At 41.5% G+C, this 144,179-nt stretch overlaps 1 protein-coding gene across 2 annotated transcripts; it reads right to left on the bottom strand.

Annotated features, from left to right (window-relative positions):
• Positions 1-86,129: 86,129 nt before the first annotated feature.
• LOC129857570 (inhibitory synaptic factor 2A-like) lies at positions 86,130-123,428 on the bottom strand. 2 transcript variants are annotated; one of them, XM_055925984.1, is made up of 4 exons: positions 122,844-123,418; positions 111,948-113,133; positions 102,480-102,551; positions 86,130-88,629 (listed from the first exon to the last, which is right to left on the bottom strand). In XM_055925984.1, the coding sequence occupies exons 2-4, from the start codon at positions 113,126-113,128 to the stop codon at positions 88,446-88,448; spliced, it is 1,437 nt and encodes a 478-aa protein (XP_055781959.1). In that variant the 5' UTR covers positions 113,129-113,133; positions 122,844-123,418; the 3' UTR covers positions 86,130-88,445. The 2 variants fall into 2 exon arrangements, with proteins under 2 accessions (XP_055781959.1, XP_055781952.1); XM_055925977.1 differs by lacking the exons at positions 86,130-88,629; positions 102,480-102,551 and adding an exon at positions 106,241-108,382 and having other exon boundaries at positions 122,844-123,428.
• Positions 123,429-144,179: the final 20,751 nt, after the last annotated feature.

The raw sequence follows: 144,179 nt of genomic DNA, 5'->3' as shown, positions 1-144,179 counted from the left end.
CATTCACAGGTTTAACCTGTCTAGGATCAGCGTGGCGCTAGCGGCACACCCCCCCCCCCCCCACTGAAAAACCAGTGCCGCGAAATTCAAAAAAAATATATTTTTAAAATATTTAACTTTCACACATTAAAGTCCAATACAGCTAATGAAAGACACAGATCTTGTGAATCCAGTCAACATTTCCGATTTTTAAAATGTTTTACAGGGAAGACACAATATGTAAAGATGTACATCTATTACCTAAAAACACATTAGCATAATCCACCATCTTTTATTTGTCCACCAACACCAGTAGCCATCACCAATTCGGCTAAACTAAGATATTTATAGCCCCTAACCAACAAAAAAACTCATTAGATGACAGTCTGATAACATATTTATGGTATGGGATAGGTTTTGTTAGAAAAAAGTGCATATTTCAGGTAGATGGCATAGTTTACAATTGCACCCACCATCACAAATGGACTAGAATAATTACAATGAGCAACGTGTTTACCTAACTACTAATCATCAAACATTTCGTAAAAATACACAGCATACACGAATCGAAAGACACAGATCCTGTGAATACAGACAATATTTCAGATTTTCTAAGTGTCTTACAGCGAAAACACAATAAATCGTTATATTAGCTTAGCACATAGCAATTAGCAGCCCAGCATTGATTCTAGCCAAAGTGAGCGATAAAAGTCAACATCGCCAAAAGATATTAATTTTTTCACTAACCTTCTCAGAATTCTTCCGATGACACTCCTGTAACATCACATTACAACATGCATATACAGTTTGATCGAAAATGTTTATATTTAGCCACCAAAATCATGGTTAGACAATGTGAAATGTAGACAAGCTGGTAAAGAAAAAGTCCTTGCGCCACTTAGACAGTGATCTACTCTTATACATAAATACTCATAAACGTGACTAAAAAATATAGGGTGGACAGGGATTGATAGACAATTTAATTCTTAATACAATTGCGTTATTACATTTTTTAATTTATCCTTACTTTTCAATACAGTTTGCGCCAAGCGAAGCTACGTCAAAAAACATGGCGTCCTAAGCCACTAAAATGTTTCGACAGAAACACGATTTATCATAATAAAAATGTCCTACCTTGAGCTGTTCTTCCATCAGTATCTTGGGCAAAGGATCCTTTCTTGGGAGAAATCGTCTTTTGGTGGAAAGCTGTCCTCTTGCCATGTGGAAATGTCAACTACGTTCGGGATGAACTGAAAAGCGTGCCCAACTTTTCACATCGTTGCAAAAATAAATGTCCCAAAATCGCACTAAACGGATATAAATTGCTATAAAACGCTTTAAATTAACTACTTTATGATGTTTGTAACTCCTATAACGAGTGAAAAGATGACCGGAGAAATATAACAGGCTAAACTAACGCTTGGAACAGGAGAGGGTCGGTGTCTTCCACGCGCGTTACGCAGCAAGAAAAGACTTGCTAGCTAAAGGTTTTTTTCATTTGTAGGGCCTGTGAACGAGCAATCGACCCCGTTGGAATCGTCATCACGTAAAGGCATCCAGGGGAAGACGTAAGAAGTGTCCGTATAGTCATAGCAACGACAGTGCCCTTTTAACTGACTTCAGAAAAGTGGCCAACATTTCTCAAATCTGACTCCATGTCAGGGAAATTGCTGTAGAATGGGCTCTGTTCCACTTAGAGACAAAATTTCAACTCCTATAGAAACTATAGACTGTTTTCTATCCAATAATAATAATAATATGCATATTGTACGATCAAGGATTTTGTGGGAAGCCGTTTAAAAAATTAGCCACATTAGCATAAATAGTCTAAACAGCGCCCCCATCCCCAACAGGTTAAGATGTTTTATTTTTAGGTTTCAAGTTTAGGTTTTTAAGTCACACTTTTGTAATAGAAAACCAACAAAATTCCATAATAATGCTTAAACCACATCAGGAGACCACTTTTGAGGTCTGGAAAAAATCTATGAAATGTTTTAGTCTATACTGAACAAAATTGTATATGCAACATGCAATAATGTCAAAGATTTTACTGAGTTACAGTTCATATAAGGAAATCAGTCATTTTAAATAAATTCATAGGCCCTAATCTATGGATTTCACTTGACTAGGCAGGGGCGCTGCCATGGTTGGGCCTGAGAGGACACCCACTTGGGAGCCAGGCCCAGCCAATCAGGATGAGTTTTTCCCCACAAAAGAGCTTTATTACAGAAGGAAATAATCCTCAGTTTCATCTGCTGTTCGGGTGTCTGGTTTCAGACGATTCTGCAGACGAAGAAGCCGGATCCGGAGGTCCTGGGCTGGCATGGTTACCCGGGGTCTGCGGATGTGAGGCCGGTTGGACATACTGCCAAATTCTCTGAAACAATATTGGAAGTGGCTTATGGTAGACAAATTAACATTAAATTCTCTGACAACAGCTCTGGTAGACATTCCTGCAGTCAGCATGCAATTTGCACTCTCCCTCAAAATTTGAGACATCTGTGGCATTGTGTTGAGACAAAACAGCACATTTTAGAGTGGCCTTTTATTGTCCTAAGCACAAGGTGGACCTGTGCAATGATCATGCTGTTTAATTAGTTTCTTGATATGCCACACCTGTCAGGTGGATGGACTATCGTGCCAAAGGAGAAATGTTCACTAACAGGGATGTAAACAAATTCGTGCACAAAATTGGAGAGAAATAAGCTTTTTATGCATATGAAACATTTCTGGGATCTTTCACTTCAGCTCATGAAACCAACACTTAACATGTTGTGTTTTGTTCAGTATACTGTATATTTCATAGTATTTTTCTTTTCACTTTCACTTAGCTATTTAGCGAATGAATACAGCTAGCTTTTAGCCTACTCAAATACCCGGCTCAAACAGAGAGGGATGCTATGTTAGCTAGCTGGCTATCCAACACTGGAACTTTTCCAAGTCAAGGAAAGCTTTTGGTTTAATTAATTTATTGCCACTGGGGCCTGCCAGGGTAACTGCTGAGCTGCTGAATGTACATTGTACTGCATGATGGTAGCGGGTTTACTAACGCGTTAGTTCTAGTAACTATGTTGACTATGACACTGTATGGTGACAACAATGTAGGCTGTGTGTAGCGGTTAGTGGTTATGATATAAATGTTTGGCTTGGAAAGTTTTTTTTGCCTGGTCACAGACAGCTGATGTGTTGTGCACTGAAGTCCACAAGCGAAGGAAAAAGGTGAAGGGAGGAGAGCGTGGAAATGCAAGAAGGAATTATGCTGTTTGTGTGTGGCTGCTATGAAAGTTTGATCAGGGGTGTTTTCATTCCACGGATTCTGTTGAAAAACGTTTCTTAAACGGAAGCAAACACAAGGTAACAGGGATAAACATACCTGAATTTGTCCAATAGAAATGCTTGTTTGCTACTGTTGAACTAGTGATTACACCCTAGACCAGCTAGATGCAGTTAACCTCTTTGGGCTCAAGGGGCAGTATTGAGTAGCCAGATAAAAGGTGCCCATTTCAAAAAGGCCTCGTACTCAATTCTTGCTCGTACAATATGCATATTATTATTACTATTGGATAGAAAACACTCTCTAGTTTCTTTGAATTATATCTGTGGGTGAAACAGAACTGGACTTAGAGCAATTTTCCTATGTGTATGTCAGAATGCAGAATTTTGCTGGCTGTTCTGAGACCTGTGTATTAATTTGCCTGTCCTCTATTGGTTGAGATGCACTGCATACGCCTTCCACTGGGTGTCAGCGAATAGGGAGAGTTGAAATGGAGTTTCTACGTAGTTCCCAAAGGTTATAAATTGCTTGGAACCGAAGTGTCCCATCTTTCCACTCTTCGCTCTGACGCAGGGAGGGTCTTGGCATGTCATTTTAGAAGCTCCCGTTTTAGCTCCTAGATATATCCGGCTCTGTTTTTATTCGATATAGGTGTGGAAGACATCGTAATGTTGTTATTTTAAACCGAATTATATCAGTTTATGTCAGTATATTGCGATTTTCGGGTATTTATTTTCGTGACGTAGGAAGTTGGGTATCTCTGGCCCACATGGCTATTGTTTACTGCTAATTGCAACGTTGAAGACGACGTTCTCCAACCTAGCAACGATTCTTTTGGACAAATGACACCTTTCCCAAGATTCTGATGGGAGTTCATCGAAAAGTAAGAACTATTTATGCTGATAATTCATTGTTCTGTTGAAAAATGTCAAATGCATAAGATGCCATTTCCTGCAGCGTAGCCTTGCGTTATCGCAGCCTGTATTGCGCAGTAAGGTTAATTTTAAAAATGTAATTCAGCGATTGCATTAAGAACTAATTTGTCTTTCAATTGCTGTCCAACCTGTATTTTTTTAGTCAAGTTTATGAATAGTTTTCGATAAGAATAGGTGCCTTTACAAGATGGCGCCGGACAGATTGCTTGACGTTATGGACACTATTCTCATTGTATAAGCACGATTTGTGCCGCTAAATATGCACATTTTCGAACAAACTCTATATGCATTGTGTAATATGATGTTACAGGACTGTCATCTGAAGAATTCTGAGAAGGTTAGTGAAAAAATTAATATATTTTGGTGGTTTATACGTTATAGCTATTTTTGCCTTGAATCAATGCTGGTGTGATGTTTGCTATTGTGCTAAGCTAATATAACGCTATATTGTGTTTTCGCTGTAAAACACTTGATAAATCGGAAATATTGTCCGGAATCACAAGATGCCTGTCTTTCAATTGCTGTACACTATGTATTTTTCATAAATGTTTTATGATGAGTATTTAGTTATTTGGCGTTGGTGTCTGTAATTTTTCTGTCTGCTTTCGGTGCAATTTCTGACTGTAGCTGCAATGTAAACTATGATTTATACCTGAAATATGCACATTTTTCTAACAAAACATATGCTATACAATAAATATGTTATCAGACTGTCATCTGATGAAGTTGTTTCTTGGTTAGTGCCTATTTATATCTTTATTTGGTCGAATTTGTGATAGCTACTGTTGGAGTAAAAAACTGATGGAGTTAAAATAGTGGTGTCTTTTGCTAACGTGGTTAGCTAAAAGATTTACATATTGTGTCTTCCCTGTAAAACATTTTAAAAATCTGACATGTTGGCTTGATTCACAAGATGTGTACCTTTCATCTGGTGTCTTGGACTTGTTAATGTGTGAAAGTTAAATATTTAAAAAATATATATTTTGAATTTCGCGCCCTGCACTTTGAGCTGGCTGTTGTCATAAGTGTACCGACGTCGGGCTTGCATGCCAAACAGGTTAAGAGTGTGCAAGGTGGTATTGAATGTGTCACTGTCTGTCACCTTGACATTTTTTCTCTCGACCTGCGCACCTACATTGTAAACTTTCCTTCATAGACTAGGTTGTAGCAACCTCCTGATGGGTATAGGGAAAACTCTAGTATCATGTAGTAACCTAAACCTATTGATATTACATTGAGCTGGGTGAATGGAATACGAAGGACATTAATTTAATATTCTGTAATAGAAATAAGGCCATGCTCATAAAAAAAGTTGCGTCCTCCCTCAACTTAAACCTTAAACGGCACCGACCGCCACGGTTTAATACACATATAAGTGAATTTGACCCAATACTTTAGCCCCCCTGAAATGGGGGGACTATGTACAAAAAGGGCTGTTATTTCTACACGTTCACCCTACATGAATGAAAATACCCTCGAATGAAAGCTGACAGTTTGAATTCTAACTTCATAGTCATTGTTTGAATTCAAATCCAAACTCTTGCAGTATAGAGACAAAATTAGAAAAAATGCTTTACTGTTCAAATAATTATGGAGGGCACTGTATATAAGCCACTAAACTACAACTTCAGAAGACCCAAACTCACTGACATCAAACATGTCACCATTATTTTCCAGAGAGGAAAGCTGATGCCCGTTGATGGGCCAGACCAGTTATTCAAACATCCAACCATCAAATAGCTTTGGAAGAAGTTGCCCCTCAGCGCAGATTTAGGATCAACTCACCCTTCCAAAACCCCCACTGTAACCACTGGAGGTTTGAAACTTCATCACACGCTCATATGATGCAGCATGTGTCCCTAACCAGAAGAAACATCGCTTATACAATTTGCTGTGTCATCAATAGAATGGATTGGAGCAGAGTGGCTTACAATATTAAAGGATGTATCCACTGTAAACATTGTTGTGGTTAGCGTCACTATTACACCGTTTTTACCCATTTTGAAAGTAAGCCAAACATTCGTTTTTTCCCACAGTACAATGTATAATACCCATGGATGCTTTACATACAGAAATGTTCAAATGATATACAATAATACATTGATTTTCCTTGTGTAGAATGACAATGTTTAACCCTGACCGGGGGTGCATTCATAATACAGGGATATTAATCATGAGAGTTTAAACAAGGGCGAGCATTAAGATTTTATTCTTCAGCAGCGAAATGCTCAAACACTGACTACCCACTTATGCACTTTAAATAAAGCATAGACTGTATTCACAGTGTTATTTACCACTTACTGTACTTCACCACTAGAGCAGAAGTAAGACTTTCACCTCTAAGCACAGTGTGGGTCCCTACTATCTGATATAAGCTAATCGTAGGTCATTTCAGCAAGTGCTAACATTTTATGGCAGTCAATTTCACACACTGAGTCTTACATCACTTCACAAACAGGGGGATGTGAGAACTAATCTGGAGCAGACTGTTTTCTGAGGCCCTGTTCTTAGCCGGTGTTCTCAGATAACGGCTGACCCCCAGGATTGCTTTCATTTAGATAAGCAGTGGGGGCAGACTTATAGCTAGAGGTTCACTACACCATCTTGACCCTCAGCGGAGTCAAATGGAAGTGCAAACTGAGAGGAATGCTGCTTTTTGATAATGTGAAGGTTGAGGTGGACTAAAGAGTTTATACTATTTGATATTTTTCTGAAAAAATACTGAGACATACTGAGAAAGTATTCAGACCCCTTTACTTTTTCCACATTGTGTTATGTTACTGCCTTATTCTAAAATGGATTAAATAGTTTTTTTGTCCTCATCAATCTACACACAATACCCCATAATGACAAAGCAAAAACAGGTTTATAATTTTTTTATGGTAAATGTATTAAAAATAAAAAACTGAAATATCACATTTATATAAGTATTCATACCCTTTACTCAGTACTTTGTTGAAACACCTTCGGCAGTGATTACAGCCTTGAGTCTTCATGGGTATGGCGCTACAAGCTTGACACACCTGTATTTGGGGAGTTTTTCTCAATCTTCTTTGGAGATTATCTCTAGCTCTGTCAGGTTGGATATGGAGCATTGCTGCACTGCTATTTTCAGGTCTTTCCAGAGATGTTCGATCGGGTTTAAGTCCGGGCTCTGGCTGGGCCACTCAAGGACATTCAGAGACTTGTCCCGAAGCCACTCTTGCGTCGGCTTGGCTGTGTGCTTAGGGTCGTTGTTCTGTTGGAAGGTGAACCTTCGCCGAAGTCTGAGGTCCTGACCTCACTGGAGCAGGGTTTCTTTAAGGATATCTCTGTACTTTGCTTCGTTCATCTTTCCGTCGAACCTGACTAGTCTTCCAGTCCCTGCCGCTGAAAAACATCTCCACAGCATGGTGCCAGGTTTCCTCCAGACGAGGCACTTGGCATTCAGGCCAAAAGGTTCAATCTTGGTTTCATCAGACCAGAGAATCTTGTTTCTCATGGTCTGACAGTTCTTTAGGTGCCTTTTGGAAGGCTTCTGTCTCGCCCCTCCACCATACTTTTTTTATACATTGGCAAAAATGTCTAGAAACCTATTTTTGCTTTGTCATTATGGGGTATTGTGTGTAGATGGACGAGAGATTACACTTTTTTTTTTTTTTTTTTTTTTTTAGATTAAGGCCGTAGCGTAATAAAATGTGGAAAAAGTCAAGGGGTCTGAATACTTTCTGAATGCCCTGTATGTAACTTTTTGCATGTTTTACTTTGGTTTTGTACACCAGCTTCAAAAAGCTGAAAATAAAATATTTTTGTTTATGGAAAAGACATTTCACAGCAGTTTAGATTGTACAATGATTCTCTACACTATACTTGCTTGTTTTTTGTCTTCACATAAACTGAAATTGGGCAAACTATTCGAATTTTAGCAACCAGGAAATAGCAGAGAAGACAAAAAGGATTCATCACAACTATTTGGTGTGTCATCACAGTGGTCTCTGACTTGTGGTCAGACTCACTCAGGTGGAACACACTTAAACTTGCACCTTTTTTCAAGGCTGAATTGAATGTCATTGAGTACATTTACATTCACACTAATAATTTAATATTAAATAGATTATGGCAGTAGGAGTATGTACATAGTCAGGCAAACACCTTACTCTGCTTATCTTAATTGGCGTTAGGTCAAAATCAAAGAAAGCATAAGCTGATTAAAACACCTAGTTTTCTGAGCATTCTTTCAAATGATTAGGACATGTAAACAACTTAACTGGCTTTCCAGCTGTGCATTTGTTCTGCACATGTGCCAGCACCGGTAGTACAAACCTCCTTCTTACATGCAAGTGAAGTGAGTTTGGAAAAACTGAAAGTATGCATCTTAGAAATAGTTTTCACATACATACTCTATATGTCAAACTTTTACTTCGCAAAAATATCATGGTCACTGTGGAAGAACATTTATTTTGTTTGGCAATTTTCTGCATTTATCAAATGTCCCATCAGTTAGCCTGATTTGAGATGTGTCCATGTAAACAGGATTATTACGGAAATTGTTATTCTTGCAAAGCATGTAAACGTTTTAAATGATCTATTATATTAATCTGACTATCCACAAGAATCATATTATTGTGTGTATGTAAACGTGCTCATTGGGAAAACTGAAAGGTGTCATGTTATTAACAGAGCGCCATGTCTGGGATCAAAAGGCTCCTTAGCAGCTTCTACCCCCAATCCGTAAGACTGTTGAACAGTTAATCAAATGGCTACCTGGACTATTTGCATTGACCCCCTTACTTTACTATTGTTTATTATTATTTTTTGCACTGATTCTCTTCCACAGGTTCGATGTACACTCACTGGACTCTAACCACACACTCACACATACTACACTGACATTCCAACACACACACACGCACGCACGCACGCACACACGCACGCACACACACACACACACACACACACACACACACACACACACCCATATTGACACCACACATACACACATATTGACACCACACACAGACACACACACACACATTGACATTCCTTCACACTCTTCAAATACACTGCTGCTACTCTCTGTTTATTATCTATACATTATCTCTTCATGCCTACCTCCAGTACATCAAATAAAATAAAATCACATTTGATTTGTCACATGCACCGAATACAGCAGGTGTAGACCTTACAGTGAAATGCATACTTACAAGCCCTTAAGCAACGATGCAGTTAAGAAAAAAAGAAAAAGAGTAAGTGATAAGAAAAACAAATAATACATGTACATATTACCTCAATTACCTTGACTAACCTGTACCCCTGCACATGGACTCGGTACTGGTACATATAACTGATAGTTACTCCCCAATACGGCTCCTATAATCTCTCTCTCTCTCTCTCTCTCTCACTCTCTCTCTGAGTAAAGTATTAGAATCCTACCTCTAGCTTTGCCACAGTTTAAGAAGGAAAGCTTGAGGAAGGAAAGGTTTAAAGTGAAAAGCAATAGTTTTAGAAGGAAAGATTGAAAGTGAAAAACACTTGGATGTTTGAACTAATTTTAAAAGCCATAGAGAATTGTAATTGTTTTTCACCAACCTATGGCCAATCAATTCTCACTGTCAGGACTCTTATTGTGCTTGAATTAGTTGTAGTGTTTGGTGTCATGAGGAGTTTGGAAGCCTGAAAACTCTGTGGAGAGGAGTAGGGGTGATTATTTCACAGTTTGAGGTGCCAACGTTTTGGCCGAACAAATCAATCCTGTTCGATTTCTTAAGGAAATGTCTGCTGCAGTTGTTTAATTTCAGGTGATTTAATGTTAACTGCACTGCACAGTTTATTCGTTCCACTAAGAACATTTCCTCATGGGGGTCTTTCTGTTAGCTAGCATTAGAGGTGAGGTATGAGGGTCTTGTTTAGTGCCAGTGCTATTTGAGCTTTACATGATGGTTGGTGTCAGCAAATGCAATTAGGAAGCAGAGAGCACCTTCCTTCTCAAAGCACAAAGCACTGCTACAATTTCTGCAAATATGCTTGACAAGAGGTATAGGATACCAAAAACAACAAACTGATAGGTTCTGAACAAACAGAGGAACAACTAGAAAAGCTCAAACCAAGTTTATTCAACCACTGGGTCATACAACTACAAAGACAAAGCATGATTCAACAAGCACATATATTTGTGACCTCCTACTAGAAGAGGTCAACTCCTTACACAACTAGACAGCCAATACATCTCTGTTGCTAGGCAGGAACTTAATTGGTTCCTCTCACTTGTGTAGTCATGGCCTTGCCTGATGCTAAAACCTTTGAGGACGTGGAAATGTATGTGTGTGAGATAGGACACTGTAGTAGGAGGGTCGCTGTGGTGGCCCCTCTGGCCCTCCTCTCAGAGGTTTCTTTTCACTTCATCTGTTGACTTGATCTCAAGCCGAATTCCTTGCACCTCCTTAATTCCTTCCTTATCAGGAACTGAAACAAGACTTTTGCCCTTTGCCTCTGTCCTTAGGAACAGAATATGAACTTCTTGCACTTCCCCTTGTCTCTCTCAGTAACTTTCCATACACCACATTCCTATCCACCCTTGATTGACCCCCAATAAATACATTCCTCATACATGTAAAGTAATCAATAAGTTATAGCATGGTAGCATGAATTGGTATATTTCAAGTAAAATCCCCCCCAAAAAAGGAGAAATATGGTAAACGTGGCCAATAATAGAAAACACTATAGTTCCTTAACCCTAAAAGTGCTTGCATACAGTACAGTATTTATTAACTTAACCTGATGATGATAGGGGGCGCTATTTACACTCTGGGGGAAAATTGTTCCAATTTTAAACGGCCTCGTACTCAATTCTTCCTCGTACAATATGCATATTATTATTACTATTGGATAGAAAACACTCTCTAGTTTCTAAAACCGTTTGAATTATTTCTCTGAGTGAAACAGAACTCATTCTGCAGCACATCTCCTGACCAGGAAGTGGAATGTCTGAAATCGATGCTCTGTTCTACTTCCTGCCTATACATGGGCATAAAACGTAAGAATCTACGTACACTTCATAGACCTTCCCCTGGTTGTCAAGAGGCTGTGAGAGAATACATTTTGTGTTCATCTTGTTTTGAATTGGAATACAAGCTCTTTGTATGACGTGTCCCTCATTTCCGGGACTCTTGGCAGCGCCAGTTGGACAGTGGGATTGCCTTCTGTTTAGCTGTCGTTATGGACGACTACTATCTCCGGTTCGGATTTTATTTGATACATGTGACCATATCATCGTAAAGTATGTTTTTTCAATATAGTTTAATCAGATTATTTAAATTTTTTCGGGAGTTTTGCCATGTTCCGTTCTCTGACTTTGTTGACGTTGGAGAGATCCGTGCCACTTGGCAAGTGCCCATGCTAAATGAAGAGGGAAATTTGCCGTTCCAGATCCAAACAACGACTGTTCTGGACAAAGGACACCTTGTCCAACATTCTGACGGAAGATCACCAAAAGTAAGAAACATTTTAGGATGCTATTTCTAATATCTGTCGCGCATGTGAACTGGTCGTCGGCGCCCAAGTGTTTCTGGCTATTGTGGCTACGCTAATATAACGCTCCATTTTGTTTTCGCTGTAAAACATTTAATAAATTGGAAATATTGTCTGGAATCACAAGATGCCTGTCTTTCAATTGCTGTACACTATGTATTTTTCAGAAATGTTTTATGATGAGTAATTAGGTATTTGACGTTGGTGTCTGTAAATATTATGGCTGCTTTCGGTGCACTTTCTGATTGTAACTGAAATGTAAACTATGATTTATACCTGAAATATGCAAATTTTTCGAACAAAACATATGCTTTACAATAAATATGTTATCAGACTGTCATCTGATGAAGTTGTTTCTTGGTTAGTGGCTATTTATATCTTTATTTGGTCGAATTTGTGATAGCTACTGATGGAGTAATAAACTGTTATAGTAAAAAAGGTGGTGTCTTTTGCTAACGTGGTTAGCTAATAGATTTACATATTTTGTCTTCCCTGTAAAACATTCAAAAAATCGGACATGTTGGCTGGATTCACAAGATGTGTACCTTTCATATGCTGTATTGGACTTGTTAATGTGTGAATGTTAAATATTTGAAAAATATATATTTTGAATTTCGCGCCCTGCACTTTGAGCTGGCTGTTGTCATAAATGTACCGACGTCGGGCTTGCACGCCAAACAGGTTAATGCACATGATTTTTGAATGAGATGTTCGACGAGCAGTTGTAGGATAGAATAGTATATGTACAGCAATAGTTTAACAGGATGGCCTTGACTTGAATACAGTATAAGCATATGAAATGGGTAAAACAGTGTGTCAACATTATTAAAGGGACCAGTGTTCCATTATTAAAGTGACCAGTGATCCATGTCTATGGACATGGGGCTGCAGCCTCTAAGGCGCAGGGTTGAGTAACGGGTGGTAGCCGGCTAGGGACAGTGACTAAGTTCAGGGCAGGGTACTTGGTGGAGGCCGGCTAGTGATGGCTATTTACCTGTCTGATTGCCTTGAGATATAAACTTTTTTTCAGTCTCTCGGTACCAGCTTTGATGCACCTGTACTGACCTAGCGAGATGAACAGGCAGTGGCTCGGGTAGCTGAGGTCCTTGATGATCTTCTTGGCTTTCTTGTGACACCGGGTGCTGTAGAAATCCTGGAGGGCAGGCAGTGTACCCCTAGTGACCTGTTGGGCAGACTGCACCACCTTCTGGAGAGCCCTGCGGTTGCGGACGATGCAGTTGCTATACCAGGCGATGATACAGCCCAACAGGATGCTCTCAGTGGTGCATCTGCCAAAGTTTGTAAGGGTCTTAGGTGACACATCAAATTTCTTCAGCCTCCTGAGTTTAAGGAGGCACTGTTGCACCTTCTTTACAACACTGTCTGTGTGGGTGGACCATTTCAGATTGTCAATGATGTGTATGCTGAGGAACTTGAGGCTTTTCATCTTCTCCACTGCGGCCCTGTCAATGTGGATAGGGCCATGCTCCCTCTGCTGTCTCCTGAAGTCCACGATTAGCTCATTCATTTTCTTAACGTTGCGGGTTAGGTTATTTTCCTGGCAACACTCCGCTAGGGCTGCCCCCTCCCTGTCGACTGTCTCGTCATTGTTGGTAATCAGGCCTACCATTGTTGTGTCGTCTGCAAACTTGATGATTGAGTTGGAGGCGTGTGTGGCCACGCAGTCATGGGTGAAGAGAGGGTACAGGAGGGGGCTGAGCACGTACCCTTGTGGGGCCCCTGTGTTGAGGATCAGCGTAGTGGAGGTGTTGCCTACCTTGCCAGGAAGTCCAGGAACCAGTTGCACAGGGCTGGTATCAGACCAAGGGGCCCGAGTGTAATGATAAGTTTGAAGGGTACTACGGTGTAGTCAATGAACAATATATTCCAATGTAATCAAGATGAAAAATTATGTTTTTGTGAAATACTATCTGTTTGGGGTCATTGCGGTCAATTTGCAGTGTACAAATGATTTATATTTATGCAAGTAGTAGGAATTCATTTGACAAAGCTTTCTGCTGGACGGTTGAGCTAACGCAGGCTATTGTGATTAGCATGAGGTTGTAAGTAACAAAACATTCTCCCAGGACATAAACATATCTGATATGTGCAGAAAGCTTACATTCTTGTTAATCTAACTGCACGTGACAAATACATTTGATTTGATTTGTATAGCTTCAAAATATCTTCAAAAGCTGTCAACTGTCTTGTCCATTTCCCATCTGAGTAGGCTCATGTATTAGGCTAGGTCAAATATAGGGTTAAGGAGCAGTCCTGTACTAGAAATCATTTTGAGTGGAGATTTTCCGAGGATCTTGCTTTTTAGTCCAGGACTAGAATTAATCTGTGTCCGGGAAAACCTCCCCATAATGTTTAAATGAGTGGAATGTGATGATGTCTTACATGAAAAACAACGTTTACATTACCAAGTACATTAATGGGGTAAACCTACTCTAAGAGTATGTTTTAGGCTGTTCGAGAGAAGGTTTGAATCCTAAGTAACCCATCCTATCAGAGCTCAGGATACGACCCAGATGCAGACAGTTCGAATCGTAGAAGTTTATTACGAAACAGGGAGCAGGCAAATAGGAGTACATGAAAACACACTGGTAGGCTTGATGAGACAAGACAAACTGGCAACAGATGAACAGAAATCACAGGTGTAAATGCACAAGGGATATAATGGGGAAAATGGGCGACGCCTGGAGTGGGGTGGAGACAAGCACAAGACAGGTGAAACAGATCAGGGTGTGACACCATCCAATATGAGTACATCTGTTGTTTTAGTACAGTAGATGAACAATGCTACAGTACTCTAGCATTATTCAAGCTGCGTATGCTAAAAAGCCTTGTTAGTGCATAGGTCAAATTAGCTTCAGACAAAAGCTAATATTTTACTTCAAAATTTAGTTTTTTGTATTAATAAACTCATACATTCAGCAACTATTTAGCAAGACAAAGGAGGTGATCGTGGACTACAGGACAAGGAGGGCCGAACATGCCTCCATTCACATCCACAGGGCTGTAGTGGAGCATGTCGAGAGTTTCAAGTTCCTTGGTGTCCACACCACAAACAAGCTACCATTATCCAAACACTGCAAGACAGTCGTGAAGAGGGCAAAAAAACGCCTTTTCACCCTCAGGAGACTGAAAAGATTTGCTATGGGTCCCCAGACCCAGAAAGTTCTACAGCTAAACCATCGAAAGCGTCACCGCCTGGTATAGCAACTGCTCGGCGTTACAGAGGGTAGTGCATATGGCCCAGTACATCACTGGTGCCAAGCTTCCTGCCATCCAGGACCTATATACTATGAGGTGACAGAAGAAAGCCCCCCAAAATTGTCAAATACTCCAGTCACCCAAGTCATGGACTCTTCCCTCAACTACCGCACGGCAAGCGGTACCGGAGCACCAAGTCTAGGTCCAAAAGGCTCCTTTAACAGCTTCTACCCCCCAAGCCACAAGACTGCTGAACAATTAATCAAATGACTACCTGGACTATTTACATTGACCGCCCCCCCACCACCCCTTTTCTTTTTACACTGCTGCTACTCGCTGTTTATTATCTATGCATAGTCACTTTACCCTTACCTACATGTACAAATTACCTCGGCTAACCTGTACCCTCACACATTGACTCGGTACCGGTACCCCCTGTGTGATGCCTCGTTAATGTTATTTTATTGTGTTACTTTTTATTTTATTTTTTTCTTTATTTTCTTTATTAATTATTTCCTTAATTTTCTATTTCTTGAACTGCATTGTTGGTTAAGGGCTCGTAAGTAAGCATTTCACGGAAAGGTCTACACCTGTTGTATTCGGCCGTTGTGACAATTAACATTTGATTAAATTTGATTTTAGTAGTCTGTGTACTTATTGCAGATGGGCAAGATAATCTACACACAATAAACATTTACTAATATTTTAAAACGTACTGTGTTGACCTGGAAAGAGATAACAGCAGATAATAGCTCATTATGTTATTTCGCTTGGGTAATGATGCTACATTGTGTAGGGCTGTTAGAGTAATTCTGATTCTGCTGGCTCTGCTTTTTCTTTGTTTATTTTCCCCAAGGCCCAATGCAGTCAAAAACTGTCCTCAATGTTTCGTAGTCAGTGTGTATTTCCACACTATGAAGTTGGAATAATACGGTGAAATTGTTAAACTGATGATTATGCCCTTCTAGTGTAAGAGCTGTTTGAAAAGGCTGTCTGAAATTTCGGCCTTAATTTCTGTCCTTAATGTTTTATACACTCAGTGTATATGTCCAGACTATAAGGTTGAAGTAATACTTTGAAATTGTCAAAATGTTGATAATGCCCTTTCAGTGTAAGAGCTGTTTGAAAAGGCTGCTGGAAATTTGGTGACATCACCAGACAGTAAATTAGTTAATAGACCAATAAGAAAGACAGTTCCAAACCCCTAGCTCCGCTAAAACCATTGACAAGTGTGTGCTGTTTTCAAGGGATTGATAAGTAAATGATAACTATTAGGTTGTAATATCATCACCTCTTGAAGAGCATAGTCAGGAATCTATATTCTTTTTATTATTCCATGCAAAACAATTGCACACATTTAGTTATATCTTCAGAGTTATACAGCAAGTAACTGCATGCTTTTCAGTAAACATCAATTGATCATGTCATTTCAGATACGTGAGGGTAGCCTCATGATATCTAAATATCGGTCAACATTAATTTGATATTTGAGTGATATAAAATAAAGGTGAACTATGCCTGTGTCACGCCCTGATCTGTTTCACCTGTCCTTGTGCTCGTCTCCACCCCCTCCAGGTGTCGCCCATCTTATCCTCTGGGTATTTATACCTGTGTTTTCTGTCTGCCTGTTTCCAGTTCGTCTTGTTTGTTGAAGCCTACCAGTGGTTTGTGTCTCAGCTCCTGCTTTTTACAGTTTCTCTTTTCTCATCCTGCTAGTTTTTGACCCTTGCCTGGCCCTGTCCTGGCCCTGACCACTCCGCCTGTCCCTGACCCTGAGCCTGCCTGCCGTCCTGTACCTTTGCTCCACCTCTGGATTACCGACCTCTGCCTGACCTGATACCTCTGCCTGTCCCTGACCCTGACCCTGCCTGCCATCCTGTACCTTGGCCTCTACTCTGGATTATCGACCATCGCCTGCTTTGACGTGTTGTGTGCCTGCCCCTGTTGTTACAATAAACATTGTTACTTCACACAGTCTGCACTTGGGTCTTACCTTAATTCCTGATCAAATCAAATGAATTTAGATATCCCTTCTTGCATCAAATGATATCTCAAAGTGCTGTACAGAAAACCAGCCTAAAACCCCAAACAGCAAGCAATGCAGGTGTAGAAGCACGGTGGCTAGGAAAAAGTCCCTAGAAAGGCCAAAACCTAGGAAGAAACCTAGAGAGGAACCAGGCTATGAGGGGTGGCCAGTCCTCTTCTGGCTGTGCCGGCTGGAGATTATAACAGAACATGGCCAAGATGTTCAAATGTTCATAAATGACCAGCATGGTCAAATAATAATAATCACAGTAGTTGTCTATGGTGCAACAAGTCAGCACCTCAGGAGTAAATGTCAGTTGGCTTTCATAGCCGATCATTAAGAGTATCTCTACCGCTCCTGCTGTCTCTAGAGAGTTGAAAACAGCAGGTCTGGGACAGGTAGCACGTCCGTTGAACAGGTCAGGGTTCTATAGCCGCAGGCAGAACAGTTGAAACTGGAGCAGCAGCACGGCCAGGTGGACTGGGGACAGCAAGGAGTCGTCATGCCAGGTAGTCCTGAGGCATGGTCCTAGGGCTCAGGTCCTCCGAGAGAGAGAAAGAAAGAGAGAAAGAGAGAATTAGAGAGAGCATACTTAAATTCACACAGGACACCGGATAAGACAGGAGAAGTACTCCAGATATAACAAACTGACCCTAGCCCCCCGACACAAAAACTACTGCAGCATAAATACTGGAGGCTGTGACAGGAGGGGTCAGGAGACACTGTGGCCCCATCCGATGATACCCCCGGACAGGGCCAAACATGAAGGATATAACCCCACCCACTTCACCAAAGCACAGCCCCCACACCCCACACCACTGATACCTGACAAGTACGAGCGGTTAAGGTTAATTTCCAATCCTTTGTGGGCTCCGCCTGTCAAGCAGGAGAGGGGCGCATTTGCCACTGTACTGTTAGCTGATAATGTTACTTTGCAAGCTACCGGTAGAATCGTTGTACAGTTGGCTAAACATAGCTGTAAGTAGAACAAATGTACTTTTTTCCAACCAACATAGATAGGCCTACATTGTTTTTACATCAAATCAAATCAAGCTTTATTTGTATAGCACATTCCAGACATGAATGCAACACTTTGCACTTCACAGCTAAAAAATGAATAAAAAACTATGAAAATAAAAACAGAAATATTTACTACACAACAAACATAAGAGGATAAATACAGAATGACAATAAAATACTAAAAAAAGCAAAGCTAAAAGGGTGTGATTTAAGATATATCTTAAATATGTCCAAAGTTTTGGCCATCTTCAGGTTCTCTGGCAGGCATTCCAAAGGCAGGGGACATGGTAACTAAAGGCTGCATCTCCATGCCTCTTGGTCCTAGGCTTTGGGATAGTTAAAAGGCCAGAGGACCTGAGGAACCTACTGGGTACATTAACTCAAATGCATGCCTGTGATGTATTGGGGTGTACAATCATGGATTGATTTAAAAACCAATAGAAGAATCTTAAAATTAATTCTAAAACTCACAGGCATCCATTGCAGAGACTTTATAACCGGTGTAATGTGTGTGCATTTTGTATGTTTTGCAGTTGATCAATGGATTTATTGGGTAGACCAGACAGGCGAGTATTACAGTGGTCAAGCCTGCTTGTAATAAAAGCATGGATCAGCCTGAGATAGAAACGGACGCACCTGGGCAATGTTCCTCAAGTGATAAAAAGCTATTTTGGTCACATTCCTAATGTGTGATTCGATATTGAGTACAGAATCTAAAATGACACCTATGTTTTTAACCTGGTGTTTCATCTTTATTGCCCTGAATTAAAATGTGCGGCCAGACTTTCTCTATCTGTGCTCTCTCTCTCTGTGCTTTGACTCAGCACTCAGGTAGGAAGTTATGAGCCATCTAAGTACTTAAATCACTAATGCAGTCCAATAATTTATATGTGGAGCTAAAAACCTCTGGTGACACAGAACTGTAAAGTTGTGTATCATCTGCGTAGCAGTGAAAATCAATGCCATGCCTTGAGATAACGCTGCCAAGAGGTAACATATATAAACTGAACAGTACCGTAACCAAAATCGAACATTTTGTCGAACGCCAGATGTGATATATATTATGTTATCTTCACCAAGGGTGACAAAAGACTCTCGACCGGTTAAATAGGTCCTAAACTGATTTAGAACTGGACCAGAGAGGCCAACCCACCTTTCCAGTCTGTCCAAAAGGACTGCATGGTAGAACAGATAGCTGTTTGGCATCTGTGTTGGCTCTAAAATGATTTACCACTTTAACTAAGGCTGTCTCTTTGCTGTGCTCTTTGCTGTGGTGGGCATGAAAACCTGATTGGATTTTTTTTTTAAAATACAGTTGGCACTTAAAAAATAATTTAGTTGTTTGAAAAAAAAATCCTAAGAAGAATTTTGCTTAAGAATGGAAGATTGGAGCAAAATTGCTAAGAGCTGAAGAATCTAGACGAGTTTTCTTCAGAAGGGGTTCCACCATAGCAGTTTTTAGTGCAGTGGGGAAAGTGCCTGTGAACAGGGAGTGATTAACAATATCTTTCAATTCTTCCGATATGCAATTAAAAACTGTTTTGAAGAAGGTGGTGGGGATAGGATTGAGAAAGCAGGTAGAGGGCTTAAGTTGTAATATCACTTTCCTGAGCATATCTGTGTCAACTAGGGAAAATAACTCCATAGTGTCTTTGCATGGTAGGCTAGGGCACATATCATCAAACTTCTCATCAGGTCTTGCTTGACTGATACCCAGCCTAATGTTTGCTATCTTATCTCTGAAAGGAGATAGGATTTAACAGGCAATCAATGATCGAGCAGAGCACTCTCTAATTATTCTGATTATTAGTGATCAAGTTAGAAAAATGAGCCAACCTGTCATTTCAAATTGCCTTGTTATATATGCCAAGTTACTCTCTCAGAATATCATAATGGACCTTCATCTTTTACTTTCTCCACTTCCGCTCTGGCTTCTGTAATTTATCTTTAATTGATTTGGTTCCTCACTCATCCAGTGATCCACTCATCATCATCTGTTTGGAATTGGTCTTTTTCAACCTTACTGGAGCATGGCCGTCATTGTAAATAAGAATTTGTTCTTAACGGACTTGCCTAGTTAAATAACAGTTAAATAAAAATGTTTAATAAATGGCATCAATGGTTGCCCTTGATTTGCTCTTAAAGTTACCAATTAAATCATCACGAAAGGAAGGCAGAATAGGTAATGGTATACATTTTTTTATATATTTTTAAAATTATGCATTCAGTAATGACTCCAGCCACCCTAGTCATAGACTTTTCTCTCTGCTACCGCACGGCAAGCAGTACTGGAGCACCAAGTCCAGGTCCAAAAGGCTTCTTAACAGCTTCTACACCCAAGGCTACTTGGACTATTTGCATTGCCCCCCCCCCCCCCCCTTTACACTGCTGCTACTCTCTGTTATACTTTAACACTTTTCTTAAAACTGCATTGTTGGTTAAGGGCTTGTAAGTAAGCATTTCACTGTAAGGTTTACACCTGTTGTATTCTATGCACGTGACAAATAAAATTGGATTTGTATTACCATGTGCTATGAGCAAGAAGGTAGTAAAAAATACACAGTGGTGATCAGATACAGCAACATCAACAATAGAGGATATGTCAATAGACCACCCCAACAATATGATTTTATCATAGTTCTCAAGGACAATAGACCATAGTTCAGACAAATCAGTAAAGAAAGTGGGGCAGTGCGTTTGTGGCCTATACAGCACTGGTGGCTGACATTTTAACAGTATAGCGTGATGCTCAAAAGACCCAAAGTCACCAAATGAAATGACAGCTGAGCGCATTAGTAGAAATAGAGTCTGTCCCCCCGCCCTTTTCCATTTTGAAAAGTTGTAGTCTGGAGGGGGACGCTTCAATAAGAATGGTACTACAGTCTGAAGACAGCCATGTTTCAGTGGGAAACATGCAATCAACTTTGCGCTCAGTAATGAGGTCATTCACAAGAAGGGTTTTACTAGAAATTGCTCTAAAATTTAAAAGAGCCATATTCAATGAGTGTGGGCCACAATGCCCCTTGGGCATCTGCCTCGAGGTAACCAATTGAATAACAACCAAATTATTAAAGTTACAACCATGTTTTCTGACAGCCCACAATCTATCAGAATGGTAGGATATGACAGTTTGTATGAACTCAATAGAAGCCAGAGTTAGAGGAATATAAATGAGTTTACTCACAATAAACATAGTGCCATTTCAAAGGGTGTTGATATGCTTTCCAAGTCCTCTGTTGCTTATCCTAATAGGGAGGACTAGAGCACTACCAGACCCTGTCTGTCAATCTCTAAAACAGTTGGCGATGTTGCTGGAAATAATCCTGGAACCCCTGCGGTTATGTTGAATCCCATCTCTTTTAAAAAAGTGCCAGTTGCTCCCACAGAAAATCTAAGTTGTCACAAAAGGAGAAATTCCTGTCGTTGCAAAGTTTCTTCAGGTTCTCTTTTAGGGCAAAGAGTCAATAGCACCGGAGGGGTCCAGAGATAATTGTTATCTTCCCTGTGCTAGTGAGCGTGTTTAAAATTTTTTAGTCCTCCCTTAGATCGCCTAAAGCGAAGGTTGTTAAAACCTATGTGAGTGACGATGGTGTCAATATTGGAGTAGTTGGCCAGAACCGTGGGCAAGAGGGAGTCGATGTTATGGACATGGGCTCCTGGGTGACAGCGGACCTTTGTCGGTCTACAGACCGTAGGCAGGCTAAAATCTCTCACCACAATGATGGTGGTGGTGATGAAATCCGATGGGGAAGGAAGAGGGGATTGAGGCCTCGAACCAGGCTAGCCTGACTTCACAGAGTGTTTAATCACAATAAATGCAGACAAACATGATAGGCTACATTGATTGATGGACCACGTCAATGTGGCTTGCTAGCTAATAACAGATCACGTCAATATGATTAGTTAACTAGCCTATATCCAAATATGTCACCCGTTTCAGGAAACTAGGTGTATATCGTGGGTCACTACTTCACAGGAGAGCCTTTTGAATGTAAACTTTTTTTTAAATCAAAATGCGTTTTTTGGCGGACTGCGTTTTGAAATCAGTGGAATTCGAGTATGATAGCTAAGGAGATGGAGAAAACACCTGTCTCCGGATTACATCTTCAAACCAAGGCCAACCATGGCATCCGGCAGGAGATGTGTCCAACCATGAATGCTGTATATGTTTGAGATAGTCTAACATTAGCTAACTACATTTTCAGATATTACACATTTCTAATTTTGACAGAAAGAAAAATTTGACAGAAAGAAAAACTGTCTAGCTTGCTAGCTAACATTACGTGTATGATCTCATTACTTGTATCTCAGGGCCATTTTCTTAGCTAGCTATAGCCTACTGTTAGCTCGCTAACATGGAACCTGGTTGGTTAGCTACTTGCAGATTCATGCAGGGTATTAACGTCATGAGTTGGTATTATGCTTCATTGTTTTCCTAGCTAGCTAGCTAAATGTCTTACCAAAATACTCCACTATGCAAGTAACGATTTCCGGTGCATTTGTAAATTCAGTCTGGCCATCTACTCCGATTTTAGAGCACTCTCGTCTGAGTGTGCCAGAGAGAGCAGAATAACTGATGATTTTACAAACTCTCAACACCCACTGAATATGGCCAGTGTCAGTAAACGTCGGCAAAAAAAGCTTCATTAAATTGTTGCCAGCAGCACAGTTACAGTCGCCAACGCTCTGGATAACATGAAAACAGCATAGCCAGCTCTGATAGGGTGACTAAAATGGTCAGAGTGGGGTGTTCTCTCATTATGTGTCTGGAAGTAGCTAGCAAGCTAGTCAATGTTATCCAGTTAGCTTGGGTGCTTGACTGCCGTTGTAAGGTCAGAACATTTGGATCAACCCTAGTCGTCTGCCAGAGCGTCCCGTGCGCACTCTCTGAACACGAAACACTCTGAATATAAGAACAGACAATCTGACAGCACAGTTGCAGTCACCAACGCTCTGGATAACATAACAGCCTAACCAGCTCTGCTAGGGCGAGTAATGTTCAGTAAGCTGTTCTCTCTCACTTAGATGTCTGGAAGTAGCTAGCAAGTTAGCTTGGGTGCTTGACTGCTGTTAGTACATTCGGATCCTACCTTAAAGAGATGGGTGGGGCTAAAGCTTAAGAGGATGTGACCGATGCTGAATGGGTGTAGACAAAGAAGGGCTCTCCAATAGCAGTATCAAAACATTCAAAGGCAATTTCCTCAAAAGTGAGTTTAGAAATGCAAATACTTTCAAAGCAGAATTACTTTCACATTGTTTCTCCACTGTGGTGTATGATATACCATGGTGAACAGAGTCTCTACTTTATCCAATGTAAAAAACTCAATTTCAAATTTTGCTACATAACTTCTTGAGAATACAGGGGGTGCTGTTTCGCATTAGCATAATTGCCTCTACAGACTAAACTGCCTCTTATTCAATTATTGCTGTTACTATATGCATATAACCATATAGCATTGGATAGAAAACAAGCTATGGTTTCTAAAACCGTTCCAATTGAGTCTCTGAGTCAAACACAGGTCATTTCACAGCACTTTCCCTGAGCCTGAAAAAGATTGCAAGATGTGTATGCTCGCTTCAAAGCTCTGCCTATATATGGTCACGCCACCTATGACCCGAATGACACTTCCTTCTTCTTCCTCTGGGTGTCTGGAAGACGTCAGAGGAGAAATTTTGTGTTTATCTTGTACTGACGTGAAATAAGACCTATTTCTTTGGCGTGACCGACAACTTCCGGTTTCTGAGATGCGCGTTTTCAGAGGTGGCATTGTCTTTTGTTATGCTGACGTTACGGATGAAAACTATCTCCGTGTCGAAGTTTGTTTGATACATGTGACCATATCACCGTAATGTATGTTTTTTCAATATAGTTTAATCAGATTATTAGAATTTTTTCGGGAGTTTTGCCGTGTTCCGTTCTTTGAGTTTTTTAACTTTGGGAATTGACCGTGCCAGTCGACCAGTACCCAGGCTAAATGAAGAGGGGAGGTTGCCATTGTGAATGGATTGAACGACTCATCAGGACTAAGGACACCTTGATCAACATTCTGATGAAAGACCAGCAATAGTAAGACCCAATTTACGATGTTATTTCATATATCTGTCGTGCATGTGAACTGGTCGCGCGCGTCCAGCCGGTTCTGGCTGGCCTGGTTATGCTAATTAGCGATACATTTTGTTTTCGCTATAAAACATTTAAAAAATCTGAAATATTGTTTGGATTCACCAGATGTTGGGCTTTCAATGTCTGTACGCTGTGTATTTTTTCTGAAATGTTTTAAGACAAGTAATTAGTTATATAACGTTGGTCTCTGTAATTGTTCTAGCTGCATCAGCACTATATCAGATTGCAGCTGCAATGTAGAACTGTGATTTATACCTGAAAAATGCACATTTAAAAAAAAAAAACTATGCTATACCATAAATATGTTATCAGACTGTCATCTTAAGAATTTTTTTGTTGGTTAGTGGCTATCAATATCTTAGTTTAGCCGAATTGGTGATAGCACCTGATGGAGTAAGAAACTGTTGGAGTAAGAAAATGGTGTCATTTTGCTAACGTGTTTAGCTAATAGATTTACATATTGTGTCTTCCCTGTAAAACATTTAAAAAATCTGAAATGGTGGTTTTATTCACAAGATCTGTGTCTTTCATTGGGTGTCTTGGACATGTGATTTAATGATATTTAGATGCTACTATTTAATTGTGACGCTATGCTAGCGATGCTAATCAGTGTGGGGGGTGTGGGGGGTGCTCCCGGATCCGGGTTAGGTACTCTGTAGAGGATAAGACGAGCCGGTCGGTCACAGACATGAGCCGGTCGGTCACATATTGTTTGATTTGCTTGCCATCTAGTGGTGATGACAGTAGTCCAACTGACAACTTTACCAGGACTTTTTCCAAAAGTCTAAACTCTGATGAAGCAAGCTAAATGACACATTGTTTGCTTAGCTAGCTACATACAAATGGATAGGCTAACCTCACGTATCTGAAAATACATGAGCAATTGATGTTTACTGATCATGAAAAGCATGCAGTTACTTGCTGTATAACTCTGATAGACCTAAATGTGGAATAATCTGAAATGTGTAGTTCTGACTATGCTCTTCAAGAAGTGATGGTATTAAAACCAAGTAGTTATAGAATTTATTTAACAATCCCTTGAAAACAGCATGTAGTTGTCAATGGTTTAGGCAGAGCTGGGGGTCTCTTTGCGCCCGTCAATCAAATCGAAGTTTTCAATTTTCCTCTACCCAATCAGACAACTCACAGACAGCCTTATCTAAATTCTTACTTGAGAAATTGCTCTTTGCTAAGAAGCAATTTTTGTTTCTTTTTGACCATTTTAATTGAAAACAATCACAATAAGGTACTTAATTGTTATCCTGAAATGATTTGATAATGAGATCAAAACGGTTGCATTGTACCTTTAAACAAACATCACATGGGTTCTTCAGTGATCTTCAGGTTCATTATACTGCCTGAATGTTTGCAACGTGAGGGGGATTATTATTTTGCTAAACTCACAGAGTAATCCTTCTGGATGAACTTTGTCATTAAAAAAAGTTTGTCATTAAAAAAATCCACAACAACAAAAACAGTCAAAGGAAAGACAGTGCATTGGAGAAAGTATTCAAACCCCTTGACTTTTCCCACATTTGGTTACGTTACAGCCTTATTCTAAATGTATTAAATCGTTTTTCCCCCTCATCAATCTACTGTACACACAAAGCCCTTAATGACAAGCAAAACTTAAAAAAAAAAACATTTTTGCAAATGTACTAAAAACTAAAACAGAAATACCTCAAGTATTCAGACCCTTTGCTATGAGACTCAAAATTGAGCGCAGGTGCATCCTGTTTCCATTGATCATCCTTGAGATGTTTTTACAACTTCATTGGAGTTCACCTGTGGTAAATGCAATTGATTGGACATGATTTGGAATGGCAAACACCTGTCTATATAAGGTCCCACAGTTGACCATGCATGTCAGAGCAAAATCCAAGCCATGAGGTTGAAGGAATTGGCCGTAGAGCTCCGAGACAGCCTTGGGTGGAGGCACAGATCTGGGGAAGAGTACCAACACATTTCTGCAGCATTGAAGGTCCCCAAGAACACAGTGGCCTCCATCATTCTTAAATGGAAGAGTCTTGGAACCGCCAGGACTCTTCCTAGAGCTGGCCGCCCAGACAAACTGAGCAATCGTGGCCTTAATGGTAGAGTGGCCAGTCGGAAGCCACTACTTAGTAAAAGGCACATGACAGCCCGCTTGGAGTTTGCCAAAAGGCACCTAAAGTACTGTCAGACCATGAGAAACAAGATTCTCTGGTCTGATGAAACCGAGATTGAAGTCTTTGGCCTGAATGCCAAGTGTCACGTCAGAGGAAACCTGGCACCATCCCTACGGTGAAGCATCATGGTGGCAGTATCATGCTCTGGGGATGTTTTTCAGTGGCAGGGACATGGAGACTAGTCAGGATTGAGAGAAAGATCAACGGAGCAAAGTACAGAGAAATCCTTGATGAAAACCTGGTCCAGAGCGCTCAGGATATCAGACTGGGGCGAAGGTTAATCTTGAAACAGGACAACAACCCTAAGCATACAGCCAAGGCAATGCAGGAGTGGCTTCAGGACAAGTCACAAGAACCCGGAAGCAAGCTTCCAGAAAAATGGAACGGAAATGGCACTTCACCAAACTGGAAGTCTTCCGACTAGCTTGAAAATATAGTACCATCCAATATCGAAGAGCCCTCACTGCTGCTCAATCATCCTATTTTTCCAACATATTTGAGGAGAATAAGAACAATCCAACATTTATTTTCAATGCTGAAAATACTTATTTTCAATACGTATTTCTCCAAAGCTCAGTTGTCCTGAGTCTGCACAAGACTGCCAGGACCTACTGTAGGATCAATGGACACACTGAAGTTTTTAATCCTATATCTCTTGACATGTTCATGAAAATAGTCATGGCCTCTAAACCTTCAAGCTGCATTCTGGACCTTATTCCAACTAAACTACAAAAAGAGCCGCTTCCTGTGCTTGGCCCTCCTATGTTGTACATAATAAACGGCTCCCTATCCACCGGATGTGTACCAAACTCACTAAAAGTGGCAGTAATAAAGCCTCTTGAAAAAGCCAAACCTTGACCCAAAACCTGTAAAAATCTGCCATTCCTCTCATAAATTTCAGACAAGCTGTTATGCAGCAACTCACTGCCTTCCTGAAGACAAACAATGTATACAAAACGCTTCAGTCTGGTTTTAGACTCCATAGCACTGAGACTGCACTTGTGAAGGTGGCTAATTACATTTTAATGGCGTCAGACCAAGGCTCTACATCTGTTCTCATGCTCCTAGATCATAGAGCTGCTTTTGACACCATCGATCACCACATTCTTTTTGTAACGGCGTTCCTCTCTCTCTTCATAAGAAGAGGAGGAGTAGTGATCGAGCCAAGGCGCAGCGGGTTGTGAAAACATGATGAGTTTTATTTATAAGACAAAACGAAACAAACTATACTTGAATAAACTAACAAAATAACAAAACGAAAATAGACAGACTCGTACGACGAACTGACATAACACACGCAGAACGAACGAACAAGTACTTACTACAAAAACGCACGAACAAACCGAAACAATCCCGTATGGTGTAACATCGACACAGACACAGGAGACAATCACCCACACACAAACAGTGAGAACACCCTACCTAAATATGACTCTTAATTAGAGGAGAACGCAAAACACCTGCCTCTAATTAAGAGCCATACCAGGCAACCAAAACCAACATAGAAACAGATAACATAGACTGCCCACCCAAAACACATGCCCTGACCTAAACACATACAAAAAACAACATAAAACAGGTCAGGACCGTGACACTTTTGGAGAGATTAGAAACCCTAATTGGTCTTCAAGGACAAGATCTTATCTGTCGGAAAGATATCAGTTTGTCTCTGTGCACGGTTTGTCTTCTGACAAATCAATTGTAAGTTTCGGTGTTCTTCAAGGTTCTGTTTTAGGATCATTATTGTTTTCACAATATATTTTACCTCTTGGTGATGTCATTCGGAAACATAATGTTAACTTTCACTGCTATGCGGATGATACACAGCTCTACATTTCGATGAAGCGTGGTGAAGCCCCAAAATTGCCCTCCTTGGAAGCCTGCGTTTCAGCCATAAGGAAGTGGATGGCGGAATTCTTTTAAACTTGGACAAAACAGACATGCTAGTTCTAGGTCCCAAGAAACAAAGATATCTCCTGTTGGATCTGACAATTAATCTTGATGGTTGTACAGTCGTCTCAAACTGTGAAGGACCTTGGCGTTACTCTGAACCCTGATCTCTCTTTTTATGAACATATCAAGGATATTTCAAAGAACGCTTTTTACATCTTTGTAACATTGCAAAAATCCAAAACATTTTGTCCAAAAGTTATGCAAAAAAGCTAATCCGTGCTTTTGTCACATCTAGATTATACTACTGCAATGCTCTACTTTCTGGCTACCCGGATAAAGCACAAAATACACTTCAGTTAGTGCTAAACATGGCTGCTAGAATATTGACTAGAACCAAAAATGTGATCATATTACTCCAGTGCTAGCCTCTCTACACTGGCTTCCTATTAAGGCTAGGGCTGATTTCAAGGTTTTACTGGTAACCTACAAAGCATTACATGGGCTTGCTCCTACCTATCTCTCCGATTTGGTCCTGCCGTACATACCTACACGTATGCTACAGTCACAAGACGCAGGCCTCCTTATTGTCCCTACAATTTCTTAGCAAACAGCTGGAGGTAGGGCTTTCTCCTATGGAGCTCAATTGTTATGGAATGGTCTGCTTATCCATGTGAGAGACATAGACTCGGTCTCAACCTTTAAGTCTTTATTGAAGACTCATCTCTTCAGTAGGTCCTATGATTGAGTGTAGCCTGGTCCAGGGGTGCAAAGGTGAACAGAAAGGCACTGGAGCGACGAACCCCCCTTGCTGTCTCTGCCTGGCTGGTTCCCCTCTCTACACAGGGATTCTCTGCCTCTGACCCTATTATGGGGGCTGAGTCACTGGCTTACTAGTGCTCTTCCAAGCTGTCCCTAGGAGGGGTGCGTCACTTAAGTGGGTTGAGTCACTGACGTGATCTTCCCCCTCGGGTTCGTGCCGTGGGGGAGATATTTTTTTTCGGCTATACTCAGCCTTGTCTCAGGGTAGTAAGTTGGTGGTTTGCAGATATCCCTCTAGTGGTGTGGGGGCTGTGCTTTGGCGAAGTGTGTGGGGTCATATCCTGACTGGTTGGCCCTGTCCGGGGGTATCGTCGGACGGAGCCACAGTGTGTCCCGACCTCTCCTGTCTCAGCCTCCAGTATCTATGCTGCAACAGTTTGTGTGTCAGGGGGCTAGGGTCAGTCTGTTATATCTGGTGTAATTCTCCTGTCTTATCCGGTGTCCTGTGTGAATTTCAGTATGCTCCCTCTAATTCCCTTTCCCTCTCCATCCCCTCCTAGAGGACCTGAGCCCTGGGACCATGCTGTTGATTACCTGGCCTGATGACTCCTTGCTGTCCCCAGTCCACCTGGTCATGCGGCTGCTCCAGTTTCAACTGTTCTGCCTGCGGCTATGGAACCCTGACCTGTTCACCGGACATGATACCTTGTCCCGGACCTGCTGTTTACGGCTCTGTCTCTCTACTGCACCTGCTGTCTAGAAGTCTAAATGCTTGGCTATGAAAATCCAACTAACATTTACTCCTGAGGTGCTGACCTGTTGCACCCTCTACAACCACTGTGATTATTATTATTTGACCCTGCTGGTCATCTATGAACGTTTGAACATCTTGGCCATGTACTGTTATAATCTCCACCTGATACACCCAGAAGAGGACTGGCCACTCCTCAGAGCCTGGTTCCTCTCTAGGTTCCTGCCTTTCTAGGGAGGTTTTCCTATCTACCGTGCTTCTACATCCGCATTGCTTTCTATTTGGGGTTTTAGTCTGGGTTTCTGTATAGCACTTTGTGACATCGACTGATGTAAAAAGGGCTTTATAAATACATTTGATTGATTGATTGAAGTCTCTGAATGTCCTTGAGTGGCCCAGCCAGAGACCGGACTTGAACCCGATCATAGATCTCTGGAGACACCTGAAAATAGCTGTGCAGTGACACTCCCCATTCAACATGACAGAGCTTGAAGGATCTGCAGAGACAAATGGGAGAAACTCTCCAAATACAGGTGTGCCAAGCTTGGTCAGGGAGGTGACCAAGAACCCGATGGTCACTCTGACAGAGCTCCAGAGTTTCTCATACCCAAGAATAATAAACACAGCCAAAGGTGCTTCAAACAAGGTACTGAGTAAAGGGTCTGAATAGTTATGTAAATTCCCCCAAAATTGTTTTTGCTTTGTCATTATGGGGTATTGTGTGTAGATTGATGGGGTATTGGGGTTATGGGGTATTGTGTGTAAATTTTTCAATAAGGCTGCAACCTAACAAAATGTTGGAAAAGTCCAGGGGTCTGAATACCTTTCGATGGCACTGTATGTTCACACTGCTCACAGGCACACACACACACAGTTGGATTGGATTCATCCAGTCCAGCGGCTCTTGTTAACTACCTCTGTTCCCCATGGGATCCTACATCATTACAGAACTGATGTGTCCTCTGGTATCTCATCACCACAGCTGGTCCAGGGTCTGAATACTTATGTAAATGTGATATTTCAGTTTTTTTATTATATACATTATCAAAAACCTGGTTTTGCTTTGGAATTATTGGGTACTGTGTTTAGATTGATGAGTATTTTTTTTAATTTAAATCCATTTTAGAATAAGGTTGTAACGTAACAAAATGTGGACAAAATCAAGGGGTGTGAATACTTTCCGAATGCACTGTATGTATGTCGGTGTCGTATATTTAAAAACCATCAATTACCCTCAAACATTTAAATATACTAGATTGAGTCATCATATTAAATGTGAAACTAATACAGTGATGACAAACAGTTTGATCAAGTAATAAAATCATTTCTGTGTAATTTTCAAACATACCCCATCAGTCAAGAAATGTCAAAGTCTCCTTTGATCCTTTCAGCTCTGTAGTGGGGTATGAATTTACTATTGATTAAGTAATATCTGATGAGTATTTTTTAACTATTTATAATCCACAGAAGGTTATAAATTATAGATCATAGATATATAATGCATATTAGAGAATGAGTGATGGGACCCTGCACCTGACTGATTTATGGCCCGGGCTTATTTAATTGAGTATCTCTGATTACTGTTTCAAAAAGAACTCTGAAGGGTTCTGAATTTACAACCACGTATGATGAACAGTGAGGCTGACCTTAAACTCCTTAAGGTATAAACTTAAGGTTGTTTCACCAGTTACACTAAACATTATATTTTCCAAATTCTTCTGAAATAGCTTTTGCCCGATTTCTAATAGACATGGGTTATCAACCTTTTATTGCAGTGGGCTAAATCAGGGTTCTTGGTAGTCTTAAATAAATCTACTTTGAAGCAAAAGTATACACCTCACACACATGGTTTAGGACTTTAAAAAAAAGACATCTGTACCATGTCCGATATAGAGTTTACATGTATTCAATTATGAGTTTGCATCCCAATATTACACATCACAGAAGATTGAAATATAACAAAACTGTTTGACACAGAACACAGGATTTTCATTGTAAAAATTATGAGGCTTTTGGTCATTGACTGCAGGAAAGGGCTACAAGGTGTTCAGCAGTTTCACACTTCCAGGGTTTTTCAGGTTTAACACTTGTCTCACACATCAGCAGCAGGTGACAGCTTGGCGGTGCCCCCAGCCTCTACTCTGTCATTCTGGGTGAAAAAGTAGGCTAGTTCACCAGGGTCAGGGAGCCCAGACCATCCCCCAGTCTGGCCCAGCATCAATTGTATACTAATTCAGTCAGAGACAGGCTGGTGTCCCACTGTGATGTAGAGTGTCTTTCAGACATCTCTACTCAACCCCCGCTGACTGATGGAGCTTCCCCTGGACCCTGCAGAGGGCCAATGAAATGTGTGTGTAGAGAGCGGATGAGAGGTTGAGGGGTATTGGGGGTGTTATTGTAAAAATAGTGGCCATCTGTGCAAATGAGTGTCAATGTGGGGAGGTGAAGTACAGTATGTTTTAACTGTCGAGCTAAGCAAATGATTTAATTGTCCAAAGAACCAATCAGATGAGAGTCTGAATCACATGGGACTATTTTATATAATAGCCATATAAAATAACTTCAGGATTAGTTGTTGGTTCAAACTAAATCCCTGTCTTTGCTTCAGTTGGCATCAGAAGTATGTTAAAAGGAAGATCTGAGACCTGCGGAAAGCAGTGAGCCCGCGGCAACGGCCATTCAAATTGAAACGATTACTCCTACTGCTGTGTTGACTCTAAAGGGTGGCATTGAGCTCTCACTTCTGTATGTTCAATTCCTTTCTGTAAAAACTTCTGTGTTAGCTGCAGGATAAGATATGAATAAGGTATGAGTAATATGATAACTGAACATTAATGATAAATTAATGATTGGTTTGGAATCACTCCATAGTTTAAATATTGGCACAGACAGACATGGCAGCTCTGTTTCTAGATCCTAAGCAAGTTTGCAGTTATTTCTTACACTATTAGCCCAGAACGTTTTTTTGTGTTATTACATACAGCCGGAAATAACTTCTGGATATCAGAGCGGCGGTAACTCGCCAGCATTACTACCAGGAATACGACATTCCCAAATTGGATCCTTTGTTCACACCCCCCGGGGCAATTGAACTTATCCCAGAGGCTGCTGCAAGATGCAGCCGGCGGAGAAGAGGTATTTGGAGTGGACTTCCAGTCCGACTCAGCAGGCGGGCACACCATACACCGTTTCTGAATATATTACTTGCTAATGTTCAGTCTCTGGACAATAAAGTAGATGAGGTCACCCGACCTAGAATACCTCACAATCAAATGACGACCGTATTATTCTCCCAAGAGAATTCTCTTTGACGGATCACCACCTCAAGCTGAACCTCGGCAAGACGGAGCTGCTCTTCCTCCCGGGGAAGGACTGCCCGTTCCATGATCTCGCCATCACGGTTGACAACTCCATTGTGTCCTCCTCCCAGAGTGCTAAGAACCTTGGCGTGATCCTGGACAACACCCTGTCGTTCTCAACTAACATCAAGGCGGTGACCCGTTCCTGTAGGTTCATGCTCTACAACATTCGCAGAGTACGACCCTGCCTCACGCAGGAAGCGGCGCAGGTCCTAATCCAGGCACTTGTCATCTCCCGTCTGGATTACTGCAACTCGCTGTTGGCTGGGCTCCCTGCCTGTGCCATTAAACCCCTACAACTCATTCAGAACGCCGCAGCCCGTCTGGTGTTCAACTTTCCCAAGTTCTCTCACGTCACCCCGCTCCTCCGCTCTCTCCACTGGCTTCCAGTTGAAGCTCGCATCCGCTACAAGACCATGGTGCTTGCCTACGGAGCTGTGAGGGGAACGGCACCTCCGTACCTTCAGGTTCTGATCAGGCCCTACACCCAAACAAGGGCACTGCGTTCATCCACCTCTGGCCTGCTCGCCTCCCTACCTCTGAGGAAGTACAGTTCCCGCTTAGCCCAGTCAAAACTGTTCGCTGCTCTGGCACCCCAATGGTGGAACAAACTCCCTCACGACGCCAGGTCAGCGGAGTCAATCACCACCTTCCGGAGACACCTGAAACCCCACCTCTTTAAGGAATACCTAGGATAGGATAAAGTAATCCTTCTAACCCCCCCCCCCCCTTAAAAGAGTTAGATGCACTATTGTAAAGTGGTTGTTCCACTGGATATCATAAGGTGAATGCACCAATTTGTAAGTCGCTCTGGATAAGAGCGTCTGCTAAATGACTTAAATGTAATGTAAATGTAAATGTTATGGTCACAGCCGTGTATATTCCCCCTGAAGCCGATACCATGATGGTCCTCAAGGAACTACACTGGACTTCTTGCAAACTGTAAACCACATATTCAGAGGCCGCATTTATTGTAGCTGTGGATTTTAACTAAGTTAATTTAAAGAAAATGCTACCAAAGTTCTATCAACACATTGACTATAGTACTCGTGCTGGGAAAACACGCGAACACAGCTATTCCCTCTTCCGGGATCTCCCCAACCCACCCTTCGGCAAATCACATCACGACTCCATTTTGCTCCTCCTTTCATATAGGTAGAAACTCAAATAGGAAGTACCCGTGCTAAGGTCTATTCAACGCTGGTCTGACCAATCGGAATCCATGCTTCAAGATTGTTTTGATCACGCGGACTGGGATATGTTCCAGGTAGCCTTGGATAATAACATTGATGTATACACGGACATGGTGACTGAGTTCATCAGGAAGTGTATAGGGGATGTTGTTCCCACTGTGACTATTAAAACCTACCCAAACCAGAAACCGTGGATAGATGGCAGCATTCGTGCTAATCTGAAAGCAAGAACCACTGCATTTAGCCATGGCAAGGTGACTGGGAATATGGTTGAATACAAACAGTGTCGTTATTCCCTCCATAAGCCAATCAAACAGGCAAAATGTCAGTACACGAGGCAAAGTTGAGTTGCAATTCAATGGCTTAAACACGAGACATATGTGTACAGAAAATCACGGATTACAAAGGGAAAACCATCCACGTCGCGGACACTGATGTCTGGATCCCAGACAAGTTAAACATCTTCTTCTCCCACTTTGGGGATAAGACAGGGCCATCGACACGGCCCGCTCCCAAGGACTGTGGATTCTCGTTCTCCTTGGCCGACGTGAGTAAGACATTTAAGCGTGTTATCACTCGCAAGGCTGCCGGCCCAGACAGCATCCCTAGCCGCGTCCTAAGAGCACATGCAGATCAGCTGGCTGGAGTGTTTACGAATATGTTCAATCTCTCCCTATCCCAGTCTGCTGTCCCCACTTGCTTCAAGATGTCCACCATTGTTCCTGTACCCAAGAAAGCAAAGGTAACTGAACTAAATGACTATCACCCCATAGCACTCACTTCTGTCATTATGAAATGCTTTGAGAGGCTAGTTAAGGGTCATGTAACCTCTACCTAACCTGACACCATAGACCCACTTCAATGCACAATTGAGAGGATCCTGTCGGGCTGCATCACCTCCTGGTACGGCAACTGCACTGCCCGCAACCACAGGACTCTCCAGAGGATGGTGCACATCACCGGAGGCATACTCCCTGCCCTCCAGGACACCTACAGCACCTGATGTCACAGGAAAGCCAAAAGGATCAAGGACATCAACCACCCGAGCCATGGCGTGTTCACCCTGCTATCATCCAGAAAGCGAGTTTAGTACAGGTGCATCAAAGCTGGGTCTGAGAGACTGAAAAACAGCTTCTATCTCAAGGCCATCAGACTGTTAAATAGCCATCACTAGCCGGCTACCATTCAATTACTCAACCCTGCAGCGTAGAAGCTGCTGCCCTATATACATAGACCTGGAATCACTGGTCACTTTAATAATGGAACACTAGTCACTTTAATAATGTTTACATACTGCTTTACTCATTTAATATGTATATACTGTATTCTATTCTACTGTATTTTAGCCAATGCCACTCTGACATTGCTCATCCTAATATTTATATATTCTTAATTCCATTATTTTACTTTTAGATTTGTGTGTTGTTGTGAATTGTTAGATATTACTGCACTGTTGGAGCTAGAAACACAAGCATTTCGCTACACCCGCAATAACATCTGCTAAATATGTTTATGTGACCAATAAAATTTGATTTGATTTGATTTCAAGATTTTTTAAAGAGGGCCTTGGTATTTTAAAAATGTAAGTTCATGTATCATGATGAAGTGTATTTGTTGGGCGGCCCAGCCCCCGAAGTGACTTATCAACTTTATGCAATGATTCCTCTGTGTTGTCTTAGGAATTCAGCCTTCTCTGCATTATTTCACAAACCCCCTCTTATCATACTTCTGGCTATCAGCGGTTCTGTTGTCTTTACATCCTGTAGGTCTGATATCCGATTGGAAGTTAAGTCAACACTAATACTATTGGTCAACAACTCAGAATTTGAATCAAATCATGGCCAAATGGTTATAAAAGGGTCTTAGCTTCATTGTCTCTCACTCTCTTATTTTGTACCTGAAATGCGCAAGTGAGATACACTCTCTGTTTCTTTCTCTCTCCACCCCATGGATTCTTGGGGCATGGCCTTCTAGGCTATGTCCGGTTTCTTTCTCTCCCACTCTGATAATGCCTAGAATAATGCCTTTTAATTATTGTTAATGTCTTGTAACTTAAGTTTAGGCCTTGTATGTGATTTCAGTCATTTTACAAAGTAATTTAATACACTTGTTTCTTGATTGCCTCTTAATGTAACTCAACTATAGCCGTTTGCATATTTTAATAGGCTAATTGCAAAGAGAGAGAGAGAGACATTGTTACAACACTGTATATATATATATAATATAACATTTGTAATGTCTTTATTGTTTTGAAACTTCTGTATGTGTAATGTTTACTGTTAATTTGTATTGTTTATTTCAATTTTGTATAATATCTACCTCACTTGCTTTGGCAATGTGACATGTTTCCCATGCCAATAAAGCCCCTTGAATTGAATTGAATTGAATTGAAATTGAGAGAGAGAGAGAGAGAGAGAGAGAGAGAGAGAGAGAGAGAGAGAGAGAGAGAGAGAGAGAGAGAGAGAGAGAGAGAGAGAGAGAGAGAGAGAGAGAGAGAGAGAGAGAGAGAGAGAGAGAGAGAGAGAGAGAGAGAGAGAGAGAGAGAGGAGGAGAGAGAGAGAGAGAGGAGAGAGAGAGAGGAGAGAGAGAGAGAGAGAGAGAGAGAGAGAGAGAGAGAGAGAGAGAGAGAGAGAGAGAGAGAGAGAGGAAATGTGTTTGTGAATGAAGACCCTAAACTCAATGCATTAGGAATTGGAATCACTATCGTTCTCGGCTATTTCATGTCCATTTCAAATGTATAAATCAGATGTGGACACATTCCAAATTATGCAATGAAACATGATTGAGTGTACACATTAGTCAACATTCACAGTACAGTTCCTGTGGGGTCTTATTGTTCCTGGAAGAGGGCTTACATGTGGCCTATTTGGTCACTTGGGGCTACATCATCTGCTAGGAGAGGCAGAGGGTTACAGGACTCATGCTTAGTTCAGGAGCCTTGGGTTGACCTGTGGTTTTCAAAAACACAAGATGTGTGTAAGATCGGCACAAGAAAATGATGAAGTCAACCTTGGTCAACAGACCTCTTTGTCACTCTTTGGTATTACAATAAAGAACAAAGTAGAAAAACATCAGCAATACACCTCACTCACAGGAAATATTTGCTAAAATTGTGAACCCTGCATTGATTTCAGAGGCCTCATCTATCAACCGTGCGTACATTTCTTACTAAACTCTGGTGTACGGTAGAGATTCTAGGATTGCATGCACCACAATTTATTGGGATTTGTCAAACTGTCGCACGCAACATACTGTATACGCATGTTATCATTGATAAATCAGAGCCATTTTAGCCTATATTTGTGCTTTGTGAACGAGCGCTAGAACCCTCCTGGAAAACACCCTCCATTCATCTTTTATGTTAACAGAAACTCCCTGATTTGCTGCCTGATTTGGAAATGTTGGACCTGGGACATTTCCGTTTCTAAACTAAAAAGGGAATAGCAAATTTGATCACATTTCTGTGGAGGTGTGGTGCATAATGTTTGAATCTTTTGCAGTGACTCTTCCAAACAAAAAATGCATGCCAAATAGTGAGTGCCAAACACTGGCCACACGTTCTGCAAGATTGATTGTCCTTTTGAACATTTAAAAAGTAAATGCTACAGTCCACACTTCATATTATTATAGTTTATTAATAACTTTTCATGTTCAAAATTGTGCACTCTCCTCAAACAATAGCGTAGTATCTTGAATAGACCAACATTTAATTGGAGAACACAGGATGTAATCTTTACTTGTCATTTAGTAGGAACTGATTACACCACTATCTATCATGGCGACCACTACTCAACTAACTCTCTCTATTGCTCACAGAACAGTTACCAACCTAGGACCGGTGATAGCGCCACCTATTGGTTTGATGAGCCAGCATCATTTAATACTCTATAACAAATAGCATGGTATTCTTTCACTGTAATAGCTACTGTAAATTGGACAGTGCAGTTAGATTAACAAGAATTGAAGCTTTTTGCCAATATCAGATATGTCTATGTCCTGGGAAATGTTCTTGTCACTTACAACCTCACGCTAATCGCAATAGGCTACGTTAGCTCAACCGTCCCGTGGACGGAACACTGACCCCGAATAAGTTTGAACTGACTTGCTTAGTTACATAAAGTTAAATAAAAAATAAATGTCCTGCCTTTGTATAGGCTCTGAGATTAAATAGGCAATGATGTCTCGCTGCTATCGGCAGCAATACCGTAGCCTCCCATCATTTCAAATATTTTACATAAGCTACCTATTTACTGAGTTGGCAGAATGTTTTAATCTTTAGTAGTAATATATGCTGTATCTGGAAAAGGACTTTCAGTTTTCTCTGAAAAAGAAAGCCATGGCAAATTATCATGGACCTGCAGCAGATCTTTTGAATGCAACAAAGTTTTGCATCAACTTTTCCCCCACCTACTATAAATATGATGGACTGCCTGCAAATTCTGAAACATTGCAGGGTAGGCTACTCAAAAAAATGCAATTACAGTACTTAGAGTACTTACAGTGCTATTTCTCGTTTGTTTTTGTTCTACTTGACTTTATGTATTTTTTTATAATATCACTGATATTCATTACTGCATTGTTGGGAAAGAGCAAGCAAGAAAGGCATTGCACTGTGCACTTGACAATAAAAACTTGAAACTTGATACATAGGCCTACTTCAATGTCAAATATCAGCTGTTAAATTCAACTGTATACTGGTATTATAAACCCCACTGCCTATGATATTGCAAAACTTGAAATACATATAGCCTATCTATTTACTAGGCTACTAGGTCCAATTAAATGAGAGATGCGCATGGTAATTTATTGTATGGCTCCTTCGGGAATATGAACCCATCATGGCCAGAAAAGGTGAGGAATATATTCTGCAATCATTATGAAAATTAAATAAATAAGAAAAATATTCCTATGCCTAATTATAAGTTTCAAGTTTTAATGTCACATGCACAGGTACAGTGACATGCATTTTCTTGCCAGCTCTAACGCCAACAATGCAGTAATCAATAACAATGTAATACTAAAAATAACAAGGTAGAATATAAACACACGACATATAAACATAAGAAATAAGAAGAGAATTATGAAGTAAGTAAGCATACTATATACAGAGTCAATTCCAGTACCATATTTACAATGTGCAGGGATATGGATCAATAGAGGTAGCTATGCATAGATAGGGGTAAGGTGACTAGAGTAGAGTAGCAGCAGCATATATGATGATTGTACTGTATGTGAGTATGGGTGTGTGTGGAGTCAGTATAAATGTATGTGCATATTATGTGTGTGTGTGAGTAAATGATGGAGTGAGAGTTTATATGTGTTGGAGTGTCAGTGTGCATAGTGTGTAGGGCCTTGTGAATATGCATAGAGACAGTGCAATGATAAAATATAAAGGTCAGCTCAGATAGTACGTGTAGCTATTTACAGTAGATAGCTATTTACTTAGCTATTTAGCAGTCTTATGGCATGGAGATAGAAGCTGTTCAGGAGCTTGTTGGTGTCAGTCTTGATGCTCCGGTACCGCTTGCTGTTGAAAGCAGAAAGAATAGTCTGGAGTCTTTAATGATTTTCTGGGCATTCCTTTCACGCCACCTGATATAGAGGTCCTGGATTGCAGGGAGTACTGGGCTGTCCGCAACACCCTCTGTAGTGCCATGCGATCGAGGGCGGTGCTATTGCCATACCAAGCAGTGATGCAGCCAGTCAAGATGCTCTCAATGGTACAGTTGTAGACATTTCCGAGGATTTTAAGGGCCCATGCCAAACCTTTTCAACCTCCTGGGGGGGAATAGGAGCTGTCGTGCTTTCTTCATAACTGTGCATCATTTTAAGTTCTTAGTAATTTGGACACCGAGGAACTTGAAGCTCTCAACCTGCTCCACTGCATCCCCGTCGATGTGGATATCCACGATCAGCTCCTTGGTCTTACTGACATTGAGGGACAGGTTTTTGTTCCAGCCCCACACTGCCAGGTCACTGAACTCTTCCCTGCAGGCTGTCTCATCATCGCCGTTAATCAGGCCTACCACCGTCATGTCATCAACAAACTTGATGATGGTGTTGGAGTCGTGTGTGGCCACACAGTCGTGGATGAACAGGGACTACAGGAGGGGACTAAGTACATGTGGGGCCCCCGTTTTGAGGGTCAGAGTGGCGGGGGTGATGTTGCCTATCCTTGTTCTTAACTGACTTGCCTAGTTAAATAAAGGTTATATATCCTCACCACCTGGGGTCGGTCCAGGATCCAGTTGCAGAGGGAGGTGTTCAGTCCCAGGGTCCTAAGCTTGGTGATGAGCTTGGAGGGACAATGATGTTGAACGCTGAGCTGAGCTGTAATCAATGAACAGCATTCTCACATAGATCCTCTTATCTAAGTGGGTGAGGGCAGTGTTGAGTGCAATTGAGATGGTGTCCTCTATGGATCTGTTGGGACAGTATGTAAATTGGAGTGGGACTAGGGTGCTTGGGACAATGAAGTTGTTATGTGTCATAACCTGCCTCTCAAAGCACTTCATGATTACAGATGTGAGTGCCAATAGGGCGGTAGTCAATGTGGCATAAAGCCTTATTTGGAACAGGAATGATGGTGGTCATCTTAAAACATGTGGGGATTACAGGCTGGGACAAGGTGAGGTTGAAAATTACCGTGAATATACCTGCCAGCTGTCCTGCGCATGCTCTGAGAACGTACCCTGGAATACCATCGGGCCCTGTAGCCTTAAGGGTATTGACCCAATGAAAGACTTTACTCACGTTGGCCTTGGAGCGCGGAATCCCCAAACCTTCTGGGTCGGTTGCGGCCCTCACACCCGGAAGGATGTTGTTATTGTGAAAGCGTGCATAAAATGCGTTGATATCGTCTGGTAGAGAGGCATCGTTGGGAAGATCACGGCTGTATCTTCCTTTGTAATGGACTGTAGCCCCTGCCACATGCGGCAGGTATAGTAGACTGTGTATGATTCCACATTATTCTTATATTGTCCTTTTTCTCGTTTGATGACACTGCGGAGGTCATAGCGGGTCTTGTACTTGTTCCTGTCCTCAGCCATAGGCTCAGGGTTGTAGCCCTTTGTGCGATAGCCCTATCCTTTATTTTAGGGCCAACCTCAGTGTTGATACATGGCTTTTGATTGGGGAAGCAGCGAACCTTAACTGTGGGGACAAAGTCGCCGATATGTTTCCAACGCGCTCGAGTCAGTTGTTGTTGATGAAAAGTCAAACCCCTCCCATGGAGCGAGATAGCTGCCAAAAGGTTGAACGTACGTATCATTAGGATTGTAAGAAAATCCATATAGAAATTGTTAGGATTGTAAAAAGGCCATGCGTGAAACCTGAAACATAACCTTTAAATAAGATCTGTAAATGAACAAACCCTATGTTACAACTATGAATGAACCTTTTCATGTTACTTTACATCTCCCTTTACTCTGTTAAATATCTTTTTTATATGTACAAACTTTTGTCAGTACTGTGGGATCTCCAAAGGACATGAACTGAACGCAGCTCGTCAATCAAGCAACTCTAGCCCAGACGTTACAGTTGCTTTGCAGCTTCCGGTTCCATTTCCAAAATACAAGTCCAGAGCTTGTTTTAGAACAGCATTCGATGGGCCTCCTGGGTGGCGCAGTGGTCTAGAGCACTGCATCGCAGTGCTAGCTGCGCCACCAGAGTCTCTGGGTTCGCGCCCAGGCTCTGTCGCAGCCGGCCGCGACCGGGAGGTCCGTGGGGCGACGCACAATTGTCTTAGCGTCGTCCGGGTTAGGGAGGGTTTGGCCGGTAGAGATATCCTTGTCTCATCGCGCTCCAGCGACTGCTGTGGCGGGCCGGGCGCAGTGCGCGCTAACCAAGGGGGCCAATGGTGCACGGTGTTTTCTCCGACACATTGGTGCGGCTGGCTTCCGGGTTGGAGGCGCGCTGTGTTAAGAAGCAGTGCAGCTTTGTTGGGTTGTGCTTCGGAGGGCGTATGGCTTTCGACCTTCGTCTCTCCCGAACCCGTACGGGAGTTGTAGCGATGAGACAAGATAGTAATTACTAGCGATTGGATACCACGAAAATTGGGGAGAAAAGGGGAGAAAAAAATAATAATTAAAAGAAGAAAAAAAAAGAACAGCATTCGATAACGGCCCTATACCAGTAGATGGCGAAGTATATGCTTGGGCCTTCAGTAAATTATAAAGACACAGAAGAGCCTTGTCTAGAATAGCTGCCTGAGCTTCAAATTAGAAAGTAAATATGATTTAGGCCTATTCCAATATCTAAATATGCCATGCTGTTGTGTGTTATTTAATCGCCATATAATTGCATAATTTATTTTTTAGAGCCGTGTTGGGCTACTGTGGTGATCATGTAACCTAATGAATCACACTTTTTCCACTATTTGGGAGCATGGACTGTAGGCCTTATATTAGGCATTTTGACTGTTGTATTTGAGAATCCCAGTCTGTATGTAGACTTGTTATAGCCATTTGCGTTGTACAACCCCATCACACAGAGGCTATATCCACATCAATAAATGAGACAAAACTAAATATTGATTAAGTCTTGGCTATAATCTGTCCTGAGTGAAATAGCCAATGGCTGCCAAAGAGTCAAGACTATCTATAGGCTAGTCTTATTGCCAGATCTGTTATGAGGGGTGGCCAGTCCTCTTCTGGCTGTGCCGGGTGGAGATTATAACAGAACATGGCCAAGATGTTCAAATGTTCATAGATGACCAGCAGGGTCAAATAATAATAATCACAGTGGTTGTCGAGGGTGCAACAGGTCAGTACCTCAGGAGTAAATGTCAGTTGGCTTTCATAGCCGATCATTCAGAGTATCTTTACCGCTCCTGCTGTCTCTAGAGAGTTGAAAACAGCAGGTCTGGGACAGGTAGCACGTCCGGTGAACAGGTCAGGGTTCCATAGCCGCAGGCAGAACAGTTGAAACTGGAGCAGCAGCACGGCCAGTTGGACTGGGGACAGCAAGGAGTCATCAGGCCAGGTAGTCCTGAGGAATGGTCCTAGGGCTCAGGTCCTCCGAGAGAGAGAAAGAAAGAAAGAAAGAAAGAGAGAAAGAAAGAAAGAGAGAAAAGAGAGACAATTAGAGAGAGCATACTTAAATTCACACAGGACACTGGATAAGACAGGAGAAATGGTCCAGATATAACAGACTGACCCTAGCCCCCCGACACACAAACTGTTGCAGCATAGATACTGGAGGCTGAAACTTATTCCTCAAAACCCAGCCTTTTTGCGCCACAATCTATTGAGAGCATAATTCCCACAGAGAAAATAGCGCAAATTCTTCTGACACCCCCCGGACCTAAAGCCCTACCGTCAGCACTAAGATGTATCATTGCGTTAGGTTTGTTAAAATAGAGCCCCATATGTCTGACTTGGTCTTGAAATCTGAGCACCTGGGTTTTCTTCCCCTCCTTTTCTGATCCCCCTGGTTTCTCTGCAGCTCTGGGGGAGGAGAGTTTGAGAGATTGCTGGCAGTGGCAGTAAAGCATGCTGACAATGGGAGGGAGGTATGGAGGGCCACACACACAAGGCGAGAGGGGGAGCACTTATTTCTCGACTAATGTGGTTCAGATATGGGGCTAAACTCCTGACCTGATGAAATCCCAGAGAAAAACCCATCATCTCCCACGAACAGAGGGCAAGACAGCCGCTATAAAGAAGTCTGGTTCCATGACAGATGAATGGGCTGTAATACCATATAATACCAAGTGCCTTGTATTACAGTCTTCCCTGTGCATTCATACACATGCACACTTACTTGCAAGCTCACACACAGGCCTACAATCATTCGGGCACACAAGATTTTGTATTACTTCATCTCTCCTTTTTCAAAAACTCCTCTACTCCTCCTCTACTCTCCACTCATCATTGTTGGCTATCTATTCAACAAAAATATCGAACTGTGATTTAAACAGACAGAGTGATTTGTTGATGAGGTCCATTTAAAAAACTATTCTCCGCTGGATAGCTTGGCAGGGTGCTTTTTGCAATACCACTACTGGTGTGGACAGAATTCATACTGACGTGTTTTGCAGGACACTGGCATTTGTTTCCCACAGGCTGAGCTTGAGCTCTGTGTACAGTCTCGTTCTACAGCACAAAATTAATTTAGCATCTCACTGTACCCAATGGGAGATGATGAGTGGGCATGCTGGAGGGCCTGCAAGGCTACATTAAAGCATGCATCCCAAATAGGAATGAGCAGAATCTTAGCAAGGGCGGTATCTGCCTTGCCAAATATCAATCAATCAATCAAGTTTATTTTATATAGCCCTTCGTACATCAGCTAATGTCTCGAAGTGCTGTACAGAGACCCAGCCTAAAACCCCAAACAGCTAGAATGCAGGTGTAGAAGCACGGTGGCTAGGAAAAACTCCATAGCAAGGCCAAAACCTAGGAAGAAACCTAGAGAGGAACCAGGCTATGAGGGGTGGCCAGTCCTCTTCTGGCTGTGCCGGGTGGAGATTATAACAGAACTATGCCAAGATGTTCAAAAATGTTCATAAGTGACAAGCATGGTCAAATAATAATCATGAATAATATTCAGTTGGCTTTTCATAGCCGATCATTAAGAGTTGAACAACAACAGGTCTGGGACAGGTGGCGGTTCCATAACCGCAGGCAGAACAGCAGCAAGGCCAGGCGGACTGGGGACAGCAAGGAGCCACCACGCCCGGCAGTCCCGACGTATGGTCCCAGGGCTCAGGTCCTCCGAGAGAAAGAAAGAGAGAAGGAGAAAATGAGAGAGAGCCAAGATTTTCAAAATGTTCATAAATGACAAGCATGGTCAAATAATAATCAGGAATAAATCTGTTGGCTTTTCATAGCCGATCATTAAGAGTTGAAAACAGCAGGTCTGGGACAGGTAGGGGTTCCATAACCGCAGGCAGAACCGTTGAAACTGGAATAGCAGCAAGGCCAGACGGACTGGGGGCAGCAGGGAGTCGTCATGCCCGGTAGTCCTGACGTATGGTCCTAGGGCTCAGGTTCTCAGAGAGAGAAAGAAAGAGAGAACGAGAGAATTAGAGAAAGCATACTTAAATTCACACAGGACACTGGATAAGACAGGAGAAGTACTCCAGGTATAACCAACTGACCCTAGCCCCCCGACACAAACTACTGCAGCATAAATACTGGAGGCTGAGACAGGAGCGGTCAGGAGACACTGTGGCCCCATCCGAAGATAAAGTGTGGTTTATGAAGCATCCAAACTAATACACTGCAAAATGTAATTTATCGTCATAATAGCTGTTTAAAATATCCTGAAAAATATCTTGAAAAAGATAAACTACTTATATTAAGGCGTTTTTGGGTTAAAATTAACAAAATGATCTGCCAAAGATAATTTTGCTTGGTACAACAACAAAACTAGGAGAAAAAAGTTTAAGTGAATTATCACTCAATAGAAGATATTTAGGCTTGCTTAGATTTCACCTTTTTTGCAGTGCAATACCCCTTCCTCCTCTAAACTGCTTACTTAGCTAAGGAACTGTGGACTTATAGTATTCATAGGCTGCACCTCTGTCACTCGGTCACGTCATGCCATTGTTTTGAACATTCTCAAGCTGCCCTTTACCGGCTGTGCAATAGTTGTACCCTAAAGTCGTGATAAGCCCAGTCATTCTGGACTAAGGCTAACGAAATACTACGACATTGCTAAGCAGTCAAATTTACTTTAGACAATGTTGTCATTAGCTAGCAAAGTTAGTAAAAAATAGCTAGCAATGCTAACGTTAGCTTGCTAAAATCCAGTGTCCTCTCCTCAATCTTAGCTAACTAGCTAATTTTATACTGCATCTAAAGTCAATATGGACACATCAAAATGATAACAAGTGGTTTTCCTACTAATTACACTGCCTTGCAAAAGGTATTCACCCCCTTGGCATTTTTCCTATTACAACATGTAATTTAAATTGATTTATATGTGGATTTCATGTTATGAACATACACAAAATAGTCCAAATTGGTTAAGTGAATTTTTTAAACATATTTTTTTAACTTGTTTCCAAAATTATATGTATATTTTTTGAAACTGAAAAGTGGTGCGTGCATATTATATTATTTGCTATGAAGCCCCTAAATAAGATCTGGTGCAACCAATTACCTTCAGAAGTTACATAATTAGTTAAATAAAGTCCACCTGTGTGCAATCTAAGTGTCACATGATCTGTCACATGATCTCAGTATATATACACCTGTTCTGAAAAGCCCCAGCATCTGCAACACCACTAAGCAAGTGGCACCATGGAGACCAAGAATCTCTCCAAACAGGTCAGGGATAAAGTTGTGGAGAAGTACAGATCAGGGTTGGGTTATAAAAAAATATCTGAAACTTTGAACATCCCATGGAGCACTATTAAATCCATTATTAAAAAATGGAAGGAATATGACACCAAAACAAACCTGCCAAGAGAGGGCCGCCCAACAAAACTCACGGACCAGGCAAGGAGGGCATTAATCAGAGAGGCAACAAAGAGACCAAAGATAACCCTGATGGAGCTGCAAAGCTCCACATCGGAGATTGGAGTATCTATCCATAGGACCACTTTAAGCTGTACGCTCCACAGAGCTGGGCTTTACGGAAGAGTGGCCAGAAAAAAGCCATTGCTTAAAGAGAAAAATGAGCAAACATGTTTGGTGTTCACCAAAAGGCATGTGGGAAACTCCCCAAACATATGGGAGGGTACTCTGGTCAGATAAGACAAACATTTAGCTTTTTGGCCATCAAGGAAAACGCTATGTCTGGCGCAAACCCAACACCTCTCATCACACCGAGAACATCATCCCCACAGTGAAGCATGGTGGTGCCAGCATCATGCTGTGGGGATGTTATTCATCGGCAGGGACTGGAAGACTGGTCAGAATTGAAGGAATGATGGATGGCGCTAAATACAGGGAAATTCTTGAGGAAACCTGTTTCAGTCTTCCAGAGATTTGAGACTGGGATGAAGGTTCACCTTCCAGCAGGACAGTGACCCTAAGCATACTGCTAAAGCAACACTTGAGTGGTTTAAGGGGAAACATTTAAATGTCTTGGAATGGCCTAGTCAAAGACCAGACCTCAATCCAATTGAGAATCTGTGCTTTGACTTAAAGATTGTTGTACACCAGCGGAGCCCATCCAACTTGAAGGAGCTGGAGCAGTTTTGCCTTGAAGAATGGGCAAAAATCCCAGTGGCTAGATGTGTCAAGCTTATAGAGACATACCCCAAGAGACTTGCAGCTGTAATTGCAAAAAAGTCAAGTATTGACTTTGATGGGGGGGGGGGGGGGGGGTAAATACTTATGCACGCTCAAGTTTTCTGTTTTTTTTGTCTTATTTCTTGTTTGTTTCTCAAAAATATATATTTTGCATTTTCAAAGTGGTAGGCATGTTGTGTAAAAATTAAATGATACAAACCCCCGAAAAATCGATTTTAATTCCAGGTTGTAAGGCAACTAAATAGGAAAAATGCCAAGGGGGGTGAATACTTTCGCAAGCCACTGTATTTGCCTCTGATTGAATGGCATTGTTATTCCAAGCCACTGTAATGCACTTTTGATGAAATCTTTATCAACTCTCATTGAGAATGCATTGAGTAAAATGCTGTTAGGCATCAGTGCAAAATTAACATTGAAAACAATATTGTGACGAAACATGCAACCCATTAGTAAGTTTCACCAGCTGTCAGCTAGTATAAAGATTGTGAGACGAAAAATGGTAGTTAGCCTGAGACTTTGGTCTAAATTTGGTTTACTTAGCTCATGATGCCATGTGTGCTGTATCCGAACATATGGAAAGCAACAGGATACCTTACTGAGCTGCATGTAGTAATTTGTTTAGTCTGTTAACTTTCATTTAACAGTTTTAAATAAGATTTATGAATCCCCTCTGTGAACCGTCATATACCACGCATATTAAACATGTTGTACAACACAAGTGATCATAATAATTATTAGACATATTGTATATTCATCATATGTCTCAGGCTGTGCTAGAGACAATGAACCAGAGGGTAGCAAAAGTCATTCCCTCAGAAAATGATACAAATATGAACGGTTCAGGTGGAAGCCAAACCTTTTACAAACACAATCAGTATTCTCTTTACATGAATGGCTGCTGCTGATGTGCCAGCATCAGGACCACTGGACCGAAACAAATGTGTCGAGTGCTCTTGTGGTCTGTGTCTGTGTATATTTTAGTGTGTGTGCCATACAGTCTGGGAGCGGTGGTGGTCTGGTGTGATAGTTCCAGTCTGTTTCCTTTAGGCTGTCAGGGCTCTCACAGAATAATAGTACAGTTTTCTGAATAGTAGCTCTAGACAGTAACTTTAGCAACAAAAACAAATGAACAAACTAGGGATAAGAGCAAGCAGTCAAAACAAATCTCCACGTGTCTGGTGTCTTGTCTGGATAGAGGATTTGATCTGTATACTGATATGCTTTTTAAAATTGACATTTTAGACATTTAGCAGATGCTCTTTTCCAAAGCAACTTACAGTTAAGATCGCTAAGTGAGACAACCACATTTCACAGTTATAGTAAGTACAGCAAAGTCAGTGCTACAGTAGTTTAGCTATCACATATTACTTTATTTTGTAATTTTGATGAGTATTCCTAAAAAGTGTTAAACAAATCAAAATATATTTTATATTTGAGATTCTTCAAAGTAGCCACCCTTTGCCTTGATGACAGCTTTGCACACTCTTCGCATTCTCTCAACCAGCTTCATGAGGTACTCACCTGGAATGCATTTCAATTAACAAGTGTGCCTTGTTAAAAGTTCATTTGTGGAATTTCTTTCCTTCTTAATGCATTTGAGCCAATCAGTTGTGTTGTGACAAGGTAGGGGTGATGATATACAGAAGATAGCCCTGTTTGGCAAAAGTCCATATTATGTCAAGAACAGCTCAAATTAGCAAAGAGAAATGACAGTCCATCATTACTTTAAGAAATGAAGGTCATTCAATACGGAAAAGTTCAAGAACTTTGAATGTTTCTTCAAGTGCAGTCGCAAAAACCAAGCGCTATGATGAAACTGGGTCTCATGTGGACCGCCACAGGAAAGGAAGACACAGAGTTACCTCTGCTGCAGAGGAAATGTTCATTAGAGTAACTGCACCTCAGATTACAGCCCAAATAAATGCTTCACAGAGTTCAAGTAACAGACACATCAACATCAACTGTTCAGAGGAGACTTCGTGGTCGAATTGCTGCAAAGAAATCACTACTAAAGGACACCAATAAGAAGAAGACACTTGCTTGGGCCAAGAAACACGAGCAATGGACATTAGACCGGCGAAATCTGTCCTTTGGTCTGTTGAGATTTTGTAAGATTTTTGGATCCAACCACCGTGTCTTTGTGAGACTTAGAGTAGGTGAACGGATCTCCACATGTGTGGTTCCCACCATGAAAAATGGATGAGGTGTGATGGTGTGCGGGTGCTTTGCTGGGGACACTGTCTGTGATTTATTTAGAATTCAAGACACACTTAAGCAGCATGGCTACCACAGTGTCATGACTGTCCTGTGGGGATCCGATAGGGTCTGATCAGCTTGGCAATGCAGGACAGTAAATAGACCCTCTCTCACCCACAGCGGGGGGAGGAGTGAGCTGGTGAGGGGTTGACACCTCACGCCCTGTTGGAAATTAAAGGAGGGGACATCCAGGGTCTCCCTCTCCAAATGAACACAGGAATGTATCTTTGTCTCCAGAGACTTTTCCCGACGAAACTTTAACACTCTCTAAAGCAAATATTGGAACAATATTTCTAACATAGGACGTGGGGAATGGTCAGAGGCAATCTAAAGAACAATAATGTAATATAGGTTATTTTGTGGTGTCATTAAAAATGTTAAAGGAAATATTGTAACTTGAAAAGTATATACACTACATGTATGAAGTCTCCATCGTTAACGTTGTATATGAAATAGGAAACATCATGAAAATACTTTTGTTAAGATAGGAATGTGATTTTAGGAGCCATAAGAGATCATTTGTGCCTTGTAAACTTTGCACAGTATGTAGCCATGCCCCAAGTTAGGTCAGAGAGTGTGTCAGCCTGACAGAACCGTCCCTTTTGACCAGAGTGCATCAAAGGATTGGTAAGAAATTAACATTTAGACCAGAAAGGCATTGAGCTGCAGCTCACGTCGGATGTGGTTCGAACTCTGAATATTAACACAAGGTAGAGGCGAGAAGCTCACCTCGCAGACAATCACTGGTACGGCTGATTAGCTGTCCTAAGTAAAGTATCCAGAAATGAGAATTTAAATGGGACCATTCTACTACTCTTCAAACCATGCTATTCTACTACTCCTCAAATCACCGTATTATTCTACTCTTGTCATCAATGGGAACCGTCGTCACGGCTGGCTAGCCTATCTTCCAGAATGAACAACAGTAGAAGATCGGGGAGGGGGGGACCTTTTGGACAATCAGAGACTTACAAGCGAGCCTTGGAAAAGCCAACACCCTTCCTAAGAAGGCCTGGTTCCGACAGGGATAAACGGTGAACGAAGGCATTCACACATAAATAAATTCATGATTTCTTACTCCAAACGGGTGGCAGTTCATGTGCAAATTATATAATTACTGTGAGAGTAGTTCCTGAAATGTATCAACGATAAGTGTCTCTTTCTCTCTCTCATCTCCTTTGTAAAAAGCTGCCATATTCTGTCAGTCAGCTAGGAACCTGTTTTAATGTATTAAGTGTGTATGTTTATTCTGTGTTATCATTTAGTTAACTAGTAAATAAATCATTTAACCAAGTTGTGCAGTACTGAATCATAAGTAAGGCTGGGTTTTTTGCAGATGCAGGTTATGACTGTTCAGAATGATATGACACGAGGTTATGATTAGGATGTTGACTGTTTCATGGATGTGATAGGTAAAGACCTTTGGAGTTTAATTCAGGAGATGGTAACTCTTTAAACAACTGCTCTTGTGGTGCCCCAAATTCCTAATGAGTTAATTGTTACATGATTAATTATAAATCAGGTAACAATTAAACATAGTTAGTTGATTAGATAAATAACAGTCAATGAAAATAAAGTCATGACTACAGCATTCTGCAGAGATACACCATCCCATCTGTTTTGCGCTTAGTGGGACTAACATTTGTTTTTCAACAGGACAATGACCCAACACACCTCCAGGCTGTGTAAGGGCTATGTGTCCAAGAAGAAGAGGGATGGAGTGCTGCATCAGAAGACCTGGCCTCCACAATCACTCAACCTCAAACCAATTGAGATGGTTTGGGATGAGTTGGACTGCAGATAGAAGGAAAAGCAGCCAACAAGTGCCCAGGATGTGTGGGACCTGTTACATGTATGCTAAGAATCGGGAAGCAAGTACAGGGAGTGAATTTAATAAAGAACGCAACATGGGACAAAACAAGAAACACGAGTAGCGTACATAAATAAAACAGTGAAACAGAGTAAATAACACCTGGGGAAAGAACCAAAGGGAGTGACAGACATAAGGGAGGTAATCAGGTAGGTGATGGAGTCCAGGGGAGTCTCATGAGGCGCAGGTGCACGTTTCGATGGTGGCAGGTGTGGGTAATAATGAATAAACTGGCGATGTAGAGCGCCGGAGAGGGGGAGCGGGGTTAGACGTCACAGGAACTCCTTGAAGACTGTTGGGAAAGCATTCCAGCTGAAGCTGGTTAGGAGAATGCCAAGAGTTTGCAAAGCTGTCATCAAGGCAAAGGGTGGCTACTTTGAAGAATCTGAAATATAAAATATATTTTGATTTGTTTAACACTTTTTGGTTACTACATGATTCCATGTGTTATTTCGTAGTTTTAATGTATTCACTATTATTCTACAGTGTAGAAAATAGTAAAAATAAAGAAAAACCCTTGAATGAGTAGGTGAGTCCAAACTTTTGACTGGTACTGTATATCTATTATGCATGGCAATACTTTGGAACAGATTTCCCAAATGAAAATAATTTGCTGGTGTTTTTGCAGTCTGAAAAAAAAGAAAGATACACACTACCTTTCAAAAGTTTGTAGTCACGGAGAAATGTTCTTGTTTTTGAAAGAAAATGTAATGTTTTGTCCATTAAAATAACATCAAATTGATCAGAAATAAAGTGTAGATATTGTTAATGTTGTAAATGACTATTTTAGCTGGAAAGCTGATTTTTTTATGTAATATCTACAAAGGTGTACAGAAGCCCATTGTCAGCAACCATCACTCCTGTGTTCCAATGGCATGTAGTGTTTGCTAAGCCAAGTTTATAATTTTCAAAAGGTTCATTGATTATTAGAAAACCCTTTTTCAATTATGCTAGCACAGCTGAAAACTGTTGTTCTGATTAATGAAGCAATACAACTGGCCTTCTTTAGACTAGTTGAGTATCTGGTGCATCAGCATTTGTGGGTTTGTTTGTAGGCTCAACATGGCCTGAAACAAAGACCTTTCTTCACAGAACAGCGCAAACTGGCTCTAACCAGAATAGAAAGAGGAGTGGGAGCCCCCGGTGCACAACTGAGCAAGAGGACAAGTACATTAGAGCGTCTAGTTTGAGAAACAGACGCCTCACGAGTCCTCAACTGGCAGCTTCATTAAATAGTACCTGCAAAACACCAGTCTCAACATCAACAGTGAAGGGGCGACATGCTAATTGCACGCTCCTTCAAAACTTGAGACATCTGTGGCATTGTGTTGTGTGACAAAACTGCACATTTTAGAGTGACCTTTCATTGTCCCCAGCACAAGGTGCACCTGTGTAATGATCATGCCATTTAATCAGCTTCTTGATATGCCACACCTGTTAGGTGGATGGATTATCTTGGCAAAGGAGAAATGCTCACTAACAGGGATGTTAACACATTTTAGAGAAACACGCTTTTTGTGCGTATGGAACATTTCTGGGGTCTTTTATTTCAGCTCATGAAACATGGGACCAACACTTTATATGCAGCATTTATATTTTTGTTAAGTATATATTTTTGCTCAGAAAACTAGGGGGGCCAAATAAAATCACTGCCAGTTGGGCAACACTAATATAAGTCATCAGCAGTTGTCATGCCCTGACCTGAGATATCTCTGTTTTCTTTATATTTTGGTTAGGTGTGACTACTACTACGGTGGGTACGTTAGTTTTTGTATTGTCTAGGGTTTTTTGTATGTCTACGGTTTTTGTAGGTCTAGGTGATTTGTATGTCTATGGTGGCCTCATATGGTTCCCAATCACAGGCAGCTGTTTATCGTTGTCTCTGATTGGGGATATTTAGGTAGCCATTTTTCCTTTGGTGTTCGTGGATTCTTGTCTATGTGTAGTTGCCTGTCTGCACTCGTTTTGTATAGCTTCACGTGTCGTTTTGTTAGTTTGGTTAGTTTGGTTAGTTTGTTCAGTGTTCATTCTTATTATAATAAAGAATGTACGCATACGACGCTGCACCTTGATCCGATTCATACGACGAACGTGACAGCAGTCATAAACTTTCAGGGAGCCTCTACAGAGCCAATTAACCACAGAGTGGCAGACTTCCTGCCCTCCAAGACACCTATAGCACCCAATGTCACAGGAAGGCCAAAAAGATCATCAAGGACATCAACCACCCGAGCCACGGCCTGTTCACCCTGCTACCATCCAGAAGGCAAGGTCAGTACAAGTGCGTCAAAGCTAGGACCGAGAGACTGAAAAACAGCTTCTATCTCAAGGCCATCAGACTGTTAAACAGCCACCACTAACATTTAGCGGCCGCTGCCAACATACTGACTCAACTCCAGCCACTTTAAAAATGGGAATTGATGGAAATTATGTAAAAACGTACCACCAGCCACTTTAAACAATGCCACCTAATATAATGTTTACATACCCTACATTACACATCTCTTATGTATATTTATATACTGTACTCTATATCATCTACTGCATCTTGCCATCTTATGTAATACATGGACCACTAGCCACTTTATACTATGCCACTTTATGTTTACATACCCTACAGTACTCATCTCATAGGTATATACCGTACTCTATACCATGTACTGCCTCTTGCCTATGCCGTTCTGTACCATCACTCATTCATATATCTTTATGTACATATTCTTTATCCCTTTACACTTGCGTGTATAAGGTAGTAGTTGTGGAATTGTTAGGTTAGATTACTTGTTGTTATTACTGCATTGTCGGAACTAGAAGCACAAGCATTTCGCTACACTCGCATTAACATCTGCTAACCATGTGTATGTGACTAATAAAATTTGATTTGATTTGATTTAAATATGTGTATGTGACCAATAAAATTTGATTTGATTTGAGTGGCTCAGTGTAAGGGAAATGTCAGGGTTGTGTCCATACATACTCATTTACTGAGTCAGAGGAATGTCTGAGGGCAGATTTAGAGGCTGGATGAGAGCAATAATCATTAGCAAAACACCCACACCTCCCTGTTAGAACGCTCTGTGGCAGTTGCTCTCTTGAGGAAAAAATAAACTTTTGTCTTCCGTCTGCCCTCCCATGTTTAAAAAGTCAAGGCATGCAGCAGATATTCTTTATGATGCTGTGAGCTAACCTTTGTTCGTCTCCTCCTCCTGCCGCCTTACTCACCCTCTCACATTGTAGTTAGTCGGTTTCAAAACAGGGGTGATAGGCTGACAGTATGGAAATGATTGCGGTTAAGTGAGGTTATATTGTTAAGCCTGTGTTATGAGTTTCTTAATCCTACCAGAAAGAGGAGAGATTTGATACAGAATTAATCCACCTTAAATACATATACAACACTTTCTATGAAGTACATATAACGCTTCATAAACCCTTTATAATGCGATATAACACTGCCTATAAGCATCCATAATAACTCATAAGTATTTAGAAAACTCAGTATGATGTTTTATAGATCATTAACCTTAATGAATTATGAGATTATAGTGAATAAAGTACAGTGGTGGGCCGTCAGGGCCAGCAAGGCCTTCTCTGCTGGCCTAAACATCATCAGAATATATATATTTTTTAAATATATTTTCCCACATATATGTATTAAATTATTCCCCAGAGTAACAGTTATACTCTTAATTTCATAGCTTTCGACTTGGTTGCACTGCTTCCAGCCCCAGGTTGAGATTTGTAGGGCTGGTCTTTATGTTAGATCTTTTATCCAATCATATTCAGCCATCATGTGTTGCCAGGGGTCTAAAATCTACCCTCAGGCCTTCAGAATCAACAGTGCGGGCGCTTGTAGCTTAAAGTGAATGGAAATGAAAATTTAGTGTCAACCAATCAGCTTTAGAGTTGGCTATTGTATGCCTGCTGGCTGGCTCCAGTGTTACACAGGAGCCAGCTAGCAGGCGTAGTGCGTGCACGTCTTTTGATTGGATTACCAATATTGAGAGGCAGGTCCTATGGGCAGGTCTATGCAGAACCTCAGAACTAGGAAACTGAATTTGATAAACAAATTAATTTGCGTACTACTAAGCTGTTTTTTCAACCCACAATGGCGGAAGGAGGAGAAGATATCGATTTGGTCGAGGATATAATTATAACGCCATTCTCAATACGAACTTTTCAAGAAAAGTTAGACATTGTAAGGAGAGGTCGCCCGACGCCGACGCTACAAAGCCTGTCACAGGCGGGAAAGGGGTTCGTTCGCCACTTTCAAAGTTCCAACTACAAGCGCTATCAATGGCTCACAGGCTCCGAGAAGCACTGCAAACTGTACTGCTGGGAATGCCTATTATTTGCAAGTGATCGATTTGGTGTTTGGAGCCACACTGGCTTTGCAAACTTGAGTTGTCTAACCAAGGCAGCAACGAGACACCAAAGTACGGCTGGGCACTTACAAGCAATGGTGCTTTTGAAAACCTTTGGGGACACCCGAGTGGATCTACAGCTCAACAAACAAGCGCGCAGGGCAACGGAGCTGCACAATGAAAAGGTGAAGAAAAATAGGGAAATATTGAAAAGACTCATTAATTGTGTCATGTTTTTGGGTAAACACTTGGGTAAACACTTGGGTAAACACTGTGTCATGTTTTTGGGTAAACACATACCCAAAAATGTGACTTTTTGTCAATTTCAAGGTGACGCAACGCCTGGTTATACTGCGTTTCTGTCTAAATGTATAGTGTCTAGAGCCATGGCATCATAATGATGGTAATAAGAGGTGGATTAATTTGGGTGGGACTGTGTAGGACCTCACTGAAGGCCCAGGCCCCAGGCCCACGGCACGCCACTGATAAAATAGTATAGCCATACTGGCTTGAAAACACAAACAAGATACTTATTACACACATAAGGGCCCTGTGATACAATATAACAAACAACTCATACTAAAGCTTTTTAAAGCACTTTTCATGTATTTTTGTTTGCTGTGTATAAAGTTATTAACTTATTATAGAACACCATAATAGGCTAGGTATTTTGTAGGCTTTAAGTAAAGTGTGATAATTTTCCATGATAGAAAAAAAAACGACATTTAACTTACCCTGGTAACATTTAATTTGACGTTGTCAGTTAATATGGAGATTTTTAAGCAAAGCTGTTCATTATTTCAATACACAAGGATAACATTCACAGTTAAGACATTAACATTACTTTGCCAAGGTAGTTGCAGGCAGCGCATTGCATTCCCCTCCACTTCCCCGCACGCAAGTCTGTAGCTTTCTACTGCTGCTAGCTAGCTCACAGGTCTATTGTATCAAACCTCTCCCCGTGGACAGGCAATAACTTAAACATTATTGGTTAGAGGCAAAGTCTTGCCACTTACTAGCTAGCTATTCACACCCGTAGTGACACGACATGAGCACGAGCAGCCCCACCGTGCCCCTTTTCATCTGTGCCCCCACCAATGTATAGCTAGGTAGCTGCTAGCTACAGCAGGAATTCTGAATTATAAAGCTTACTTTGCAGCCAGCTCATTACATTCTCTTTCAAGTTCACCTTAAACACAATTACTTTTTCATCTTAATACACATTGTTTAACTCAACCTAACTAAGGTATTATCCAGTTCTTTACTGTTGGTTCACTCCATACAGAACCAATCAGTCGATACAATCGAGAACAATCATCAGAAATCAAGCGATATGAATCAGACAGAGGGGCGCCGCCTGACCCAGTAGTAGGTCAGAAGGTTGAAATTAAATATTCATATTGCAATTTTCAAGTGCAATGTTTTCTATTGTGATTTTGGATGATTTTAACTGAGACCAGTGTGCATGTCCACCAAAGAAGCCCAGCTGTCACAGCTGTCATGGCGGATAAGTTTACATTTCTTTCTGCTCTGGCTAAGTAGCAAGCTTATTTTCTTATTTTTGAAGCTATTTTGAAAGCTATTGTCCTAGTCATTATTATTAAGAGTTTGCTTTAAGTGTAACTCTACTTTTGTGGTCTTATGCTAGCTACCAAAATCGTTTAGGTTAAGTTGAAGAGGTTATTTCCAAAACTATATCCACCAATTTTTCACATTTGTGTTTTTTGATCAGAAATTATTGCTTATGGGTACCTTCGTGTGTGTGTGTGTGTATGTGTGTAAAATATTACTATTCTCAGATTTTATGTGTGTATGAACATTTGTTTTTTTGCTAAACTCTATACAGTGGGGAGAACAAGTATTTGATACACTAACGATTTTGCAGGTTTTCCTACTTACAAAGCATGTAGAGGTCTGTAATTTTTTATCATAGGTACACTTCAACTGTGAGAGACGGAATCTAAAACAAAATCCAGAAAATCACATTGTATGATTTTTAAGTAATTAATTAGCATTTTATTGCATGACATAAGTATTTGATACATCAGAAAAGCAAAACTTAATATTTGGTAAAGAAACCTTTGTTTGCAATTACAGAGATCATACGTTTCCTGTAGTTCTTGACCAGGTTTGCACACACTGCTGCAGGGATTTTGCCCACATCACATAAATGAAATGAGTTGCAAAATGAATAGGAAATATAGTCAAGACGTTGATAAGTTTATAAATAACAAATTTTAATTGAAATAATAATTGTGTCCTTCAAACTTTGCTTTAGTCAAAGAATCGTCCATTTGCAGCAATTACAGCCTTGCAGACCTTTGGCATTCTAGTTGTGAATTTGTAGAGGTAATCTGAAGAGATTTCACCCCATGCTTCCTGAAGCACCTCCCACAAGTTGGATTGGCTTGATGGGCACTTCTTACGTACCTTACGGTCAAGCTGCTCCCATAACAGCTCAATAGGGTTGAGATCCGGTGACTGTGCAGGCCACTCCATTATAGACCGAATACCAGCTGACTGCTTCTTCCCTAAATAGTTCTCGCATAGTTTGGAGCTGTGCTTTGGGTCATTGTCCTGTTGTAGAAGGAACTTGGATCCAATTAAGCGCCGTCCACAGGGTATGGCATGGCGTTGCAAAATTGAGTGATTTCCTTCCTCCTTCAAGATCCCTTTTACCCTGTACAAATCTCCCACTTTACCAGCACCAAAGCACCCCCAGACCATCACATTGCCTCCACCATGCTTGACAGATGGTGTCAAGCACTCCTCCAGCATCTTTTCATTTTTTCTGCGTCTCACGAATGTTCTTCTTTGTGATATGAACACCTCATATTTAGATTCATCTGCCCATAACTTTTTTTATCTTCCTCTGTCCAGTGTCTGTGTTCTATTGCCCATATTAATATTTTATTTTTATTGGCCAATCTGAGGTATGGCTTTTTCTTTACAACTCAGCCTAAAAGGCCAGCATCCCAGAGTCGCCTCCTCACTGTTGACATTGAGACTGGTGTTTTGCGGGTACTATTTAATGAAGCTGCCAGTTGAGGACTTGTGAGGCGTCTGTTTCTCAAACTAGACACTCTAATGTACTTGTCCTTTTGCTCAGTTGTGCACCGGGGCCTCCCACTCTTCTTCTGGTTATAACCAGTTTACACTTTTCTGTGAAGGGAGTAGTACAGTGTTGTACGAGATCTTCAGTTTCTTGGAAATTTCTCAGAACAAGTATAGACTGACGAGTTTCAGAAGAAAGTCCTTTGTTCCTGGCCATTTGAGCCTGTAATCAAATCCATAAATGCTGATGCTCCAGATACTCAACTTGTCTAAAGGCCAGATTTATTGCTTCTTTAAATCAGGACAAAAGTTTTCAGCTGTGCTAACATAATTGAAAAGGGGTTTTATAATGTTCAATTAGCCTTTTAAAATGATGAACTTGGATTAGCTAACACAATGTGCCATTGGAACACAGGAGTGATGGTTGCTGATAATGGGCCTCTGTACGCCTATGTAGATATTCCATAAAATAAAAAAAATCTGCCATTTCCAGCTACAATAGTAATTTACAACATTAACAATGTCTACACTGTATTTCTGATCAATTTGATGTTATTTTAATGGACAAAAAAAAAGCTTTTCTTCGAAAAACAAGGACATTTCTAAGTGTCCCCAAACTTTGGAACAGTAGTGTATACTGTATATACTTTTTTGGGGGGAGGGGCTCAGAAACCCAAATAAAATCAACTGAGGGGCAAATCCGCCCCCCGGGCCACCAGTTAGGAAACCACAGCATAGAATTTATCTAGTCATGATCAGCATCATGAACACCTACCCATAGCGCATAAGCCTGATGAGAAATATCGATTTCATGTGGTCTGTGAACACTATAGCTTCGAAAAAATGCTATATATTACTTAAGCAGCTGATCTACTGTAGAAGAGACTTTCCTATATAGCTAAGTCTCTCGTTGGTATCTTTTCTTAGCTTACGTCAAAAGCTTTGTTTATGTGAGAAATATCAATTAGTGTGTTGATTAATAATGTAGGTGTAACAGCAGTCTATTTCGTCCTCCTCATCGGACGAGGAGAGGCGAGAAGGATCGGAGGACCAATGTGCAGAGTGGTAAGTTTCTATGATATTTAATACACTCGAAAACAATACAAAACAACAAACGAACATACCGTAACAGTCCCGTGTGGCGAAACACTAACACAGGAACAATCCCCCACAAACAAACAGTGAGAACAGCCTACCTTAATATGGTTCTCAATCAGAGGAAACGTAAAACACCTGCCCCTGATTGAGAACCATATCAGGCTAATTGAAAATTAACCCAACATAGAAAAACATAACATAGAATGCCCACCCAGCTCACGTCCTGACCAACTAAACAAAGACAAAACAAAGGAAATGAGGTCAGGAACGTGACAGTAGGGTGTGGGCTTCTCTAGGAAGAGATCAACGTTTACTATCTGAACCCCACAAACAACCTCAAGGCAACTCATTGTACTGACTAGTCATCTGTCTGCCCTTATTTCAGCTTCTGTTTTCCTTCCTCTCGCTGATTGGATCCATTTATCCCTGAGGCACAGAGGTAGACTGACAGGTTCAGCATAGAATATGTGATATGACACACCTGGTTGCTATGGAAATAGAGCCCAATAACAATTTGATGTGTGCCAGGTAGATAGGGTTAGCTGGCACAGTGGCAGATGTCAGTTTGCAAGGAAGGCAATAAGACTGTCATGCACAGTGTCACATCTGCAGCACAGTGAAGGGTAATATCATGCACTCCTACCTACCACACTTTATAATGTATTATTTATAACACTAGTGATGTCTGGTCTAAGAAAATATATTGGTGACGACTCATCCCACTGTCGAGAAGGACACTATTCTTTTAAACTCAAAATGTATCCACCTCACGTAGCATACAAGCCAAGCATAAACTGTTTTGGTTAGCATCCAAAGCAACATACTGGATTTTTAGAGGGGAGCATTTCTTAGAGGCCCCTGTTTTTATTAAATGCAATGGGCTTTCAGAGCTTTACTGCAAAATAAACACGCCGAAGTTCAGGGGAGCAGAACATTTTTACTGCACTAAACAACTTTCTCTCGCTGTCTATCTCTCTTTCCTGCTCTCGGTCTCACCCATTGTGCTCCTTCTTTTATTTCTCACTGGTGCAAAGGCAACACCTGGCACAAAGGTTGATGGAGCTGATATAATTGGTTATAAAGGTTCTCCTCTTCTCAGTCTGAGCTATGTTCACTCTCTGATAGGTTGACAGGTGAGAACTCATCTCGTTGTGTATCATTGTCAGTTTCATTTACTGTATGCTGTGTATTAAAGTGGAACTAAACGCTGTTTGTCTGGCGGTGTACTTTAGTCTCATATCTATTTCTTTCACACCCACATGCGCTTTCATTCAGAATCAATGGGTACTCTTCATATCAAACTCTTGTCAAACTCTGCATATGTGAGGCTAAAACATGTCAGGTAGAGGGTGTACAAAGACAGTTTTTTAGACGAGGCCACCTGCTATTTTAAGGAATGCATCACAAGATGTTGTGCGATGACGGAGAGACATCATGGATGAGTGTAGTATAACTTCTTATGGCTGCAGGGGGCGTTACTGAGTAGCCAGCTAAATCGTGCCCATTTCAAACGGCCTCGTACTCAATTCTTGCTCGTACAATATGCATATTATTATTATTATTGGATAGAAAACACTCTCTAGTTTCTATAGCCGTTGGAATTTTGTCTCTGAGTGAAACAGAACTCCTTCTACAGCACTTTTCCTGACAGGGAGTCAGATTTCAGAAATCTTGGCCCCTGATCTGGGGTCAGTTTAAAAGTCCCTGTAAATGCTATGAGGATACAAACACTGCTTACGTCTTCCCCTGGATGTCATTACGTGGTGACGCTTTGAATGGAGTCGATTGCGCAATCAGGGCCTGTATAAAACAGCACAAGGTGGAAGTAGCGTCTCTTTCCTGCTGCGCCTGATGCACGGTGGACATCGGACCTGCTCTCTTTCCAAGCTTTAGTTTAGCCAGTAATATTTCTCCGGTCATGTTTTTACTCGTTATAGGTGTTAAAAACATCATAAGGTAGTTCATTTAAACCGTTTTATAGCAATTTATATCCGTTTAGTGCGATTTTGAGGCATTTCTTTCTGAGACACTTTGAACCGCTGGGCACGTTTCCAGTTCATGCCGAACGTTAGTGGTCATTTCCACATGGCAAGAGGACAGCTTTCGACCAAAAGACGATTAGACCCAAGAAAGGATTCATTGCCCAAGATTCTGATGGAAGAACAGCTCATAGTAAGAACAATTTATGATGATAAATCGTGTTTCTGTCAAAAAATGTTAAACGCTTATGCCGCCATTTTGTTTGGTATAGCTTCGCTTGGCGCAACCTGTATTGAAAAGTAAGGATAATTAAAAAAATGTAATTCAGCGATTGTATTAAGAATTAAATTGTCTATCAATCGCTGTCCACCCTGTATTTTTTAGTCAAGTTTATGAGTATTTATGTATAAGACTAGATCACTGTCTAATATGGCGCACGACATTTTCTGACCAGCTGGGCTACTTTTCTCATTGTCTAACCATGATTTTGGTGGCTAAATATGCACATTTTCGAACAAACTCTATATGTATGTTGTAATATGATGTTACAGGAGTGTCATCTGAAGAATTCTGAGAAGGTTAGTGAAAAAATTAATATATTTTGGCGATGATTACGTTATCGCTCTCTTTGGCTAGAATCAATGCTCTGGTAACGTTTGCACATGTGGTATGCTAATATAACGATTTATTGTGTTTTCGCTGTAAAACACTTAGAACATCTGAAATATTGTCTGAATTCACAAGATCTGTGTCTTTCCATTGCTGTGAGCTGTGTATTTTTAAGAAATGTTTTATGATTAGTAATTAGGTAATACACGTTGCTCTGTGTAGTAATTCTAGTCGCTTTGGTGAGATTTGTGATGGTGGCTGCAATGGCAAACTATGATTTATACCTGCAATATGCACATTTTTCAAAAAAAGAACTATGCTATACAATAAATTTGTTATCAGACTGTCATCTGATGATGTTTTTTCTTGGTTAGTGGCTATCAATATCTTTATTTGGTCGAATTGGTGATAGCTACTGGTGTTGAGAAAAAATGGTGGACTAAGAAAAATGGTGTCTTTTGCTAATGTGGTTAGCTAATAGATTTACATATTTTGTCTTCCCTGTAAAACATTTTAAAAATCGGACATGTTGGCTTGATTCACAAGATGTGTACCTTTCATATGCTGTATTGGACTTGTTAATGTGAAAAAGTTAAATATTAAAAAAAAAATAGATTTTGAATTTCGCGCCCTGCACTTTGAGCTGGATGTTGTCATAAGTGTACCGACGTCGGGACAGCCTGCCTAAAAGGATAACTCACCCTGCTGAAGTCTTTTCCTGCGAGCATGAGACAAAATGCTACCATAAATGTTACTGCGAGGAGAATAAGGGAGACAGAAGAGGTAGACTTGAACTGGCAGGTTATATGACAGGGTGGGTGCTCTTAATGAACTGTATAGCTGAGCTGACACTGAAGCATTGCCCTAAGCTCTCCCCCTCCCTCCATCTTCCTCCCTCGTTCTTCCACACAATGTGAGCTGTCAAAGCACTGCTGTGACAGATATGTCTCTGAGTAATCACACTGCCTGACAATGCATGTAATGACACAGTGTTCTCCCCAAATACACTGCTGCACAAAGTGCACAGAACATGAGGCAGCTTGTTCAAAGTCTCCCTGACAGCTAACAATATCTCTCAGATAAACCTAGCCCAATTTGTCGAAATTCAACAAATGGCCATATTAGGTGATTTTTTTCCAAATCAAATTGTATTTGTCACATGCTTTGTAAACAACAGGTGTAGACTAACAGTGAAATGCTTACATACGGGTCCCTTTTCAACGATTTAAAGATGACATATTATATGAAAAATATAGTGACACGAGGAATAACTACATTGAATAATGAATAACAAGTAAAAACAACATGGCTATACACAGGGAGTACCAGCACCGAGTCGATGTGCAGGGGTACAAGATAACTGAGGTAGCTATGTACTATGGGGTAGCAGGTAGCCTAGTGGTTAGAGCATTGGGCCAGTAACCGAAAGGTTGCTAGATCGAATCCCCGAGCTGAAAAGGTAAAAATATGTCATTCTGCCCCTGAACAAGGCAGCTAACCCACTGTTTCTAGGTTTTCATTGTAAATAAGACTGACTTGCCTAGTTAAATACATCTAAAAAAAATACAGGTAGGATTAAAGTGACTAGGCAACATGATAGATAATAGGCAGCAGTGGGTAGCCATTTGATTAGCTATTTACCAGTCTTGTTTAGCAATCTAATGGCTTGGGGGTAGAAGCTGTTCAGGGTCCTGCTGGTTCAAGACTTGATGCACTGATACTGTGTGCCGTGCGATAACGGAGAGAACAGTCTATGGATTGAGTGGCTGGAGTCTTTGAAAATGTTTTGGGCCTTCCTCTGACACCATCTGGTATAGTCCTGGATGCATGTCTCAGAGGCACAGATCCTACAATAGAATTCCCAACACCAAATGACCCTTCGCTAAGCCCCGGACAAACATGTTAAGCACCGAATAGCAGTGCTTCAATGGACAGCAACTGTCGTCGAGTCTGACACCTCAGACAAAGTTCACATTTAAATCACATTAAAACCATGTACTATGTTTCAATAGAAATGCCTTTAAATTAACCATAAACCAGTACAGCCATTTAAATACTGAGCCAGCTAATGGTAGCCCCTAAGCTAATAGCAACCCTATAGGCTTGACAGGCTAGCATTAGCGCAGTTAACTTAGCATTAGCGTATACAGTTAAAATATATATATATATATATATATATATATATATATATATATACTCTGTAATATATAACATTTGGGTGGGAAGATGTCAGGGCCAAGATCGTATAAACAGAGTAGAAAAGAAACAACAATATTACCTCAGAGGAGCTATAAATCAATAAAATTCAAACCAGAATATTATATGGCACGATTATCTTATGTTATTCTATGGGCTAGCCTTGCTTAGCCGCAAACCGTCATCTTTATGTCAAGATCGCTAACAGTTGTCACTTGATCAATTTCCACATTTAAACTTTACAATTTCAACAGAAAAAGTAAGTATCACTCAGATAACCATTTCAACGAGAACATTTCCTATAGATTCTATGCTTGTGTATACCACATACCTGTTTAAGAGAACAAAGAAAAAAGAGAGTAGGAGAAATGGTAGTGTTGTCACAGGAGTCTTCTTCCAGTGTTGTTGAGGGGAGATGCAAACGGCTGTGCTCCCTCGCCCCTGCTGTTGTCAACAGGCATAAACAATTCCCAATGGAAATTCTTGGAGGACTCAGACACAAAATAATAGTGGATTACAACCATATACAGTCATTGATTACAACAATATCTAAAACAAGTTTTATAAATACAATGTGATTACAACCTTATGGGCAACCACAACTATAGTGTATGAAAATTGTCACTTCATACTTTCAAAACTTGAACATAACAAATAATAACCTTACAATAGTCTACAACCATCTCAATCTAATCTCAAAAATGAAATGGCAACATCTACAGTAGATACAAAGATATGAAAAAGCAGTCAAGGCTGACTATCACTAAATGCAATTCGAAAATAATTGATCCCTACATGTGAGATTGATATTGTTTTTAAATATATGTCATGTAAACATAAAAATTCTGGAACACATTACAAAGCAATAAATGCATTCAAAAAAGAAAACGTTCCAAGTACATTTTTCATGATGAAAATACATACCCATATTAGTATGTTTTGTATGGTAGGTGTGAGATTTATATATATTTTTTAAATATATATGATCATATGTTTTCAAATGTATGTCATGTTTATATATGGGTTGTTCTCAACTAGCCTACCTGGTTAAATAAAATGTGAAATAAATAAATACAAATATATGTTCATATATTTTAAAATATATGTTGAGTTTTTTTTTTTAAACAGTTGAAGTCGGAAGTTCACATATACTTAGGAGACATTGGAGACGTTGGAGACATTAAAACTTGTTTTTCAACCACTCCACAAATTTCTTGTGAACAAACTATAGTTTTGGCAAGTCGGTTAGGACATCTACTTTGTGCATGACACAAGTAATTTTTCCAACAATTGTTTACAGACAGATTATTTCACTTATAATTCACTGTATCACAATTCCAGTGGGTCAGAAGTTTACATACACTAAGTTGACTGTGCCTTTTAAACAGCTTGGAAAATTCCAGAAAATGATGTCATGGCTTTAGAAGCTTCTGATAGGCTTATTTACATCATTTGAGTCAATTGGATGTGCACCTGTGGATATATTTCAAGGCCTACCTTCAAACTCCGTGCCTCTTTGCTTGACATCATGGGAAAATCTGAAAATAAATCAGCTAAGACCTCAGAAAAAACAATTGTAGACCTCCACAAGTCTGGTTCATCACAGGGAGCAATTTCCAAACGTCTGAAGGTACGTTTATCTGCACAAACAATAGTACGCAAGTATAAACACCATGGGACCACGCAGCCGTCATACTGCTCAGGAAGGAGAGGCGTTCTGTCTCCAATAGATGAACGTACTTTGGTGTGAAAAGGGCAAATCAATCCCAGAACAATAGCAAAGGACCTTGTGAAGATGCTGGAGGGAACAGGTACAAAATAATCTATATCCACAGTAAAACAAGTCCTTTATCGACATAACCTGAAATTCCACTCAGCAAGGAAGAAGCCACTGCTTCAAAACCGCCATAAAAAAGACAGACTACGGATTGAAACTGCACATGGGGACAAAGATCGTACATTTTTGGAGAAATGTCCTCTGGTCTGAGGCTTTGGTCTGAGGGGGAGGCTTGCAAGCTGAAGAACACCATCCCAACCGTGAAGCACGGGGGTGGCAGCGTCATGTTGTGGTGTTGCTTTGCTGCAGGAGGGACTGTTGCACTTTACAAAATAGATGGCATCATGAGGTAGGAAAATGATGTGGATATATTGAAGCAACATCTCAAGACATCAGTCAGGAAGTTAAAGCTTGGTCACAAATGGGTCTTCCAAATGGACAATGACCCCAAGCATACTTCCAAAGTTGAGGCAAAATGGCTTAAGGACAACAAAGTCAAGGTATTGGAGTGGCTATCACAAAGCCCTGACCTCAATCCTATAGAAAATGTGTGGGCAGAACTGAAAAAGCGTGTGCGATCAAGTTGGTCTACAAACCTGACTCAGTTAATTGGCCAAAATTCACTTAACTTATTGTGGGAAGCTTGTGGAAGGCTACCCAAAACGCTTGTCCAAAATTAAACAATTTGAAGGCAATGCTACCAAACACCAATTGAGTGTATGTAAACTTCTGACCCACTTGGAATGTGATGAAAGAAATAAAAGCTGAAATAAATAATTATCTCTACTATTTTTCTGACATTTCACATTCTTAAAATAAAGTGGTGATCCTAACTGACCTAAGACAGGGAATTTTTACTAGAATTAAATGTCAGGAATTGTGAACAACTGAGTTTAAATGTATTTGGCTAAGGTGTATGTAAACCTCCGACTTCAACTGTATTAGGCCATATATAACTTTTTTGTATGGGAATGGTTAAACTGAGAAATGGATGTCATTTTTGCAATAGTTTGAGTCGGCAACATACTGTATGCTATAATCTAAATTGTATACTATAATCTTAAACTGACTTAATTTCGCTGTGATATTGATGGAAGTGGTCAACAAAAAGGTGTTGCGTTACACTTGGTGTCCCACTTGAATCTAAATGCAACACTTTATAATGTAGCAAGTTGTCTTCTGCATGTTGTGCTCTAACCAGTGATGTACACATTATTCCCAGATTGAGCTGTGTTAGTTATAACAGGATGTGCAACCTCATCTCCCCATAATAGATGAGTGATTTATTGTCACTTGTCAAAACAACAGGGGTTTTGGTGAAAAAAAAAACAAGTATTATGAATACTATTGCTGCACATAAGAAACATCCCTTTTTCAGGACCCTGACTTTCAAAGATAATTCATAACAATCCAAATTACTTCACAGATCTTCATTGTAAAGGGTTTTAACACTGTTTCCCATGCTTGTTCAATGAACCATAAACAATTAATGAACATGCACCTGTGGAACAGTCGTTAAGACACTAACAGCTTACAGTTGATAGGCAATTAAGGTCACGATTGTGAAAACTTTGGACACTAAAGAGGCCTTTCTACTGACTCTGAAAAACACCAAAAGAAAGATGCCCAGGGTCCCTGCTCATCTGTGTGAACATGAATTAGGCATGCTGCAAGGGGGCATGAGAACTGCAAATGTGGCCAGGGCAATAAATTGCAATGTCCGTACTGTGAGACACCTGAGACAGAGCTACACGGAGACAGGACGGACAGCTGATCGTCCTCGCAGTGGCAGACCACGTGTAACAACACCTGCACAGGATCGGTACATCCGAACATCACACCTGCGGAACAGGTGCAGGATGGCAACAACAACTGCCCGAGTTACACCAGGAACGCACAATCCCTTCATCAGTGCTCAGACTGTCCACAATAGGCTGAGAGAGGCTGGACTGAGGGGTTGTAAGCCTGTTGGAAGGCAGGTCCACACCAGACATCACAGGCAACAACGTCGTCTATGGGCACAAACCCACCGTCGCTGGACCAGACAGGACTGGCAATAAATGCTCTTCACTGACGAGTCGCGGTTTTGTCTCACCAGGGATGATGGTCGGATTCCCGTTTATCGTCGAAGGAATGAGCGTTACACCGTGGCCTGTTCTCTGGAGCGGAATGGATTTGGAGGTGGAGGGTCCGTCATGGTCTGGGGCGGTGTGTCACAGCATCATCGGACTGAGCTTGTTGTCATTGCCTGCCATCTCAATGCTGCACGTTAGAGGGAAGACATCCTCCTCCCTCATGTGGTACCCTTCCTGCAGGCTCATCCTGACATGACCCTCCACCATGACAATGCCACCAGCCATACTGCTCGTTCTGTGCGTGATTTCCTGCAAGACAGGAATGTCAGTGTTCTGCCATGGCCAGCGAAGAGCCCGGATCTCAATCCCATTGAGCACGTCTAGGACCTGACTGTTACTTTTGATTTTGACCCCCCCTTTGTTCAGGGTCACATTATTCCATTTCTGTTAGTCACATGTCTGTGGAACTTGTTTAGTTTATGTCTCAGTTGTTGAATCTTGTTATGTTTATACAAATATTTACACATGTTAAGTTTGCTGAAAATTAACACAGTTGACAGTGAGAAGACATTTCTTTTTTTTGCTGAGATTATATGTAGAGAGAACATTTTATGTTTATGTTTTCAATACATCAAACTGTTTTTGCATATTGGTTATTGATTAGGACACTTTAAAACTGTTTGGGAGGTATTATCAAAATGTCTTGTCAACAGGAAGCAGCGACATCATTTTCAACTTAAGTTTAGGAATATAAATTGAACTTCCAACATTAATTTCCAATGTATTGTACTTAATCAGGCAAAAACTGCTGAATGAGTCAAACTGTGCCGTGATTGATTTATTTTGATGATATTCGAGAAATCACCAATACGCTTTTACTAGGCAGGTTTTCCGTGCTTAGTTAGTGTTAACAGAACCTGCCTAGTTATAGCGTTGACTGCACACTGACAGTGAATTCAGAACCGTTCCGTGGCTAGCCACACTAAACATAATTTTACTAGGTTTCCGTGAAGCAATTGTAATGACAGTCCACCACAACATACCTACGTTTCCAGATAAGCAAGGGGTTGTCTGTTTTTAATTTAATTGTGTATTAGAAACACAGTTTGAGATCATTGTGAGGGGATTTCACCAGTGGTCAGAAGGGGGAATTGGGCTTTCCGGGAAATTGTTGTCCGAGGTTGCAATAGTAACCAAAGGGGGCGGGGCAGGGCGACTGCTAGCTTTTAAAGCTTGCTGTTCCGAAGCAGTCCATTATTATTTCATGAGCTGTAAGGATGTCTTTGACTTTTTAAGTCGTTTGGGTCAGGTTTAAAATTCAGTCTAGTCTTGACAAGCTGTCTCTCTTTTCATTTTTAATCTAAATCCAATGTAACAATCATAAGGTTCCTAATTCTGGGAAACGCACACAAATCCTATCCCAGATTTGAGGAACTGCTTGGTGTCACATGATATTGTACACAGCATTCTAGGATTGGACTTAAAAATGTCAGAAATCATGATGAAAGGGATGTGTTCAATAATAGTAAATACATCAAGTGTAAGTGAGTGATAGATTTACATAGATACAGTAAAGCTACACCAGCACATCACTGCAGATTGACCTGGACTGTTTCTTTGTGTTTTAGGAGTTTGGATTCCTCCTGCAGCAGCCAGCAGTAAGGCATCTTTTTCAAACTTTATACATGTCATTTGAGTTCAGCGTGTTGTCAGAAAATGTCTCAAAATGACTGCCATTACTGTTAACAGAAGTATATTAATGGTGAGACTTCAGGTTTTCATCTGTTGCCATTTTATTTATTACAATATCGGTACATTTTCCTTTAAGGGCTGTTTTGTTTTGCTGATGAAGCAAGCTTGATTTCTCTGCTCTCTACAAATTAGATCCCCTAAGTCATCTTTCAAATAACTGCCTGGTTTTGGTTTTGAGATATGAAAAGCAACATAGAGGACCTACTTCCCTCCACATGTAATGTCAGTCTGTAGATTCCGCAGCAATAATATGAGAAGGTTGGAATTATTTTCAGTCTCAGTGACCCATGGTATTTCCTCCAGTGACTCTTGATCCACAAATACCATGTGCTACCAGGGTTTAAAATTGATAAATAGGTTTGCTTTGATTAATGTTATATGGACACCAATCAATCTTTCTCCCTACAGCACACACTGAGCTGTGAGCACATGACAGTTGGTATGTTCTGGTCTCTACTGACTTACATGGGAAAGAGTGTGCTCAATGTCAACATTTGATCAAGTTCTACTCTCAAATTTAGATATTTTTATCCCATCACACCTTATTAACTTACAGTACATTCCGATTGTAGAGCCAAAAACATATATTTTGCTTGAACTTTTGAACATCTAGAGCACAAAACGTTGTTATTTTGTGTATAGTGCACAGAATAAATCAGTGTACACTCATATCTAGTTGTATGACCTTTGCCCATTTTAGACAAACCTTCCACAATACTACCGGGTATGGATGGACTTGGCCAGCAACCTCACACCCCTCATCCAAACACATCAGCTACGACACCTGGTAAAAGAGGTGAGAAACCACATGTATCTGTCAACAATCAAATACAGTTGATTTTGGCTTCAGCGGTGATGTGACTTTGTATGTGTCTGGGCTTGTGATGGCCATGCTGATGTCTGTGATTGTCCCAGTGTTGCTGATAGACCCCATACTAACAGACACATTGTTGTAAACAGATGCCCGTGCTGAGTCCCCATCACCTGAAGGACCATCGGAAGCTGAGGCTGGCTCACCTTGGTCTATGTCTGGCAGGAGGTGCCACACCTGCTGTCCCAGGTAAAAAACAGCTCAGCATAACTTTAACCTCAGACTTGAACTATGTCTCATTGATTGTTGGCATTGTTTGTGTTGATTAAACTCTCCCCAAATTGCTGGCTCTGCCCTACTGGCTGGTCTCCCAGAGACTCGGCCTGCCCCCCATCCTGACCTATGCAGACTCTGTTCTGGCCAAATGGAGACTAAATGACCTACAGGGTGAGCTGGGCCTTAGAACCTTACCCCCTGGTCTCTCAACACCCCATAACTCTACCCCCTTGAACACTTTCCTTTCAACCCCTACCCAAAATGCCACTACACCCTTATCCTCTACCATCAATTCTACTAACACCACAGGACCATGTACTGTTTAGGAAACAGTCGTATTGACATCAGTGGAGGCTGGTGACTAGAAACATTGAGGAGGATGGGTGACCCACAGTATAGTATCAAAAATCGTCAAAGACTAATTATTTTAACCTAAACCATTTAATGAAGACATTTATAGTACCATATTGTGGGGAACAGGAATGTGAGGGCTACTTACAGTGTTGGAAAGGGACCACAGCAGTGATTGAATGAGGGCATGAGTTGAGGTGTTCAGAGGCTTGACCAGCGCAGGACAGGATTTGACTGGGAAGACAAAACACAATAACACAAAACACTACACAGTTAGACAAAAGAGCTAAGAATGAGTTAGTCCAAGCAAGGAGTAAAATATTTGGTGTGTAATAGTGTGATTGTGTGTGCGTATGTGATTGACTCTACATACAGAAATTAGAGAAAATGTATAGGGGTAGTCACAGTACTTGGAGGGGAAACGTTCAATGTGCCAGTGGATGAGCGGGCACATGAGACGTGGCTTCAGTTCATGTCAGAAGAGAGTTGACAATGGGAGTGGAGTGGAGTAGTCATCACCTCTTAATCAGGGAACAGGAGGGGACTTATAGCAGACACATTCCATTACAGCTGCGCCATCGTAGGTTTGGACAATGACTTTCTCTATAAACTTCAATTCAGACATCTCAAAATTCATAAAGTCAAACACAGCATCTCGCCCACTTGACACATCAAAGTATCCCAAGAAACTTTCCTGAATAAAGCCCTGATCATCCAGTTTTTCCTTACATGTTAACATAACTAGGAAAACTCTGGACCCTATAAGGTATGACAGTGAATAATCCGTTGTAAAAAGGTTTTATATGGGATATGATGGGACCAGTTTATCCTAATCAGGTCACATGGTTTTAAAAAACTGAAAAAAACTCCTGGCCCTGGGGGGGATGAAAACCCTGTCAACTGCAGAAACCTTATACTTGTCATATAAATTACATTTAGACTAGATTAGGAGGGGGATTTCCTCTACCCAGACACAGATACAACAACTGATAGACAATAGAACTCACAGGGCTGAGCTTGTTTTATGCATGTCTGCATCATGCAGGCCTATGCAACTGTAGGCCTTGTAAAACATTTACTCACATCCGTCATCACTATTATGTTGATTCGTTCATTCCAGTTAATCATTTTGAATTGAAAGGGTATAGGCAGCCTAGCCAGCCCAATTTTGAATATAAACTACATTTGATCACATTCACATTTTCTCTTGACACACAAATGGACTATAAATACATAACGTTACCAATTAGTTTACCCTGACCAGATGGACATGGCGCATAGGCTGTATGCAGCTGCTCTTATTAGTAGCCTACAGTTGATTAGACTGAAAAATAGTCTTGTCTTCATCCCATGCACCATTTCAGATTTCTAATGTTTAGGTGTAGCCTAGGCTGCTGCAACATTTACATCATGAGTTTTTCCTTGTGTCTTGTGTTATCATCTTTGCTAAATAAATACCGGAGGAAAGTGTAGTCTACTTGAGCACACACGAAAAAATGTGCTGCGTCAAACTTGCTTTAATCTTTTAATGGATGATGCGATGGAAGATATCAAATCATTCGGAATTGTTTTCGACATCCCAGAAAAGACAGTCGAAAGTTTGATATGTTCAGCAAGTAAAGCATCGTAACGTTCAATTACCTCGGCAAGCTCCTTGAGGGTGCCCTTGTCGGAAGAACTTTCCATCTCATCGTGTCCTCTAAAATCAAATTATTGCATGCTCAAAAGCGCAGGCAAGATCAGTAATACAGGCGGCTTGATGAAAGGCTCATTGTTAACCAGCTATACTTTTGATACCAGGTGATATTAAACGCCCTCACCTTTTCATCTTTCTTCATGAAACTGATCTCAGGTGGAGGTCGACACTCGCTTTTAATTCGCACCTTTTCCGTGTACGCCAGAGAATGAAAGGGGTTCTTCAACAAAAAGTCCACAACATTTTCGGCAGCGTTGGTTATTTTACCATTCTGGCGCAGAAAACTGCACATTCGCGCTGGTACGTTAGCAAGGCAATTGCACTAACTGGACATAAAAATAAAGTTCTAAAACCAATAAAACTATTTATAATATACCTATTCAGTCTACTGTAATTTGAAAAACTAATTTGAATTGAATAATAACCAAAAAATGCTCAACTATCACCTTTCACTCCTAATCTCTATCCAACTATGTAACCAAATCCTCAACATAGAACCCCCATAATGCCCTGTGGCATAATCCCAATACTCAATAGGTTCATTCTCTGATCCTACTTATATGATTGGATGTCAATTCATACTGCAAAAGCTTTGATTGGTTGGAGGACGTCCTCCGGAAGTGGTCATGATTACCATGTATTCTATGGAAAGCGGTGAGGCCTACGAGCCTCCGAGGTTTAGTATTGATGTCAATGTAGCCAGAGGAGGACGGAAGCTAGCTGTCCTCTGGCTGCACCATGGTGCTGCCACAGACAGTGCTGTTGAAGTTACTGTAGACCTTCATCGCAAAAAAATAATGTAATCATTTATTTGGTGACATATGAATATATTTAATGTAATTTTATTTAAAAATTATAACTTTTTAATGTTTCACCTTTTTTTTAAAATGAAATTTCACTGATGATGGTCCTCCCCTTCCTCCTCTGAGGAGCCTCCACTGAATGACATTCTTTCTTAAACTTGTCATTTCAGGGACATGAAGATTAGGTGAATATGACAGATACACTATCATGACAAGTACATTTGAATTTATCTCCTGTAAATTCCTGTTTTCGGTTCTGTTTTTATGTGGTTTCCATGCAATATTCATGTGGTTTTGAATATAGGAACTTGGATACACTGTTCTCTTTCCCTGGGGGAGAAACCTGTAAAGGCTTCTTCCTGATCTTTCTCTTGATGGAGAGGGTTGCTAGCTCAGGAATACAGGAAAGTAGATGTGTGTCTCTGTCTTTCTTTCTCTTTATCTGGCTCTATCTATGTATCTCTCACATACTTTGTATCTCTCTGACTTTCTCATTGTAACCCTGTTTCTCCTTCTGTCTCTTTCTGTCTTTGTGATCTCTTCAGCAAGGGCGCAACTTTGGTTTTAGAGGTGGGGGGGACATTTTTCGAAGAACTTGGTTCCCCCTTTTCTGCTATAACAGCCACCACTCTTCTGGGAAGGCTTTCCACTAGATTCATCCCACAGGGGTTGAAATCAGGGCTTTGTGCAGGCCAGTCAAGTTCTTCCACACGGATCTCAACAAACAATTTCTGTAAGGACCTCGCTAGGTGCATGGGGGCATTGTCACGCTGAAACAGGTAAGGGCCTTCCCCAAACTGTTGCCACAAAGTTGGAAGCACAGAACTGTCTAGAATGTCATTGTATGCTATAGCGTTGATTTCTCTTCACTGGAACTAATGAGCCTAGCCCAAACCATGAAAAACAGCCCCAGACCATTATTCCTCCTCCACCAAACTTTACAGTTGGCACTATGCATTCGGGCAGGTAGCGTAATCCTGGCATCCGCCAAACCCAGATATGTCTGTAGGACTGCCAGATGGTGAAGAGTGATTCATCACTTCACTGCTCCAGAGTCCAATGGTAGTGAGCTTTACACCACTCTAGCTGGCGCTTGGCATTGCGCATGGTGATCTTAGGCTTGTATATGACTGGTCGGACATGGAAACGCATTTCATGAAGCTCCCGACTAACAGTTCTTGTGCTGACGTTGCTTCCAGAGGCAGTTTGGAACTTGGTAGTGAATGTTGCAACAAAAGACAGATGATTTTTACGCGTTACGTGCTTCAGGACTCAGCGGTCCCGGTCTTGAGCTTGTGTGGCCTACCACTTCATGGCTGAGCCATTGTTGCTTCTAGACAGGTGGCATCCTATGACTGTGCCACATTGATAGTCACTGAGCTCTTCAGTCAGGTCATTCTACTGCCAACGTTTGTCCATGGAGATGTCATGGCTGTGTGCTCAATTTTATACACCTGACAGCAACGGGTGTGGCTGAAAAAGACTAATCCACTAATTTGAAGGGGTGTCCACAAACTTTTGGATATATAGTGTAACTGTATAGTGCTGTCGTGGATGGAGTGATAACCCCATGCTTCAGGAGGGCTGCTGTGTGGGGGATTAATCAATGATGTTGTTAGGGGGAAGTGCTGCACAGAGTTCCACCATACAATGCTTTGATGCTCTACTGGGCATCTGTCATGACGACAATGCTGGTATGGCCCCATTTTGACCAGATAAGCCTCTCTTTCTATATAAAAGTCAAGTGAATTTTCAGTGATATTTCAATTTGGGTTCTAACCAAAGCGTATCTCCCCTCTGATCTCACCTCTTCACTCTCCTAATTTCTCCTCGGTCGTTCCTCCTCTGCATCTCTCCATGTACAGCATCTTTCCCACTGCCAGCTGATAGAGACAACGACTGGCTGTCCCCCTCTAGGTGACTTTGTCCTATGACTGCTGTTGGTCTGCCCTGGTGGATCTGCAGAGTTACCATCTCTCTGCCGTGGCCCAAAACATACAGTTGAATTCGAAAGTTTACATACACCTTAGCCAAATACATTTAAACTCAGTTTTTCACAATTCCTGACATTTAATGCTAGTAAAAATTCCCTGTCTTACGTCTGGTAGGATCAACACTTTATTTTAAAAATGTGAAATGTCAAAATAATAGTAGAGAGAATGATTTATTTCAGCTTTTATTTCTTTCATCACATTCCCAGTGGGTCAGAAGTTTACATACACTCAGTTAGTATTTGGTAGCATTGCCTTTAAATTGTTTAACTTGAGTCAAACATTTCGGGTAGCCTTCCACAAGCTTCCCACAATAAGTTGGGTGAATTTTGGCCCATTCCTCCTGACAGAACTGATGTAACTGAGTCAGGTTTGTAGGCCTCCTTGCTCTCACACGCTTTTTAAGTTTTGCCCACAAATTTTCTATGGGATTGAGGTCAGGGCTTTGTGATGGCCACTCCAATACCTTGACTTTGTTGACCTTAAGCCATTTTGTCACAACTTTGGAAGTGTGCTTGGGGTCATGTCCATTTGGAAGACCTATTTGCGACCAAGCTTTAACTTGGGTGATGTTGCTTCAATATATCCACATAATTTTCCTACCTCATGATGCCTTCTATTTTGTGAAGTGCACCAGTCCCTCCTGCAGCAAAGCACCCCCACAACATGAATCTGCCACCCTTGTGCTTCACAGTTGGGATGGTGTTCTTTGGCTTGCAAGCCTCCACCTTTTTCCTCCAAGCATAACGATGGTCAGTATGACCAAACAGTTCTATTTTTGTTTCATCAGACGAGAGAACATTTCTCCAAATAGTACGATCTTTGTCCCCATGTTGTCACGCCCTGGCCATAGAGAGGTTTTTATTCTCTATTATGGTTCGGCCAGGGTGTGACTAGGGTGGGCATTCTAGTTTCTTTATTTCTATGTTTTCTATTTCTTTGTTTTTGGCCGAGTGTGGTTCCCAAACAGAGGCAGCTGTCTATCGTTGTCTCTGATTGGGAATCATACTTAGGCAGTCCTTTTTCCCTCTTTCATTTGTGGGTTCTTATTTTTGCCATGGTTGTTATTTTGCCCTGCAGAACGTCACGTTCGTATTTTGTTTTGTTGTTGTCGGTGTTCATTAAATAAATAAATACATAAATAAAAAATAAATAAATAGAATGAACACGTACCATGCTGCCCTTTGGTCCACTTCTTCCCATGACGATCGTGACACATGTGCAGTTGCAAAACGTAGTCTGACATTTTTATGGCAGTTTTGGAGCAGTGGCTTCTTCCTTGTCGATATAGGACTCATTTTACTGTGGATATAGATACTTGTGTACCTCTTTCCTCCAGCATCTTCACAAGGTCCTTTGCTGTTGTTCTGTGATTGATTTGCACTTTTTGCACCAAAGTACGTTCATCTCTAGGAGACAGGACGCGTCTCCTTCCTGAGCGGTATGATGACTGCGTGGTCCCATGATGTTTATACTGCATACTATTGTTTGTACAGATGAACGTGGTACCTTCAGGCGTTTGGAAATTGCTCCCAAGGATGAACCAGACTTGTGGAGGTCTGATTTCTTTTGATTTTCCCATGATGTCAAGCAAAGAGGCACTGAGTAATACATCCACAGGTACACCTCCAATTGACTCAAATGATGTCAATTAGCCTATCAGAAGCTTCTAAAGCCATGACATAATTTTCGGGAATTTTCCAAGCTGTTTTAAGGCATGTTTAGAGTGTGCAAATCTGTCATCAAGACAAAGGGTGGCTACTTTGAATAACCTCAAAAATAAAATATATTTTGATTGGTTTAACACTTTTTTGGTTATTACATGATTTCATATGTTATTTCACAGTTTTGATGTCTTCACTATTATTCTACAATGTAGAAATTAGAAATATATATATATAAATAAAAACCTTTGAATGAGTAGGTGTGTCCAAACTTTTGACTGGTGCTGTACATATGTATATATTGTATATGTAACAAATATAGTGATGTATCCTTATCAGTGTTGACTGTGTGAGTCATGTCTGTGAGATCAGTGCTCTCTGGGTGGCATCACATATACTCTTTAGGAAGGGCAGTGGCCTGGATCCGCCGGTTTCCAGTGTCATCCAATGCTTGACTATAACTTCAGTTTTCTTGCTTAAAACACTACATAGTTCTTCTAAATATTATGACTCAAACTAGTTGGAAATCAAGTTCTGGCAAGGGCCGACTCACTTCCGACACTGCCTGGTGCATTTGTGTAAAATGATCTACTTTACTAGGAATAGCCAAGCAAACGATGAAGTGCCATCAACTAAGCCGACACAGTTAAATGCTTTATATGCCAGTTATTTATGACCTAACAACACAACTTTATGGTTGTGGAAAAATGACAACCTAAGACATTCATCTCCACACTAGCATAAGGGTGGCGGCAGGTAGCCTAGGGGTTAGAGTGTTGGGCCTGTAACAGAAAGGTTGCTGGATCAAATCCCTGAGCAGACAAGGTAAAAAATCTGTCATTCTGCCCCTGAACAATGCACTGTTCCCTGGTAGGCTGTCATTGTAAATAAGAATGTGTTCTTAACTTAAGAACTTAAATAAAGGTTAAATACAAATTTTAAAAAGCATACCAGACAGAAATGGAAAATATTGATGCTTTGTTGTGTGACACTATAGTGGTGGTTTCTGTCATAGGTCTTGAATTGTAAACTTCTTTGCCTTGTTACTTCCATTGTGGGGCTTCAAATCTACCCAAAGTGCATCTTAACCTGCCAGTAGTTATGGGATTCATAGATTAAGGGATTCTATGCTTGAGTAGAAACCCTTCGGTGTGATGTAGGCTGGCGTACAGTAGATAGACCACATGGATTTACCAGCCATGCTTTTGTATGTGGTCTCAAATGGCCCCCCAAAAATAATGTTAATTCACTGATGTGTGTTATGGTTATCTCTGTGCAGTAGTGGTCACGGTACTGGGTCGGCTTGGTAAAAGAGATTGAAAGTGAATGTTACTGTGATGTACACAGGACACTAACAGGATAGGAGACCTGGCTGATGCCAATACAAATCCTTTACTGATGTGGTAAACTGCAGTTGGCAACATGCCTCAGCATTGCTTCACATTTCAACTCTAAACATAGGTACGCAGTTTGAGAGGTCTTCCCTTATCCAGTAGCCTTTATGACTAGATTCAATTAGTGTCACACCCTGGCCTTAGTATTATTTGGTTTTCTTTATTATTTAGTTAGGTCAGGGTGTGACATGGGTAATGTTTATGTTTTGTTGGTGTTGGGTGTTTATTTGGTAAAGGGGTTATGGGGTGTAAGATATGGTTTTGTGTTTAGTGTAGAGTTCTAGCGTTGTCTATGTTGGTGAGTGATCTAGAAGAGTCTATGGTTACCTGAATGAGTTCCCAATTAGAGACAGCTGATGTCGGTTGTCTCTGATTGGGAGCCTTATTTAGGGTAGCCATAGGCTCTCATTAATTGTGGGTAATTGTCTATGTAAGAACGTTAGTAGCCTGTATGTTTGTGCACAACGTTTGTAGCTTCACGGTCGTTTTGTTATTTTGTTAATTTGTAAAGTGTTTTTGTGTCGTGTTCATCTTCGTTCGTGTTTAATAAAAGAAGATGGCATATTTTCCAAAAGCTGCATTTTGGTCCGTCAATCCACCACACGATCGTGACAGAATTACCCACCATAGGACCAAGCGGCATGGAAGGCGGCAACAGGACATACCTACACAGGATCTCTGGAGTTGGGAGGAGGAATTGGAAGAAGATCCATGGGCACAACCTGGAGAATATCGCCTCCCTCGTGAAGAGCTGGAGGCAGCGAAAGCCGAGAGGAGGCGATATGAGGAGGCAGCACGGAGACAAGGCTGGAGACCCGTGAGTACACCCCAAAAATTTCTTGGGGGGGGCCTTAAAGGGAGGGTGGCGAAGTCAGGTAGAAAACCTGCGCCTACTCCCTGTACTTACCGTGGAGAGCGGGAGTACGGGCAGACACCGTGTTACGCAGTAGAGCGCACGGTGTCTCCTGTACGCGTGCATAGCCCGGTTCGGTACATTGCAGCTCCACGTATCGGCCGGGCTAGACTGAGCGTTGAGCCATATGTCATGAAGCCGGCCCAACGCATCTGGTCACCAGTGCGTCTCCTCGGGCCGGCGTACATGGCACCAGCCTTACGCATGGTGTCCCCGGTTCGCCTACATAGGCCGGTGCGGGTTATTCCACCTCCCCGCACTGGTCAGGCGACGGGGAGCATAGAACCAGGTAAGGTTGGGCAGGCTCGGCGTTCAAGGGAGCCAGTACGCCTGCACGGTCCGGTATTTCCGGCGCCACCTCCCCGCCCCAACCCAGTACCACCAGTGCCTCCTCCACGCACTAGCTATATGGTGCGTGTCTCCAGTCCTTTACCACCAGTGTCTAAACCACGCACCAAGCCTCCTGTGTGTCCCCAGAGTCCTGTGCGTCCTGTTGCTGCTCCCCGCACTAGCCCTGAGATGCGTGTCCCCAGCCCGGTGCCACCAGTCCCGGCACCACGCACCAGGCCTACAGTGCGCCTCAGCCGGCAGGAATCTGCCGTCTGCACAGCATTGACTGAACTGCTCGTCTCCCCAGCGCCATCTGAGCCATCCGTCTCCCCAGCGCCATCTGAGCCATCCGTCTCCCCAGCGCCATCTGAGCCATCCGTCTGCAATGAGCCTGCAAAGCCGCCCGTCTGCCATGAGCCTGCAAAGCCGCCCGTCTGCCATGAGCCCACTGAGCCGTCCGCCAGACAGGAGCCGCTAGAGCCGCCAGCCAGACAGGAGCCGCTAGAGCCGTCCGTCAGACAGGATCTGCCAGAGCCGCCAACCAGACAGGATCTGCCAGAGCCGCCAACCAGACAGGATCTGCCAGAGCCGCCAACCAGACAGGAGCAGCCAAATCAGTCAGCCAGCCATGAGCAGCCAGATCCGTCAGCCAGCCATGAGCAGCCAGATCCGTCAGCCAGCCATGAGCAGCCAGATCCGTCAGCCAGCCATGAGCAGCCAGATCCGTCAGCTAGCCATGAGCAGCCAGATCCGTCAGCTAGCCATGAGCAGCCAGATCCGTCAGCTAGCCATGAGCAGCCAGATCCGTCAGCTAGCCATGAGCAGCCAGATCCGTCAGCTAGCCATGAGCAGCCAGATCCGTCAGCTAGCCATGAGCAGCCAGATCCGTCAGCTAGCCATGAGCAGCCAGATCCGTCAGCTAGCCATGAGCAGCCAGATCCGTCAGCCAGCCATGAGCAGCCAGATCCGTCAGCCAGCCATGAGCAGCCAGATCCGTCAGCCAGCCATGAGCAGCCAGATCCGTCAGCCAGCCATGAGCAGCCAGATCCGTCAGCCAGCCATGAGCAGCCAGATCCGTCAGCCAGCCATGAGCAGCCAGATCCGTCAGCCAGCCATGAGCAGCCAGATCAGTCAGCCAGCCATGAGCAGCCAGATCTGTCAGCCAGCCATGGGCTGTCCCTCAGTCCGGAGCTGCAGTCCCTCAGTCCGGAGCTGCCGTCCCTTAGTCCGGAGCTGCAGTCCCTCAGTCCGGAGCGGCAGTCCCTCAGTCTGGAGCTGCCATTCCTCAGTCCGGAGCTGCCCCTTACCCTGGTGCTGCCCCTTACCCTGGTGCTGCCCCTTACCCTGGTGCTGCCCCTTACCCTGGTACTGCCCCTGACCCTGGTACTGTCCCTGACCCTAGTACTGCCCCTGACCCTGGTACTGCCTCTTACCTTGGTATTGCCCCTTAGTCCGGAACTTCCCCTGAATGCAATGGGGTTAATGTGGAGGGGGGTCGTTTGGAGAAAGCCTAGGAGGTGTTTAGGTACTGTGGTGACGAGGGGACTACGACCAGAGCCGGAGCCGCCACCGTGGAGGGGAGCCCACCCAGACCCTCCCCTAGACTGTGTATGGTGCGCCCGGAGTTCGCGCCTCAAGGGGGGGGTTATGTCACACCCTGGCCTTAGTATTATTTGGTTTTCTTTATTATTTAGTTAGGTCAGGGTGTGACATGGGTAATGTTTATGTTTTGTTGGTGTTGGGTGTTTATTTGGTAAAGGGGTTATGGGGTGTAAGATATGGTTTTGTGTTTAGTGTAGAGTTCTAGCGTTGTCTATGTTGGTGAGTGATCTAGAAGAGTCTATGGTTACCTGAATGAGTTCCCAATTAGAGACAGCTGATGTCGGTTGTCTCTGATTGGGAGCCTTATTTAGGGTAGCCATAGGCTCTCATTAATTGTGGGTAATTGTCTATGTAAGAACGTTAGTAGCCTGTATGTTTGTGCACAACGTTTGTAGCTTCACGGTCGTTTTGTTATTTTGTTAGTTTGTAAAGTGTTTTTGTGTCGTGTTCATCTTCGTTCGTGTTTAATAAAAGAAGATGGCATATTTTCCAAAAGCTGCATTTTGGTCCGTCAATCCACCACACGATCGTGACAATTAGATCAAGCGTTAACCGGCGATAGCCGACACCCTCCTAGCTGATGTTTTGGAGGTGTTTGAGGTGTAACTGCATTGGAGCTGTCAAATTGGTGAGCCGCTGCTCTTGATCATTGTCACAAAACCACACCCATCCTACTCGCGTCAGAAGTCCAGAACAAGAAAGTGTAAGCTATAGAAATAATTACGCTAAAATTGAAACCATACACAAAATGCATAATTTGACCGAATAATTAGGAAGCGGTCATAATTTCATCGAGTCTGTGAAGGAAGAAACCACATGGGAAAAGTGGCAAGGAAGTTTGATCCCAATAACTGATTTCACCAAGTCAAATTAATTTATTTATTGTGTTGAGGTTTCATGATGCTTGTATTTAAACCAAAGTAGATAACATTAAGCTTGTTCTATACCTCAGCTTGGGTCTCTATAAACTTCAATATGAGGTCCTGAACCTAGCATGAATGTGCATCCTTGTAGCTGTGTGGGTTAATATAGTCAAAATGTTTGCCTTCGGGTAAGTTGAGCCAATGGCTGAGTCAATGGCAAGTTGAGCAAATTAAAGTGCATGGCTTATGTTAAAAGTTTTGCCTGTGTTAAAATATGCTTTAAAAAATGTAAAAGACCAAAAAGCGATAGTGTTTAATTGTTTTGGGGAAATAAGGTTTTAAACAGTTAGGGGTCATATTTTAGTCAGTACAGAAATTTGTTGGCGGATGAATTTACCCTGTCCCGCGGATCAATTTATCCTCCCTAAAAAGCCATATTTTCAAAACTGTAATGTATACATTAATTCTGATTATTTCCAGGGATACACAACATCCTGAAATATATGTAGATGTCCTTGTTAGAAAGAATACTATATTTCCCTTGATGGAGTGATGCTGACTGTAAAAAATATCCCTAAATTACATTTCACATTACGGTGTTCAAACTTGTAATGGCTCTATGGGATTTCTCTCAATGCGACTCTGTGCAGCCAATGGCAATGTTTGCTTAAGGTATAATGCCAGGAGCCAATTGTGGATTGGACAGCTCTAACGTAATTCTACCTCTGAACCTGTAAAAACAGCCGCTATGCGTATGTCGGCTAAAGCAGATCTGATTGAATAGAGCCCTAGATATCCCGGTAGTGGATAGAGCGAGGATGGGCAGACATGTCATCATTGCCCGACGTTATCCTCCAGTTGTGGGGATGTGGATGATGAAGGGCGATTTTCTATTCCATTTTGTTTTTGCTTGGAAAGGTGACACGTAAAAAAGCCCAGCTTAACTCAGACACTATAATGGTTCTTAGGGACCTGAGCCACTGAGCTTGTGTCAATGATCTAACCTGTTTCACCATGGTAACCATGGTTTCACTCTACTGTAGCTGGGGGAAGTGAGGGATGGAGCGATATAGGAAGGTAGAGAGAGGGAAATTACACCCTTGAGTTTAGTCGTCCAAGCTGACGGCATCTGGGCAGCAAGTGGCAGGCTGGAAACTGGCCAACCTCAGGGCATGCCAGTTGTGGCCCTGCCAGAGAGTGAGCCAATCACATTTAGAGAAAGAGAGAGAGAGAGAGACTTCCGAGAGTGACTAGGCAGACCTCAAAGAAATCCAACACTGCAGCTGAGCCCTGTTCATGCTAGGAGTCTTTATCAACAAGACAGGGAAGGGAGCATGGATTAGGAGCTGTACAGTAGCATGTTGATGTACCAATTGGTTCTCAGATGGTCTAAATACTGTATGTAGTCCCTGTCTTAGGTCAGTTAGGACCACCACTTTATTTTAAGAATGTGAAATGTCAGAATAATAGTAGAGAGAATTATTTATTTCAGCTTTTATTTCTTTCATCACATTCCCAGTGGGTCAGAAGTTTACATACACTCAATTAGTATTTGGCAGCATTGCCTTTAAATTGTTTAACTTGAGTCAAACATTTCGGGTAGCCTTCCACAAGCTTCCCACAAAAAGTTGAGCGTGACAGAGCTGGTGTAACTGAGTCAGGTTTGTAGACCTCCTTGATCGCACATATTTTCAATAGGTTTGAGGTCAGGGCTTTGTGATGTCCACTCCAATAGCTTTACTTTATTATCCTTAAGCCATTGTGCCCCAACTTTGGAAGTATGCTTGGGGTCATTGTCCATTTGTAAGACCCATTTGCGACCAAGCTTTAACTTCCTGACTGATGTCTTGAGATGTTGCTTCAATATATCCACAGCATTTTTCTTCATCACGATGCCATCTATTTTTTGAAGTGCACAAGTCCCTCCTGCAGCAAAGTACCCCCACAACATGATGCTGCCACCCCCGTGCTTCACAGTTGGGATGGTGTTATTTGGCTTACAAGCCTCACCCTTTTTCCTCTAAACATAACGATGGTCATTATGGCCAAGCAGTTCTATTTTTGTTTCATCAGACCAGAGGACATTTCTCCAAAAAGTACAATCTTTGTCCCCATGTGCAGTTGCAAACCGCAGTCTGGCATTTTTATGGCGGTTTTGGAGCAGTGGCTTCTTCCTTGTTGAGCGGCATTTCAGGTTATGTCGATATAGGACTCATTTTACTGTGGATATAGATACTTGTGTACCTCTTTCCTCCAGCACCTTCACAAGGTCCTTTGCTGTTGTTCTGTGATTGATTTGCACTTTTTTTGCACCAAAATACGTTCATCTCTAGGAGACAAAACACGTCTCCTTCCTGAGCGGTGTGACGGCTGCGGGGTCCCATGGTGTTTATACTTGCGTACTATTGTTTGTACAGATGAACGTGGTACCTTCAGGCGTTTGGAAATTGCTCCCATGGATGAACCAAACTTTGGGAGTTCTACAATTTATTTTCTGAGGTCTTTGCTGATTTCTTTTGATTTTCCCATGATGTTAAGCAACGAGGCACTGAGTTTGAAGGTAGGCCTTGAAATACATCCACAGGTGCACCTCCATTTTACTCAAATGATGTCAATTAGCCTATCAGAAGCTTCTAAAGCCATGACATAATTTTCCGTAATTTTCCAAGCTGTTCAAAGGCACAGTCAACTTAGTGTATGTAAACTTCTGACCCACTGGAATTGTGATACAGTAAGTTAAATAATCTGTCTGTAAACAATTGTTGGAAAAATTACTTGTGTCATGCACAAAGTAGATGTCCTAACCGATTTGCCAAAACTATAGTTTGTTAACAAGAAATTTGTGGAGTGGTTGAAAAACGAGTTTGAATGACTCCAACCTAAGTGTATGTCAACTTCCGACTTCGACTGTATGTTCCGTCAACATTGTGTTGTATCATATTGTCACTGCCTTGCAATTCACATAGTATACCTTAGAATAATGTCAGCACACCTCATATAATTATATTGGTTTTATTGAAAATGTGTTTGTTTTAAGGTAAAAACAGTACAAAATGCATAATATTGCAAATCAATGAATTGCACTTCCTTAAGGTATAGCTATGTGTCTGTCCTTCAATATGCTACAGATGTAGGCTCTTAATTTGATCACTGTTTTGTTGCGGAGAACTTTCCTGCACAGCAAGAAATGTACACTTGTTGTGTATTTGAGGTTTAAAAAGGCTTCTAAAGTTTGTAATTTCCACTTTAAAATGTCAGACTTGATTTGCCCTAATGAAAAATCTATCAACCCAGACAAAAAAAATTATTAATTATAATCCACATAATAATTCACATTGCCTGTTTCTGCAGGTGTATTTTCCTTCAGTAGCAAACTGGCTCAAATTAGTTTCCTACATCTGTACAGTAATATTGAAGGACTTGGTAACCCAGTCAAGAAGAACACATGTGTGATTGAATCACTTGCTGTCAGTGTGACTTTTTTATGTGAGATTGAAATTATCATCCATAAATATTAGGTGCAATAAGTGGATGGTTTAAGTTGCTACATCAAATGAATCCATCTGATCCAAAGTCACTATTCGTCAAAGGCCTAGAAATATAAAGATTGAATACCCTACATGCTTATGTATACTGTAAATAGCCCTTCTTTATTGTTGTACGTTCAGTGCATGGATTGCTTCTTCTGGGTCGTGAGTTGATTTCACCCCTAATGTAATCATATAGGAGATAGTAATCAAAGGTGTTCGGTGCTGATCAATGTTAATCAAAATTATTGGTGAGTTGCAGAATTATGGCATCACGTGAAGGACCATATGGTCTGTGATGATGATCAGTTGAGCCAAGTGAGTTAGAATTAAGCAATAAGGCCATTATACCACAGCTAAGGGCTGTTCTTTACACACAACGCAACACGGAGTGCCTAGATACAGCCCTTAGCCGTGGTACATTGGCCATAGACCACGAAGCCACGAGGTGCCTTATTGCTATTTTAAACTGGTTACCAACCTAATAAGAGCAGTAAAAATAAATGTTTTGTCATAACCATGGTATACGGTCTGACATACTACGGCTGTCAGCCAATCAGCATTCAGGGCTCGAACCACCCAGTTTATAATGTGAAATGCATATTCCAGAGAGAATAGTGATGCATTTCGTCTTGTCCTTACAGTACATTTCCTTTCTGTGGGTTAGAGTAAGTTAGTGAGATGTTAACCTATGTGTAAGTGAAAGGCAATGACAGCTTGGTGCATGTGAATTGAGAAAGAAGTGTCAAAACCATGCTTACTTTTTCAACTGAAATTCAATAATATTTTCATAAAGTAGTCTGCTGCATGTTGAACAACACAGTAATAAGAAACTTTAATGTGTTATATAATATAATCAACAAACTTTAATATGTTAAAATAAGTCTATATTTTTTTCTATATGCAATAGTCAAAGCTTGGATTCAACACCTATTTATGCACATTGATGGATTAGAACAGCTTCGAGGAGAACTATAACCTTGACTATATCCTGTTTCTAAAAAAACAAAGCAGTCTAGGATCCCATATATCCCAATCTTCCTTTACATACTCCTGAAGTGCATGTCTGTGTGCAGAGAAAGAGAGAGAGCGAGACAGACAGAAAAAGGGAAAGAGAGAAAGGGAAAGAAAGGGGAGAGAGAGTAACTGGGCTCTGTCAAGACCGGAGAGAAGAGGCAAGAAGGGTTCATGTAGAGTCGGTTCACTAATATAGTGTAATGTACTGTATATAACGTCTTCTTCCATGATGTTCTCAGTCTCAAAAAGTTTGTGCTTTTCCAACAGGCTGATGTACGATTAAAGTATATTTTTAGAGAAACAGGCCTTCCACATGGGGATTCCTCTTTTTGTCAAGCAGAGACCAAAAAGGTGTGCCATTGGAAATCATTTTTAAAAAGTGTGAGAAACATTTGCCCAGTAAATAAATAATATCCATCTTCATATTGTGGGCTACCTTTCATGATGACAAAAATATATCCAGTCTCACCATGTAGTTCTGCTAACCTTTAGCCAGGGTATAAGTTGACCTTCTCCGGTTTTGAACCAAAAACTGAAGACTTGGCAGACTCTAAACCTCCATGAGCTAAGATCATTTAAAAAAAAATCACCCATTGATTTCCAGTGCAGTTCCAACTGAGAATCCTGATTTAGATGATTTACTGTTATCAGATTATCCGTTCCCTGGAGCAGAACATCTACTGTTGTGATAGATCCCTTTGAGGGAAGATAGTAGATGTGTAAAAACAGATCCAAAAGGCCAGTCCAAAAGCCAAGTTCTTCCCTAAGTTAAAGGAACCAGAGTTTCCAGCGACCATGCTTTTTGGACTCTGTCTTGGACTTGCGTTTGGGGGTTGAAGTGAACACCTCGTGGGGGTAAGGCAGAGCAGGGTATTGAGAGTTGTCCAAGGGACACAGTCTCTTAATCAGGGGCTGTAACTTGTCCTCCTGCTGCTTGAAGTCCAGCTCCACACTGCAACACAAACAACACAATAACATTGAGTTAACACAATAACATATAATAAAAAACAATCTTAAATTATAGCATACAATGATTTTCTGGACAATTATGTGCTTCCAACTTTGTGGCAACAGTTTGGGGAAGGTTCTTTCCTGTTTCAGCATGACAATGGCCCTGTGCACAAAGCAAGATCCACACAGAAATGGTTTGTTGAGATAGGTGGGGAATAACTTGACTGGCCTACACAGAGCCCTGACCTCAACCCCATCAAACACCTTTGGGATGAATTGGAATGCCGACTGTGAGCCAGGCCTAATCACCCAACATCAGTGCCCGACCTCACTAATGCTCTTGTGGCTGAACGGAAGCAAGTCTCCGCAGCAATGTTCCAACATCTAATGGAAAGCCTTCCCAGAAGAGTGTAGGCTGTTATGGCATTAAAGGGGGGACCAACTCCATATTAATACTCCACAATTATGGTGCTACAAATGTTCTGTGATATTGTCCTTCTCTTAGAGAAGCTACTGTGGAAAGATGGTTCAATCCTATTTTGTTTTAGCTTTTAGAGTACCAGGATTTAAGAGATTGAATAATATTCAAACCAGTCTTAATTGTGGGTATCACAAATTGAACATGAATGAAGCAGCTCAAATATGAACCATGACTCTGCACAATCTGGTACATTGGATTTTTATCCCATAAAAGTGATTTTAAGTTAATAATATAATTCAGGAGTACTGCCAATTCGCCGGCATTCAAATTGTCCGTTGATAATCCAGGGCAGTCGCTAGCCATAGACTCCAGATGGATTGTTTGGGAAGCGCACAGTACAGTCTGATAATTCTCATAGCACCACAAATCATTTCCTCTAACACTGAAATGTACTGGATGTGACATCAGACTAATGTATATAAAAAGTATAAACATCTGTATGTTTCAGTGTATAGTGAAGGGTATTCCCTAACATGATACAGTATGTCCGTCTAGTAGTCGGGATGTGGGTGGTTTCTGATGTCTGATTTCCTCGTCCTCTGCTGTAATCCCTGGCTGCCATCATCCGATTCCATTCGGGTGCTGATTCTAAATATCTCACTGCTGGGAGAAGCACAGAGCTTTATCCCAAACAAATGAAATCATTCACAAGCAGGCCTAGACGTACTACATCTATAGCTATTGATTAAGTTAATCTATTTATTTACATATTATCATTGGCATGTGTAATAAATATGGAAAATACTATTTTGGAATGAGTAAAATAGGATTCATACTGTCAAACCTGACTGCCAATTTAATACATGTTGACAAAAAATATTTCCCCCATTATATTTTCCAGGCCTCTGCAATTTAATCAAAAACATCCATTCTCTGAAGATTGCAATGTGTGGTTGTACAGTACTAGAAGCAACAGTAGAATAGTAGCAGTAGCAGAAAGTTTAATTTTCCAACAGGAAAGTAACATTAACCTCATCACACAATGTTGTCTACGACTGATCTTATTTATTGTTGATAAATAGTTTTATTGAAAGCGTAGAACAATTTGAAGCGGCATGTTTTTGCCAGTCAAACAGATGGAAGTTAAAGAGGAGTCAAACCTTCTGAAATTACATTAAACCCTCCAAGGTCAAACATAAGTATACACAGTGTAGGCAGACAGATGGATGTACAATGCCCTGATCAGCCCTTTTCACAATCACCGGCATGACAGGCAGTCCAATTAGTCTTCTGAAGGAGAGGCTCTGCTCAAAAACGACAGAATGAATCATAGGAAGTCTCCTTACCCTTAAGATAAGTGTCAGTTATTCGACTATGACAACCTTCAGAGAAAATGATACATGGTGCCAGACAGGAATTTGGCGGTGCAGAGGATTGAATCAATCAATAAAGGTCTGATTACAGGAATATAAACGTGACTATAAATACAATCTTGAATATATACAGGTAGTTAATACGTGAACTTTTCCCCCAAAACAGAATTGTGAAATAATGAGCACTTTTACATTTACATTTACATTTAAGTCATTTAGCAGACGCTCTTATCCAGAGCGACTTACAAATTGGTGCATTCACCTTATGATATCCAGTGGAACAACCACTTTACAATAGTGCATCTAACTCTTTTAAGGGGGGGGGTTAGAAGGATTACTTTATCCTATCCTAGGTATTCCTTAAAGAGGTGGGGTTTCAGGTGTCTCCGGAAGGTGGTGATTGACTCCGCTGACCTGGCGTCGTGAGGGAGTTTGTTCCACCAATGGGGTGCCAGGGCAGCGAACAGTTTTGACTGGGCTGAGCGAGAAATGTACTTCCTCAGAGGTAGGGAGGCGAGCAGGCCAGAGGTGGATGAACGCAGTGCCCTTGTTTGGGTGTAGGGCCTGATCAGAACCTGAAGGTACGGAGGTGCCGTTCCCCTCACAGCTCCGTAGGCAAGCACCATGGTCTTGTAGTGGATGCGAGCTTCAACTGGAAGCCAGTGGAGAGAGCGGAGGAGCGGGGTGACGTGAGAGAACTTGGGAAAGTTGAACACCAGACGGGCTGCGGCGTTCTGGATGAGTTGTAGGGGTTTAATGGCACAGGCAGGGAGCCCAGCCAACAGCGAGTTGCAGTAATCCAGACGGGAGATGACAAGTGCCTGGATTAGGACCTGCGCCGCTTCCTGCGTGAGGCAGGGTCGTACTCTGCGAATTTTGTAGAGCATGAACCTACAGGAACGGGTCACCGCCTTGATGTTAGTTGAGAACGAGCACTACAATGACGTAGTATGTGCCAGCACATACTGTACCTCTGTTTTGGGTTGTCGAGATTTTACTTCGATCAGTTGCTTCTTACTTCCATCAAGATTGAATTGCCACAACTTTGAAATGAGTTGCACGCTTTGTATATGTACAGAAGACGTCCTCTTATTACCCAGTATTTCTAGAGCCATTCTGAAAGCTCAGCATTTCAGGGCTCTTGTTGATGCCAAGCTTTCGCTAGGAAAGAGCACAAAGCACAACAGCGCAGCACACTATGGAATGGTCTTGGCACTTATTAAGCAATGAAGCACTTGGCAGAGAGCTGCAATTACTGTATGCTGTGGACAATTGGCTCATCAGGGAGCCAGAGGCACACTGTGCTGTGCGGGTGGCCCTGGGGAGCAGGTGACTGAGTAAACAAAGACCACAGATCTCAGATCATCTCATTGCCAACAGATTGGGACAGCTAGAGATGGGGTATAGCATTTTCAATCATTCACAAGCAGATGAATCATCTGTTTAGCTACGGTCTGTGAATAGCTGTGTGTGTGATCACTGGTGCCTGATTGTTTAGCTGTGATCCCGGTGGAGTGAACATTGTTTAATGATTGTTCATCATAGGAGGGTGGTGATGGCAGATGTTGTCTCCTACATGCTCTCACTGTCTTACTTCTCCGGTTGGTTTCTAATTCTATAATGTTAATGGTTTGGTACCACATGACTTTACTATTACTGTAGGTTTTATTCTGATAATCTACTAAATGAAGATGTAAATGTTCTCAATATTTTCTCCCCTTCCCATATCACCTCCAGAATACATATATTATACAATGCTCCTTATTTGTCTTTCCTTCTGGGCTACTGACATGAATGGTGCACCCCCCCCCCCCCCCCCCATAAATTATTAAAAAAATATCCAACTAATGTACTTCAATTGCCTATGTTTATTTATTTAAATCACCAGAGTACAAATGACTCACTTGGAACCACTGAACATATATATCTTTGACTGACAAGGTGCCATTTTGATAGTACGTTCTTTGTTAAAATGTCAGCTAAGGTCCAGCTCTATTTAATGGTTGACTACCTTACAGTAACACAGTCATGTGCACACAGAATGACAGACACATACTTTATTGAACACAGCGATGCTACAAGCCCTCTCAACACCAATGAAACTATTGCATCTTTGCTAAAAGCAGGGGGAATACACACTAACCTAATTAGCTACTTGCTCGTAAAAGTAATTATATAACATCTTCATTAAACCCAACTCATACAACCAGGAACTGTATTAGCACTGATTTGTGAAGTCATTATTAGCCTAAAATTAGCCTTGTAAAAAATCCCTGCAAACAAGATTCAACCATCACCTTCTTTTTGAATTCTGATTCTTGTACCTATGTTATGCATTATGAACTAGTAACTAGTAACTGGTAACTAGAACTAGTAACCCAATCCGTGTGGGTGTGCATCAGAAATCAGGCTTTTCATCTGTGCTCTCCTAGTATGGAATATGGGCAAAGACCCTGGACTGTTTACTGTTGATGTTACCGCAGAGTCATACTAAGTAGTCTAAGGGATCTATTCAATACGTATCGCGGATGTTCAGTGTTACAGCGTGATTGAAATTTAAAGGCAATGTTGCCAAATTGTCGGCGACTGCATTCATGGTAAACACTGCATATGTCGGCTCAATCAGAAATTACCTTTACATTTCTATTGCGCAATCAGTAACACTTCAGATATAGACTGAATAGAGCCCTAAGATCCAGAAGGACATTAGCATGGCTGGGAACTGTATGGAGCAGAGGTTAGACACTCTGGGCCATAATCTCTACGTCCACTGTTTTCTCAGGGGTTTTTTGCATTTGTTTCCACAGCCTGCTTTTCAATGGGATGTGATGTGACTACAGCAGTGAGGCATTTATGCTCTCTCTCTCATCTCCCTCCCTCTCCATCCCCCTGTCCCTCTCTCTGCTCTGTTTGTATCAGTAGCAGTGATGCACTGGATGCTGCAGTATACAAGAGGGAGGGGCTGGGAGTGTCAGGCGGGAGTTGAATGCTGGGTAGGGCTTGGAGCCCAAGCCCTGGATTGATTAGCCATATTGGAACTGACTTGCTGTTCAGATTTAGAGGCCACATCTCTGCTACTGCTAATCTTGGCAATGAGCAGTTACTGTCCAAGTTTGAGGAATAATTGGCCTTTTGGTTCAGACTTTTTTTTTAGTTCGGCTCTTTTTAATTCTGCTCACTGTATCCTGGCCAGCTCATTAAGTGGAAGCAAAGAATGGTTTGCCCAGCAAGGTGATTATTGCTGGCTGCCCTATCAGCACTATGAGTCACCACCACAGGCCCTGGCAGGAATAGGCCTGTCATAACAAAGAATGGTCTACTCAAACCTCTACTGTTTTGTCCATTTTAGGTTGGATATCTATTTTTATTCACATAGCTAGCGCTGAAAGCCACAGTCTTAACGTAACAGTTCAAGAAATCAACAAAAATCCCAGAAAATAAAGAATAGTAGCAAATGAATGTCTAAACATAAAGTATACACTGTAACATGTGAAGTAGATCAAATTAATGATAGAAGAAAATGGTAAACACTCGTAGAAAGAATCATCATTCGCCCTGTAGACTTTAAAAATATATATTGGGGGATTGGGTGTGACACTCAATCCAGTCTGTAAATCAGCAAGATGGAGTAAGGGGATACTGCAGAGAAAAAAATTAACTAAGATCATTTGCAAAGTCTTTTGATATATTTACTGCCCATTGCGCTGGCAGAGACAGATAACACTTGATAGATGGTCGTCTTCCTTTCATTTCCCAAGTCCTATTCAAGGACAGTCATAAAAAACGGCAGCTGAAAAACCTATTGAACACAGATGGAATGATAATAATTTCCTTTGTATATATTCCACAGGCCTTTTTCTAATAACAAAATGAATCATTTGCATAGACTTTTCATGGAACGGCTGTGATTAGGTTACATCCTGGCACTTCCAGTGGAAAATGTATTTTCCTTTTTAAGGATTGAGAGCTATCTATTGATAATCACAAGTTTTGAGCATAATTATCATGCATTCTAGACCTGGGTCAGCGTAAAACTGTTGTCTCTCTGTGATCAGTGCATTGATAAAGATAAGAATATTTTTGTCTCTATCAAAGCAGTTTTCCTTCTCTGCCCTTTATCCTTCCTGGCTGTATATTGTTTAGTTAGTCCTTGTTTGTTTGATTTATGGATCTCTGTCCCAATAGCGTTTATGGTGAGATGCACTGTAAGTCATCTGCAGTGTTGGTAAACAGTATATCATTTGCTTCCTTCTATGTGACCTTGTGACTTACATCAAACACCACTTCAGGATTTCACTTACAATCAACCTCTACTGAAGCAAAGCTATTCATAATTCATGTAACATCTTTACATATCTCCAACCAAGGTTCATGAATAAAGGAGCGAAGTGTGTAGATATGTTTATCCCCTCTTATATTCCCAGAATTACAAGTGTTTTTCAGCACACCGTTTGTTCTTTTAGTTAGTACATATACTCCACATACCCAAAGGACATTAGGCATACATACAGTATTACCCACGTAAAAGCCTATATCCTGTATCTGTTCTGTTTTTTCCTGTTATGACATGCATTCTTGTATTAGTGTGGAAACTGTGTTTATTTGAAGTAATCCCATAGTGATATCACACCAAATGTATAGCATCACAAATAAGAAGGAGCATTCTTGTTGAATCATTGTGAGACATCAACAGCTGTAATCACTTTGTTAGCACACAACGGCTCATACATGAACTAATTAGATTACATAGGTTGTAAATCAGGCAGACTACACGAAGCAATGTGACTCATAGCAGCCTTTATGGTAGGAATAGAATCATTTCAAATCCTCTTTCATACCATATTAGTCTTCAGTTAGATACTGTACTAGCAAATGTGATTTGTCACATTAGTTATCTCAGATTATAGATCATCGCTAAAGAAAATGGAACATATCGCTCATGAGACTAAGTTACAAGAAAAAACACATCATTACATTGATCATTCCTGCATGTCAATTTCCTTAGTCTGACACAATGGCTGTTACATGAAGCATTATTTACGCACGCCACAAGAGAACAGGGCTGAACAAATTGAGAGGATTTGTCTGGATGAGAACATTCATTGATTAGGTAGTGATTAGGTTAAGATGGAGATTAACTTCTAGTTTAGTTTATTAGGATCCCCATGAGCAACTGCACATGCAGCAGCTACTCTGCCTGGGGTCCATATACAGTGCATTCGGAAAGTATTCAGAACCCTTGACTTTGTCCACATTTTGTTACATTACAGCCTTATTCTAAAATGTAATACATTTTTTGCCCTCACCAATCTGCACAGAATACCCCATAATGACAAAGCGAAAAAACAGGTTTTTAGAAATTTTGCTAATTTATAAAAATTAAAAACATATACCTTATTTACATAAGTATTTAGACCTTTTGCTATTAGACTCAAAATTAAATTTAGGTGCACCCTGTTTCCATTGATCATCCTTGAGATGTTTCTACAACTTGATTGGAGTCCACATGTGGTAAATTCAATTCATTGGACATGATTTGGAAAGGCACACACCTGTCTATATAAGGTCCCACAGTTGACAGTGCATGTCAGAGCAAAAACCAAGCCATGAGGTCGAAGGAATTGTCCGTAGAGCTCCAAGACAGGATTGTGTCGAGGCACAAATCTAGGGAAGAGTACCAAAACAATTCTGCAGCATTGAAGGTCCCCAAGAACACAGTGTCCTACATTATTCTTAAATGGAAGAAGTTTGGAACCACCAAGATTCTTCGTAGAGCTGGCCGCCCGGCCAAACTGTGCAATCGAGGGAGAAGGATCTTGATTAGGGAGGTGACCATGGTGGTCACTCTGAAAGAGCTCCAGTTCCTCTGTGGAGATGGGAGAACTTTCCAGAAGGACAACTATCTTTGCAGCACTTCACCAATCACACCTTTCATTAGAGTGGCCAGACGTAAGCCTCACCTCAGTAAAAGGCACATGATAGCTCGCTTGGAGTTGTCCAAAAGGCACCTAAAGGAATCAAACAAGATTCTCTGGTCTGATGAAACCAAGATTAAACTATTTGGCCTGAATTCCATCACGTCTAGAGTAAGCGTGGCACCATCCCTACAGTGAAGCATGGTGGTGGTAGCATCATGCTGTGGGGATGTTTGTTACTGGCAGGCACTGGGAGACTAGTCAAGATTGAGGGAAAGATGAACAGAGCAAAGTACAGAGAGATCCTTGATGAAAACCCACACCGGCGGTCACGAGTCATGAAAGCCTACAAATTCCAGGTGACCGTTTAGTCACAGTAATTAGTCTTCTCCCGGGTCTGATGCTGATGCTGATCATTAGTAGCCTACCAAACTTACTAAATGCCTGGTACTCAGCACTCAATTGTCCCTCTAATCACTCTGACATCAATACAAATGTAATCAAAAATCTAATCTAACACTTCATGAGAGCCCATGACCTCATGTTGAGCAACATTTCTATAGGCTATGCAATTCTGCGAGAAAACAGAGTGATGGCATCTACTAAACAGAGAAGGATCCCATCAACTTTCTATAGGCTTACAATATTTACTTCTCAACGTTCCTAATATTAAGCAAATAGCTTATACTTACAACAGGAGTATCGCCTACCTGGCTGGCATGAAAATGAACCACGGGAAAAGCATCCTCCATTCGCCTTTTAAGTGCGTTGCTGCCCCTGTTTTGATATAGGTGCATGATAATGGTCCATTCTAATTCAAAACAAATTTCACACATATTATTTAGTATGCACTACCATTCACAAGTTTGGGGTCACTTAGAAATGTCCTTGTTTTTTAAAGAAAAGCCAATTTTTTGTCCATTCAAATAACATCAAATTGATCAGAAATACAGTGCAGACATTGTTCATGTTGTAAATGACTATTGTTGCTGGAAACACCAGATTTTTAAAATGGAATATCTACATAGGCGTACAGAGGCCCATTATCAGCATCCATCACTTCTGTGTTCCAATGGCACGTTGTGTTAGCCTTTTAAAATTGTAAACTTGGATTAGCTAATTGATCATTAGAAAACCCTTTTGCAATTATGTTAGCACAGCTGAAAACTATTGTCCTGGTTAAATAAGCAAGAAAACTGGCCTTCTTCAGACTAGTTGAGTATCTGGAGCATCAGATACTAGTTGAGTATCTGGAGCATGTGGGTTCGATTACAGGCTCAAAATGTCCAGAAACAAAAAACTTTCTTCTGAAACTCGTCAGTCTATTCTTGTTCTGTGAAATGAAGGCTATTCCATGCGAGAAATTGCCAAGAGTGTACTACTCACTTTACAGAACAGCGCAAACTGGCACTAACCAGAATAGAAAGAGAAATGGGAGGCCCCGGTGCAAAACTGAGCAAGAGGACAAGTACATTAGAGTGTCTAGTTTGAGAAACACAAGTCCTCAACTGGCAGCTTCATTAAATAGTACCAGCAAAACACCAGTCTCAACATCAACGGTGAAGAGGCGACTCTGAAATGCTGGCCTTCTAGGCAGAGTTCCTCTGTCCAGTGTCTGTTTTCTTTTGCCCATCTTAATCTTTTATTTTTATTTGCCAGTCTGAGATATGTTTTTTTCTTTGCAACTCTGCCTAGAAGTCCTGCATCCATCACCTCTTCACTGTTGCCGTTGAGATAGTACCCACAAAACACCTATCTAATGAAGTTTTTTAGAGTGTGCAGTCATTAGCATACATTGTCATTATATTTTCTTGTAAGACAAATGGCAAATTATTTGTAAATTAAAACAAGAGAAGTGTAACGGCCCAAGGTAACTGTCCTGAGGGATACTGTACTGTTCATATCTGAAGTTAGAGAAGCTTCCATTGAAGAATACTCTCTGAGTTCTAACGGTAACTTTCCAACCATGTGATGACAGGTGATGTAAAACCATAACAAGTTTGTTTTTTCAGTAACAAATTATGGTCAATGACATCTAAGGCTGCACTGAAAGGCTGCACTGAAATCTAACAATACACATCCAACTATCATCTTATTGTTAATAGTTTTTTTTTTTTTTACCCCCTTTTCTCCCCAATTTCGTGGTATCCAATTTGCTAGTAATTACTATCTTGTCTCATCGCTACAACTCCCGTACGGGCTCGGGAGAGACGAAGGTCGAAAGCCAAACCTGTTTGGGCTGCAGGGGCAGTATTGAGTAGCCGGATAAAAGGTGCCCATTTCAAACGGCCTCGTACTCAATTCTTGCTCGTACAATATGCATATTATTATTACTATTGGATAGAAAACACTCTCTAGTTTCTAAAACCGTTTGAATTATATCTGTGAGTAAAACAGAACTCATTTTGCAGCAAACTTCCTGACAGGAAGTGGAAAATCTGAAATCGATGCTCTGTTCTACGGCCTGCCTATTAATGTCCTTGATATTTATTAGTATAGATGCACTTCATACGTCTTCCACTAGATGTCGACAGGCAGTGAGAGAAGAAATGGAGTGTGTAACTTGATCTGTGGTCGAATAATAGCTCTCGGCATGACGTGTCACCAGTTTTCTGTTTTCTGGAGAGCGCGTGAAGGGACCTGGATTTGCCTTGAAATGCAAGAGAAAGGCCACAATGTATTATTCCTGCTCAGGTACAATTTAGATTTAGATGGCATCAGTGTATGTGCAACGTTTTAGACTTATCCAATGAAACATTGCATTTCTGTTCAAAAGTGTTGTATCAAGACTGCCCAAATGTGCCTAATTTGTTTATTAATAACTTTTTATGTTCAGAATTGTGCACTCTCCTCAAACAATAGCATGTATTATTTCACTGTAATTGCTACTGTAAATTGGATAGTTCAGTTAGATTAACAAAAATTAAGCTTTCTGCCAATATCAGATATGTCTATGTCCTGGGAAATGTTCTTGTTACTTCGTCGTCCGTGGGGCGACGCACAATTGGCATAGCGTCGTCCGGGTTAGGGAGGGTTTGGCCGGTAGGGATATCCTTGTCTCAGTATGTAAAATGTAATAAAATGTTTGCACTCTACTGTAAGTCGCTCTGGATAAGAGCATCTGCTAAATGACTAAAATGTAAATGTAAAATGTACAACCTCATGCTTATCGCATTAGCCTACGTTAGCTCAACCGTCCCATGGAAGGGACACTAATCCCGAAGAAGTGTGAAATGTCACAATAATAGTAGAGAAAACAATTTATTTAAGCTTTTATTTCTTTCATCACATTCCCAGTGGGTCAAAAGTTTATGTACACTCAATTAGTATTTGGTAGCATTGCCTTTAAATTGTTTAACTTGGGTGAAACGTTTCAGGAAGCCTTCCAGAAGCTTCTCACAATAAGTTGGGTGAATTTTGGCCCATTCCTCCTGACAGAGCTGGTGTAACTGAGTCAGGTTTGTAGGCCTCCTTGCTCGCACACACCTTTTCAGTTCTGCCCACAAATGTTCTCTAGGACTAAGGTCAGGGCTTTGTGATGGCCACTCCATTACCTTGAATTTGTTGTCCTTAAGCCATTTTGCCACAACTATGGAAGTATGCTTGGGGTCATTGTCCATTTGGAAGACCCATTTGCGACCAAGCTTTAACTTCCTGAATGATGTCTTGAGATGTTGCTTTAATATATCCACAACATTTTCCTACCTCATGATGCCATCTATTTTGTGAAGTGCACCAGTCCATCCTGCAGCAAAGCACCCCCACAACATGATGCTGCCACCCCCGTGCTTCACGGTTGGCATGGTGTTCTTCGGCTTGCAAGCCCCCCCCTTTTTCCTCCAAACATAACGATGGTCATTATGGCCAAGCAGTTCTATTTTTGTTTCATCAGACCAGAGGACATTTCTCCAAAAAGTAGGATCTTTGTCCCCATGTGCAGTTGCAAACCGCAGTCTGGCTTTTTTATGGCAGTTATCTAGCAGTGACTTCTTCCTTGCTGAGCGGCCTTTCAGGTTATGTTGATATAGGACTCGTTTTACTGTGGATATAGATACTTTTGTACCTGTTTCCTTTAGCATCTTCATAAGGTTGTTTGCTCTTGATCTGGGATTGATTTGCACTTTCGCACCAAAGTACGTTCATCTCTAGGAGACAGAATGCGTCTCCTTCCTGAGCGGTGTGACGGCTGCGTGGTCCCACGGCGTTTATACTTGTGTACTATTGTTTGTACAGATGAACGTGGTACCTTCAGGCGTTTGGAAATTGCTCCCAAGGATGAACCAGACTTGTGGAGGTCTACAATTTATTTTCTGAGGTCTTGGCTGATTTCTTTAGATTTTCCCATGATGTCAAGCAAAGAGGCACTGAGTTTGAAGGTAGGCCCTGAAATACATCCACAGGTATACCTCCAATTGACTCAAATGATGTAAATTAGCCTATCAGAAGCTTCTAAAGCCATGACATAATGTTCTGGAATTTTCCAAGCTTTTCAAAGGCACGGTCAACTTTGTGTATATAAACTTCTGACCCACTGTTATTGTGATACAGTGAATTATAAGTGAAATAATCTGTCAGTAAACAATTGTTGGAAAAATTACTGGTCATGCACAAAGTAGATGTCCTAACCGACTTGCCAGAACTATAGTTTGTTAACAAGAAATTTGTGGAGTGGTTGAAAAATGAGTTTTAATGACTTCAACCTAAGTGTATGTCAACTTCCGACTCCAACTGTAAGTCACGGTAAGAAGCTTCCTTTTGAGAGGACAACTAGATGATAACCAGTCAATGTTCAGGTCACTCTGTTAGCAGTAGAGACCTTTTCTAACATCTAATATCAACTCTAGTAATTGGGGACTAGACTAGAGTCTATACCTGGTCAAATTATTTAGAAGTTCCCTTAGCCAAAGTTTTAAAAAATGCATGCTGTTTTGTCATTGGATAAAGTGGATGTACTTAATTAAGCATGAGTTGTTTACTAAGATGACGATAATGAGTGCAAAAAATGAACATGAAAATATTTGTTGAAATTGGTTCACTTTTTTAATTTAGATCTCTGCTATAGCAGTCTCTGTTATGGTGTTTATTTGCAACTCAGTGACATCACAAACCCTGCTCTCTGATGTTTTCCCTTGTGAGTCTTTCCCTGCCGGTAAAGGCTGGAACAAACCGTACAGCTGAAGAAGCAGCTTGCTGAATGACAGGTGCTTGCTGGCACACTAGGGTACAAAAACAACTAACATATTGATGGCGACAAACTTTGGAGGCTCAGTAGCATGATTCAGATGGTATGCTTCAGTATATTCTGTAATATTGTATATTGTTTAAATTGGAGTCGATCTCTGAGATGGATGTTTTTATTCTTGTCTCTGAAGGCAAAGTTACAGTGAAGGAATTAGACTCTTGGGAAAAATGGAGTCACAGTGTGAACGTATTTGCAACCTGCCTGAGGATCATTTAGATCTCTCAGATGAGTGGAGAAGTCAGAACATCTATAGTTTTCTTTCTTTCTTTTATTACCTTCAACAAGGACAATGTTATATCTGCACAACCTGCATCTAGAAATTAAACTCAATTTGCTGCTTCTAATTCAGCTGTTAATTCCTTTCTACATTCACTACATTCCTCTATTTAAATGCTCACCAGATTCTGTTATAACAGTTGAGGATGTCTATACATAATTGTAAAAGGATATCAAAAGTTTATTTTCATAATTGATCTGACTCAGATAGGAGTGTTCTCTTCTCCTTCAGTGAACTTATCATTGATCTCAGTCACACCATTTCCTAGTATCTATTTCCACCTCAGATTCACGTGGATGGTGCTCAATAAATTGATCTCACTCTGACAGAAGTATTCTATCAATTGTCATTATTGTTTCACAATCGAGCTACGCCCATTAACCCTTCATGTAACACCATTAACACCATGCAGTGAGAAGAATGATGTCCTCTGAGTTCAGTAAAGTATTCTATTCTACTCATTACCGGAAAACACATTCTACTCAATTAACTCTTAGCACTTGGTTTGCCACATTACAGTATATCACCTCACACATAAATATAAGCATCTCTCATGCCATGTTGTGCCATTGCAGGTGTAGGTGACCTTTCAAGCTGTAAACAAGCTGTAAACAAGTACTCACCTATAAATGATGCAGGCACTGTTTCGACACGTGTCACAGTTGGCTGTGTCCTGTCCCGTTCGGTAGGAAAGACTGGGGAGAGGTGAAAGAATGGATGATGCATTTATTTCATTTTCATTTATCTACTTTTCAAACTGACATGGATTTGTGTTAATAATGCTAGTCTTTTGTGAGATTGGGTTGGTCAGGTAATAGACATGCTCACTAGATGTAATATGCTCATCCCTATCCTTATGACACAGTATACAAGTGGTTTTCATAATATTGTTATCGCCTGACTTTCTAACAGAACTAATGCATTATTAACCATGTTATTGAATACTAAAGAAAAATCAATGTATGTGATCTCTCTGTGCTCCATCCAACTGAATGTATTCAGAAAATAATTAGATTTAGGGAGGCAAAAGACAATCAACATGACAAATGCTGTCTGTGTTCTTTATGGCATTCCAAAGAGCCCTAAAGCCCAGTCTTCACCCTGTATTGTCTTGTCATTACTTAGATTGCTATGCTTCCTCCATCTTCGGCACAATTGCATGTACATTCTGCTCCTGAGGCATACTTACAGTTAGCAGACATAAGTGTGAACTCAACATGCATGGAGATTTGATGGCATCTATATAAATCTCTCCAGTACTCTCCTAGTGTCAACAGTCCCGTCCATCATGTCACATACATTGGTGGCAGTGTTGGGATTTCTCATTCATTTTGTTCAGAGGATGTGTAGGGAACAGTGGAGGTTGGTGGGAGGAGCTATAGGAGGACAGGCTCATTGCAATGGCTTGAATGGAATGAAAGGAAAGGAGTCAAACATGTGGTTTCCATATGTTTGATGGGTTAGATACCGTTCCATTTATTCCATTACAACCATTGCAATGAGCCTGTCCTCCTATAGCTCACCCCACCAGCCTCCACTGGTAGGGAGTGGTCAACTGGAAAGCAGAAGGGGCAACTGGGTCCACCAGGACATGTAATTGCTTATTGTCACTGGGGGATGATGGATGAGAACTAGAGGGGTTGAACTCTGCTGCTCACCATGTCATAAGGATGACTTTATCTGTCTTGGATGGATCGAAATTGCTGATGGGAATGCAAGGTCACCAAGTTCATCTGTCCATGTCACCTTAGAGGTTGCTCTTGAATGTGGAGTTGAGGGCCTGAATACACAATAACTCTTTGAGTCACACAAAAAGAAGGGAGTTTTTTGTTGTTGAGATATTTGAGTGTTACCATCATAATCAAGGTCATCACATTTCTAGCACGACATCGTCTACTGTAAATCTAAACTACAATTGTATTTACTGAACTGTATTTTCAGTTAATCTAGCAATGTACCAATGTTGTGTTAGGCCAGATGACTTTATGTGAGGACACTGTGTCGGAAAGTCATTCTCTAAGCTCTGACACTATAAGTCATCTCTAAGCTGTGCCACTGTTTGCTGGCACAGGCTCACTACGGTGTTATTTGCTCGTCCTCACTGTGCAAATAAGATATCCTCACCGTCCATATAGCTCTGACTTCCGCATCACTGTGTGCTCTAAAAGCAGAGCTTTCACCTGAGAAATCCCTCCACATCCACTGTAATGCCTTTATCCCGGTGAGAATAAGACTGGCTTTCAGACACTTTTCTGTTCCACCAGAAATCTGTGACCATCACTTTGAAGACAGACAGCTTTAGAATGGCTTGGCAGGGAGCGAGAAGGTGGGGAGGGAGCTGAGATGCTGGGGCCTTGTGGTGACTAGCAGGCTCTAATAATAGTGGTGAAACATACTAAAGCCCATATTTCAGAGGAGATGAAAGCCAGTGCTTTATGATGCGTTGATAATTGGTCCTTTTAAACTAGGCTTCAAGGAGCGACATCAGGGGTACCGTGTTCTCTGGAGGCTGTGGCGAAGGCTTAATGCAATTTGCTTTGTGCCACTCTGGATTTTAGTGATGGAGCAGAGCAGACAGCCTTCTGCATTCAGTCTAATGCTGAAGTGGTTTGGCCTTTTGGAGTTGGCACATAAACTTTATGCACTTGTTAGTACCTCTGTACAACTGAGAAAATATACTTAATGATATCTACAGTACAATCAGAGACCACTTACTTCCTTGCTATTGGAATGAGATGACACAGACAGCCTTGATGTATGTATTCACAAGCTCAATTTAGCTTACACATACTGTTAGACTACAGCAGTTTGAAGGGCTACAGGACTACCAAGAACATCAAATCTCAGTGATGACTGAACCACACACACACAATGTAAGTGCTCACTTGAGTATGTCAGTTATGTTAATTTCATATGTGACTGGTTACAGGATCCTAGGATTGTTGAAATTTGGACCAGGGTCCAATGTTGACTTTTTTTCTCAGTTGGCCAAATATCTACTGTCCCAGACAGAATTTCTACTGGTTGGGACAGCAAATCAAATCAAATTGTATTGGTTACATACACATATTTAGCAGATGTTATTGCGGGTGTAGAGAAATGCTTGTCATAGTGTAGTTTTAAAACGCATTGCAGAGCCTTACTCTATTCTTTAGAATTGCATTGTATTAATTCATTGTATTAATTAATTCATTTTTATTTCTAACATACACTAGTGTCTGTAATTTAGAGCTTTTTTTTTACATAAAAAATAGGACGCTGACCCTATAAGACAAAACAGATATCAACATGGCTACAGTAGGCTAGCCAAGACGAATGCTAGGTGTCTTTTTGTATCTTTCTTTTAGCAGACTATCGACAGTAGCCAGCATATTGCTAGTACAGTATGTTCACTATTGAAAGTTTCTTTTTTTAAATAACTTTCCCTAAAATAAATAAGCTCTTCGGGTAGATTGATGGGTGCTTCTTTTTGCTCTGGACAGCTTCCGTGTGCTGTGTGAAGCAACAACTCATGTACAGCTCGAGCCTTCGAGAAGTTGTGACTCGCAGGAATGTGGTGGTGCTTGAATGAGTGTCCAATCATATACCTCAAAAACCAATAGCATAACTTTTCTGTGTGTAGTCTATAATGGTTTTCAATGGTAGACTGCAACAGAGCAGGTAAATGTTGAACTGGAATACAAAAATGCTCTGAAAAGTTACTGGTACGATCCATTTGCCAACATGTTTTTACTGGCCCCGTTAATGTCTGAACCTGAAAAGTACAAAATAGTATGTCATACACTGCAATTGGAGAAAGTAATGCTGCTTTTAAAGTTGATAAACTTGGATACCAAATCTTGAGAAAAAGCCCTTTTAAGTTTTGCTGCAATTTTCACACCTGCTAGAAAGCTCTTCTTTGTTTACGGCCATTCAGCATCGTTCACACTCTCTTAGCGCAACCCATCTCTTCAAGAATTGACATGTAAACACACGAGTCAGAATGGAATTCTACTCCAGAAAGCAATCTCTCACAACTGAGCTTTGTCTATAGCACCAGCTAAATTCAGGGCAGCAATGTTGTTGAGAGATGTAGCAAAACATTTTCCATAGCTACAGTTGAAGTCGGAAGTTTACATACATTTAGGTTGGAGTCATTAAAACTCGTTTTTCAACCACTCAACAAATTTCTTGTTAAAACATCTTTGGGATACCCCCCTTCTCTCAATTTCCGCCTGAAGACATACCCAAATCTAACTGTCTGTAGCTCAGGCCCAGAAGCAGGGATATGCATATTCTTGGTATCATTTGAAAGGAAACACTCTGACGTTTGTGGAAATGTGAATTGAATGTAGGAGAATATAACACAATAGATCTGGTCGAAGAAAATACAAGGAAATAAACATACGTTTTCTGTTTTTTATTGTTGTTGCATCATCTTTCAACTGAACAAGAAAAGCCAAACATTGAGATATGATGCTGGGGATAATTTCGATGCAGAACATAAGAGGGCACCAGGATTTGAGAAAAGTTCAGGAATGAGTTCAGGAAAAATCTTCAGGAATGAGTGAGCTACATGACATTGAGCATGTAGTCATCCAGGTGTCCCACAAGTTGTCCAAATGTACCCAAGTGGCCGAATTGGTACAGTGATACATTTTGATGTAAATAACTAAATACAAAATACTAAAATTATATTCCAACACACCCCCCAAATTTTTTTTACAGAAAAATGTATGAATATATGAAACTTTACACACATTCAATGTATAATGTACAATATTGTGAAGACCCTCAGTCCTCTACACAATATTGTGCTTCTGATGACATGCCCCATAGCAGTCTCTTTCTGCTGTAAAGCAGAGGGTTACTGAACAAGTGGTGCAGGTGATGGGGCATTTCCTATGACAAAGCACACAACAACGCCTCCCCACTGTGCCCTTTTTGCCCTGAGGCACATTCATGCCTGCAGAGATGAATTTGGGCAGGTGAACACCACTGGTTGAAGGAGCAGAAGGGACAGAGGTAGAGGGGACAGAAGGTGCTGCAGTGGACTTGCTGTAGCAAGCAAGCTCCTGGATGAGCAGCTCTCTGAAGGATAGCTGTGAGATAGGGGGCTGTCCACAGCTCTTAGCCATTTCCTTCTAGAGGGTGAAGGAATTCACCACAGCAATGTCGATGAAATGATACAAAAATGTCTTGTACCATTTTATTGTCTTGTGGAGAACATTGTAGTAACCTATCAGCGCATCTGACAGGTCCACACCTCCCATGCCCTTGTTGTAGTCCTTGATAGCTGCAGGAATGGGGACATTTTTGGTGGTCCATGCCCCAGTAGCGCCCTTCACACGCCTGATGACGTGATCTCCATTGAAGGACTTGTGGATACTGGATCACATGACCACCTCTATGGTATCCATCCACTTTACAAAGAGCAGGCCATCTTGGCGAATCCATCGCATGGTACCCCGCTCAGCCCGCTTAGGCATGTCATTCACCTTGGTTTTCGGAAAGCCCACTCTGTTGGTCCGAATGGTGCCACAAGCCCACACACCCAGCTTCCTCAGGTCTGCGAACAGGGTAGGGCTTGTGTAGAAGTTGTCCACAAAAGGTTTGTAGCCCTTCCCCAGCAGTTGAAAATCTAATAACTCCATAACGGAATCATGAGTCCCTTACCGGTCACAAAACTGCTCTTCCCCTCATAAACACAAAAATTGCATGTGTGTGCACACACAGAATCCGCCAAAACAAACAGTTTGTAACCCCATTTAGTTGGTTTGTTACGCATGTTTTGTTTTAGGCCAATTCTGGCCTTTGAGGCTACCATCCTCTCATCGATAGAAAGGTTCTGGGCGGGCTGAAAATAGGTCTTGCAGGCCTCAACCACACTGTGGTAGAGAGGTTTTGTTTGCAGAGCTTATCAAACCTTGCTGTGCCTCGCTTCTTCTCGTTGTCCTCATCAACTTCTGGGTCACTGATATGAAGCGCCCGTGAGATTGTCAGAAACCTTTTGCATGACATGACAGTGGAGGGGAAAGGCAGTTGATAGAGGGGAGCAGTTTTCCAGTAGTCTTTCAGGGTTTTCAGCTTCACAAGACCCATGTAAATGACCATTGACAGGTAACAAAAAAGATCTGACATGGAAATGGGCTTCCCTCGCTTTTTCTTGCCTGCCTGCTTCTTAGCACCATACTTATTGGTGTTCAACACAAGGGAATCAACAACTGACGAGGTGGAAAACAGCTGAAAAAGTTGCATGGGGCTATACTTTGAGGTCATGTCCAGCGGAAGTCCTGGTGGCCTTTTCGGTCTGAATATTGGAGGTGGTGGCGCCACATCCTCCTCCAGCACAGAGTGCCAACGACCCTCCTCCTCTCTGATTGCAGGTTTATCTCTTCCCCACCTCCGCTTCTTTGTTACTGACTTCACACCTGGCCGGGCGGGGGTAGGTGTGGAGCCGGAGACAGCAGGGGTCCAGCTAGATGAACCAGCTCCTGTGGGGGATGGGCACCTTGGCAGTGGGGGCTCCCAATCAGAATCGGAGGGACTGTGAAATAAAGACACAGACACACAGACACAGACACACAGATTATATATAGAGTACGGAACCCAATCACTACGGTGAGGTGCTGTTCCATTCCATTTTAGATAAATTACATGTAAAAAATATATAATAGACACAGACAGACACAGATTCTATACAGAGTAGGGAACCTCAACCACTATGGTGAGGTGCTGTTCCATTCCATGTTTAGATAAAATACATGTAAAAAATATCTAATAGACACAGACACAAACAGACATAGATTCTATATAGAGTAGGGAACCTCAATCACTATGGTGAGGTGCTGTTCCATTCCATGTTTAGATAAAATACATGTAAAAAAATATCTAATATATACAGACACAGACACACAGACATACATACCCCCTACCAACAATGTAGAACCATGTGTACTTCACACATTTCATTACTGATTATATATTTATATATGTCAAATGAAATAAAAATATCTCCAAAACAACTCACATGAATAATATTTGATATTATTAATTTCAAACAACGGCATGAGAGGTACTTACCAGTCCAAAATTGCATCCTCTCCGTGCAAAAACATTTCCTCAAATTGGGTGTCCAAACTTGTCTCACAATCTGACTCATCTTCAAGCAACTCAGTGTCACTTTCTCTATCAATTTTGTCAATAATATCGTGTAGATCTGTATACCTGGACTTTGCCTTTGATTTTCCAGATTTACTCGCCATAATTATTTCGATAAAATAGCAGAAAATGATCTCGACTCAATGCTGTTAAGCGCAAACAACGTGGCTCCTTCAGGTAGACATTTCAATGGCGAATGGCTGTGTTACGCTCGACTATCGTATAAGAGCTGGTCTTTCCGGGTATAACCATTAGATATTGCCGTTTACCTCAGCTCATTGGATATCTACCAAGCTAGATTTCAAGACGATCAGTGGTCATTGGGCCGAAATACAGTCAATCAACGAAGCACTGGTCATATCATTGGCGTGCAATGAGGTCATTGTTTGGTGTGTCCAAATCAGTTCCTTTCGGTCAATACGTCCCTCAAAAAGAAGCATCAAGTATGGTTGTGTTACTAACAAACAGAGGATTGCAATGAAACCAACCATGACTAGATAAACGTAAGTTTAGTGTGAGTAATACATAGAATGGTTCGTCGAAAGTTGAAGGAGATGGAATTCATGACACAAGCCATTTACAAAATGTTTCGTGTTATGCTATAAAAATCTATTTTATCAAACAAAACGACCATTTATCGTGAAGATTGGACCTTTTGTATTGCCAAAAGGAGAAGATCTTCAAAGGTAATTGATTATTTTATTTCTATTTCTAAATTTCGTGATGCTAATGCTTGGTTGGAAAATGCTAGAAATACTTGTGTGTGCGGGGCTCTGTCGTCAGATTATCACATGGTATGCTTTCTCCATAAATCCTTTTTGAAATCTGACACAGCAGTTGAATTAACAAGAAGTTAAGCTTTTACATGGTGTAAGATACATGTATTTACAGGAATGTTTAATATTACCAGTGGTGTATTTAGAATTTTTGAGCTCTGCTATTTCACTGGATGTTGGCCAGAGAGGTTAACAAACTATAGTTTTGGCAAGTCGGTTAGGACATCTACTTTGTGCATGACACAAGTAGTTTTTCCAACAATTGTTTACAGACAGATTATTTCCCTTATAATTCACTGTATCACAATTCCAGTGGGCCAGAAGTTTACATACACTAAGTTGACTGTGCCTTTAAACAGCTTGGAAAATTCCAGAAAATTATGTCATGGCTTTAGAAGCTTCTGATAGGTTAATTGACACCATTTTAGTCAATTGGAGGTGTACCTGTGGATGTATTTCAAGGCCTACCTTCAAACTCATTGCCTCTTTGCTTGGGAAAATCAAAAGAAATCAGCCAAGACCTCAGAAAAATATTGTAGACCTACACAAGTTTAGTTCATCCTTGAGAGCAATTTCCAAATGCCTGAAGGTACCACGTTCATATGTACAAACAATAGTACACAAGTATAAACACCATAGGACCACAGAGCCGTCATACCGCTCAAGAAGGAGACGTGTTCTGTCTCCTAGAGATGAACGTACTTTGGTGCGAAAAGGGCAAATCAATCCCAGAACAACAACAAATGACCTTGTGAATATGCTGGAGGAAAGAGGTACAAACGTTTCTATATGCACAGTAAAACGAGTTCTATATCAACATAACCTGAAAGGCCGCTCAGCAAGGAAGAAGCCAATGCTTCAAAACGGCCATAAAAATGCCGGACTACGTTTTGCAACTGCACATGGGGACAAAGATCGTATGTTTTTGGAGAAATGTCCTCTGGTCTGATGAAACAAAAATAGAACTGTTTGGCCATAATGACCATCGTTGTGTTTGGAGGGAAAAGGGGGAGGCTTGCAAGTCGAAGAACACCATCCAAACCGTGAAGCACGGGGGTGGCAGCATCATGTTGTGGGGGTGCTTTGCTGCAGGAGGGACTGGTGCACTTCACAAAATAGATGGCATCGTGAGGCAAGAAAATTTGGTGGATATATTGAAGCAACATCTCAAGACATCAGTCAGGAAGTTAAAGCTTGGTCACAAATGGGTCTTCCAAATGGACAATGACCCCAAGCATACTTCCAAAGTTGTGGCAAAATGGCTTAAGGACAACAAAGTCAAGGTATTGGAGTGGCCATTACAAAGCCCTGACTTCAATCCTATAGAAAATTTGTGTGCAGAACTGAAAAAGAACAGAACTGAAAAAGATCAAGGAGGCCTACAAACCTGACTCAGTTACACCAGCTCTGTCAGGAGGAATGGGCCAAAATTCACCCAACTTATTGTGGGAAGCAAGTGGAAGGCTACCCAAAATGTTTGACACAAGTTAAACAATTTAAAGGCAATGCCCCAAAATACTAATTGAGTGTATTTAAACTTCTGACCCACTGGGAATGTGATGAAAGAAATGATAGCTGAAATAAATCATTCTCTCGACTATTATTTTGACATTTCACATTCTTAAAAATAAAGTGGCTATCCCAACTGACCTAAAACAGGAATTTTTACTTGGATTAAATGTCAGGAATAATGAAAAACTGAGTTTAAATGTATTTGGCTAAGGTGAATGTAAACTTCTGACTTCAACTGTATATCTTTCCAAAAATCTGTGATAGCCAAGATTATCTATAAACTGACCATGTAAGCCCCCATTCTGTTATGAGACATGACAGACCAATCAGGACTCATCTCTTGGCGTCTTCAGCCCCTCCATTATCTCAGCCAATCATGGCTGACCAGGAAGGATCCTGTCTTTCTCCCTACATAGCTCAGTGCTTTCTCCTTGGCTAAACTAGGCTCGTAATTTAACATGTTTATCCATATTTACAGATCAAATACTAGTTTGTAATCAAGACACAAGTTCATATGTTCAAGAAGGCATTTCCGCAAAAAAAATTTTTTTTAATCGATATATTTTATTTTTAAACCACCCTCCTGTGAAGTAAGAACTGGAGTCAAACTCCCACCTTGAGGAATTTAGACACATTTGATGTATGGTGGATGGTTCAACTCACCCTTCTCTTTGAGCCTCGCCCTTCTCCAGCTCTTGGATGACCCCCAGTAAAACTTTGATGGTTTCCTGACTGGAGCTGATGATGTTTTCCATGGCCTGGAGCTTTCCCTTAATATCCCCATTCCAAGGTAAGGGCACTATCTGCTGACAGGCACCTTGCCGTCCTGGGGGGCAAGCCTGGTCCTCCAGGCCCGACTGTGTTTTCCTTGGGGCTGGTAAAGTCCCTGATTGGTACTGATGTGCCTTTACCTTGACCACAGAGCAGCCAGCACTGTGGGGGTGAGGCAGTGTCTGAGACTGTTGTCCATTAGGCTGCATGGCCTTCTTGCGTTTGTGGTGCACCGACGGACTCCCTAGCCCTAGACTCTCCACTTGCGTCAGGGAGTTCCAGGCAACAGGACTTGTGACCTTTGATCTTGTGTCCTGTAAGGGTTCCTCGCAGTTTGCCAAGTGGCGTTTGGCGGAAGGATTGGCACCCATCGTGTCCACTTTGGATAATACTTTGTGTTTGGTCCTCACGCCAGAAGGCTGGTTCTCCGGCTCTCCCATGGGAGCTGGGTCATTTGCAAAGCACTCTGTGTCCTTTGTGAGGAGAGAGGGGTCCGGGCACGCACGCCCGTCTATGCAGTTGGCACCGGATAACAGATCCTCGGTGCCACTGCTGTCGTCCCTGTGGTGGAGCAGAGCCTGCGTCTGCCGCACATGCTTCCCTGCACTCTGAGATGACGAGCACTCCTCTAAACTCACTGCCCCCTCCTGACCTTTCAAGTCACTCAAAAACCCATTGTTTTGACCCTTGTAGTCCTCCACCAAGGCCGTGTGTTTGATCGTGTGTCCTTTCTTTCGCTCGAAGGGGAAAGTCTGGTAGTGTTTCGTAAGGTCTGGTGACGTCTGGACACCCGTGCTCTTAGTCACATTGGGGATGGAGCGCCGCGCAGGCATCGCCATGTACTTTCTGTATGCCACTTTACAGGAAATGGACCTTGCTCCTCGCCCCCCTGCCAGCTGCTCGTTCTGGGCGTCACAGATATCCTTGAAGCGGACTTGTAAGGCTTTGTTCCTCTTCTTCACCTGCTGTTTGCCGTCAGGACCGTATTGGGCCTCCAAGCTATGTGACGGGCCTGTCTCTGAATCTGACTCTGAGTTGGAGAGCACGACCCTGCTGCTCTCCTTGCTCACCATGGTTTCTGGGAGAAGGGAGAGAAATATACAGTGTATGTCATATTATGCTGGGGTTTAATCACAGTACATTTACTTTAGGCAGCAGATCGTTTTTATTTTCTTTGTTCTGTTACTGAGCAACTAACATCTAGACTGTTAGGGCCCAGTTGCATAAAACATCTTAAGTGTTTCCCTTAAGGGTTCACCTTAAGGAATAATTGTCCCTTATCTAAGATAACTGTTTAAAGGTGTTAAAGAGATCCCCTCAAATAATCCCTTAGGTAAGAGCATACTTAAGGGGTTTTACTGTAGTTTGAAGGCATGTACGGCTGAAAGAGTATCTGGTTACCATGGAGACGGCCTGCTTCACTGACTAAATGTTTCCTCAAAGAGATTACATGTATTTTGTGAGATAGCAGAACAGAACTTCTACAATCAAGACAGGATAACCAAATTGCTTCAGAAGATAATAAACCAAGTTTATTGTAGTTACTTTTTTCTCAACTTGTTTCTATTTCTTTCTAGTACATCAAGCTAGCTTACAGAGTGGATAGCTAACTAGCCAGCTAGCTTTGTAGCCATCGTTTGTGCACCTTCCATTGTTTAGGTAAGTAGTTAGCTGGTTAATGTTTTCCTTTTGTAACCAGGGCAGATGAAAGCGACATTCAACTCCACAAATGACGTTTACATTGAAATCGATACTGAATGAAGCAGTTAAGGTAAATCATGGGGATCCTTAACTTTGCCACTGAATTTAAGGGGGGGATTCACCTTAAAATGTTTTGTGCAACTGACTTAAAGCTAATGAAACTTTAAGGGAAAAGATAACTTAAAATGTTTTATGCAACCGGGCCCAGAGATGTATTTATACGAGATCACGATTTATGTCACAGATGAGACACACACAGACACAGACTTATTTTATGTTATTTTTCTTATGCCAAATAAAGATTTCTATAGATATTCCACATTCAGAGCTGTCGTATTTAAGAGGCTGTATTGCATTGAATAATGTTTGACTTTGTATCATTGGAATAATGTACGAGATTTGTACTAGATTTCATTACCAACGGACTAACATGGAAAGCAGTTTTAGGGAATGAAATTGTGTTCAAAGGAAGTATCAGAGCTGAGCTAGTTTATCATCTTTATACGATGAGACACTATGTGATAAATAAACCTAAATACAGAATTTGTTACTACACAAATGCAGGCCCTTCATGGCAAAGTCACTTCTTTGAACGCAATCACATTCAATCATTTTGAGACGTAATCAATCCATCAATATGCTTGGTGACATACTGTTTTTTAATCTCAAACTCCTTATAAGTCCTAAGTCCAAAGCACTACCCCACACAATTTGCTTATAATGAAACAGACTGTAAATCATATGTAAGTCATTAATATTTTGGAGTTATCCAAGAGCCTGTATTAGCCTTAGCATTGCCTTCTGTCCATGTGGGAAATATATGAACACTGATTCTACCACACTACCCCTAATGTCACCTGAATAAAAGAAGGAAGAAAGGAAGCCCCATTATCAACGTTTTAAAGAGAGTCTGTCAGTATTTCAGGTCCTCTCACTCACACAATATTAATTAACTTCTTATGGCTGCAGGGGCAGTATTGAGTAGCTTGGATGAAAGGTGCACAGAGGTGCCCAGAGTAAACGGCCTGCTCCTCAGTCATAGTTGCTAATATATGCATATTATTATTAGTATTGGATAGAAAACACTCTGAAGTTTCTAAAACTGTCTGAATTATGTCTGTGAGTATAACAGAACTCATATGGCAGGCAAAAACCTGAGAAGAAATCCAACTAGGAAGTGAGAAATCTGAGGTTGGTTGATTTTCAACTCATCGCCTATTGAAAACACAGTAGGATATGGATCTGTTTGCACTTCCTACGGCTTCCACTAGATGTCAACAGTCTGTAGAACCTTGTCTGATGCCTCTACTGTAATGTGGGGCTGAATGAGAGGGGAATAAGTCAGTGGTCTGGCAGAGAGCCAGGTCCTGGTTACGCGCATTCCACATGATATCAACTTGCGTTCCATTACTTCTGTAATGAAACAGGCAGGGAGCAGGTCTCAAACCCTCGACCTTCTAGCCCGAGGTCTGGCGTGCTATCGACTGTGCCGCAAAAGCATGCTCTAGCGGCAGAGTCGATTTCCGCGCTTATAAACCCAGGGTCGTTACACTCCTCCCTACTTTCAAAGAGCGAGTCCTCGCGCTAGCTTGCGAATCTACGTCTTACAGGAACGCGCTCACCGGCCAAGCACACGCACTGTCGTGGATGCAAGGTCTGATCACTTCTGACACCAATGTAATGAAACAGGCAGGGAGCAGGTCTCGAACCCTCGACCTTCTAGCCCGAGGTCCGGCACGCTATCGACTGTGCCGCAAAAGCATGCTTGAGCGGCAGAGTCGATTTCAGCGCTTATAAACCCAGGGTCGTTACACTTCTATAGACACAAAGGAATTCTCCGGTTGGAACGTTATTGAATATTTATGATAACAACATCCTAAAGATTGATTCTATACTTAGTTTGACAAGTTTCTTCGACCTGTAACATAACTTTTTGAAGTTTTCGTCCGACGTTCAGCTGGACCTGCACGAGCGTTTGGATTTGTGTACTAAACGCGCTAACAAAAGTAGCTACTTGGACATAAATGATGGACATTACGGAACAAAACAAACATTTCTTGTGGAAGTGGAAGTCCTGGGAGTGCATTCTGACGAAGATCAGCAAAGGTAAGTGAAGATTTAAGAGTTTTGTTGACTGCACAATTTGGCGGGTAACTGTATGGCTTCCTTTTGTGGCGGAACGCTGTTCTCAGATTATTGAATATTGTGCTTTTGCCGTAAAGATTTTTGAAATCTGACACAGGAGGTGCATTAAGAACAAGTGTATCTTTAATTCTATGTAAAACATGTATCTTTCATCAAAGTTTATGATGAGTATTTATGTTATTTGACGTGGCTCTCTGCAATTTCTCCGGATATTTTGGAGGCATTTCTGAACATGGCGCCAATGTAAACTTGGTTTTTGGATATAAATATGAACTTAATCGAACAAAACATATATGTATTGTGTAACATGAAGTCCTATGAGTGTCATCTGATGAAGGTCATCAAAGGTTAGGGATTAATTGAATCTCTATTTCTGCTTTTTGTGACTCCTGTCTTTGGTTGGAAAAATGGCTGTGTTTTTCTGTGATATTGCGGTGACCTAACATAATCGTTTGTGGTGCTTTCGTTGTAAAGCCTATTTGAAATCGGACACTTTGGTGGGATTAACAACAAGATTACCTTTAAAATGGTATAAGATACATGTATGTTTGAGGATTTTTTTTGTGAGATTTCTGTTGTTTGAAGTTGTCATATCATCCCGTTAACGGGATTGCAGCCATAAGAAGTTTTAAGATAGCATTGGACAAGGGCTGATAAAAGGGCCAACTGAATGTGTTGGGAATCTTGCCAGGTGTTTCACCTTGTGGCCTAGACATTATGACCTTTTTTGTATCTCAGACTACAGATGAAAGGGAAGCCTTTTTAGATATATTCTTCTAGCCATCTCAAACCATTGAATTGTATCTAGATTCATACAAAGTCCTCTGAAGTTGTCCTTACTTTATATTCAGACACAAGCCAAAGCATGTAAAAAAGCTAAATGCTAATTCACACATAGAGAATAAATACTGTATATTTAAAAAATCCTCATTCCCTCAAGGTTCTTGAGCAAACCTGGAGTGTCATATGATCATTTTAAAGACAACTGAGTATGTGTCACCGCCACAACTCCTCAGAATAACCAGTTACTTTTCCTCTTCCTACTCACTCCCTACTTCCCAGGGCTACCTATCACTGCTAAGGACCAGAGGTCCTTCCCTGGTTTGGCCCCAACCATACAGGAGATTATGAATTTGACTCTAAAATTGCAAAGTAATCCTCTTAAATCTCCTTATGAACTCTGGCAGACCATGCGGTCTGTTACAATTGCCCTTCAGTTCTTCATACAAAAATGTTAGATAGAAAACTCCACATCAGATGCTATGATTGAGTGGTCATCGCCATAATTATCTAGTGATTTCTGTCAGTTCTTTGGACATAGGACTGAGCTGGCTGGTTATATATATATATATGCCAGCAGCATACCACCCTGCATACCACTACTGGCTTGCTTCTGAAGCTAAGCAGGGTTGGTCCTGGTCAGTCCCTGGATGGGAGACCAGATGCTGCTGGAAGTTGTGTTGGAGGGCCAGTAGGAGGCACTCTTTCCTCTGGTCTAAAAAATATCCCAATGCCCCAGGGCAGTGATTGGGGACACTGCCCTGTGTAGGGTGCCGTCTTTCGGATGGGACGTTAAACGGGTGTCCTGACTCTCTGAGGTCATTAAAGATCCCATGGCACTTATCGTAAGAGTAGGGGTGTTAACCCCGGTGTCCTGGCTAAAATTCCCAATCTGGCCCTCAAAACATCATGGTCACCTAATAATCCCCAGTTTACAATTGGCTCATTCATCCCCCTCCTCTCCCCTGTAACTATTCCCCAGGTCATTGCTGCAAATGAGAACGTGTTCTCAGTCAACTTACCTGGTAAAATAACGGTAAAATAAATAAATAAAAATATATATATATATGAATGTATCACTATCCCTGCTAGCAAATCTATAACATTGCTGACTTACGATATTCAGCTCCAGCATGTGAACATGCTTCTAGAGAGGTTCTGTTGAGGTGTAGTGATTGACAAGCTCTCCTGATAAGGCGTGTTAGTAGGATTAAAATACAGCCTATCCACTCTCATAAATGGTATAGCAATGGTATTACAGAGGCATTGATAGCAGCACTATCAATGGCATTGACCTTGACACAGCACACGTGATGCATATTATCAGTGAATGGAAACCCACATCTCACTTGCAGTTTGCTGTCTATCTGCTGCCAAGGCATGTTCTCTCAGTGCATCAAATCATAACAATCCGTAACATTTATGTCGTGACACCATATACTAATTCCCCAACACAGTGGCGGTTGGTGCTGTTTAAGCATATTGGATGGCTGTCATTCATATTCCATTCACCCAGCTCAATGTAACATTGATAGGTTTAGGCTACTACATTATACTCACAGTTTCCCTATACCCATCGTTGCTACAACCTAGCCCATGATTGAAAGTTTACAGCATAGGTGCACAGGTCGAGATGTTTTTTTTGTAGTCAAGGTGACAAACAGTGACACATTCAATACCGTCTTGCACACTCTTGCCTACATGTAGCTGATCTAGAGTGTAATCATTAGTCCAACAGTTGCAAAGAAGAGTTTTTATTGGACAAATTCAGGTAAGTTTATCCTCGTTATATTACGCTTGCTTGCTTATAAGAAATGTTTTTCAATAGAATCGGCGGAATGAATACACACAAACACAGTTCACTTTCATAGTAGCCACATACAAACAGTATGATCCCTTTGCTCGTTGTATAATTCCTTCTTACATCTGTATGCTCTCCTCCTCTCACCTTTTCCCTTTTCTTGTGGTCTTCAGTGCACAACACATCAGTTGTCTGTGGCCAGGCGAAAAAACCTTTCCAAGCCAAACCTTCGTATCCTAACCATTAACCACTACACACAGCCTACATCCTTGTGATAAAGCAGCTTTGCAGTTACACTGGTGGGCCCCGGTGGCAATAAATTAATTAAACCAAAAATGTACTTTGACTTGGAAGAGTGCCAGTGTTGGATAGCCATAGCTAGCTAGCTAACATAGCATCCCTCTCTGTTTGAGCCGGGTGTTTGAATACGCTAAACAAGTAAGTGAAAGTTAAAGTAAAAATATAGACTAATAGATAGCTCTCTCTCTCTCTCTTTCTCTCTCTCGCTTCTCTTTCATTTTTTAAGAAATCTATTGTTGTTCTCTCTCTTTGAGTCAACTACTCACCACGTTTTATGCACTGCAGTGCTAGCTTAGCTAGCTTATGCTTCCAGTCCTATATTCATCCTCTGATACTTTGATTAGGCGGACAACATGTCAGTTCATGCAGCAAGAGCTCTGATAAGTTGGAGGACATCCTCCAGAAGTTGTCATAATTAGTGTGTAAGTATATGGAAGGGGGTGAGCCTGAGCCTCCTAGGTTTTTGTATTGAAATCAATGTACCCACAGGAGGACGGAAGCTAGCTGTCCTACGGCTACACAATGGTGCTACCCTACAGAGTGTTGTTGAGGCTACTGTAGACCTTCATTGAAAAACAGTGTGTTTAAAATCAATGTTTCGGTAACGTGAATATATTTAGTACAGTTGTATCTCAAAAAGACAACTTTTCTAATGTTTCGCTATTTTTACTTTTATGAAATTCACTGAGGAGGATGGTCCTCCCCTTCCTGCTCTGAGGAGCTTCCACTGCCACACATGTACCCTTAAAGGAACCAAACAGTACCATGTGAGATCATTATGTGTACCTCTGAAGGTACATTATGTGTATTTCGATCTTTTTTGTACCCCAGGGAACAATACTGTACTCTAACCATACCCTTTTTACTGAGTGTGTACGGCACAGTCAGCGCACTGCTCACAGCACCATGAAAGTGTTATCTTCACAACAAAGTTCATTTATATAACATACAGTACTTCACAACTCTATTTGTGGATTAAAGATCATGAGCATTATCTACTGAAGAACCTAATCGCAGAATATGATATGGCATAGGTAACTAAATGGTAAAAGGAAAAGCTACTTGTAAACCTAGGGTGTTTCTCAATATTATCAAAAAATTATAACTTTTTTAATGTTTCACTATTTATTTGATTCACTGAGGAGGATGGTCCTCCCCTTGCTCCTCTGAGGAGCCTCGATTGCCCCAATGCACAAATTCCCCCATGACACCATCTTGGAAAAACCCATTGTACAGAGAGAGATAATTAAGGAAAAAAAGGCCTGAGATGGTGTGGTATAAGGCCAATATACCACAGCTAAGGGCTGTTCTTACGCATGACGCATGACGCATCGCAGAGTGCCTGGATATAGCACTTACTTGAGGTATATTGGCCATATACCACAAACCTCCGAGGTGCCTTATTTATATTATAAACTGGTTACCAATGTAATTAGAGCAGTAAAAATAAGTGTTTGGTATACGGTCTGATATACAGTACCACGGCTTTCAGCCAATCAGCATTCAGGGCTCGAACCACCCAGTTTATAATTGGGAATATCTGAGGACACACGCCAGATGTGTGTGTTGCATAGCATATTGGCACCCTTTTTTAAGCCCATCTAGGATGCCAAAAGAGGAGGGGCCATAACTCTTTGTTGGGTACTTTGTATCTACTGTTTGATCATGCAGGTTTACCTAATCAGAAGCACTTCGCCATCCATTGCACAATATGTGATTTGAGAATAATGTGAGTGATGTGGGGACATCTGTAAGAATTAGTATCTTTTTGGTAATTCTTATCATTATCATTGGTAATTCTTATCATTATCATACTGGCCTTCCCCACATGGGGGAAATACTACAGTTTACTATAGAATATTATAGTACTTACTATAGAATTCTGTAGCAAATTGTAGTATACTGTAGAATACTATACTCCACACTGCAGTATCCCTCGATCATGTTTAGTACTTACTATATTATTTTTTTGTATACTGTAGAATACTATCCTACACAATGTGGTATATGTGTGGTACTTACCATACATTATTTGACACTCCCACCAAGTTATAGGCTAGGTATCCCCCAGTAATGCACATCCTCATATCTCGGTTCTGTCTGTCTGGTGAATTCTTAGTAACTTGCTGGGCTGCAGGATACACCTGAGACAGTGTGCTTTATGGCATTGGCTTAAAATATTCATCACTGCACAGCACTTTATTTTACAGAGGAGTAGGGGAGCTTTTAAAAAGGCCTCAATTTGCTCATCTGCCCACTGAAAGCCAGTGCTATGAAATGGATCTTCCGAAGAGTAAGCTTAGCATCACCATGACAAGGAGAAGTGCATTACATCTGACACATTGACATGGTTACAAGGGAGAGAGAGCTGTGAGGAACTGAGGGGTGTTTCCCGGAAGCAGGGGAGAGTGAGATGGCAAATTGGTTAATGTTCCCATGCCTTACAGTAGCTGTTCCTTGCCCAATTGTACCATATTTACAGGTTACTGTGAGCCACCCTTTGTACTCACTCACTGACCAGGGTATGGCTACTGATGTTTCAAAGAAAGAGTAAGATAATTTGAATTGCTCCAACAACAGAAAAGGATGAAGGAACTAAGTGGTTGGTTTCTCAAAAACAGAGCCGAGGGAGAATACAACATTTTATTAGACTGAGAGAGACAGAGATGGGGGCCTAGGATAGAAGATGGTTTGGGCACACCATAAACTGGTTTCTAAGATAGAGGTTTCTGTAGAGACAGAGATGGGTTTGAAATGAGGCAGGGGGAGAACAAACCCTCTGAACTGGTTTCAGAAGCCCCGTTTGCACCTTGCGCTAATGTGGATTTCGTGATCTGATCAATATGATCCAATCAGTGTCACATCAACACATGGTATTAAAATGTGTCTCTTATCCATCCACTATGTCTGCATTGTGACCAGATTTCCTGTTGCCTCCTTGTAATTATTTTGAAAAAATATGAATTATTGACAATTATTGATGCAATACATCAGTGGTGCTACCTGTCAATTATTTTAGAGGCTTGCATAATGATTTAAATGGCTTGACCATCCAGCTTTGTTTACACTTGATCGATATCCAGATACATTGGGTCCCTGAATACCTCCGGAGCTGGTCAGGAAGATCAGATCACAATGCGTCTTTTAATCATCTACACGTGCCCAAAAATTTGGGCACAATCAGAATATGGACAAGATCAGGACAGAGGATGCATGTTAGCACCAGGTATAGACGGGGCTATAGAGAGAGAAGAGTGGGATGACTATGAAACAGTATTTAATAGACAGAGAGAGGAGAGAGAGAAAATCTGATCTGCCCTCTATGTGATGCAGTGCTCTGCCGGGAGCGTCAAGATCACACGTCATTACTCATGATAAGTTGCGAGTCCCAGGTGGGATGCTCATCTCCTCCTCACATGAAGCCTTGAGGAACACATCCATCGCTCATGATACTCGCTGTACTTTCAGCAGCACTACTGTAGCTATGGTATGTGTTCAACACTGAACACCAACTACATCTCACTGTCACAAGCACTTAAGCACTTTATTGATATCCCTAAAAATTATACAATGCCAATGATCACATGTGTTAGCCCATTGAAAAGAGCAATAATGGTCAACCCTTAAGAACAATTGATCAACGCTACAAGACTAAATCAATATGTAAAATCTAACTGAATATTCATCTGAACATTTCCTTGTTCAGTAATCTGTTCATTACACTTTCTAAACAGGAAATCAGATAGTATCAGCCAACAGTGAAACAGATAACATAAAGACAACATCTTTGCTTTCTCCAGATAAATCGTGAGCCTTTTACTGCTTGGCTAGAATGCCCCCATTGAATCCTCCACATACCAGCGTCTAGACAATAAAGCAACCAAACATACACCACTACAGTATATCAGATCAAATACAGTAAAGACATTCAAACCACTCAGGCACCTGCTGTATCTTGACAAATCAAAGCTGATAAACTGACACTAAGTGCAGGTTCTCCTATCTTTCTACATTAACTTCCTATCGTTATTACTATACAGACTTAAGTGTTAAACACTTACCTTGAGAAACAAATCAGTGGAGCAAAGGATGAGAAAGCAGAGATCTCCCACTGAGCTGGTGCATATCCATTCATGTAGTGGCATAGAGAGCTCCGTCCAGAGAGAGGATAGGGTACCAAAGAGACAGCCACTGCAGTGACGGCTGGATAGTTGTGGCACATCGGCAAAGGTTCAGGATAGAAAAAAAACTGCCTCCAACCCCATAAGGTCCACAATGAAGTCCTCCCTACTTCTCTCTCTCTCTGTCTGACTCTCTCTCTCTTTCACCTCATTCAAGCATCACTGACACTCGTCCGCTGGTGCTCCTGCTCTCACCGGCAATAAGCACTCGTACAGTACACGCAACGGAGATCTCCATCTCACGCTGCTGCTGCAATCCCTGTGCATTTGGGAGTGTGCGTGTTTGTGAGTGAGAGAGAGAAAGAGAGAGAGAGAGAGAGCAAGAGAGAGGGGAAGAGGGAGGATGAGAGCCAGGGAGGGTGAGAGAGGGGGAAAGCGCAAGCTGCTGGGGAAAGTCCATAGTTGCCACAGCTGGTGAGGTCATGCATTAACAGTAAAAACCTCCTTATCATGTCTTCTGAGCTGGCATAGTGGCATACGGGCTGGTGAGCTGTTATATCATCTGAACGGCTTCCCAGATTGCCTGTGGGGAAGGCTCTGAAATAATAATGCATTGTGTTTTTAATTGGATGTCTCCTTCCCTCGTTACTTTTAGATATCTGACACCCTGTTTGTGAAAGGAGAAGAGAAGAGACAGAGGGGGAAGGAAGAAAAAGAGGGAGAGGAAACGTTGGGGGAGAGAGAGGAGTTGAGAGAGTATTAGTATGTAATCTGGAAGGAGAGAACAAGAGAGGAAGAGATGTGGACACAAAAGGAGAATTAATAAATTGTATCCAGCTCTGCATGTCTACCGCTGATCGCTGACCTCACAAAGAGATCTTGACTTGCAGCCGTGTTACCATGTTACTGGGATTTGCATATACTAGCAAGAAAAACAACGCCTACAGTATGTCAAAGCCCATCTCCCTTTGAGTTCTTGATTGGTGTAAAGTGTTCTATTATTTTTCTCTGCATTCAAGGTAAGTGCACAGGCAATACTTCCATTCTGGCTGTGGGTTGTGAAATACTTAACTCAGTTGGTTGTGATAAACGCTAGATATTGTGCAGTGAAATGTGGTGTGCATATCATGAGGGTGATATGTGATACATCAAGATGGTGATATGCGATTGGAAAGGATCTTCAAAACAATAAAATCCTCCACCATTGTATGTTTTGTTTTCCTCTGCTGGGTAAGCTACTGCATAACAATGTTGAAATACAGCAGAAATGAGACACTAAGGCACCACAAGTGACTGCTCTGAGAGCTCTCAGACAGTGTGACTAAAAGTTTGCCTGTGCTTTGCTTGAGTAAGCAACCTGCAGAAAAGCTTTCCAAATAACGTTTGTCTTGCAAAGAGCTGAGGGGGAGGCGGAATGGTAATCTGCTGACTGCTGTCTTATTGATTTAAAGGGAGTGTAGCACCTATTTCTCAATGCCAGAAATGCATATAATAGTAACTTAGAGCACCCAAAGAAAAATTCACAAATGACAAACTCTTAAATCAATTGTTATAATATTGTGATGTTGTTCTAAAAGTTGGGTTTGAGGTGTTCTCCAAATCAGCACTAACTTCGGGAAACAATCCCACAATGCCCCGTGGTGAACGTCACACAGTGAATGAAAAGATTCTTTAAAATGTGTGAGAATGAGGCGGGCAAATTGGACATCTACTCGACAATCTGAGGGGCACATTTCATCCCTGAGAACTTTCACAGTCATCAACAACGGAAGGAGGGCTTCATCAAGAAGTTGCTTCTCAAAGTAGATGTTGTCCCTACCATCAATGTGGCTTCTAAAGCATCTCAAACAGCCAGCTGCACCAGCAGAAACTGAGAATTATCAGTGAGAATGTGAGAATGAAAGTGATAAGGGTAAGTGAAAAAACTAGCTTGGTACCTCGATGCTAACGTTATTAACTAGCTATAGTGCTACCGCATTTAGCTCATGTCTTCCATCTACGTAAGACAGGTAAAACTAATCAAATGTCGACATGTCTGCCAGCTGTTGATAGCTAATTGCTGGTGCTGTCATATTCTAGATAGTACAAGATGGGAAAGAGTATTTTTGGCCGCTACGGAGGTCAATGTTACTGTATAGAGCCCAATGTCTGGGGCCAAAACTGTGTGTGTGGATAGCTCGTCTGGTGGATTGATGCGACATCTCCAGCAGACATCTGCTATGGGTTAGGGCATCTCAAAGATATTCCCTACACAGAACTGATGGCAGATTCTAGCAACGGAATATGGAATATACTGGGGCTGCGCATTGTGGGGCTGCAAGTTGCGGTAATTCGTCCGTTCTGTTGCTAAAGGGGAGTTTTCTATACAGCCTGCCATGTGCAGGCTAAACTGATATGACACACTTAGGCCATAGATCCGATTGCGGATCCATAGCCTGGCTCCGGTGCTTCTCAGGCCTTCTTTGGAAGGATATGTTGTGGATTTTGCTCAATTGGAACGTTTATTTTTTTAAATGTTAGGATTAATGTTGTCACAGTTGCTTCTTGTTGATGAGACAGCAGCTAACGTTAGCTTGATAATTAAGTGATAATGCGGGGGTTGTACGGGGGTTGTCTTTCCAGTGCATTATCACTTTTATACAACGGGTTACCAACATATTCAAATAATGGTTGACATATTTTCACTAAAAACATTATTTTGAGGAATTTATTCATACTATTTCATCCTTCCACAAGCTATAGTCCTGACACAAATCTAGGGTTGCTACCAAAGTCGGCTGGTCGTTTGTTCGGTTTGGTTGCTAACCCAGTCGTTCAGTCTTTTTGTTCTGTATCTATGGACGCAACGTTCTTATGCCTTGCATGCTAGCTAGCCAACAATGGCTAAATTACAGTTACGTGGGACATTTACTGTATTTGGATACATCCATAACAATGAGCTAATGAAGCGTGATGTCGCCTGGCATAGAAAATCTGCTCATTCGTCAGGACACTATCGTTCAGAGGAGCTAGCCAACAACACAGCTAACACAATCACTTCAAACTGAAGCTGGAAAGACCGCAAACTAGCTGCAGTTCATTTCGAGTTACCTTTTTTTCAATTTACATTTCTTTGTATATATCCATTAAACTGATGCCATCTAATTCATGATTTCGACTGGCTGAGAAATGCTACCTGCACATCTAAAATAAATGTAAGATAATGTCTAAATACTTTGTATAGTGGAGATCAAGTTTATAAATTGCTTGGCTGGGCTGATGAGACAGTGGATCGCACAGTCAGATGGAACAGCTAGATATGCTCTTCCTCCGTTTCTGAATGAATACAGTGCCTTCGGAAAGTATTCAGACCCCTTTGCTTTTCCCACATTTTGTTACAATACAGCCTTATTTCAAAATTGATTAAATTGATTAAATCAACTTCAGGCCAAAGATTTCAATCTTGGTTTCATCAGACCAGAGAATTTTGTTTCTCATGGTATGAGAGTCTTCAGGTGCCTTTTGGCAAACTCCAAGCGGGGTGTCATGTGCCTTTTACTGAGGAGGGGCTTCCGTCTGGCCACTCTACCATAAAGGCCTGATTGGTGGAGTACTGCAGAGATGGTTGTCCTTCTGGAAGGATCTCCCATCTCTACAGAGGAACTCTAGAGCTCTGTCAGAGTGACCATCAGGTTCTTGATCACCTCCCTGACCCTTCTCCCTCCACCGATTGCTCAGTTTGACGGGGCGTCTAGCTCTAGGAAGAGTCTTGGTGGCTCCAAACTTCTTCCATTTAAGAATGATGGAGGCCACTGTGTTCTTGTGGACCTTTAATGCTGCAAAAATGTTTTGGTACCCTTGTCCAGATCTTTTCCTTGACACTGTCGTGACATGATTTTTGTTAATCTGAGATTTATTTAATCCACTAACTATGTTTAATTGTTACCCGATTCAATTAACCATGTAACTATTAACTCATTAGGCATTTGGGGCAACACGGAAGAAGAGTGTTTTCTATCCAAATATACTAATGATATGCATATCTTATATTCTGGGGATGAGTAGAACGAAGTTGAAATTGTGCACGCTATTTTTCCATATGTGAAAACTCTGCCCCCTATCCCCAAGAAGTTAACGAGTTACCGTCTCCCAAATTAAACTCTAGAAGAAGTTACATATCATTAGCAGTCACTTATTAATCATTACCTCATATCAGTCTCATTCTGCTCAGTTTTAACCTTCTTGGATCTGCAGGAACCCCAAACGTTGCTCATCATTCAGTAAAACACAAGTTGGTTTAATCATTTATTTACTAACTAACTAAATAATAACACAGAATACACATACACACTTATATGAGACAAAAGTCCCTAGTGGACTACCAAGTTATTACAGCTTTTTACACAGAGATGGAAAAATAAGTAGAGAAATGAGTAAAATAGAGAGATGGAGAAAAAGGGACATTTATCATGGATACATTCTAGGACTTTCTTCACAATAATCATATACTTTGCATGTGAACCGCCACCCGTTTTGGAATAAGAAGCAATGAATGTATTTACGTGTTTGAATGCCGTTGTACATGCCACTTGTATATGCTCTGATTGTCCACCATATGTCACAATGTCCTTCTTAGTTGTCTGGTCTCCAATGGGCTGTTTTTGTTCAGAACTTGTTCTTAGCTTGTGTGGATAGTCAGAGTTTGAACCCCTTTACACGGACAGCTGCAATCTGTTCATGTTCAGGTAGTCTGGTGAGTTTATCTTCTTCATCTTGAGTTGTTTCAACCATTTCCCACATGTAGCTAACACTCCCCGTTTCCTGGTCTGGCAGGTGAGGTTATCTTCTCATCTAGTGTTGAGGTTGAGAGTTTCAGAGTTTCTAACGATTTCAACGGGTGGACCACAGTCTCACGTCGTCTGGTATGATTTGTTAATTCTTAGTCAGGCACCAATGTCGAAAAGGGCAGTTCCATCACGCTGACAAGCTCTCTGACCTCACTCGGGGCGTGGCTACTTAATGTGCAAAGGATATGATTAGAAGTTATCTCTTGTGACTCCTAAAATCACATTCCTATCTTACAAAAAATAGTTTCATTAATTGTCATATCACATAGAAAACATATTGGATGGAAACTTGACCACTAGAGGGGGTGTCCTTCCTAAGTTACAGTATTTGGTTCATACAGTTTTTAATTACATCACAAAATGAAAAGCAACATTATTATTATTTAGGTCCCCACTGACCATTTCCCACATTCTTTATGTTAGAAATATTGTTCCAGAGTTCACTTTTTGGATGCTAGAGTTTTGGGCTGGTAAACCTCTCACTATACAAAGACATTCCCATCCCAATTCTAGAGAGCCAGGGAGTCCTCTGCTGCATAAAATGTTTGACCAGTGTGTGGAGGTAGTAAAGGGTCTGGGAGAGGGTCTGGTGATTGTCAGCCCTTGCCAAGCTGATCTGACCCAATGTGATCCTCACGTGTAGTCATGACAACACAATCCGGTCTCGGAGCTCTACTCCTTCGACCTCATTGCTTGGTTTTTGCTCTGACATACACTGTCAACTGTGGGGCCTTATATAGACAGTTGTGTGCCTTTCCAAATCATGTCCAATCAATAGAATATTCCACAGGTGGACTTCAGTTGTAGAAACATCTCACGGATGATCAATGGAAACAGGATGCAGCTGAGCAACATTTTTTGGCTCAATGCAAAGGGTCTGAATACTTGTGTAAATAAGTTTTTTTTTTTTTTTTTTATATATATATATATATATTTGCAAAAATGTCAAAATCCTGTTTTTGTTTTGTCATTATGGGGCACTGTGTGTAGATTGCTGAGAAATGTTTTATTAAATCCATTTTAGAATCAGGCTGTAACGTATCAAAATGTGGACAAAGTCAAGGGGTCTGAATACTTTCTGAAGGATCTGTATTATCATCTTGTCATACTAATGGTACCACTCGTGATTTGCCTGAAGAGCATTTGGTAATAATAGCTATTTCTTTCTAGATGGCAAAATAAGTGAGTTAGATTTTGTTTGTGTACTGCCATATGTCGATAACATACCTACGTTTGTCAATGGTATGGCCTAGTAAATATCCTTAACCTAGCCAGCTAGACACTGATAGCCGCAAACTAAAACCAGGGAGAGAGGGAAGAGATAATTCACTTTCTGTTTAATCTGCTGCTGGCTTGCTAATGTTCACTCAAATAAGTTTTCCACATGTAATTGATGAAATTCGTTTTTTTTTCTATAAAGGTTGTACCTGTGTCAATATGTTGTGAATAATGTCGAAAAATCGCCACAGCCAGTTTCCATATTAAAAAGGAAGTGCCACTTGGTGCGCACCATTTTACCGTGTACAGTAGACTACAGGCAATCTGTTCTTCCACCTTGTCAAAGAATTATGACCTTGCGTTTAGGACCTTCCGTCAGTCTTTGTGGTTTTCAAGTTAGAACCCATGTATATCAGGTACTATACAGCACCAACTACATACATATCTGATAGGGTCCATTATCTCATTCAGCTGGTTACAGAGAACAGAGAAAATGTATTTGCACATTATAAGGGGAAGTTAGGGAGCGAGAGGACTCTGTTTAGGTTCAGCAGCCAACGTTATTGTGTTTCTTCCACTTGTTTTGGCAGTTAATTTTCCGCTATTTTCAAATGCTCAGAGGAGAGGAAGTATGCTGTCAAGTGCATCTCTCAGATGTACATTCTTAGGTGAAATATTTATAATTCTAAATCTAAATTATTCATTTTTCCTATGTTGTTAAAAAACTTCTTCAGGATCGGTGGGTCCCCCACGGGGGCGATTGAGCTAATGTAGACTAATGTGATTAGCATGAATTTCTAAGTAACAAGAACATTTCCCAGGACATAGACATATCTGATATTGGCAGAAAGCTTAAATTCTTGTTAATCTAACTGCACTATCCAATTTACAGTAGCTATTACAGTGAAATAATACCATGCTATTGTTTCAGGAGAGTGCACAGTTATGAACTTGAAAACATTTGGGCAGTCATGATGCTACATTTTGAACAGAAATGCAATGGTTCATTGGATCAGTCTAAAACTTAGCACATACCCTGCTGCCATCTAGTGGCCAGCATCTAAATGGTGCCTGGGCTGGAATAATACATTATGGCCTTTCTCTTGCATTTCAAAGATGATGGTACAAAAACAATACAAAAAAAAAATCGTTTTTTTCTTTTGTATTTTCTTTTAACAGATCTAATGTGTTATGTTCTCCTACATTCCTTTCACATTTCCACAAACTTCAGAGTGTTTCCTTTCAAATGATATCAAGAATATGCATATCCTTGCTTCAATGCCTGAGCTACAGGCAGTTAGATTTGGATATGTCAGGAGTATGTCAGATCCTTAAGAGGTTTTAAAAAAAAAAAGGGGACCAGAGCAAATAAAAAGTGTATTTTTAATTATTATTATTTTTATTTATGGTAACAGACTAACCAAATCAAATCAAATGTATTTATATAGCTCTTCTTACATCAGCTGATATCTCAAAGTGCTGTACAGAAACCCAGCCTAAAACCCCAAACAGCAAGCAATGCAGGTGTAGAAGCACGGTGGCTAGGAAAATCTCCCTAGAAAGGCCAAAACCTAGGAAGAAACGAGGAGGAACCAGGCTATGAGGGGTGGCCAGTCCTCTAGAGAGAATAACTGCAGTGTACCGCAGTTGAACTGCAGTTATACTGCACTTGAACTGCAGTTATTCTGCACTTGAACTGCAGTTACACTGCAAAATTACTGCGGTAAAAATGTTTTTATTTTGAACGCCGTATTCGCAGCACACTGCAGTTGTACTGCACTCTAATAATGATGATCATATCATATAGCTGACATCTTAACTTTAGCTAATTTGTATTCAGGAATTACAGGAAAAGAAACTCTCAACAAGATCATTATTTACAAGTTAATGGGGCGCTAATTACAGAAAATAGCTTACAGTTGTGAGTGTGATGAAATTAAAGTAGGGCCTTCTACTGGATAATTTTAGAACTTGGACACCCTCTCGTTGGCCTAAAAATATATCCTCATTTGACTTTGGTGCAGGTCATGTTCTTTACATTACTGTCTCTGGTAAACACACACTATATAAAATAAAATCAATGTTTATTTGTCACATGTACAGGATACAGAAAGTGTAAACGGTACAGTGAAATGGTGACTTGCATACTGGAGTCTTTTGTTTAGGCATGTAGCTAGCTAGCAAGCTAAACAATTAACCATCATCTCAATTCATAACATTACTACCCTGCATGAATCTGCAGGAGGCTAAATCTAACCGACTAGATTTAGTTCGTAATATTTAGCTAGCTAGCTAACATTAGGCTATAACTAACAATGCAAATGGCTCAGTGTCACACCCTGATCTGTTTGACCTGTCTTTGTCCTTGTCTCTACCCCCCGCCAGGTGTTGCCCATCTACCCCATTATCCACAGTGTACTTCTACCTGTGTTCTCGGTTTGTCTGTTGCCAGTTTGTTTGTTTTGTCAAGCCTACCAGCGTTTTTCCTGTGCTTCTGTCTTTCTCTAGTTACTGTTTTCTAGCTTTGCAAGTTTTTGACCATTCTGCCTGCCCTGACCCTGAGCCTGCCTGCCTTTCTGTACCTTCCAGACTCTGCTCTGGACTACTGTTCTCTGCCTGCCCTTGACCTGTCATTTGCCTGCCCCCTGTTTCTGTAATAAACTTTTGTTTCTTAGAAAACTGTCTGCATCTGGGTCTTCTCCTGAGCCTTGATACTGAGATTCTAAAAATATTACTACACAGATCATACACGTAATGTTAGTAAGTGAGCCAGCCAGCTAGAGATAGCTAGCTAGCTAACAGTACGCTTTAACTTGTAATGAAAACAACTTAATGAAAAATGTAGAAACCTATATCTGAAAATGTATCTAGACACTCTTACCCATAGACATGGATAAACGCTTCTCCCGCTCTGTCATGGATGCCATGGTTACCCTTAGTTTGAAGATGTAATCTGGAGACAGGTGCAACAGACTTCTTCTGTGTGTTCTCTTTTTGACTCCCTCCGCATATTTGTAATCAAACTCCAACATTTTCTCCACCTTCGTAGCTATCATACTCTGCTTCCACCGGGAATTCCACTGACAGGTCGGGGGCATCCTGACGGGTTGCATCCCTACCTGGTATGGCAACTGCTCGGCCTCCGACCGCAAGGCACTGCAGAGGGTAGTGCGTACTGCCCAGTACATCACCAGGGCCAAGCTTCCTGCTATCCAGGACCTGTATATCAGGCGGTGTCAGAGGAAGGCCCTAAACATTTTCAAAAACTCCAGCCACCCTTGTCATAGACTGTTCTCTCTGCAACCGCATGGCAAGCGGTACCGGAGCGCCACGTCTAGGTCCAAGAGGCTTCTAAACAGCTTCTACCCCCAAGCCATAAGACTCTAATGGCTACCCAGACTATTTGCATTGCCCCCCCCCCCACACTGCTGCTACTCTCTGTTATTATCTATACACAGTCACTCTAATAACTCTACCTACATGTACATAATTACCTCAATTATCTCGACACCGGTGCCCCCACAGATTGACTCTGTACTGGTACCCCCTGTATATAGCCCCATTATTGTTATTCACGGCTGCTCTTTGATTATTTGTTATTTTTACCTTTTTGGGGCTGTATTTTCTTAACTGCATTGTTGGTTTAGGGCTTGTAAGTAAGCATTTCACTGTTGTATTTGATGCATGTGACAAATAACATTTGACTGGATTTGATTTAAAAACTCTGTCCTCCAGAAAGTGCAGAGCATTAGCAACACTTTTGCAGTTGTTCATGATATATACATATAAAAAGCTGCGTTAGAAAGGACTACCTACACATACTGAGCAGCTCATGTTATAAACAGAAGTGAGCTACATGGCCAAACTCATCTCTCAGCATGTCCAGCCCATCCGTTATCTCAGCTAATCCTGGCTAGCGGGAAGGTTCCTGTCTTTTTCTGTTGCTAAACCAACTCGGCTCGTAATTTAATAATTGTTTTCGTATTTACAGATGGGATACACGTTTGTTATTAAGGCACATGAAAGTTCACATGTTACAGAAGGCATTTCTGCTCAAAAACTAATTTTGATTAAAAAACTAATGTTTACCTTTTTTACCTAGATCCCTGAAACAAGTCACATTTTGTTGAGTTTCAGCCTGAATTTAAAATGGATTAAATTGCAGTTTTGTGTCACTGCCCTACACAAAATACCCCATAATGTCAAATTGTCATGTGTTTTTAGACACTTCACAAATTAATATAAATGAAAAGCTGAAGTATGTTGAGTCAATAAGTATTCAACACCTTTTTTATGGCAAGTCTAAATTAGGTCAGGAGTAAAAAAAAATCATAACATGTCACATAAGTTGAATTGACTCACTTTGTATGAAATTATATTTTTAACATGATTTCTGAATGACTACCTCATCTCTGTACCCCACACATACAATTATCTGTATGGTGCCTCAGTCGAGCAGTTAATTTCAATCACAGATTCAACCACAAAGACCAGGAAGGTTTACCAATACCTCGCAAAGAAGGACACTTATTAGAAGATGGGTAAAAAATAAAACTGAGTTAGGAAGGACACTTGTATCTTTGTAGTGACTGGGTGTATTAATACACCATCTAAAGAGTAATTAATAATTTCACCATGCTCAAAGGGATTTTGAATATCTGCTTTTTTCATTATTACCCATCTACCAATAGGTGCCCTTCTTTGCGAGGCATTGGAAAAGCTCCCTGGTGTTTGTGGTTGAATCTGTGTTTGAAATTCACTGCTCAACTGAGGGATCTTACAGACAATTCTATGTGTGGGGCACAGAGATCAGGTAGTCATTCAAAAATTATGTTAAACACTATTATTGCACACAGAATAAGTCCATGCAACTTATTATGTGACTTGTTAAGCACATTTTTACTCCTGAACTTATTTAGGTTTGCCATAACAAAGGGGTTCAATACTAATAGACTCAAGGCATTTCAGCTTTTCATTTTTAATAAATTAGTAAAATGGCACTGTGGGGTATTATGTGTAGGCCAGTGCCAAATTATCTCAATTTAATACATTTTAAATTCAGGCGGAGGGTTGAATACTTTCTGAAGGCACTGTTGTTCTACACACAGAGGAGTCAGCCTGCCTATTCATCATGTTAGTGTCATGTTCCTCATCAAGGAGTAAGGATCAAGGCTCAGTTTTGTCAGCACGGTATGCTGTTGGACTTTGTTATTAGACTCATTTAAAGGATTCCACTAGTGCAGAACAAGAAGAGCTAATTAGAATATGAACACAGACTTAGTGTTTAGGTTTATGGAGTAAACATGTGAGGAATAATTATCTGCTTAAACAAACAAGAAGAAACACTTACACAGTAACTCGTTTGTGCAAACTGCGGCACATCAGAAACTGTAAAATTACCGGCCAATCTTCATTTTGGTGATTAAAAGCTCAGATCTGATAGCAATGGCTTTTAGCCATGATGATTTATGCAGTGATACAAACCAGTCAGAGTTTTCCCTGACTATGTGACCTGAATAAGAAAAACTCTGAAGCCTTTTCCTGGTCAGGTAAAATTCCTGTTCCTACGTATAGACACGCGTCTCCATAGCCCTGGCCATGGAGCTGATATCAGTGTTGATGTTATAGTCATTCTTCTGCACATACAACAGTGATGACAGCGTTGGTGTCCTTGGGGTGTGAGGAAGCACTGTAATGGTCTCTGGTGAGAGAGTCTACCTCAGATGGACTCATTATAGTCTTACAACCACGGCTTTGTTTACAACCTCAGCTGTGTCAACGGCCATTCCTGTCTCTGGCTCTACAGTTAAAAAATGAGACAGATGATCTGAACCTCTGTGCCATGGGACGGTGTAGAGTTTCCCTTTGCAAAAGCTATCGCAATGTGCTCTGATTTTTAAGGACAATGTTTGTTTGATTCTTTTGCTATGTTCACAATAAAGAATGCAGAGGTGTTTTGGTACTTTTCCACTAAAGTTACATTTTGGATTGCTTGAGGGTGAATCTGCACCTGTGTTTATAATTGAATACACATTTTAAATTGGCAATAGAGCATGTTTGAGTTGCAGCTGAGTACATTTTTGTTTAGCAGTGAAAACATTCATTTCTTAAATCCAATTCTCGCAGAACAGGAAGAAGAATGTTTAGGACTTACAGTGCAATAGGAAAATGTATTCAGACCCCTTCCCTTCTTCCACATTTTGTTATGTTACAGCCTTATTCTAAAATTGATTAAATCCATTTTTTCCCGCTTCAATCTACACACAATACCCCATAATTACAAAACAGTATTAAAAATAAAGAACATATGTCACGATCGCGTTGACATGAACGAGAGGACCAAGGCGCAACATGATTTGAATACATCTTCTTTTAATAACAACGACGAAGATGAACACGACACACTTATACAACACTAACGAAAACAAACGATCGTGAAAAAACTTCAAACGTAAGTGCACACACAAACTCACTTACGTCGACATATACATATACACAAACAATGACCCACAAACAGCTAAAGCCTATGGCAGCCTTAAATATGGCTCCCAACTAGAGACAACCGAAATCAGCTGTCTCTAATTGAGAACCCATTCCGGCCACCATAGACTTTCCTAGAACTACACCCAACATAGACACAGCTAGACACATACACTCAACACAAAACCATAAACTACAACAAACACCCCCTCTACCATATAATACCCCAAAATACACACATACCCCATGTCACACCCTGACCTAACTAAAATAATAAATAAAACAAATAATACTAAGGCCAGGGCGTGACATAACCCCCCCCCCTTAAGGTGCGAACTCCGGACGCACCAGCACATAGTCTAGGGGAGGGTCTGGGTGAGCTTCCTTCCACGGCGGCGGCTCCGGCACTGGTCGTGGTCCCCACCCCACCATAGTCATAAGGGGCAGCACCGGGATAAGGGGCAGCACCGGGATAAGGGGCAGCACCGGGATAAGGGGCAGCACCGGGATAAGGGACAGCACCGGGATAAGGGGCAGCACCAGGATAAGGGGCAACACCAGGATAATGGGCAGATCCTGACTGGATGACGGCTCCGGCGGATCCTGGTTGGACGGCTCATGGCTGGCTGACAGATCTGGCTGTTCATGGCTAGCTGACGGATCCGGGCGCTCATGGCTGGCAGACGGATCTGGACGCTCATGGCTGGCTGACAGATTTGGACGCTCATGGCTGGCTGACGGCTCTGGCAGATCCTGTCTGGTTGGCGGCTCTGGCAGATCCTGTCTGGTTGGCGGCTCTGGCAGATCCTGTCTGGTTGGCGGCTCTGGCAGATCCTGTCTGGTTGGCGGCTCTGGCAGATCCTGTCTGGTTGGCGGCTCTGGCAGATCCTGTCTGGTTGGCGGTTCTGGCAGATCCTGTCTGGTTGGCGGCTCTGGCAGATCCTGTCTGGTTGGCAGCTCTGGCAGATCCTGTCTGGTTGGCGGCTCTGGCAGATCCTGACTGACGAATGGCTCTAGCGGCTCCTGACTGACTAATGGCTCTGACGGCTCGGGACAGACGGGCGGCTCTAATGGCTCTGGACAGACGGATGGCTCAGACGGCACTGGGCAGACGGATGGCTCAGATGGCGCTGGGGAGACGGATGGCTCAGACGGCGCTGGGGAGACGGATGGCTCAGACGGCGCTGGGGAGACGGATGGCTCTGGCCGGATGAGGCGCACTGTAGGCCTGGTGCGTGGTGCCGGAACTGGAGGCACCGGGCTAAAGGCACGCACTTTCAGGCTAGTGCAGGGAGAAGGAACAGGGCATACTGGACCCTGGGGACGCACATTAGGCCTAGTGCGTGGGGCCGGAACTGGTGGTATCGGACTGGGGACACGCATCTCAGGGCTAGTGCGGGGAGCAGCAACAGGATGCACAGGACTCTGGAGACGCACAGGAGGCTTAGTGCGTGGTGCCGGAATTGGTGGTACCTGGCTGGAGACACGCACCATAGGACGAGTGCGTGGAGGAGGAACAGGGCTCTGGAGACACACTGGAAGCCTGTTACGTGGTGTAGGCACTGGTGGAACTGAACTGGGGCGGGAAGGTGGCGCCGGAAATACCGGACCGTGCAGGCGTACTGGTTCCCTTGAACACCGAGCCTGCCCAACCTTACCTGGTTGAATGCTCCCCGTCGCCCGACCAGTGCGGGAAGGTGGAATAACCCGCACCGGGCTATGTAGGCGAACCGGGGACACCATGCGTAAGGCTGGTGCCATGTATACCGGCCCGAGGAGACGCACTGGAGACCAGACGCGTTGAGCCGGTATCATGGCACCTGGCTCAATGCCCAATCTAGCCCTACCAGTGCGGGAAGGTGGAATAACCCGCACTGGGCTATGAACACGTACAGGAGACACCGTGCGCTCTACTGCGTAACACGGTGTCCGCCCGTACTCCCGCTCTCCACGGTTAGCCTGGTAAGTGGGCGCAGGTCTCCTACCTGCCCTCGGCCCACTACCTCTTTCCCCCCCCCCAGGAAATTTTTTGGGCTGACTCACAGGCTTCCTACCGCGTCGTCGTGCTGCCTCCATTCGCCGGTATCCCTCCTCACACTGCGCCAGAGAATCCCAGGCTGGCTCCGGCACTCGCCCTGGGTCGATCGCCCACCTGACGATCTCCTCCCACGTAGTGTAGTCCAGATTACGCTCCCATTTCCATTCCTCTTTGTGCTGCTCCTGTTGCCGCTGGTCATGTTGCTTGATCCGGTATAGGTGGGTCATTCTGTCACGATCGCGTTGACATGAACGAGAGGACCAAGGCGCAACATGATTTGAATACATCTTCTTTTAATAACAACGACGAAGATGAACACGACACACTTATACAACACTAACGAAAACAAACGATCGTGAAAAAACTTCAAACGTAAGTGCACACACAAACTCACTTACGTCGACATATACATATACACAAACAATGACCCACAAACAGCTAAAGCCTATGGCAGCCTTAAATATGGCTCCCAACTAGAGACAACCGAAATCAGCTGTCTCTAATTGAGAACCCATTCCGGCCACCATAGACTTTCCTAGAACTACACCCAACATAGACACAGCTAGACACATACACTCAACACAAAACCATAAACTACAACAAACACCCCCTCTACCATATAATACCCCAAAATACACTCATACCCCATGTCACACCCTGACCTAACTAAAATAATAAATAAAACAAATAATACTAAGGCCAGGGCGTGACAACATAAATACCTTATTCAGACCCTTTACTCAGTACGTTATTGAAGCACCTTTGGCAGTGTGTCACACTTGTATTTGGCGAGTTTCATCCATTCTTCTCTGCAGATCCTCCCAAGCTGTCAGGTTGGATGGGGAGCGTCGTTGCACAGCTATTTTCAGGTCTCTCCAGAGACATTTGATCGGGTTCAAGTCCGGGCTCTGGCTGGGCCACTCAAGGACATTCACATACTTGTCCCAAAGACACTCCTGCGTTGTCTTAGCTGTGTGCTTAGGGTCGTTGTCCTGTTGGAAGGTGAACCTTCGTCACATCCTTAGGTCCAGAGTGCTCTGGAGCAGGTTTTCATCAAGGATCTCTCTGTACTTGACTCCGTTCATCTTTCCCTCTATCCTGACTAGTCTCCCAGTCCCTGCCGCTGAAAAACATCCCCACAGAATGTTCGTAGGGATGGTGCCAGGTTTCCTCCAGACGTGACACTTGGCATTCAGGACAAAGAGTTCAAACTTGGTTTCATCAGACCAGATAATCTTGTTTCTCATGGTCTGAGAATCCTTTATGTGCCTTTTGGCAAACTCCAAGTGGGCTGTCTTGTGCCTTTTACTAAGGAGTGGCTTCCGTCTGGCCACTCTACCATAAAGGCCTGATTGGTGGAGTACTGCAGAGATTATTGTCCTTCTGGAAGGTTCCCACGCTCTCCACAGAGGAACTCTGGAGCTCTGTCAGAGTGACCATTGGGTTCTTGGTCACCTCCTGGACCAAGGCCATTCTCCCCCGATTGCTCAGTTTGGCCGGGTGCCAGCTCCAGGAAGGTTCCAAACTTCGTCCATTGAAGAATGAGGGGGGGCTACTGTGTTCTTGGGGACCTTCAATGCTGCAGACATATTTTGGTACCCTTCCCCAGATCTGTACCTCGACCCAATCCTGTCTTGGAGCTCTACGGACCAATTCCTTCGACCACATGGCTTGGTTTTTGCTCTGACATGCACTGTCAACTGTGGGACCTTATATAAACAGGTGTGTGCCTTTACAAATCATGTCCAATCAATTGAGTTTACTAAAGGTGGATTCCATTCAAGTTGTAGAAACATCTCAAGGATGATCAATGGAACCAGGATGCACCTGAACTCAATTTCGATTCTCATAGCAAAGGGTCTGAATACTTATGTAAATATGTATTTCTGTTTTTTATTTTTAAGACATTTCTTAAAATGTCTGAAAACCTGTTTTCGTCTTGTCATTATGGGATATGGTCTGTAGATTGATGAATAAAAAAATATATAAAATCTAGTGTAGAATAAGGCTGTAATGTAACAAAATATGGAAAAAGGGACGAGGTCTGAATATTTTCTGAATGCACTGTATGCCTGAAACTCACTAACTCAGTCTAATAGAATTATATAGTAGGTATTTTTGCCTGAATGAGCATCACAACCTTTCCTGAATGAAATGAAGTGCTTAATATAATTTTCTCAGGTGAAGCTCTCAACACAGGATGTTCCTTCACTTGAGTGCCTGCGTCTTTCTCTAATCTGGTTACGAGTAACTTTACCTTCAGAGTCTATGAGAGATAATGTCATTGCAGAGCTGCACAGGGTGAGGAGAATAGCTTTCATCCCCACTGCTTCTCAGAATATGAATGCATCATTGAAATGATGGAGACTGGTGAGATGGTGGTACTCTATGTCAGATACAACTCCACTCTCCTCATTGCAGACTAGATTAGATCAGTCCACTCTCCTCATTGAGGACTACATTCGATCAGTCCACTCTCCTCATTGCGGACTACATTAGATCAGTCCACTCTCTTCATTGCAGACTACATTAGACCAGTCCACTCTCCTCATTGCAGACTAAATTAGATCAGTCCACTCTCTTCATTGCAGACTAAATTAGATCAGTCCACTCTCCTCATTGCAGACTAAATTAGATCAGTCCACTCCTCATTGCAGACCACATTAGACCGGTCCACTCTCCTCATTGCAGACCACATTAGACCAGTCCACTCTCCTCATTGCAGACTAAATTAGATCAGTCCACTCTCTTCATTGCAGACTACATTAGATCAGAAAGGAAAGGCGTATGTGGTTATTTGTGAACAACAAAGCACTTTTTATTTATCACGACTTCATGCTGCTCTGTTGCTCCTACTTTAAATCTCCTTCAACCCATTATTTATGATCATGATCAGACTCCAGACTATTCCAATTATAAGGGAATCTATGTAGTTCAGCATAAAAATATAACTGATTAAACGAAAGTTGTCATGAAAAATTGTGTGCTAGAGTGGTGGTATGGAAGTCTGACTGTTTTCCTGGTAATCATATCCTCTGGTACTCTGCGTATGAAGTTAATTAGTGCTGGATGACACCTCTTTGTTCTCCTAGCTCAGCAATTAGACGAAGTTCATCACACACCAGGGGTAGATTTGCAAGAGAAGATGCTGTATCATCTTCACACAAAATATCTTTGTATTTTTTGACATTATACAAACTAGTGCACATCTCACACACACAGGCAGGCAGACACGCACACATGCACCTACTGTACATATGCAAGCACACACAAACACACCATGCTCCATCATTGAATTGTAGTTTTCTCATGTGTAAAGATGTTATCTTTAATCCAAATTAAATGATTGTTACTTAATCTGGCACATCCATGTGAGCTCAATATACCACCTCTCTGACATCCTTTTGGCCTTCTGGAGTAATCCACAGTGAAGTTGAAATAGTGGCAGAGCTCCAACAAACCAATTTACTCTTGGTCTAAAGTCTGGATATTTATGTTACAGCTTACTGTCACTTAGAGATCTCAACAAAACAAGAGCAGAAGCAGAGTGCAGATAATTTTTTGTAATGCATGCATCGTCATCTACAGTATAACGTACTCCTGTTTACATTATACTGCTGGTTGGGCCAAATGTTATATTTGTGATGATTGTTGTGAGCTGACCCCCGCAGCTTCATCATCAGAGCATGATGAATGTGAGACTGAGATACGTCTTAGACATGTATATTAGACAGTATTGTTGTGACTGGAGTAGTATAATATAAATGGTCATTATACAAGATATTGTATGAACTTATCTGCACATAAACATCGTGGTTCTGTTTGAAGAGTAAGATTTTGCGTCATTCTGCCACTCTCTGTCTCTCTCTTACTCTCACTCTCTCTTTCTTCTCCTGTAGCAGAAGAATGATTGTGGAACATTGATTATCTGCTCAAAGACACAACTGCTGTGAGGAATATGTGTGCAAAACCCAGTAGAATGGTTGCTAAGACCTGTCACCGAGGATCTGCTTAGTGCAGCTCAGCTGAGAACAACAGATTGTACTAAAGAATCATTGATGAGAGTTTCCACTCATTCTCCAAATATCTGTCTCAATTTATACCGTGCATAAGAAGGGACAAGGAAGTAGTGGAGTAGTGTTATGGAAGTCTGACTGTTTTCCTGGTAGTCATATCCTCTGGTACTCTGCGTATGAAAGTTAATTAGTGCTGGATGATACTTCTTTGTTCTCCTAGCTCAGCAATTAGACGAAGTTCATCACACACCAGGGGTAGACTTGCAAGAGAATATTATGTATCATCATTGGCGAATAGCCAATCTTGCACCTGACTAGCCAATTCAACTCAACTCCATGATTTATGACTGAGTTGAGCGGCGACTAGTGTGGGCGGTCTGGGACTCTGACGTCACATAAAATTACGTTTTGTTAAAAAACGACTGATGTCAGCACCCAAAGAATAGCCCGCAATTACAATGAACAATGTTGTGTGTAATTGCGGGCTATTCTTTAGATGCTGAAATCAGTAGTTGTTTTAATAAAAAACACATTTTATGTGTCGGACGTCGGAGGAGAATTATACATACAGCAGAGCGGTCCCTAAATAGGATTGATTCATATGCAATTATCATTATCATTATTTGACTTTTCCTGACTCTTATCTATATTTATGCCTGAACCATAAGACATATATCCGTGTTGAGACAAACAATCCATAAGACCATTGTTTTGTCTTTCCTTAAAGGAGTTTACTGAACGCCTCTTTAGCTTGTCTAAGAAAATCAGCACCATGGACAGCACCTCACAATCTATACAAGCAACATGCACACAAAGTAGATCTCTGCAAGCAGCATACACACACATCAGTTGACCAAACTAGCACCATGGACAGCATCAATACTGTAGCTCCTACAATCATTTACATCAGTATCCAGAGTTTTTCTCGAAACACTCACTGGCAGGGAGCACTTTCTTAATATGTTACAAGCTAGTGCGATATGTTTTCAGGGCTTCAGACATCATTGTCATTATTCAGTGTGCAACACAATGGTAACCAAAGTGATGGCTACTGCAAGGTTCTATGTGATTTTGTCACTTTTCTATCCATCAGTGATGCATTTATGTGAAAAACTCTAAAATGATGTTATATTCAGTTGCCAGCTTGAAGTTGTGCAACTACAGTGTCTTTGATTTAAAACCGATTGTTAAAGTTTCATTCAGTGGACCAGATGATGTTACATCATAGAAAACTGCCATCAAAGACACGTTGGTATGTACGATGATGTCAGAGAATTGCATAGCACCAAATTACAATGTGTGTCCATTGGCAATAACTTTTTCAGCGCACACATTCTCAGTGGTCCATCATTAAAAAGAATAAGGATAATACAATGAATAAAGAAGAATAATCTGGAAATTCATTTTGAACCACAGAGGCCCTTGAGGCCATTTTTTTATTTTTTTATTGCAGTTTATTTTGAGAAAAATGCTTCTAATGAGTTTTAATGAACATTATGCACACCAAGCGGAGCTCTAATTTTTTTGCCAACTACTGCCAATCTCTATCATAAAAATCCTCCTTTGGTCTTGGGGTCCTGGTTGCCTAGGAACAGGCGTCACCGTTGCACTCAGATGTTTTGAAAATTGTCTTTCAATGCAAATACCTGAATAATTTTTCCTATGGTGAAATTCTATGAGTTATAAACCACTTTCATTCAAATGTAGTTCTTTGGGGAATCCTCTTGAAAGAGCATTTCTATGTTAAATGGTACTCAGACAAAACAGAGGCGTGATACCCATAGGGGTCACAGGGCCACGTGATTTGTCCTGTACGTTGTTTTTAAAAGAATGTTGTTTCTCTGTAATACAACTAGCCACCTATCATTTCCCAATCTCTCAACCGCATAACTATCTACCAAAAAGTAGTTTGGGAAAGGGGGATACCTAGCCAGTTGTATAATTGAATGCCTTCAACTGAAATGTGTCTTCCGCATTTAACCCAACCCCTCTGAATCAGAGAGGTGCGGGGGGGGGGGGGGGGACTGTCTTAATCGACATCCACAGTGCCCAAAGAACAGTGGGTTAAACTGCCTTGCTCTGGAGCAAAACAACAGATTTTAAAGCTTGTCAGCTCTGGGATTCGATCCAGTAACCTTTCGCTAACTGGCATCAATGCTCTAAGCACTAGGCTACCTGCCGACTCACTGAGTTAGAGTAGCTAGCTTGTCTAACTACAGGTAACTAACATAAAGTGTCATAATATGGCTTTGGGCCACTACGAGACAGAACAGATTCAATGCACTTTGGCATAGATTCTGCAAGTGTCTGGAACTCTATTGGAGGGGTGCAACACCATTCTTCCACAATAAATTCCATCATTTGGTGTTCTGTTGATAGTGGTGGAAATTGGTGTCTCGGGCATCGCTCCAAAATCTTCCATAAGTGTTCAATTGGGTTGAGATCTGGTGACTGAGACCACCATTGCATTTGGCTTACATCGTTTTCATGCTCATCAAACCATTCAGCGACCACTCGTGCCCTGTGGATGGGGGCATTATCATCCTATGGGGCATAGCTATGGTAGACAAAATAATGGCCTGCCCAGCATTTTAATACATGACCCTTAGCATGATGGGATGTTACTTGCTTAATTAACTCAGGAACCATTTGTGGAGGCACATTCCTTTCAATCTTTTACCCAGATTTGAGCAGATAT

This window comes from Salvelinus fontinalis, chromosome 1, assembly GCF_029448725.1.
Source record: "Salvelinus fontinalis isolate EN_2023a chromosome 1, ASM2944872v1, whole genome shotgun sequence".
NCBI classification, from domain to species: Eukaryota; Metazoa; Chordata; class Actinopteri; order Salmoniformes; family Salmonidae; genus Salvelinus; species Salvelinus fontinalis.
Note: the sequence above shows the minus strand (reverse complement) of the source record. Positions and strands in the feature narration are given on the sequence as shown.

Bases quoted from the DNA above. Each gene is read 5' to 3' on its own strand.
- LOC129857570 (XM_055925977.1), bottom strand. From the start codon at position 113,128: ATGGTGAGCAAGGAGAGCAGCAGGGTCGTGCTCTCCAACTCAGAGTCA. The intron at 108,383-111,947 runs GTGAGTTGAACC...TTTATTTCACAG, and splicing joins GGCGAGGCTCAAAGAGAAGG to TCCCTCCGATTCTGATTGGG.